At 50.4% G+C, this 141,086-nt stretch overlaps 7 protein-coding genes and 1 long non-coding RNA gene across 8 annotated transcripts; 5 read left to right on the plus strand and 3 right to left on the minus strand.

Annotated features, from left to right (window-relative positions):
• Window positions 1–11,529: 11,529 nt before the first annotated feature.
• LOC103247132 (serine/threonine-protein kinase TAO1-like) lies at window positions 11,530–44,552 on the minus strand. The gene is given in 9 exon segments (XM_073004770.1): window positions 11,530–11,881; window positions 13,192–13,404; window positions 20,974–21,213; window positions 24,824–25,027; window positions 29,308–29,436; window positions 32,087–32,323; window positions 37,457–37,591; window positions 41,592–41,795; window positions 44,366–44,552. Coding segments are annotated over 9 exon segments (1,716 nt in total). The 5' UTR covers window positions 44,531–44,552; the 3' UTR covers window positions 11,530–11,692.
• Window positions 44,553–49,154: 4,602 nt separating this feature from the next.
• On the plus strand, window positions 49,155–61,606 carry LOC119623037 (cyclin-F-like). The gene is made up of 9 exons (XM_073005399.1): window positions 49,155–49,204; window positions 49,359–49,523; window positions 52,881–53,004; window positions 53,307–53,487; window positions 53,842–53,929; window positions 57,215–57,314; window positions 57,415–57,542; window positions 59,371–59,540; window positions 60,564–61,606. The coding sequence occupies exons 1-9, from the start codon at window positions 49,155–49,157 to the stop codon at window positions 61,037–61,039; spliced, it is 1,482 nt and encodes a 493-aa protein (XP_072861500.1). The 3' UTR covers window positions 61,040–61,606.
• Window positions 61,607–63,149: 1,543 nt separating this feature from the next.
• Window positions 63,150–64,304, minus strand: LOC140708615 (uncharacterized). Its single transcript, XR_012088767.1, has 3 exons — window positions 63,953–64,304; window positions 63,732–63,854; window positions 63,150–63,316 (listed from the first exon to the last, which is right to left on the minus strand). It is a non-coding gene; the product is annotated as an uncharacterized lncRNA (long non-coding RNA).
• Window positions 64,133–68,893, plus strand: LOC103226761 (tubulin epsilon and delta complex 2). Its single transcript, XM_073004771.1, is given in 10 exon segments — window positions 64,133–64,158; window positions 64,271–64,369; window positions 64,613–64,683; window positions 64,806–65,214; window positions 65,723–65,776; window positions 66,124–66,214; window positions 66,389–66,500; window positions 66,605–66,706; window positions 67,995–68,185; window positions 68,452–68,893. Coding segments are annotated over 10 exon segments (1,299 nt in total). The 3' UTR covers window positions 68,596–68,893.
• Window positions 68,894–75,111: 6,218 nt separating this feature from the next.
• On the minus strand, window positions 75,112–75,382 carry LOC140708753 (large ribosomal subunit protein eL39-like). The gene has a single exon (XM_073005543.1). It carries the CDS (start codon window positions 75,380–75,382, stop codon window positions 75,227–75,229), a length of 156 nt encoding a protein of 51 aa, XP_072861644.1. The 3' UTR covers window positions 75,112–75,226.
• Window positions 75,383–76,205: 823 nt separating this feature from the next.
• Window positions 76,206–78,846, plus strand: LOC140708754 (netrin-3-like). The gene is given in 6 exon segments (XM_073005544.1): window positions 76,206–77,384; window positions 77,456–77,644; window positions 77,739–77,888; window positions 78,023–78,073; window positions 78,191–78,265; window positions 78,497–78,846. Coding segments are annotated over 6 exon segments (1,743 nt in total). The 5' UTR covers window positions 76,206–76,456.
• Window positions 78,847–101,554: 22,708 nt separating this feature from the next.
• LOC140708755 (TBC1 domain family member 24-like) lies at window positions 101,555–107,338 on the plus strand. Its single transcript, XM_073005545.1, is given in 9 exon segments — window positions 101,555–102,737; window positions 103,330–103,347; window positions 103,851–104,009; window positions 104,970–105,033; window positions 105,394–105,434; window positions 105,436–105,487; window positions 105,824–106,046; window positions 106,361–106,529; window positions 107,267–107,338. Coding segments are annotated over 8 exon segments (1,677 nt in total). The 5' UTR covers window positions 101,555–101,772; the 3' UTR covers window positions 106,516–106,529; window positions 107,267–107,338.
• A 1,701-nt stretch (window positions 107,339–109,039) lies between these two features.
• On the plus strand, window positions 109,040–112,040 carry LOC103241658 (protein CDV3 homolog). The gene has a single exon (XM_037989966.2). The coding sequence runs from the start codon at window positions 109,040–109,042 to the stop codon at window positions 109,811–109,813; it is 774 nt and encodes a 257-aa protein (XP_037845894.2). The 3' UTR covers window positions 109,814–112,040.
• Window positions 112,041–141,086: the final 29,046 nt, after the last annotated feature.

Here is a 141,086-nt window from a genome sequence, read left to right on the forward strand (position 1 = left end):
GCAACAGCGGTGTCCAGGCCCGTGCCCGGTGGAAGAGGGTCCCAATGGACCTGTCCCGTGGATTCCAAGGGGGCCCGGATCAAAGAACGCCCGGGATCCAGGCGGGGGCCAGAAGATTCAGGGAGTCAGTCCACCCAGCAGCAGAGGAGAGGCTGCCCCTCAAGAATGAGACGGGAAGTGCAGAGGCCAAGTGCCACACCGCCTGCCCAAGAGGACCAGGCCAGTCACGGTGGCCTGCCGCTCATGCTAGGCAAGCCACCCAGCCGTGAGGTGAAACAGGGAGAGCAAGACAGCTTCCCTGCCGGAGACACGTGTGGAAGCCAAGAGCTCCAGGGTCATGGAACCTGCCCAAGCCAGCAGAAGCAGGTTTGGAGAGAGAGACCGTCACCACACGGATCTCCGAGGAGTGCCTCCCTGACGGACTGGGAAGCCATCTGTGCTGAAGACATTCAGCCAGACGGAGAAGCATCTAGGCCCCTGAGAAACAGGGCAGACAGAGCAAGAGGGAGGGCAGAGCAGAGGCCGGAGCCCGGGCCGGTGACTGCTCGGTGCCACCGCCGCGGGCCTAAGGGGAGGGTTGCCCAACGGCCGACTTGTCCAGAGAGGCCAGCGTTCCAGGGACTGGGAGGCTTGGCATCTCCCCTTCCCGGCTTCCTCTTCAAGCTTCGGCCGGGGTGTGGCTTCATTGCTCAGAGAAGCGCCCTGAAAAGGTACAAGCGTCTCCTCTGAGGCGGGTCTGCTCCTCTCCTGCAGGGCGACGAGCTCCTCTGGGGCTTTTGTCCCTGGCTGGACTTGATGGTTATCTTGATCCCGGGAGAGAGTCCGCCGGCTCGGCAAGGGTAATGGCATTTCCATGGCTGCGGGGAAGACGCATCTCCTCACGTGGTCGAGGCCCTCAGGGACCCAAAGTGGAACGGCGGCGAAAACCGTTGACGAGCCGCCACAGGACCCAGGCACGGAGGCAGAAAGAGGCTCAGCGGAGCCAGGCCGACACGCAAGAAGTCGCTTTCGGGCGCACAGGGCGCGTTCGACCGAACACACACACACGCACACGGGCACACGCACACACACAAACCGGCAGAAAGAGGGAACGACGCAGAGAGTGAGGGCCAGAGAGAGAAGAGAGAATGGGAGAGACAGGGACACAGGCAGTCACGCAGCAGCGGCACAGAAACACACCCCGCCCCCCCCCCCCCCGTAGGCAACCCCTGACGCTGCAGGCTTCTGCTCCGGGCGTGAAGGCCCCTCGGGGGAGAGAGCAGCCCACGGACACGCGGGCGGACCTGTCCTGGAGATCACGGGGCCAAGACTTTTGGGGAGACTCACCCCAACGCCGTCCGGGCAGGCCTGAGGCTGGGACGACGCGCCGCTTCCCCCGGACTCCGCCTCCTGCGGTTTTGTCATCCTGGCCGGCGCGTTGCGACTGACTCCCGGCGTCCGTCCGTCCGGAGACGTTCCTGTCGACCCCGTGGAGAGGTGAGGCAGGAGTCTCGCAGCCCCGACACCCGAGCACCGCCACGGAGGGCTCCTGCTTTGCCAAGCCTCAGGGGCTGGTTTCTAAGACAACCGTGGGAATCACTGTGACGGCAGGGGCCCGCTCGCGCCTCGCGCATGCGCACTGGCCCTGCCGCGCCGGGCCCACTCGCGCTCCCCACCTGGAAGTCAGGCTGCGGCCCCTTTAAACAACGGCGGCTGCGCGGGGCGCCGGGGCCGGGGATGGGGTGGGAGGGGGCGTGTGTGTGGTGGGGCAGGGGCGAGGGGGGGCCGCGGGGGGGCTCCCGCTGCAGCCCCGCCGGCCGCCGGATCCCGGCTCCAGCAGGGGCCGGCGTGGGAGAAGGGGCCGCGGGCATCCCAGTACCAAGACCCCCGCAGTCCTGTCTTCGGGGCCTCCTTGAGCCGACTTCCCCCGGTGGAGGGGGAGCTTCAGGGCGTCAGATGGGATTTTGGACCCCTCCGGGTGAGAAAGGATGGGCTCGCCATCATCGGCTGAGGCAGGCGGGGCCTCGCTGCAGCACAGAATCATCCCCTGGGCCTTAAGGCGTGGTGTCAGCTGAAAATTCACTGACCCATCAGCCCTCGGCCTCCCTCCCCCTGTGAAAGAGCGGCGGCCTGCCCCCGCTTGCAAAAGCCCCGGGGCTCCTGCAAGCTGCTACTGCTTTCCAGGAGGCGCGCAAACAGGGACAGGGGCGGTTCCGCGGCGGAGCCAGTGGCCCCACGCGTGGCACTGGCGCATCCCCGAGCAGACGACGGGAATGTGTGCCAGCCCGGGCATACGGGGCGACGGCGAAAGCAACAGCGGTGTCCAGGCCCGTGCCCGGTGGAAGAGGGTCCCAATGGACCTGTCCCGTGGATTCCAAGGGGGCCCGGATCAAAGAACGCCCGGGATCCAGGCGGGGGCCAGAAGATTCAGGGAGTCAGTCCACCCAGCAGCAGAGGAGAGGCTGCCCCTCAAGAATGAGACGGGAAGTGCAGAGGCCAAGTGCCACACCGCCTGCCCAAGAGGACCAGGCCAGTCACGGTGGCCTGCCGCTCATGCTAGGCAAGCCACCCAGCCGTGAGGTGAAACAGGGAGAGCAAGACAGCTTCCCTGCCGGAGACACGTGTGGAAGCCAAGAGCTCCAGGGTCATGGAACCTGCCCAAGCCAGCAGAAGCAGGTTTGGAGAGAGAGACCGTCACCACACGGATCTCCGAGGAGTGCCTCCCTGACGGACTGGGAAGCCATCTGTGCTGAAGACATTCAGCCAGACGGAGAAGCATCTAGGCCCCTGAGAAACAGGGCAGACAGAGCAAGAGGGAGGGCAGAGCAGAGGCCGGAGCCCGGGCCGGTGACTGCTCGGTGCCACCGCCGCGGGCCTAAGGGGAGGGTTGCCCAACGGCCGACTTGTCCAGAGAGGCCAGCGTTCCAGGGACTGGGAGGCTTGGCATCTCCCCTTCCCGGCTTCCTCTTCAAGCTTCGGCCGGGGTGTGGCTTCATTGCTCAGAGAAGCGCCCTGAAAAGGTACAAGCGTCTCCTCTGAGGCGGGTCTGCTCCTCTCCTGCAGGGCGACGAGCTCCTCTGGGGCTTTTGTCCCTGGCTGGACTTGATGGTTATCTTGATCCCGGGAGAGAGTCCGCCGGCTCGGCAAGGGTAATGGCATTTCCATGGCTGCGGGGAAGACGCATCTCCTCACGTGGTCGAGGCCCTCAGGGACCCAAAGTGGAACGGCGGCGAAAACCGTTGACGAGCCGCCACAGGACCCAGGCACGGAGGCAGAAAGAGGCTCAGCGGAGCCAGGCCGACACGCAAGAAGTCGCTTTCGGGCGCACAGGGCGCGTTCGACCGAACACACACACACGCACACGGGCACACGCACACACACAAACCGGCAGAAAGAGGGAACGACGCAGAGAGTGAGGGCCAGAGAGAGAAGAGAGAATGGGAGAGACAGGGACACAGGCAGTCACGCAGCAGCGGCACAGAAACACACCCCGCCCCCCCCCCCCCCCGTAGGCAACCCCTGACGCTGCAGGCTTCTGCTCCGGGCGTGAAGGCCCCTCGGGGGAGAGAGCAGCCCACGGACACGCGGGCGGACCTGTCCTGGAGATCACGGGGCCAAGACTTTTGGGGAGACTCACCCCAACGCCGTCCGGGCAGGCCTGAGGCTGGGACGACGCGCCGCTTCCCCCGGACTCCGCCTCCTGCGGTTTTGTCATCCTGGCCGGCGCGTTGCGACTGACTCCCGGCGTCCGTCCGTCCGGAGACGTTCCTGTCGACCCCGTGGAGAGGTGAGGCAGGAGTCTCGCAGCCCCGACACCCGAGCACCGCCACGGAGGGCTCCTGCTTTGCCAAGCCTCAGGGGCTGGTTTCTAAGACAACCGTGGGAATCACTGTGACGGCAGGGGCCCGCTCGCGCCTCGCGCATGCGCACTGGCCCTGCCGCGCCGGGCCCACTCGCGCTCCCCACCTGGAAGTCAGGCTGCGGCCCCTTTAAACAACGGCGGCTGCGCGGGGCGCCGGGGCCGGGGATGGGGTGGGAGGGGGCGTGTGTGTGGTGGGGCAGGGGCGAGGGGGGGCCGCGGGGGGGCTCCCGCTGCAGCCCCGCCGGCCGCCGGATCCCGGCTCCAGCAGGGGCCGGCGTGGGAGAAGGGGCCGCGGGCATCCCAGTACCAAGACCCCCGCAGTCCTGTCTTCGGGGCCTCCTTGAGCCGACTTCCCCCGGTGGAGGGGGAGCTTCAGGGCGTCAGATGGGATTTTGGACCCCTCCGGGTGAGAAAGGATGGGCTCGCCATCATCGGCTGAGGCAGGCGGGGCCTCGCTGCAGCACAGAATCATCCCCTGGGCCTTAAGGCGTGGTGTCAGCTGAAAATTCACTGACCCATCAGCCCTCGGCCTCCCTCCCCCTGTGAAAGAGCGGCGGCCTGCCCCCGCTTGCAAAAGCCCCGGGGCTCCTGCAAGCTGCTACTGCTTTCCAGGAGGCGCGCAAACAGGGACAGGGGCGGTTCCGCGGCGGAGCCAGTGGCCCCACGCGTGGCACTGGCGCATCCCCGAGCAGACGACGGGAATGTGTGCCAGCCCGGGCATACGGGGCGACGGCGAAAGCAACAGCGGTGTCCAGGCCCGTGCCCGGTGGAAGAGGGTCCCAATGGACCTGTCCCGTGGATTCCAAGGGGGCCCGGATCAAAGAACGCCCGGGATCCAGGCGGGGGCCAGAAGATTCAGGGAGTCAGTCCACCCAGCAGCAGAGGAGAGGCTGCCCCTCAAGAATGAGACGGGAAGTGCAGAGGCCAAGTGCCACACCGCCTGCCCAAGAGGACCAGGCCAGTCACGGTGGCCTGCCGCTCATGCTAGGCAAGCCACCCAGCCGTGAGGTGAAACAGGGAGAGCAAGACAGCTTCCCTGCCGGAGACACGTGTGGAAGCCAAGAGCTCCAGGGTCATGGAACCTGCCCAAGCCAGCAGAAGCAGGTTTGGAGAGAGAGACCGTCACCACACGGATCTCCGAGGAGTGCCTCCCTGACGGACTGGGAAGCCATCTGTGCTGAAGACATTCAGCCAGACGGAGAAGCATCTAGGCCCCTGAGAAACAGGGCAGACAGAGCAAGAGGGAGGGCAGAGCAGAGGCCGGAGCCCGGGCCGGTGACTGCTCGGTGCCACCGCCGCGGGCCTAAGGGGAGGGTTGCCCAACGGCCGACTTGTCCAGAGAGGCCAGCGTTCCAGGGACTGGGAGGCTTGGCATCTCCCCTTCCCGGCTTCCTCTTCAAGCTTCGGCCGGGGTGTGGCTTCATTGCTCAGAGAAGCGCCCTGAAAAGGTACAAGCGTCTCCTCTGAGGCGGGTCTGCTCCTCTCCTGCAGGGCGACGAGCTCCTCTGGGGCTTTTGTCCCTGGCTGGACTTGATGGTTATCTTGATCCCGGGAGAGAGTCCGCCGGCTCGGCAAGGGTAATGGCATTTCCATGGCTGCGGGGAAGACGCATCTCCTCACGTGGTCGAGGCCCTCAGGGACCCAAAGTGGAACGGCGGCGAAAACCGTTGACGAGCCGCCACAGGACCCAGGCACGGAGGCAGAAAGAGGCTCAGCGGAGCCAGGCCGACACGCAAGAAGTCGCTTTCGGGCGCACAGGGCGCGTTCGACCGAACACACACACACGCACACGGGCACACGCACACACACAAACCGGCAGAAAGAGGGAACGACGCAGAGAGTGAGGGCCAGAGAGAGAAGAGAGAATGGGAGAGACAGGGACACAGGCAGTCACGCAGCAGCGGCACAGAAACACACCCCGCCCCCCCCCCCCCCCGTAGGCAACCCCTGACGCTGCAGGCTTCTGCTCCGGGCGTGAAGGCCCCTCGGGGGAGAGAGCAGCCCACGGACACGCGGGCGGACCTGTCCTGGAGATCACGGGGCCAAGACTTTTGGGGAGACTCACCCCAACGCCGTCCGGGCAGGCCTGAGGCTGGGACGACGCGCCGCTTCCCCCGGACTCCGCCTCCTGCGGTTTTGTCATCCTGGCCGGCGCGTTGCGACTGACTCCCGGCGTCCGTCCGTCCGGAGACGTTCCTGTCGACCCCGTGGAGAGGTGAGGCAGGAGTCTCGCAGCCCCGACACCCGAGCACCGCCACGGAGGGCTCCTGCTTTGCCAAGCCTCAGGGGCTGGTTTCTAAGACAACCGTGGGAATCACTGTGACGGCAGGGGCCCGCTCGCGCCTCGCGCATGCGCACTGGCCCTGCCGCGCCGGGCCCACTCGCGCTCCCCACCTGGAAGTCAGGCTGCGGCCCCTTTAAACAACGGCGGCTGCGCGGGGCGCCGGGGCCGGGGATGGGGTGGGAGGGGGCGTGTGTGTGGTGGGGCAGGGGCGAGGGGGGGCCGCGGGGGGGCTCCCGCTGCAGCCCCGCCGGCCGCCGGATCCCGGCTCCAGCAGGGGCCGGCGTGGGAGAAGGGGCCGCGGGCATCCCAGTACCAAGACCCCCGCAGTCCTGTCTTCGGGGCCTCCTTGAGCCGACTTCCCCCGGTGGAGGGGGAGCTTCAGGGCGTCAGATGGGATTTTGGACCCCTCCGGGTGAGAAAGGATGGGCTCGCCATCATCGGCTGAGGCAGGCGGGGCCTCGCTGCAGCACAGAATCATCCCCTGGGCCTTAAGGCGTGGTGTCAGCTGAAAATTCACTGACCCATCAGCCCTCGGCCTCCCTCCCCCTGTGAAAGAGCGGCGGCCTGCCCCCGCTTGCAAAAGCCCCGGGGCTCCTGCAAGCTGCTACTGCTTTCCAGGAGGCGCGCAAACAGGGACAGGGGCGGTTCCGCGGCGGAGCCAGTGGCCCCACGCGTGGCACTGGCGCATCCCCGAGCAGACGACGGGAATGTGTGCCAGCCCGGGCATACGGGGCGACGGCGAAAGCAACAGCGGTGTCCAGGCCCGTGCCCGGTGGAAGAGGGTCCCAATGGACCTGTCCCGTGGATTCCAAGGGGGCCCGGATCAAAGAACGCCCGGGATCCAGGCGGGGGCCAGAAGATTCAGGGAGTCAGTCCACCCAGCAGCAGAGGAGAGGCTGCCCCTCAAGAATGAGACGGGAAGTGCAGAGGCCAAGTGCCACACCGCCTGCCCAAGAGGACCAGGCCAGTCACGGTGGCCTGCCGCTCATGCTAGGCAAGCCACCCAGCCGTGAGGTGAAACAGGGAGAGCAAGACAGCTTCCCTGCCGGAGACACGTGTGGAAGCCAAGAGCTCCAGGGTCATGGAACCTGCCCAAGCCAGCAGAAGCAGGTTTGGAGAGAGAGACCGTCACCACACGGATCTCCGAGGAGTGCCTCCCTGACGGACTGGGAAGCCATCTGTGCTGAAGACATTCAGCCAGACGGAGAAGCATCTAGGCCCCTGAGAAACAGGGCAGACAGAGCAAGAGGGAGGGCAGAGCAGAGGCCGGAGCCCGGGCCGGTGACTGCTCGGTGCCACCGCCGCGGGCCTAAGGGGAGGGTTGCCCAACGGCCGACTTGTCCAGAGAGGCCAGCGTTCCAGGGACTGGGAGGCTTGGCATCTCCCCTTCCCGGCTTCCTCTTCAAGCTTCGGCCGGGGTGTGGCTTCATTGCTCAGAGAAGCGCCCTGAAAAGGTACAAGCGTCTCCTCTGAGGCGGGTCTGCTCCTCTCCTGCAGGGCGACGAGCTCCTCTGGGGCTTTTGTCCCTGGCTGGACTTGATGGTTATCTTGATCCCGGGAGAGAGTCCGCCGGCTCGGCAAGGGTAATGGCATTTCCATGGCTGCGGGGAAGACGCATCTCCTCACGTGGTCGAGGCCCTCAGGGACCCAAAGTGGAACGGCGGCGAAAACCGTTGACGAGCCGCCACAGGACCCAGGCACGGAGGCAGAAAGAGGCTCAGCGGAGCCAGGCCGACACGCAAGAAGTCGCTTTCGGGCGCACAGGGCGCGTTCGACCGAACACACACACACGCACACGGGCACACGCACACACACAAACCGGCAGAAAGAGGGAACGACGCAGAGAGTGAGGGCCAGAGAGAGAAGAGAGAATGGGAGAGACAGGGACACAGGCAGTCACGCAGCAGCGGCACAGAAACACACCCCGCCCCCCCCCCCCCCCCCGTAGGCAACCCCTGACGCTGCAGGCTTCTGCTCCGGGCGTGAAGGCCCCTCGGGGGAGAGAGCAGCCCACGGACACGCGGGCGGACCTGTCCTGGAGATCACGGGGCCAAGACTTTTGGGGAGACTCACCCCAACGCCGTCCGGGCAGGCCTGAGGCTGGGACGACGCGCCGCTTCCCCCGGACTCCGCCTCCTGCGGTTTTGTCATCCTGGCCGGCGCGTTGCGACTGACTCCCGGCGTCCGTCCGTCCGGAGACGTTCCTGTCGACCCCGTGGAGAGGTGAGGCAGGAGTCTCGCAGCCCCGACACCCGAGCACCGCCACGGAGGGCTCCTGCTTTGCCAAGCCTCAGGGGCTGGTTTCTAAGACAACCGTGGGAATCACTGTGACGGCAGGGGCCCGCTCGCGCCTCGCGCATGCGCACTGGCCCTGCCGCGCCGGGCCCACTCGCGCTCCCCACCTGGAAGTCAGGCTGCGGCCCCTTTAAACAACGGCGGCTGCGCGGGGCGCCGGGGCCGGGGATGGGGTGGGAGGGGGCGTGTGTGTGGTGGGGCAGGGGCGAGGGGGGGCCGCGGGGGGGCTCCCGCTGCAGCCCCGCCGGCCGCCGGATCCCGGCTCCAGCAGGGGCCGGCGTGGGAGAAGGGGCCGCGGGCATCCCAGTACCAAGACCCCCGCAGTCCTGTCTTCGGGGCCTCCTTGAGCCGACTTCCCCCGGTGGAGGGGGAGCTTCAGGGCGTCAGATGGGATTTTGGACCCCTCCGGGTGAGAAAGGATGGGCTCGCCATCATCGGCTGAGGCAGGCGGGGCCTCGCTGCAGCACAGAATCATCCCCTGGGCCTTAAGGCGTGGTGTCAGCTGAAAATTCACTGACCCATCAGCCCTCGGCCTCCCTCCCCCTGTGAAAGAGCGGCGGCCTGCCCCCGCTTGCAAAAGCCCCGGGGCTCCTGCAAGCTGCTACTGCTTTCCAGGAGGCGCGCAAACAGGGACAGGGGCGGTTCCGCGGCGGAGCCAGTGGCCCCACGCGTGGCACTGGCGCATCCCCGAGCAGACGACGGGAATGTGTGCCAGCCCGGGCATACGGGGCGACGGCGAAAGCAACAGCGGTGTCCAGGCCCGTGCCCGGTGGAAGAGGGTCCCAATGGACCTGTCCCGTGGATTCCAAGGGGGCCCGGATCAAAGAACGCCCGGGATCCAGGCGGGGGCCAGAAGATTCAGGGAGTCAGTCCACCCAGCAGCAGAGGAGAGGCTGCCCCTCAAGAATGAGACGGGAAGTGCAGAGGCGAAATGCCACACCACCTGCCCAAGAGGACCAGGCCAGTCACGGTGGCATGCGGCTCATGCTAGGCAAGCCACCCAGCCGTGAGGTGAAACAGGGAGAGCAAGACAGCTTCCCTGCCGGAGACACGTGTGGAAGCCAAGAGCTCCAGGGTCATGGAACCTGCCCAAGCCAGCAGAAGCAGGTTTGGAGAGAGAGACCGTCACCACACGGATCTCCGAGGAGTGCCTCCCTGACGGACTGGGAAGCCATCTGTGCTGAAGACATTCAGCCAGACGGAGAAGCATCTAGGCCCCTGAGAAACAGGGCAGACAGAGCAAGAGGGAGGGCAGAGCAGAGGCCGGAGCCCGGGCCGGTGACTGCTCGTTGCCACCGCAGTGGGCCTAAGGGGAGGGTTGCCCAACAGCCGACTTGTCCAGAGAGGCCAGCGTTCCAGGGACTGGGAGACTTGGCATCTCCCCTTCCCGGCTTTCTCTTCAAGCTTCGGCCGGGGTGTGGCTTCATTGCTCAGAGAAGCGCCCTGAAAAGGTACAAGCGTCTCCTCTGAGGCGGGTCTGCTCCTCTCCTGCAGGGCGACGAGCTCCTCTGGGGCTTTTGTCCCTGGCTGGACTTGATGGTTATCTTGATCCCGGGAGGGAGTCCGCTGGCTCGGCAAGTGTAATGGCATTTCCGTTGCTGAGGGGAAGACGCATCTCCTCACGTGGTCGAGGCCCTCAGGGACCCAAAGTGGAATGGCGGCGAAAACCGTTGAGGAGCCGCCACAGGACCCAGGCACGGAAGCAGAAAGAGGCTCAGCGGAGCCAGGCCGACAGGCAAGAAGTCGCTTTGGGGCGCACAGGGCGCGTTCGACCGAACACACACACGCAAACGGGCACACGCACACACACAAACCGGTAGAAAGAGGGAACGACGCAGAGAGTGAGGGCCAGAGAGAGAAGAGAGAATGGGAGAGACAGGGACACAGGCAGTCAGGCAGCAGTGGCACAGAAACACACCCCCGTAGGCAACCCATGTTGCCCAGGCTGGTCTTGAATTCCTGAGCTCAAGCGATCTGCTTGCCTCCGCCTCCCAAGTGCTGGGATTATAGGCATGAGCCACAACCCCTGGTTTAAAATGTATTTTTTACTTTTATAAGGCATTCTATTTTTAGCACAAGAACTATAGGAAATAGAGGAAAAATCTACAGGCCTATGGTCCAGAATCAATGACAAGTTTAGGAAGATCATTAGGTAAGTATTAAGTGCAATGACCGACGGACCTAAGACTACATCATGTTGGTAATTTAAGACTCAAGAGTTCTGGAATGTATCTCTGAATCCTGGATACAATTGATAATCGACCACTGTTTTATTTATTCATTAATTTTGAGACAGGATCTTGCCCTGTTGCCCAGGCTAGAGTGCAGTGGTGCAGCCATAGCTTACTGCAGCCTCAACCTTTTAGGCTCAATCCATCTTCCCGCCTCAGCCTCCCAAGTAGCTGGGACCACAGGAGCGAGCCACCACACTCAGCTACTTTTTAAAATTTTTTGTAGAGATAGGGTCTCCCTGTGTTGCCCAGGCTGGTCTCGAACTCCTAGGCTCAGACCATCTTCCCGCCTTGGCTTCCAAAGTGCTGGGAGGCCTAAGCCCAGCCTAATCTCCACTTCTTTCAACAAATGCCTTTCTTCTCTTTACCTTTCAAAACCTTTTGTCCATCACCCTTTTCCCTAATACACACACACATACCTTAGTATCCCAAAGGATGGAAATTTGGGGATTCTAGTTCTATTTTCTAATATATCTGACAAGAATAATTCAGAAAAAGTAAAGATATGCATCTAGAAACAACATTTTTTCAGCCTGACTTTTCACCTGTGTGGAACTGATTTTACCTTCTATCCCTCAGTAATCCTCTACCAATCTGTATAGCTCCAGGCCAAGGATATATGAGTAAAGTATATATTCCTGATCCTTTGTCCCTGGCTCTCTCAGGCAATTAATGCAGCTCTCTTTCTTCACTATTTAAGTCTTTCTCCAACCTCCTTAGGTAGAGCAAGCTAGGAACACAGAAGTGAGGAACATGGATTCATAGCTGCTACTCTCAAATTCAACTGACTGTCTTCACACACCCATATCTTTTCTCTAGCAATTACTACTTAATTATATTCCCTTGATTTCTGGAGCTCATTAATGATAAGGTTCATCAGTGAATCAGTAATTTTAAAGAAAAAACTGCTGCCATAACCAGAATTCAGGAAATGTGGTTTTGTGAAAGAAATCTAATGTGACCCCTGCCAACATGAAAATATATTTACAAAACGCTTTTGACAAAAGCTAATTTGAAAACAATGATTTTCCCTTCTATTACTTATACCTTTTGTTCTAAGAGTGCCCCCCGGCGGGAGACCCTCTGTTCAAGCTCCCGAAGCTCTCGATCATGTTGTGCCTCAGCTTGCATCTTGATTTTGCTCTGATATGCATTCAGCAGCTCCAGTTCCTGCTGCAGCTGCATCTTCAAAACCTGGCATTCTGCTTCCTGTGCTTCATCCAAATGCAGCTGAGAGAGAGAGAGAAAAAAAAAAAGAAACAGATATATCCTACTGTTAGCTATCAATGCATGACCTATGGATTCTGTCTTTTATCTTGGAGTAAACATCTCTGAAAAAGAAAGGCAGAATAACTAACAATAGTATTATGAAGATAAAGCTATCATAAGCTATTTGGAGGATGCCTGAATAACCACATTTTTCTTAAGAAAAACCTAGAATCCCTTTAGATCTCTGAATCTCTTCCTCTGTAGTGGAAATAACTATAGAACAAAGACCAGCAAACCATAGTCTACAAGCAAAGTATGGGCAGGTGCCTGTTTTTTGTCTTTTACAGCCCATGAGCTAAGAATGATGTTTCATTTTGAAAGGGTTACATCTTAAGCGGTCATGTAAGTACCCACATAATAGCCTTAGTTTTGCCTCCTGTCTAAAAAGTCTTATCTGGCCACCCCCCCGCCTTTTTTTTTTTTTTTTTTTAGACAGAGTCTCATTTAATTGCCCAGTCTGGAGTGCTACGGCGCAATCTTGACTCACTGCAACCTCTGCCCCCGGGTTCAGGTGATTCTCCCACCTCAGCCTCCTGAGTCGCTGGGATTACGGGTGCCCACCACCGCACCTGGCTAATTTTTGTATTTTTAGTAGAGACGGGGTTTCACCATGTTGGGCAGGCTGCTCTCGAATTCTTGACCTCAGGTGATTCATCCGCCTAGGCCTCCTGAAGTGCTGGGATTACAGGCGTGAACCGCTGCACCCAGCCTTATCTGGCCCTTTAAAAAAAAGTTTACAAAGCTCTTATATGGAAAATATTTTGCACCTATAATCCCAGCTACTCGGGAGGCCAAGGAAGGAGAATCGCTTGAACCCGGGAGGCAGAGGTTGCAGTGAGCTGAGATCACACTACTGCAATCCAGCCTGGGCAACAGGGTGAAATTCCATCTCAAAAAAAAAAAAAAAAAAAAAATTGTATTTGTACTCAAACACAACCATTTTTATTCCCATTATAATAATACCTTTTGCTCACTGCTTCCCAAAGCTGCTATGCCAATCTCAATAAGGTGTTGGGATCTGTGCTGGCAGGGAGCCTATTTAGAACCTCATGTCTAAATGTATCAATGAAAATTGATGCATCATGACATACCTCACGCATCATGACATTTTCAAGCAATGTTGAGAATAGGAAGAAAATGAACCATCACCACATTTCCCAAGTTGCAGGAGAGCTATCATTTTCAACCAGTACTTTAATTGCTGTGATTTCATTCAAGTAGTGGAAGAAAAGGGGCACTAAATTTGTTTTGCCCAAAAAAAGCAAACTCACGGCTTGTGTGGAGAGCATTTCGTTAATGCTGTGATCATATTGCTCAGCCAAGATAGCTAATTTCCGGGTCTGTTCCTCCTTGAGCCGTTTCAGAACAGCTTTGTGCTCACTCTTTGGTGTAGCCTCCAGCAGGTGATTTCTTAATGCTTTGTACTGTCTGGTTTGGATTTTGCAGGTATCCTGAAACTGCTTTTTTATTTGGAGTTCTTTAGACTGGGGGAAAAAAAAAAAGATTTATGTAAGTTGTAACACAAGGTATTTGGTATATGGTATGCTTACATACACAAAAATAAAGACTATTAGGAAAAAATGAGAGGAAAACCAAACAGGTCAGATCATAAAGTTGCAGATACTTTTTGCACTTGGCTATTTGGCCAAACCGCTGACTGAAATTTATGCAGTTTTATGACAAAAAACTTCATTTAAAACATTAGGGCATAAAGAACACCATTTATGATAGGACTTGTAACAGTATCTGTTGTTTCACTAATAAAGTTAGTGACCTGAGTAGATACTAAAATTAGCTTTGATTATTATGCATATTCATGACAGAAAATTACATTTTTTCTTTTTCTTTTTTTTGAGATGGAGTCTCACTCTGTCACCCAGGCTGGAATGCGGTGGTACAATCACGGCTCACTGTAGCCTCAACCTGCTATGCTCAAGCAATCCTTCCACCTCAGCCTCCTGAGTAGCCGGGACCACAGGTGTGTGCCACACCCACGTTTGGCTTTTTTTTTTGAGTCTTGCTCTGTCGCCCAGGCTGGAGTCCAATGGCGCAATCTTGGCTCACTGCAACCACTGCCTCCCGAGTTCAAGCGATTCTTCTGTTTCAGCCTCCCGAGTAGCTGGGATCACAGGCATGTGCCGCCACGCCCAGCTAATTTTTGTATTTTTAGTAGAGACAGGGTTTCACCATGTTGGCCTGGCTGGTCTCGAACTCTTGACTTCAAGTGATCTGCCTGCCTTGGCTTCCTAAATGCTGGAATTACAGGCGTGAACCACCACACTTGGCCAATTTTTGTATTTTTTGTAGAGACAAGGTTTCACCATGTTGCCTAGGCTGGTCTCAAATTCCTGGGCTCAAGCAACCCACCTGCCTTGGCCTCCTAAAGTGCTGGGATTACTGGCATGAGCCACCATACCCAGCTCCTGGCTAATTTTTTTTTTTTTTTTTTTTTGGTAGGAATGAAGTTTCCCTACGTTGCACAGGCTGGTTCCAAACTCCTGGCCTCAAGCGATCCTCCCACCTCAGCCTCTAAAAGTACAGTAATTATAGGCATGAGCCACTGTGTGTGGCTTAGAAAATCAAATTTTTTCTTATGAATTAAGCATAATACAATTATGGTGGCTCACACCTGTAATCCCAATACTTTTGGAAGGCCAAGGCAGGATTGTTTGTAGGCCAGGAGTTTCAGACTAGCCTAAGCAACACAGTGAGACCCCATTTCTACAAAGCAATATTAAAAATTAGCCAGGCATGGTGATGCGCACCTGTAGTCCTAGCTACTAGGGAGGCTGAGGCAGAAGGATCACTTGAGCCCAGGAGTTCAAGGCTGCAGTGAACCGTGACTGCATCATTGGACTCTAGGCTGAACAAGAGTGAGACACTGGTTTCTAAAAAACAAAAAAAAGAAAGGAAAAAAAGATATAAAAACACTTTATTGGTGAGACAATATCTTATCAGATCTAGAGACAGAAAATAAAGCACATTTATTCTGTTTGTTTTAGAAACACTTTGCTGCAATTTCATTTTGTTCTTTTCTGTTCTTTTTTTTTTTTTTTTAGATGGAGTCTCATTCCGTTGCTCAGGCTGTAGTGCAGTGGTGCGATCTCAGCTCACTGCAGACTCCATTTCCTGGGTTCAATTGATTTTCCTCCCTCAGCCTCCCGAGCAGCGGGAATTACAGGCTTGTGCCACCACGCCCGGCCAATTTTTGTATTTTTAGTAGAGACCAGGTTTCACTATGTCAGCCAGGCTTGTCTTGAACTCCTGACCTCAGGCAATCCGCCCAACTTGGCCTCCCAAAGTGCTGGGATTACAGGCATGAGCCACTGTGCCTTGCCCCCAATTTCTTTTAATGACACTCTCAACTCCAACTATACAGTTTATGTACCAAATGTGAGGCTAACTTGGAAATCTCTATTCGGAATTATTAATATTGTTATTACAATGGTCTTTTCCTTAAGATAATAAACTAGGTAGAGATATACTTAGCAATGGTTTACTCTTTAACACAAGCAAAAACTTAAACGTCAGTCAACTAATCTTGGCCAGGCGTGGTGGCTCACGCTTGTAATCCCAGCACTTTGGGAGGCTGAGATGGCCAGATCATTTGAGGTCAGGAGTTTGAGACCAGCCTGGCCAACATGGTGAAACCCTGTCTCTACTAAAAATACAAAAATTAGTTCGGCGTGGTGGCACATGCCTGTAATCCCAACTATTCAAGAGGCTGAGGTATGAGAATTGCTTGAACCCGGGAGGTGGAGGCTACAGAGAGCTAAGATTGCACCACTGCACTCCAGCCTGGGCAACAGAGAGAGACTGTTTCAAACACACACACAAAAAAAACCATAACAAAACTAATCTTTCAAAGGTTAAACAAAACTCATGTGCTAACGGAGGAGACAACCCTCTTCTTGGGGTAACAGACATGAACTACAGTATATAAACATTTCTAAGATGCAAATATTTAAGTTTAGAGACAGAAGATCTTTGGTTTTAGTGTTTGGTTAATCAGCAGGTTGGGTATTCTATGAACTCAGGTTTTTAAAAGTTTTAGTAAGATGAGATCTGTTTCTGCAAAGTGTACCAGTTGATCCTACAAGTGACAACACATTGATTTACTGCACTGAGGCAGAACCTATAGTTGAAATTTTTTTTTTACCTTAATATAAATACCGCCAGGTATTGATTGGCTGATTCATCATGCAACAAATGGATATGTTACCAAATTTACACACTTATCTAAGAAGTACTCCCCTCAATACTACAACATTAAATATACCTTTCTGTATTTTTCACCATCTGAGGCACTAGATCCTAGTAATATGTCTTTATTTTGCGAGGGGTCAAGAAATGTCTAGCTAGTAAGAGAAACTCTTAGTTTAGCTAAGAGTTTTAGTAGAGACACTTAGTAGCACTGCTTTTATTTTTGAGACAGAGTCTCAACTCTGTCCTCCAGGCTCTGGAGTACAGTGGCACGATCATGGCTCACTGCATCCCTGACCTCCCAGGTTCAAGCAATCCTCCTACCTCAGCCTCCCAAGTAGCTGGGATTACAGGTGTGAGCCATCACCACGTTTGGCTTTTTAATCTTTTTCTTTTCTTTTTTTGAGACAGGGTCTCACTCTGTCGCCCAGGTTGGAGTGCAGTGACATGATCATGGCTCACCACAGCCTCAGCCTCCTGGGGTTCAAGTGATCCTCTTGCCTTTCGGTCTTCTGAGTGGCTGGGACCACCACAGGCATGTCATCATGCTCAGTCTCTTTTTTTTTTTTTTTTTTTCCTGACACAGAGTCTTGCTCTGTCACCAGGATGGAGTGCAGTGGCATGACCTCAGCTCACTGCAACCTCTGACTACCTGGTTCAAGTGATTTTCCTGCCTCAGCCTCCTGTGTAGCTGGGACTACAGGCGCACACCACCACGCCCAGCTAAATTTTTTATTTTTAGTAGAGATGGGGTTTTGCCCGTTAGCCAGATGGTCTTGATCTCCTGACCTCGTGATCTGCCCGCCTCAGCCTCCCAAAGTGCTGGGATTACAGGCATAAGCCACTGTGCCTGGCTTTATTTTTAGAGATGAGATCTCCCTATGCTCCCCCAGGCTGGTAATTTTTTCTAGAGACAGGGTCTCACTATGTTGCTCAGGCTGAGCAGCACCATTTTAAAATATCATTCTTAGGCCGGGTGTGGTGGATCACACCTGTAATCCCAAGAGTCTGGGAGGCTGAGGCGGGTGGATCACTTGAGGTCAGGCATTCAAGACCAGCCTGGTCAACATGGCGAAATCCCTTCTCTACTAAATATACAAAAATCAGCCGGGTGTGGTGGGTCATGCCTGTAATCACAGCTACTCGGGAGGCTGAGGCAGGAGAATCACTTGAAGTTGGCAGGCAGAGGTTGCAGTGAGCCAAGACTGCGCCACTGCCCTCCAGCCTGGGTGACAGAGTGAAAACAAACAAAAACCACCATTCATGGTTAACGAAGTTGTTCCAAGTGCTTCTAGACAGAAATGGAACAATGAAATTTAGATAGTATCTTCTGCCTCAGTAAAATAGCATCCATTCTTTTAAAAGGTTTTATTTTTATTTATTTATTTATTTGTTGAGATGGAGTTTTGCCCTTGTTGCCCAGGCTGGAGTGCAATGGCGGAATCTCGGCTCACCATAACCTCCACCATCCTCCGCCTTCCAGGTTCAAGTGATTCTCCTGCCTCAGCCTCCCGAGTAGCTGGGACAGCAAGCATGTGCCACCACGCCCGGCTATTTTTGTATTTTTAGTAGAGATGGGGTTTTTCCATGTTGGTCAAACTGGTGTCAAACTCCCGACCTCAGCCTCCCAAAGTACTGGGATTACAGGCATGAGTCACCGCACCTGGACATTATTTTTATTTTTTGAGATGGAGTCTCGCTCTGTCGCCAGGCTAGAGTGCAGTGGCACGATCTTGGGGCTCACTGACCCTCCACCTACCAGGTTCAAGCGAATCTCCTGCCTCAACCTCTCAAGTAGCTGAGACTACAGGCACGCGCCACCGTGCCCGGCTAATTTTTGTATTTTTAGTACAGACGAGGTTTCACCATGTTGGTCAGGATGGTCTCTTGACCTAGTGATCCCCTGCCTCAGCCTTCCAAAGTGCTGGGATTACAGGTGTGAGTGACTGCGCCTAGCCAAAACTTTTTATTTTTAAAGCATTGTGCTGGGCTGGGCGTGGTAATCCTAGCAGTTTGGAAAGCTGAGGCGGGTGGATCACCTGAGGTCGGAAGTTTGAGACCAGCAGGGCCAACGTGGTGAAACCCATCTCTACTAAAAACATGAGGGTGTGGTGGCAGGTGCCTGTAATCCCAGCTACTTGGGAGGCTGAAGCATGAGAATCACTTCATCCCGGGAGGTGGAGGTTGCAGTGAGCCAAGATCACGCCACTACACTCCGGCCTAGGCGACAAGAGTGAAACTCCATCTCAAAAAAACCCAAAAAAACAAAAACAAAAACAAAAAAAACATTGTGCCAGGAATACTGTAATCATTCCACATCCCTGCCTAATGAGAAAAAATAACTCCTTGAAAAATTTTTCTTTAACAAGAGTAAAATTAATGCTTATACTAAGAATAAACTATATCCCTCAATGTGTGACTCAAATGAAAGCGAGATGAATGCAAGTTTCAGTTATTTCTACTCATTTAGTGCTGACAAAGCATCATCTGGATGAAAGCTGAAGAAACAGCAGAGTAGGCAGCAGATTTTCACCCGACCCTTTCCACAGAAAACAGCACCCCACCCCCAGAGATCCTAATCAACATAAATAAAATGTTCCAACTGCAATCTCCTCTCCTCCATCAAACACAGTTGATGCTATATTCTAAATTCTGCCTCCACTACTTAAGGAGAAAACTGGAAAAGGCAACGATTACTTAAGTAAATAGAAATGTGATGATTTGGGGTTAAAATGCTCCAGTTGACTAAGTAAATAGATACACATAAACATGAGGAAAAGGGTGATTTTTCTTCCCTAACAGGAAACCTTGAACTCACTTGTAATCAGAAAGGCATTTTATTTAAAGTCTGACTATGATTAATGAAGCTTTATTTTCTCCTCACTTTTAATATACTACCTGCGAGAATCAGATTACTGTTTATAAGCTTTAAAACGGAAAAGTTCTAATGACAGGAAATAGAAAGAAATGGTTAAATGTCAAACAACTATCCATTACCCAAGCCCCAGGGAAATGCAGTCAGTCATATCAGATTTACAGTACGACTTTCAGTTTGGTTTATTCCTCGGTGCTGTTGGCTTTAAAATCACAATTGACTTTGCTGACATGTTAGTTTCATGGGAGATTGTCTTTCTGTAGCTAAATGATTATGTATCTCCTTACTGCAAAAACAAAATAAATCTAAAATATCATTACAATTCCAGTTTTTCTAAGCATTAACTAAGGAAGGTTATGTTAGTAGTCAACATAACCACTCTGTAAATAAAACTTACCTATTTTGAAGACATAGCAAGGTGAAATTTTACTCATATTCACATGAAAACAATAAAGCATCTTAACATCGTTTCTATATTTTGTTCAGGACAGCTTGTTTGAATGGAGTTGGGTGGGCATTGGGAATACCATTGAGTGTGTTGTAGTTTCTAGATTTTCACACAGACTACCTCTGTGAATGAATTTCACTGTACTCCAGCACAGTTACTCAGAGTAAATCCAAGAACCATTTTATAGTTTAAATATCAAATAGCTTATAAAAATGGCTGGGCAGGAGTACAGGGGAAGCTTTAAATAGGAAATACTGTGGAAACTGGACCTTACTGAATATAAACAAGTTTAAAATGTACAGATATGTATAGGGCAACTAAGGTGCTTATCATCGATGACAGACTATATAGTGGGTGGTTTTGTATATTAAGATTCACATGGGCCGGCCGTGGTGGCTCACGCCTGTAATCCCAGCACTTTGGGAGGCTGAGGCCGGCGGATCACGAGGTCAGGAGATTGAGACCATCCTGGCTAACATGGTGAAACCCCGTCTCTACTAAAAATACAAAAAATTAGCTGGGCATGGTGGCAGGTGCCTGCAGTCCCAGCTACACGGAGGCTAAGGCAGGACAAAGCAGTGAACCCGGGAGGCGGAGCTTGTAGTGAGCCGAGATCGCCCCACTGCACTCCAGCCTGGGTGACAGAGTAAGACTGTGTCTCAAAAACAAACAAAAATTTCAGAATTGGTAACTGTAGTTGACTTTGACTGAGAGAGATGGATCAGGTGGCTGGAGGAACAAGCATAAAGAAGAAAACTTTTTTCTTGTTATTATTTTTCTAACTAGTGGCTATGCAGCTTAAAACTTTTTATTTTATAATGCACTTTCATGTTTTTAAATTTTGTACAAGTCATATTTACAGCAAATTATGGTTCTAAAATTTTACTTGGAACAACAGAGATAAGCCAAATGGTTAGCTTGTTGACATGCAGAATATAATATTGACCTTGGACATTTGGGTAAATTTTTCTGAGACAGGGTCTTGCTCTGTCACCCAGGGTGGAGTGCTGTGGTGTGTTCTCGGCTTATTGCACCCTCTGCCTCCTGGGTTCAAGGGATTCTCCTGCCTCAGCCCCCCAAGTAGCTGAGACTATAGGCATGTGCCACCACACCCAACTAATTTTTGTATTTTTAGTAGAGACAGGGTTTTGCCATGTTGTCCAGGCTGTTCTTGAACTCCTGACCTCAGGTGATCCACCTGCCTTAGCCTCCTGAATTGTTGGGATTACAGGCGTGAGCCACTGTGCTCTGCCCTTGGGTAAGTTTAAAACAAGAATCTTGATTCTTATCTACTGGCACTTCCCATGGTTAAAAGTTTTGGCCACTTTTTTGTACTTTGATGAGAAATACATAAGCAAAAGACTGTAGCAACAGGCATTCAACATTAAAATCAACCAAAAATGCTAAAAATGAAAAGAAGCTTAGTCAATTTCTTTATGACTAAACATTCGTCTTAAGACTTTTCCTGCTTATATGGATACCTTTTCATTCTCTTCCCTGTTGTCAAAAAGCTTAGGCTAACCATACCTTCAAACTCTTAGGCTGTTGTCGAACTTCCATGACATGCTTTCGTCTTAGTTCTCGTTCTCTTCGCTTATTATATTCCAGCTGGTTAGTGAGCTCAGTTTGATGCTGCAATCTGATCAACTCACAGCGCATCTTCTGAATTGTGTTGAGGTGGCGGAACTCCAGTTCTTGCATGGATTCATGCTGCCGGAGTAGCATGGCATGTTCTAAGTCCTTCTGCGTCTGTCTTTTGTTTAACTCCTAATCCATAACACAAAAGACAAAGGTATAATTTACTGCTGTATAATGCCAGAAAAAAATCCTAAAAAACAGAATAACCAGTAAACAGATGTAATTAACCCTGTTATTCAATTATAATTGCATAGTAAATATTAGGGTTGTGACTTTTACCTCTTTAAATGGGCAATTAGTAGCACAAATTTCCTTATCATATTCATTTACTATTTATTCATATTATTTTATTGCCATTAGCTTAAGACATTATTACATCTATATCAAGAGGTTTAACATTTTTCTTTTGTTTACTTCCTAATTTTATATTTGAATTGGGCTCCTAAGTTATCCTTTCAGTTTCTTCAGAGTATTCTATTCAATTATTTTACATGCAGTCTACTCTGGTGAGTGTGGTGATTAAGAACATGGACACAGCTGGGCGTAGTGGCTCACGCCTGTAATCCCGGCACTTTCGGAGGCAGAGGCAGGTGGATCACAAGGTCAGGAGATTGACATCATCCTGGCTAACATGGTGAAAACTGTCTCTACTAAAAATACAAAAAATTAGCCGGGCATGGTGGCAGACACCTGTAGTCCCAGCTACTTGGGAGGCTGAGGCAGGAGAATGGCGTGAACCCGGGAGGCGGAGCTTGCAGTGAGCCGAGATCGCGCCACTGCACTCCAGCCTGGACGACAGAGCAAGACTCTGTCTCAATTAAAAAAAAAAAAAAAATTAACCGGGCATGGTGGTGCATGTCTGTAGTCCCAGGTACCTGGGAGTCTGAGGCAGGAGAATGGCTTGAATCCAGGAAGCAAAGGTTGCAGTGAGCCGAGATCATGCCACTGCACTCCAGCCTGGGCGACGGAGTCTCGGGGAAAAAAAAACATTGTAGAGACAGGGTCTTGCTATGTTGCCCAGGGTTGTCTCAAACTCCTGGTCTCAAGTGATCCTCCCACCTCAGCCTCCCAAAGTGTTGGAATTACAGGTGTGAGCCACTGCACCCAGCCAGTACATAGAAATTTTTAAAGTTTCATTGTAACCTAGTGCTTTGTGATGCCATAATTCTTTCAATCATTCCTCTGTGTTTGGACATTTAAGCTGCTTCTATGTTTCACTGTTTTGTTTTGTTTTGTTTTGTTTTTTAATCAGAGTCTCACTCTGTCACCCAGGCTGGAGTGCAGTGGTGCGATTTCAGCTCACTGCAACCTCTGCCTCCCAGGTTCAAGCAATTCTCGTGCCTCAGCCTCCTGAGTAGCTGGGATTACAGGCGTGCACCATCACACCCAGCTCATTTAAAAAATATTTTTAGTAGAGACAGTTTTACCACGTTGACCAGGCTGTCCTTGAACTCTTGACCTCAAGTATTATAGGTGAGAGCCATTGCTCCAGCCCGTTTCACTTTTATAAACAAAGTTTCAATAAGTATCTATGTATACTGTATCATAGAATCATGTTGTTATTTCTGTAGGACAGAGTTCTAGAAGTGGATTTGATGGATAAATGCTACCTACGTATTATATTTTAAAAGCTACTGTTAAATCATGCTCCAAAGGGGCAATATCAATTTATAGTCTTACTAATAGTGTCTGTTAACACACACCATTACTAGGATTGAATGTATCAATCTTTTACATTTTTCTTACATAATGGATGCAACTGTTTTAATTTGAATTTATTAGTAAACTCGCACAATTATGCTATATTACAAGCATAACATATTACAAGCATGAAATATATTATTTCAACCCACTCTGAGAAATTTATCTATACTCACAGGTATCTTAATAATGAAAATAATTCTTTTCTTTTTTTGAGATGGAGACTTGCTCTGTGGCCCAGACTGGAGTATAGCAGCACGATCTCAGCTCACTGCAACCTCCATCTCCCAGGTTCAATTGATTCTCATGCCTCAGCCTCCCAAGTAGCTGGGATTACAGGTGTCTGCCACCACGTCCGGCTCATTTTTTTGTATCTCTACTAAAAGTAGAGATGGGGTTTCACTATGTTGGCCATGCTGGTCTCAAACTCCTGACCTCAAGTGATTCACCTGCCTCGGCCTCCCAAAGTGCTAGGATCACAGCCATGAGCCACCACATCCAGCCAAGAATAATTGTTTTCATTGGCAGAAGAGTTTCTACAACATTTACCCAATTAATAATCACATGATGATAAAAATGTATTTAAGGGCAACACACACTTCATGGAACCCATTTCAGGTCAGAGGCAAAAACTGCCCAATGAATCTCCTCATATGTAAAACTCAAGGCTGACCATGGTGGCTCATGCCTGTAATCCCAGCATTTTGGGAGGCCGAGGCAGGCGGATCACTTGAGGTTGGGAATTGGAGACTAGCCAGGCCAACACGGCAAAACCCCGTTTCTACTAAAAATAAAAAAATCAACCCGGTGTGGTGATGCATGCCTGTAGTCCCAGCTACTTGGGAGGCTGAGGCAGGCGAATTGCTTGAACCTGGGAGGCAGAGGTTGCAGTGAGCCGAGATCGCCACTGCACTCCAGCCTGGGCGAAAGAGCGAGACTCTGTTTCAAAATAAATAAATAAATAAAAGTAAAAATAAAAAATCAACATTTTTCATTTGTGGATTGGTTAAGATTTATTGAATGCCTACTATGAATCAGAAACTGGAGAATAAAAAAACTGCATCAATTCTGTGATTTCATACAACTTCCATTGTAGTGAGGGAGTCAGGAACAACCTCCCTACCCTGCAGAAACACATGGTTTTGTGAACATACACATATTCACGTGAAAAAGAAAAGTGCAAAGAAGAACATATTTAGTTAGTTGTCTGTCTGTTTGAGACAGGGTCTTGCTCTGTAGCTCAGGCTGGAGTGCAGTGGCATGATCATGGCTCACTGCAGCCTCAACCTCCTGGGCTCAGGCATATTCATGCCTCAGCCAGGTAGCTGGGACTACAGGTGCACACCACATCCAGCTAATTTTTTTTAATAAACATATTTTTTGTAGAGACAGGCATTTGTCAGGTTGCCCTGTCTGGTCTCAAACTCCTAGAACCAAGTGATCTGCCTGCCTTGGCCTCCCAAAGTGTTGGGATTACAGTTACCATACCTGGCTGCAAAGAATAATATTTAAATAAAGCAGAAGAATGTGGTGGTTAAGTCCAGGCATGGTAGCTCATGCTTGTAATCCTAGCACTTTGGGAGGCTGAGACAGGCAGATTGCATGAGGCCAGGAGTTTGAGAACAGCCTGGCCAACATGGCGAAAGTTCATCTTTACTAAAAATACAAAACTTAGTTGGGTTTGGTGGTGCACACCTGTAATCCTAGCTACCCTGGGAGGCTGAGGCACGAAAATCGCTCGCACCCAGGAGGTGAAGATTGCACTGAGCCAAGATGGCGCCACTGCACTCCATACTAGGCGACATGGAGAGACTCTTTCTTGGGGGAAAAAAAAAATTGGTGGTTAAGAGATTTTAAGGAAATGACACCTGAGTAAAGATATACAGGGAGCAAACACTCCATGTGAATATCTGAGGAAGAATGATTCAGACAGAGGCAAGTAAAAGTGCAAAGTCCCTGAGACTAGAATGAAATTGGAGTATTTTCAGGAAAGATGCTTTTGATAAAGGATTTAAAATTTCTCATCACTCAAACTTACCTCCCTGACAAGGTCCTGCTCTAAGTTATGACGACCAAGTAACATTCTTCTCTTGAAGCGACGGCATTCCAGCTCTAGGTATTGTCTTTGACGTCGAAGAAGGTTAGCTTCTTCTTCTGCTTGGAAATGCTGTATATTCTCCTTCTGCTTTGAAAGCCACTCCTGTTTTTCTTTTTTGGGGGTACTCTGGTTTTCATTTAGCTCCTGGCAACATAAAAAACAACTCAGGTAAAAATACATAAAAATAGGGCCAGGCACAGTGGCTCATGCCTGTAATCCCAGCTCTCTGGGAGGCCAAGGTGAGCGGATCACCTGAAGTCAGGAGTTCGAGACCAGCCTGGCCAACATGGTGAAACTGTCTCTACTAAAATACAAAATTAGGCTGGGCGTGGTGGCTCCCGCCTGTAATCCCAGCACTTTGAGAGGCCTAGGCAGGCGGATCACGAGATCAGGAGATCGAGACCATCCTAGCTAACATGGTGAAATCCCATCTCTACTAAAAATACAAAAAATTAGCCAGGTGTGATGGCGGGCACCTGTAGTCCCAGCTACTCGGGAAGCCGAGACAGGAGAATGGCATGAACCTGGGAGGAGGAGCTTGCCTGACCAACATGGAGAAACCCTTCCTCTACCAAAAATACAAAATTAGCCAGGCATGGTGGCACATGCCCGTAATGCCAGCTACTCGGGAGGGTGAGGCGGAGAATCACTCGAGCCCAGGAGGTGGAGGTTGCAGTGAGCTGAGATAGCGCCACTGCACTCCAGCCTGGGCAAAAAGAGCGAAACCCAGTCTCAAAAAAAAAAAAAACTTAGCCAGGCATGGTGGCAGATGCCTGCAGTCTCATCTACTTGGGAGGCTGAGGCAGGAGAGTCGCCTGAACCCAGGAAGCAGAGGTTGCAGTGAGCCGAGATTGCGCCACTGCACTCCAGCCCGGGTGACAGAGTGAAACTCCGTCTCAAAAAAACAAAACCACCACCACAACAAAAACCCCATTAAAATTACCTAAATGAATGTTATCATTTTGCATCAGTAAATTTTAAATAAAAGTTATTGGCTGGGTGCGGTGGCTCACGCCTGTAATCCCAGCACTTTAGGAGGCTGAGGTGGGCAGATCACCTGAGGTCAGGAGTTCAAGACCAGCCTAACCAACATGGAGAAACCCCATCTCTACTAAAAATACAAAATTAGCCAGGCATGGTGATGCAGGCTTGCAATCCCAGCTACTCGGGAAGCTGAGAGGGAAAATCACTTGAACCCAGGAGGCAGAGGTTGCAGTGCAGTGAGCCGAGATCGCGCCATTGCACTCCAGCCTGGGCAACAAGAGCAAAATTCCGTCTCAATAAATAAATAAATAAATAAATAAATAAATAAATAAATAAAAGTTTTTAAGTGTGTTTCTTCTCTAATACTCAGGCAGGGCAATGACCAATGACCTCTAGAAGGCAAGTGGTATTTACATCTTTTTTTTTTTTTGAGACAGGGTCTTGCTCTGTCACCCAGGCTGGAGTGCAGTGGTGCGATCTCAGCTCACTGCAACCTCCGCCTCCCAGGTTCAAGCGATTCTCCTACCTCAGCCTCCCAAGTAGCTGGGGTTACAGGCATCTGCCAGCATGCCCAGCTAATTTTTTGTATTTTTAGTAGAGACGGAATTTCACCATGTTAGCCAGGATGGTCTCGATCTCCTGACCCAGTGATCCGCCCACCTCGGCCTCCCAAACTATTGGGATTACAGACGTGAGCCACTGTGCCCGGCCTTTAGATCTTTGTTGAGTTACCCACTCAATCGGAAAGGAAAGAGAGATATGTACACCAGAAAATGTGTACCTTTTGTCTCTGCACAGCTACATTTCTGATGGTTCCTAACTTCGAAGTACACAATGATTGGTTAATAAAGTAAAACATATCCTTTTTTAAAACCTTCCCAAGAAGAAACAGAAGATAGTGCTTTTAGGTAAAAATTGCAAGTGAACTAGGGCAAAAATACAGTTAAATATTCTTGCTTCTTGGTTTTTGACATCCTTGATGCTAAGTTTTTGGCAAAATTATGGAAGGATTCGATATAAGAAAACTGGAAATTAAATGGAAAATAAACAAAACCATGGGAGAATAGAGACCTACTTTATGAATGGTATTTAATTTTCAGCATTAATAACCACTGAACAAATCAAAATTAATGATTTTCCACATTGTTTTAAATTTCACTGGAAAACAAAACAACTGCATTTTGTTGGAGATTTATTTATAGTTGGAAACTCTATTTACTATTGTTTCAAACTCAAAGTTCCAGTATAGAGTTTGGCTTTTGAATTATAGTCATGGGAATATACTGCAAATTATACCATTTAGAGTTGGAAAAATCTTGTCAATGAAGCTCACTTGGCAGGGTATAGAGCAAGTCTTTGTGCCACCAATATGTATACAACAAGACATACATATCTGATTATAAGGTAAATTCCTACACACACACAAATCATTAATATCAAATTGATTATACTTATTTTATCAAAATCAATCGATGTATCATAGTATGCTAATTAATTATATGAACTAAAAATTTCAATCATCCTGTAAGACAGGAGTGTAAATTAAAAGACATATCATTTTCCGTTCCTGGTGCCTATCTTGAATAATGATCCTCTTTAAGAAGTTGTCAGGCTAGGCACAGTTGTAATCTCAGCACTTTGGGAGGCTGAGGCGGGCAGATCATGAGGTCAGGAGATCGAGACCATTCTGGCTAACATCGTGAAACCCTGTCTCTACTAAAAATACAAAAAATTAGCCAAGCTTGGTGGCAGGCACATGTAGTCCCAGCTACTCGGGAGGCTGAGGCAGGAGAATGGCATGAGTTTAAGACCAGCCTGGCCAAGATGGTGAAATCCTCATCTCTACTAAAAATACAAAAATCAGCCGGGCGTGGTGACAGGCGCCTGTAATGTCAGCTACTCAGGAGACTGAGGCAGGAGAATCACTTGAACCCAAAGCGGCAAAGGTTGCAGTGAGCCGAGATTATGCCACTGCACCCTAGCCTGGACAACAGAGTGAGACTCTGTCTCAAAAAAAAAAAAAAAAAAAAAAAAAAAAAAAGGCAGCACAAGAGCAAGGAGTGGTGGCTCCCACTAGTAATCCTAGCACTTTGGGAGGCTGAGGTGGGTAGACTGCCTGAGGTCAGGAGTTTGAGACCAGCCTGGCTAACATGGTGAAACCCCGTCTCTACTAAAAAAATATATAAAAAGTATCTGGGCATGGTGGCACACACCTGTAATCCCAGCTACTCGGGGGGCTAAGGCAGGAGAATCATTTCAACCTCGGGGGAGGGGAGGTTGCAGTGAGCCAAGATCACACCACTGCACTCCAGCCTGTACGACAGAGTGAGACTTGCATTTCGGGGAAAAAAAAAAAAAATCGGAGGGAGGGGGCAGCACAAGAAAGGGCAAACAAATATGAAACCCTGTAGCCACAAAGAAATAATCAGCATATTCTACCTAAAAAAAAACTAATAAGCAAATATCCCCCTTATTCTGTTTACTTTCAAAGTAAAACAATGGGAAACCAAAAACATTAGAAGAAAAGGTTTCACATAACAAAATGTGATCAGGTACACTGACTTATGCCTATAATCCCAGCACTTTGGGAAGCCAAGGTGGGCAGACTGCTTGAGCCCAGGAGTTTGAGACCAGACTAGGCAACATGGCAAGACCCTGTCTCTACAAAAAATAAATTTAAAAATTAGCCAGGAGTGGTGGTGCGTGCTTGTGTTCACAGCTACTGGGGAGGCTAAGGCAGGATTGCTTGAGCATGGGAGGTCGAAGCTGCAGTGAGCTATGATTGTGCCACTGCACTCCAGCCTGTGGAACAGAGTAAGACTGTCTCAAAAAATACATACAAAAAATAAGAACATAAGGCTGGACGCAATGGCTCACACCTGTAATGCCAGCACTTTGGGAGGCCGGGGTGGGCGGATCACGAGGTCAGGAGATCAATACCATCCTGGCTAACATGGTGAAACCCCGTCTCTACTAAAAAAAAATACCAAATGTTAGCCGGGCATGGTGGCAGGCACTTATAGTCCCAGCTACTCAGGAGGTTGAGGCAGGAGAATGGCGTGAACCTGGGAGGCGGAGCTTGCAGTGAGCTGGTATCACACCATTGCACTCCAGCCTGGGTGACAGAGCAAGACTCTGTCTTAAAAATAAATAAATAAATAAATAAATAAATATACAAACATAAAAAAAGTATATTTTCAGGAAATGATTCATTTTAGATCCTCAACTAAATAACTCAGTTAAGGGTAACTGATTATAATTAAAGTCATCATTTAAACTAATATCCATTTAGTGACCACAAACAACAAAAGATAATTTTATCCTAATGCCAGTGAGGATATCCAATGGTCACCATTGGATATAAGTTGGATATGAGTTGGTCACCATTGGATATAATTAATAAGCAGAAAATTTATTGAAAAGTTTTATGACATAAGTACCTCTTTAAGCTGCTCTTTTCGAAGTTTATACTCTCTTTTCTGGGACTCTAGAAAACTATTCAGTTCTTTCTTCTGTTGGGCCTGAATATGTTGCTGAAATTTTTTCTCTTCATTGGACATCACTTTAGCCTATATGAAGTTTGAAAAATGAATCAAATTAGTTAAGTAGATAGATTTAAAGTAGCAGTTTAATATACATCACTAAGAATATCTTTTATTTTCTAAGAACAAGAAATCGGTAGAAACATTACCAAAATAAAAGACTGAACCAAATTATAAACACGTGCTACTTGGCATCCTTACCATTTGAACTTCATAGAATCAGTAAGATGAAACTCATCTTTGAAACGTCAAACACGTTGTCAACTTTTTATTTCATTTAACAGAAGTATATCCTCCTTCCAACCCTCAATCCCTTAGTAAAACGAAACAAATGCTATACTTTATTTCTGAATCTATATCCAATACACGTTCACTGTAGAACATTTACAAAATACAGAAAAACAAGAAAAATCTTATGTTTTGGTGCATATCTTTTGTAATTTTTTCTTTTTTAAAAATTACTACTTTTGAGATGGAGTCTCATTGTTACCCAGGCTGCAGTGCAGCGGCACAAGCTTGGCTCACTGCAACCTCCGCGTCCCGGGTTAAAGTGATTCTCCTGTGTCAGCCTACCGAGTGGCTGCAATGACAGGTGTGTGACACCTGTATTTTTAGTATTTTTAGTAGAGACAGGGTTTCGCCATGTTGGCCAAGCTGATCTTGAACTCCTGACCTCAGGTGATCCACCCACCTCAGCCTCCCAAAGTGCTGGGATTACAGATGTGAGCCACTGAGCCCGGCCTCTAATTTTTTCTATAAACGTACATGTCTCAAATATACACACACACACATATATATGTGTATGTATATAATTAAGTAGGCATTGTCGCTCATGCCTGTAATCCCAACACTTTGAGAAGCTGAGGTGGGAGTATCACCTGAGCCCAGGAGTTCAAGACCAGTGGGTAACATGGCGAGTGCCCATCTCAAAAAATGTATTACAGGGTCTCACTCTCTCACCCAGGTTTGAGTGCGGTGGTACAATCATGGCTCACTGCAGCCTCCTTTTGAGCTCAAGTGATCCTCCCACCTCAGCCTCCCGAGTAGCTGGAACTACAGGTGTATGTCACCATGCTCAGTTCATTTTTTTATTTTTTATTTTTGTGGAAACAGAGTCTTCCTATGTTGCCCAGGCTGGTCTTGAACTTCTGGGCTCAAGTAATCTTCTCACCTTGGCCTCCCAAAGTGGTGGGATTACAGGTGTGAACCACTGCACCCATCCTGGTTATATACTTTTAAAACAAATTTGTTATCACATTGCACATCTGCTTCAGCAATTGTTTTCCTAAATATGTTAGTATCCCCTTTTCCCAAGCTATTAAAAATAATATCTGTCAGGTGTGGTGGCTCACACCTATAATCCCAGCACTTTGGGAGGTTGAGAAGGGAAGGTCAACTGAGGTCAGGGATTTGAGACCAGCCTGATCAACATGGTGAAACCCCTTCTCTACTAAAATAAAAATAATACAAAAATTAGCCAGGCATGGTAGATGCACCTGTAGTCTCAGCTACTTGGGAGGCTGAGGCAGGAGAATTGCTTGAACTTGGAGAGCAGAGGTTGCAGTGAGCTGAGATCACACCACTACACTCCAGCCTGGGCAACAGAGAGAGATTGTCTCAAAAAATAATAATAATAAAATAAAAAATAAAAATATTCAATGCCCAGAGGATTTTAAATATGTATACATTGTTTTATCAAATTATTTCAAAATCAAATATTTATTTATATCATAAATTATTTTGTCAAAGTCCCTACTACTATGAGAATGGTTCTTTTTTTGTGAAAAGGGAGAAGAGGGTAGCTATGATAAATAATGCCTCACTGCAAACTACCTGGACATATTTTAATGATATGTGTGAATTTACTGAGAATTCTACATTCTACTTGACAAACATGACTATCGAATAAAAGTAAAACAATGGAAACCAAAAACATTAGAAGAAAAGGTTTCACATAACAAAAATCCTAAAAACTAAACTTTTATCATGTAAAATAATGACAATTATTTGTCAATAATCAAATGAATTTGATTCTGAATCAAATTCATGAATCTGAATCTTTCATAACTTATAACCTACAACATTGTATTTATTACAGTAATCTTCAATCATTCTGATATTAAAATGCTGCCAGAAATTCAAGGGTAGTTTCCAAAAAATACAAAAAAGAGAATAAAAATGACTTTTTGAGACCTAAATCACCTAATGACAGGAGATTTAGCAAACTCCTCAGATAACCAGAAAATTAAAAGCTTAAAATAACTGAGTAACTTACCGATTATGACACTATAAAACTCTCAAGAATCAGGAAATGGTCCCATGTCTTATTAGTTCCCAGGCCTAGTACTTGATATTAAAATACATCAATTTTTCATATTCAAAATTTTGCTGGCTATTACATAAACTATAAAGTGGACTACCCCAATGAATAGTTTTAAGACTGATTTGTTTTAAATGATGCACACACAAAATTAGTGAGAGATAAGACACACAGATATCACCTTTTTTTGTAATATCAATGTACAGAAACCTTTATATAAGTTACATAAATGTTTCTCCTTTTCCCCAATTTGCTTGGTTCCTGGGAACAGATACTCTAACATCAAACTGCCATGTTGGTTAATTCTGAGACATTCAAAACCTAAAACAAGCAAATTAACAATACTGAATAAGCCACCTCTTTCTCCATAGCAGCCTGGTGTTTCTTGATAAGTTTCTCCATTTCTGCAGCAAAATTGTTACGCTGAGTTTCAAGATCTTTGTCTAATCTGAGGCGATGTTCGTCCATCTCAGCCTTTAGCTTATTTTCCAGAGTCATCAGTTGCTTTTGATGTTGTCGCCTCATTCGCTTATAGCCAGACATTTGTTCTCTAAGCTCAGAATCCTGCTCATGTTCTTGCATTTGCCTTGTAACCTAGACATACAAATAATGGAAGGAAAAGAAGAAAATAAAACATTCTTCTTCGAAAAGCCTTTTAAACCATTCTATATTAACTAAGTAGGGAATTAGTATAAAATATCCCAATGTTAGCAGATTCCAAGAAAATTTCCAACAAGTCTTTTAAAGAAATAGACTGGTTCTAAAATTTATATGGGGATATAAAAGAATCTAGAATAGCCAAAACAATCTTGAGGAACAAAAATATTTGGAGGACATGCAGCCCTACAGTACGCAAGACAATGCAGTACTGGCTTTAAGATAGGCTAAGTAGATCAAGGAAAGAGAATAAAAACTAGAAAGAGATCCACATATGTTCAATTGATTTTTCTACCAAGAAAGTCAACTTAATTCAGAGGATACTGTTTTTAGCAAATCCTGCTGAAACAACTGGTTCTTTACATAGAAAAAAACAAATAAACCTTGACTCCCTATATCACTTATGTCATATATAAAAATTAATTTGAGAAGGATCATTTGACCTGAATGTAAAACCCAGAATCACAAAGCAGAAACACAAAATATCTTTATAACCCTGGAGTAAGCAAACACTTCTTGGGCAGAACACAAAAAACACTGACCACAAAGCAAAAAAAAAAAAAAGAAAAACTTCAATTTAAAAATCAAGATAGGCCAGGCGTGGTGGCTCACGCCTGTAATCCCAGCACTTTGGAAGGCGGAGGCAGGCGGATCACAAGGTCAGGAGATCGAGACCATCCTGGCTAACTCGGTGAAACCCCGTCTCTACTAAAAATACAAAAAAAATTAGCTGGGCACGGTGGCGGGCACCTGTGGTCCCAGCTACTCCGGAGGCTGAGGCAGGAGAATGGTGTGGGCCTGGGAGGTGGAGCTTGCATTGAGCTGAGATCACACCACCGCACTACAGCCTAGGCAACGGAGCGAAACTCCGTCTCAAAAAAAACAAAAACAAACAAAAAAAAACAAGATAAAATACTCATGACATAAAATCAATCACCTTAAAATGAACAATTCAGTATGTTTAGTATATTTACCGTGCCATGCAACTATCACCTTTATCTAGTTATAAAGCATGTTTATCATCTCAAGAGAAAATTCTATACCTGTTAAGCAGTTGCTCTCCATTCTCCCCTCCTGGTAACCATCAATCTGCTTTATGTCTCTATAGATATACCTATTCTGCATATTTCATATAAGTAGTGTCATATAATATATGAGTTTTTATGGCTGGTTTCTTTCACTTAGCATGTTTCTGAAGTTTATCCATGTTGTAGTATGCATCAGTATTTCATTTCCTTTTACAGCTGAATAAAATTCCACTGTATGTATATAGCACAATTTGTTTATCCACTCATCCACTGATGGACATTTGTATTGTTTCCGTCTTTTGGCCACTGTGAAAACTGCTGCTGTGACTATGTGTGTACATGCACTTGTCTGAGTACCTGTTTTCAATTCCTTTAAAAAATGTTAATGTTTTGATTGACAAATCATAATTGTATACATTTATGGAGTACATGTGTGATATACTGATATATGTATTCAACATATTGAATTAAATCAATCTAACATATCCATCACCTTCTTTATGCATCATTTTTTATGGTGAGATATTTGAGATTTACTTTTAGTTATTTCAAAATATTCAATACACTATTGTCAACTATAGTCAACTGGCTATGCAAAATATCTCAAAACCCGTTCCTCCTATCTTTCTGAAATTTGTACATTTTGATCAACAACTCCCCATTTCTCTCTGTCCCTAACCTCTAGTAACCACCACTCTAGTCTCTACCTCTATTCTATGAGTTCAACTTTATTTTTCTAGACTCCACATAAAAGCGAGATCATGTGGTGTCTGTCTTTCTGTGCTTGCCTTATCTCACTTAGCATAATCCTCCAGATTCATGCATGTTCTTGCAAATGACAGGATTTTTCCTTTTTAAGGCTGAATGGTATTCCATTGTGTATATATGCTACATTTTCCTTATCCACTCATCCACTGATATGCACTTAGGTTGATTCCATGACTTAGCTATTGTGAATAATGCTGCAATGAACATGGGAGTGCAGATATCCCTTCAACATATGAATTTCAGTTCCTTTAAATATGTACCCAGAAGTGGAATTACTGGATCATATGGCAGTTCTATTTTTAGTTTTTTGAGGAACCTTCATACCATTTTCCAAAATGGCCATACTAATTTAGGTTATCACCAACAATGTGTAAGAGTTCCCCTTTTTGCCAACACTTGTTATCTTTCATCTTGTTGATAACATTTTCAATTCTTTTTCAAAGACAGGGTCGGTGTGTTGCCCACGCTGGAGTACAGTGGCACGATCTTGGCTCACTGCAGCCTCTGCCTCCTAGGTTCAAGTGATTCTCCTGCCTCAGCCTCCTGAGTAGCTGGGACTACAGGTATGCGCCACCATACTCAGCTAATTTTTTATATTTTTAGTAGAGACAGGGTTTCACCATGTTGGCCAGGCTGGTCTTGAACTCCTGATTTTTTTCTTTTTTTTTTTGAGATGAAGTCTCGCTCTTGTCCCCCAGGCTGGGGTGCAATGGTACGATCTCAGCTCACTGCAACCTCCGCCTCTCGGGTTCAAGCAATTTTCCTGCCTCAACTTCCTGAGTAGCTGGGATTACAGGTGCCTGCCACCACGCCCGGTTAATTTTTGTATTTTTAATAGAGATGAGGTTTCACCATGCTGGCCAGGCTGGTCTCGAACTCCTGACCTCAAGTGATCTGCCTGCCTCGGCCTGGCAAAGTGCTGGGATTACAGCTGTGAGCCACTCCGCCCGGGCCACCATTTTATATAAGGGACTTGGCTTATCTGTGGATTTGGGGATTTATGGAGGGTCCTGGAACCAATCCCTCACAGATACTGAGGGATAACTGTACCTTGTTTCAGACGGTTAAGGCAGGTGTATAGAATTGTAAAAACTCTTCAAATTGAATACCTAAGATCTGTGCATTTTATTGAATGAAAAAAATCCAAGTCAGAAGAAGGTAGGCTGTGATGGTATATAGCACTTATAATGAATAATACAGCTATGCTTATTTGTATTAAAAAACTACTTATGCTCTGAATATTTTAAGTGACATAAATGAAACTACTGGCTTTAAAAATACAAATCTTTTTCAGATTTTGATTCATTAAATCTGTAAATTTAAAATGCCCTTAATTGATTTGAGGAAGCCAAACTTTGGAATAGAACACTTCTTTGGGAAACATTTAACTTATGCCAAGTTACTGAGAGGTTTTCCTTTAAGCTGGTCCTTCTCAACATAATTATCAAAATAGTCATGCAAAAATTAAGCAATCTTTACCACTTGCTCTGTTAAAAGTGCTATTTACATGTTGCAGAATAGTAGGAATAACCTGACTTAGGGTAGGGTACTACGTTCCCAACCCCACGTCATATAGACTCATGACAGCATAGGATTTATAACATCTGCTTATTACATTGTTGAGAAGTCAGATAGCTATCATATCTTTTTTTTCCCCCATCATGTTTTCTTTTCTTTTTTTTCTTTTTTAGTTTTTGAGACAGAGTCTCGCTCTGATGCCCAGGCTGGAGTGCAATGGCGCAATCTCAGCTCACTGCAACCTCCATCTCCTGGATTCAAGCAATTATCCTACCTCAGCCTGCCAGGTAACCCGGATTACAGGTGCCTGCCATCACGCCCAGCTAATTTTTGTATTTTTAGTAGAGACGAGGTTTCACCATGTTGGCCAAGTTGGTCTTGAAACCTGACCTCAGGTGATCCACCTGCCTCGGCCTCCCAAAGTGCTGGGATTACAGGTGTGAGCCACCACGCCCAGCCTCACTTCTTTCTTTCTTTCTTTTTTTTTTTTTGAGACAGGATCTGGCACTGTCACCCAGGCTGCAGTACAGTGGTGTGATCTCGGCTCACTGCAACCTCCATCTCCTGGGTTCAATCAATGCTCCTGACTCAGTCTCCCAAGTATATGGGACTACAGGCACACATCACCACACCCAGCTGAATTTTTTTTTTTTTTTTTTTTTTTTTTTTTTTTGAGATAGTGTCTACCTCTGTCACCCAGGCTGGAGTGCAGAGGCACGATCTCAGCTCACCGCAGCCTCTGCCTCCTAGGTTCAAGCGATTCTCCAGTCTCAGCCTCCTGAATAGCTGGAATTACAAGTGCACCACCATGCCCAGCTAATTTTTCTATTTTTAGCAGAGACAGGGTTTCGCCATATTGGCCAGGCTGGTCTCAAACTCCTGACTTCAGTCGATTCACCTACTTCAGCCTCCCAAATTGCTGGGATTACAGGTGTGAGCTACCACACCCCACCTGAATTTTGTATTTTTTGTAGAGATGGGGTTTCACCATGTTGCCCAGGCTGTTCTTAAACTCGTGAGCTCAAGTGATCCACCCACCTCAGCCTTCCAAAGTTCTACGATTACAGGCATGAGCGACCAAACCCAGCCTTTCCATTATGTTTTCTAATAGCCTACTTTTCTTATGGTATCTTAATGTAATTTTGTTGTATCCTTAGTATCCTTTATCATGCTTTGGTTTTACTTATCTGTCTGATTAAGATTTTAAGTACCCCATTATAGCATCCTTGTAATGAACAGATAATCCATATTATTTGGAAAATCAGAATGACTTTAGAGTATACCAAATTGTACTGCTTGCCATTTCCAATATTCCCCTCCTTCTGGTTAGCCTCACACAATATATTTCCTTACTGTCCATATTCTTCTTATATGGAAATACCATTCATTTCTCCTCTCCCTGCTGTGCCTAAATCTTACTAATTTTAAATACTGAAACTATTTATTTCATAAATACTTCATTTATGCTCCTAAAAAAAAGTTATCTGAATCCCTGTTTAGTGTCCTGTAGTTATCTTAAGTATTTAAGATATTCTAACATACTCGTTTTTTGTGTACGTGTCATGAAGACATTGTTAGTTTAACATTTCTCAGAGTTCTCTGAATAACATCTTTCTCATAATAGGCAATTAAATATTAAATGAATATTTCGCAAAATAAAACCCAAATACAAAACAATATATAGCTATACTTGAGTTTATATTGCCAAGGTCCCACATGAAAAATATATTTATCTTTAATTCGGGGAAGTACATACCAGTGATGCTGTCCGTATAGTAGCAAAGTGTTCTCGATTACGATAGTGTGATTCGTGACGAGATACTTGGGGTGGAGACTGCGGATCTGATGCTCTTGTTCTAGGATCTCCCTCTTCTCTGTAATTTTCTTCCTCCTAGGCAAAAAAAAAAAAAGATAATACTATGTAAGGTGAACAGTTTGTTTGAATCTTTATGGAAATTAAAGTTTAAAGACAACTTGATCAACAAATCTCAAAGACATAATTTTAAAAAGCAAAACCAAAAAGTAGAAATGCTGTTCTTTTTTCTTTTCTTCTTTTTTAGAAACAGGGTCTCGCTGTGTCACCCAGATTGAAGTACAGTAATGTGACCATAGCTCACTGTAGCTTCAACCTCCCAGGCTCAAACCATCTGCCTACCTCAGACTCCTGAGAAGTTGGAACTACAGGCACGGGCCATCAGGCTAGGCTAATTTTATTTTTTTAGAAACAAGGTCTCCCTATGTTGACTAGGCTGGTCTAGAACTCCTGGGCTCAAGTAATCCTCCCTCCTTGGCCTTCCAAAATCCTGAGATTACAGGTGCAAGCCAATATGTCCAGCTTTATTTTCAATATAATTAGAATTAGAATAAATTATCTGTACAGGGTATAAAATAGTACACAGACTCAGGATAAGAAAATGCACATGACTAGATTGATTGATTGATTTGTTTGTCTGAGACGGGGTCTCACTTTGTCACCCAGGTTGGAGTGCAGTGGTACCCTGAATGGCTCACCACAGCCTCAACTTCCTGGGCTCAAGCGATCCTCCCACCTCAGCCTCCCAGGTAGCTGGGACCACAGGCATGCACCACCATGCCAGCTAACTTTTGTATTTTTTGTAGAGATGGGGTTCTGCCATGTTGCCCAGGCTGGTCTTGAACTACTGGGCTCAAGCAATCTGCCTGCCTTGGCCTCCCAAAGTGCTGGGATTACAGGCGTGAGTCACTGTGCCTGGCACATGACTAGATTTATATCCTACTGATTATGTGCAAAATTGAAAAGCTTTAACATAACTTGAAAACAAAGATGATGAAACATGTAGCCAATATAGTCAATGTTTTAAACAGGAGTAGTAGAAAACTGCTCAAAGCCTCTTGGGTTTTGGAAGCAATGGAGTTATCTTTATAATACTTCTGCCATCTGTCCAAAATAAGCAAAAACAAAAACAGTTGGAAAAAATTGAAGGACTGATATCTTTCCCTGAACTCAATCTGTTAGCTGAATAGAACATCAGTTAAGTAGCAACCAATTAATTGTGGTAATAATTTGTTGTTGTTGTTGTTGTTGCCCAGAATGCAGTGCAGTGGTATGATCAAGGCTCACCGCATCCTTGATCTCCCAGGCTCAACCGATCCTCCACTACTCAGTGGGCCTTCACTACTCAGCCTTTTCAGTAGCTGGGGCCACAGGCATGTGCCACACCTGGCTATTTTTTTTTTTCTTTAATGGATGGAGTCTCCCTATGTTGTCCAGGCTGGTCTTGAACTCCTGGCCTCAAGAGATACTCCTGCCTCAGCCTCCCCAAGTGCTAGGATTATAGGAATGAGCCACAGTGCTCAGCCTATTTTAACCATTTTAAGTGGTATTAATTATACTCTCAATGATGTACAGCTATCAGTATTACTTCCAAAACTTTTTCATCAACCCAAACAGAAACTACGTCCATTAGCAATAACTATTTTGACCTCCACCCAGTCTCTGGTAACTCCTAACGTACTTTCTGTCACTATGAATTTGCACATTTTAGATATTTTATACAAGTTTAATTATACAATATTTGTCCTTCTGTGTCTAGACTTTCATCACTTAAAATGTTTTCAAGATTCATCCATATGGCGGCATATATTAGAACTTCATTCCTTTTTGTAGCTGAATAATATTCTACTGGATGTAAAAACCACAATTTTTTTTGGTTTTTTGAGACAGAGTCTCATTCTGTTGCCAGGTTGGAGTGCAGTGGCATGATCTCAACTCACTGCAACCTCTGCCTCCTGGGTTCAAGCGACTTTTCTGCCTCAGCCTCCTAAATAGCTGGGATTACAGGTGTGTGCCACCACGCCTGGCTAATTTTTGTATTTTTAGTAAAGACAGGGTTTCACCATGTTGGCCAGGATGGTCTCAATCTCTTGACCTCATAATCCACCTGCCTCGACCTCCCAAAATGCTGGGATTACAGGCGTGAGCCACCGTGCCCGGCCTACAAACCACAATTTGTTAATACATCCGTTGATGAATAATTTGGGTTGTTTCCATCTTTTAGCCATTGTACCTACTACTTTTAGATAGTAACACAAGCTGTGAAGTGAAAAAGGAAGCGTTCCTATTTTTGTTTGTTCGTTTTTTGAGATAGTCTCACTCCGTCACCCAGGCAGAGGTGCAGTGGTGCAATCTCGGCTCACTGAAAACCTCTACTTCCTGAGTTCAAGTGAACCTACCACCTTAGCCTCCTGAGTAGCTGAGATTAGAAGCATGCACCACCAAGCCGAGCTAATTTTTAAATTTTTTGTAGAGACAGGGTTTCACCATGTTGCCCAGGCTGGTCTCCAACTCCAGGCTCAAGCAATCTGCCTGCCTCAGCTTCCCAAAATGCTGGAATTACAGGGGTGGGCCTCCACTCCCAGCCTCAGCATTCCTATTAATTGTTAAAAGGAGTTACCTGACTTTTCAATATTTTTCAGGTTTAACATTTTACACTCAAAAAGGTAAAGAGTAAAGCAGCAAACACCCATATTTCCTAAATCCAGAATCTAGTTTTCTACAATTATATTCAGCTTTATTTTTAAGAGACAGGCTGGGTGCAGTGGCTCACGCCTGTAATCCCTGTACTTTGGGAGGCCGATGCGGGTGGATCACTTGAGGTTGGGAGTTTGAGACCAGCCTGACCAACATGATGAAATCTCTTCTCTACTAAAAATACAAAAAATTAGCTGGGCGTGGTTGCACGCACCTGTAATCCCAGCTACTCAGGAGGCTGAGGCATGAGAATTGCTTGAATCTGGGAGGCGGAGACTGCAATGAGCCAAGATGGTGCCACTGCATTCCAGACTGGGCAGCAAGAACAAAACTCAATCTCAAAAAAAAAAAAAAAAAAGATACAAACGCCTTGGCACAGTGGTTCACACCTGTAATCCCAGCACTTTGGGAGGCTGAGGTGGGTGGATCACTTGAGGTCAGGAGTTTGAGACTAGCCTGGCCAACACGGTGAAACCCCGTCTCTACTAAGAATACAAAAATTAGTCAGGCAGGGTGGCACACACCTGTATATTCCAGCTACTCGGGAGGCTGAGGCAGGATGATCGCTTGAACCTGAGAGGTGGAGGTTGCAGTGGGCCAAGACTGTGGCCACTGCACTCCAGCCTGGGTGACAGAGTGAGACTCCGTCTCAAAAAAAAAAAAAAAAAAAGATATAAATATTATGGATAACATAAAATTCACTTTTGATCATCACTCATCCCAACCATTTCTCACTCCCCAAAGGCAACCATTATCATGAATTTTATGTGTATCCTTCCTATTTTTTAGTATTTTATTTTCCATGTAAATAATGTCAAATAATGTATTTGAGGTTTCTGTACTTTTTCTTCTAATATTCTGAAATAGTTCCACATTCTTTTTGTATTCTCAAAACATAATTTTCCAAATGGAGATAACAGGTTAGGAGTTAACAAGGCTTTTTTCATTAAAAAATGCTCCAAACTTCTTTTTTTTTGAGACAGGGTCTAACTCTGTCGCCTAGGCTGGACTGCAGTCATGCAATCTTGGCTCACTGCAACCTCCATCTCCCAGGTTCAAGTGATTCTCCCACCTCAACCTCCGAAGTAGCTGGGAGTATGGGAGTACAGGCACATGCCACCAAGCCTGGCTAATTTCTGTTATTTTTAGTAGAGACAGGGTTTCACCATGTTGGCCAGGCTGGTCTTGAACTCCTGGCCTCAAGTGATACACCCGGCTTGGCCTCCCAAAGTGCTGGGATTACAGGCATGAGCCACTGCGCCCGGCCATGTTCCAAACTTTGGGAAACTTCCTTCTCCTCCTTCTTCCTTCTCTTAAACTAATAGACGAAGAAAACAGTTTACCAACATTGAATTTTTTTCAATGAAATCCAAATACTCACAGGTTTTAAATGGATAACAGAACTGTTAGATATCACTGTGTGGTCTCCCTCCATCATATCTAGCTCACTCTTGTCATCTGAGACATCTGGAAGACTGTTAACACTACTGCTTTGGCTGCTGGCACTGATGGACATGCTGGGAATGGATTAATTACTTCCAACACCATTCACTGTTCCTGTCCGGCCAACACCATGATCTTGTTCCTAAGAGAAAAGAACATTCAAATTCAGTTCAAATATTTATATACATCTCTCTCTTCTGAATTCTTGATTATAAGCACCTAGCATACCACTTGCCAGACAGTCTCAGAAAGTTGGTCTATCATGAGAAATTGCTTTTATTTTCCAAGACCAAGAAGTTTATCAACTGTTAGTTTATTGAAAAACAAAAATGACCAACAAGTAAATCACAAAAAAACTCACCCAACTGTCTAAAACAAAGTCAGCTGATCACTTTTGGGTGATTTTCAAAGTAGAATATTTTCTCTACATTGCTTGATATTTTAAAATAACGATTTATACTTCTCATGGGGCATATATAGGGATCCTGCTCATTTCTCAATAATTCTTGGTTAATACAAATCCCTCCTTTAAAAAAAAAAAAAAAAAAAGCACTGGCTATTCTGGGTACAGTGCCTATGGGGTAGCCCTGCTCCACAAGGAGCATTTAAAAAAAAAAGTATTAGAAACTTCACTGTAGTTGTTATTCTTTTTTATTAAACCAGCCTTTCATAAGTAGATTCTTCTTTCTTCTGGAAAACATAGTCTCCAGATTACCTTTCCCTTCCTCCCTTCCTTCCTTCCTTTCTTTTTCTTTTTTGTATTTCGATAGGTTTTTGGGGAACACTAGATTATCTTTTTACCACCAAATAATTTAATATTAATTCCTACCTATTCTTGTGTAAACTAATAATTACATATTATATTATTTCAAATCACAATCATAAGAATGTTATTCTGATGTAAACAGGCAGGTGTAGTATCTGGGCACTAACATTACAGTAGTCTTACCATACCAGAATTCTTTAAGATACGTAGAATTTAATAAACACAGACATATATGTAGATAGGGACTTTTCTTACATCCCTAACCTAACACATATATTGTTAACAATTTAACTACATAGAATTTTATTAATTTCACTTTATTAAAGTATTTCACATATCTGAAATAATCCCAAACAATTTTCTAGTGACTACCATTAAGAACTAAAAAAAATCCCCAAATCCAAAAATTGTAAGTTTAGAAAGTCTTATATTTGACAGTTCATTAATTATTTAGTGATATTAAAAAGAAAAAGAAAATAAACTATTGTTCATGGTTTCAGAATGCAAAGTGGTCTCTCTCGATGAAAACCAATAGAAAAGAATAAAATTTTCGATTCTGACGGGGCAAAGACGAAACAAAATATTTAGAGGGAAAAAATAGCTTTACACATAATATACTTTATATGTATATTTCTTCATGACGAAGTTCTGTAACACTTCTACAGCAAATCTGTATTTCCATTCTCCCTAAGAGTCAAGACAGAACTTGGTCTTGAGAGTAAAAGAGGTATGAATTTGAACCCATGTTCCTCTACCTACAGTGAGCAACTTAATTTATTCGGAGCCTTGCTTTTGGTATCTGTAAAATGAGTATTTTAGAATAGTGTAGGCCAGGCGCGGTGACTCACACCTGTAATCCCAGCACTTTGGGAGGCTGAGGCAGATGAATCACTTGAGGCCAGGAGATGGAGAACAGCCTGGCCAACATAGCGAAACCCCGTCTCTACTAAAAATATAAAAAATTAGTTGGGCATGGTGGCGCAACTGTAGACCCAGCTACTTGGGAGGCAGAAGGTGGAGAATCGCTTGAACCCAGGAGGTAGAGATTGCAGTAAGGCAAGACCGTGCCACTGTACTCCAAACTGGGCTACAGAGCAAGACCCTGTCTAAAAAAAAAAAAAAAGAACGGTGTAGACGGAATGAAATCAAGTTTCTTTGGTGACACAGTAGAATGCCGAGTAACCTTCTCATGACTTCTGAGAGAGTACATTCAACCTTCAGATTCTGTATTTCAAAAACTTCCAAAAGCACATCATATGGAACTGGACAATAGGTCAAAAAAGGGCTCAGACTGGGCACGGTGGTCCATGCCTGTAATCCCAGCACTCTGGGAAGCCGAGGTGGGTGGGCCACCTGAGGTCAGGAGTTCAAGACCAGCCTGGCCAATGTGGTGAAACCCCATCTTTACTAAAAATACAAAAAATAAAATAAAATAAAAACTAGCTGGGTGTGGTGGTGCACGCCTGTAATCCCAGCTACTTGGAAGGCTGAGGCAGGAGAATCGCTTGAACCACGGAAGTGGAGGTTGCAGTGAGCCGAGATCATGTCATTGCACTCCAACGTGGGCAACAAGAACAAAATTCCGTCTCAAAAAAACAAAAAAGGTTCGGTGGTCAAGAAATTAGAGAAGGACTAGATTAAACAAAAGTGAACAGGTTTCTTTAACAAAGGACTTCTCAGAACCTTCACTATGACACTGTGTACCATAAAGGGGCATGTAATCTAACATGATTAAAGACTTTAAAAAATTTCTTTTTAATTTTTCTTATTTCTCCAAGAAAAAGGGACCTTTTTTTTATTCCTAACTGGGATTTTATAGGACCAATGGTAAGAAAATACAACCTGGAAACCATTGGTATATAAGGTAAATTATGGCAGGGCAAGCTGCATAAGGAAAGAAACCAATAGTGAAAATTCAATATTGGAGTCATTTTTTAATCTGTTACCTCTTCTTCTTCCTGTGCTTCTACTGCTGGTCCGTTATGTGCCTCCTGGAAAAGGAGTTTCTTCATCTTTCGATACTGCAGATTGTCCAGCTCTCTTACTGCATCCTTTGTCCTCTGAATGAGATCTATTAACACGGTTTCAGGGCGCTCCCGAAGAACAAACATGTGCTAGATAGGGGAGAAGGTAAAAGGTTGATTTTTTTTCAATTAGTGCCAAGGTTCTCCTTCTCAGACCCTAGAGATAATATCCTATGATAGATAATGCATATAATCTATAGCTACATAATTCTGTTAAATTTTTCCTATTTAGAAAATTATCATTTACATACATATACTCTGTGTATACACAACTACTCTTTTTATTTTGAACATAATATTTTTGTTGGTCAACTAAAAATGCAGAGTTAAAATAATTGAAGGGTCTAAACACTAAGAATTAAGTCCAATCAGAGCTCTCAAGGTTTACATACTCTAAGAACTGATGATTTCACACAAAAGACATGTTCAGTTCTGAGTCATATTAGTTTCAACAGGAATGTATTTAATGATAGTGAATTATGAAAGATGAATTTAGATATTAGATATCTTTATATCTAATATCTTTATATGCTGGTGAACAATATTCTGCATAAAATACTAACAGAGATTAAAAGTCATTAAATGTTTTGTAGATACATAGTTAGCATGTAAATTCCAGAAAGACATATTCTGCCATCCCTTGAGTTCCATGAGATATCCTTGAATTCCTAAGACAACTTTTACCTCCTTTGTTAGCTCACATTTATTTCTTCTTTAAGCAAAGAGTTGTAACTATGAATTGTAGCCCACTGTAACCTCAAACTCCTGGGCTCAAGCAATCCTCTCACCTCAGCCTCTCAAGGAGCTAGGACTACAGGTGTGCACCACCATGTCCAGCTAATTTCATTTGATTTTTTTTGGTGGGGGTAGAGTTAAACTCCTGGCCTCAAGTGACCCTCCTATCATGGCCTCCCAAAGCATTGGATTACAGGCATGAGCCACTACGCACAGCCTCTATACAATATTTTATTCAATTTTCACAGTCATAATAAGTATTATTTTTTTAGCTGGGCGCAGTGGCTTATACCTGTTATCACAGTACTTTGGGAGGCCAAGGTAGGCAGATCACTTGAGACCAGGAGTTCAAGAACAGCCTGGCCAATAGTGAAACCCTAAAAATATGAAAAATTAGCAGGGCGTGGAGGCATACGCCTGTAATCCCAGCTACTCGGGAGGCTGAGGCACGAGAATCACTGGAAGCTCGGAGGCAGAGGTTGCAGTTAGCTGAGATCATGTAACTGCACTCCAGCCTGGGTGACAAAGCAAGAGTCTGTCTCAAAAACAAAAAAATAATTATTATTTCAAATTCATAAACGTAATGCTTGTAGAATATTTCATCAAATGTTTGTGCCCAAATTACCTAACCATTACTCTAATTTGGGGCAGCTATTTCTAATTTTTAATTCCATGATAAACAGCTTCATGTATTAAAATTTTTTTGTTAGTTTTTTTCTTTATGATAGACTGCAACAGAAATGTAATTAGGCCAAAAGATAAGAAGCTCATGATAAATACTTCCTATCATTTTAAATAGGGGTATGATAATACATACTAGGGGCCAGGCTTATATATATGCAGACTTAGAATCTAATCACCAAATACTAGTGGCTGGGTTACTACTACATGAGTTAGAAAGGTTTCTTTTGCTTCTATTTGGCAAATGTAAGAAGCCAGTCACATTCTTCCTTTTTTTTTTTTTTTTTTTTTTTTTTGAGATGGAGTTTCCTCTGACTGCCCAGGCTGGAGTGCAATGGTGCCATCTCCGCTTACCACAACCTCCACCTCCTGGATTCAAGCGATTTTCCTGCCTCTACCTCCCGAGTAGCTGGGATTACAGGCATGCGCCACCATGTCCAGCTAATTTTGTATTTTTAAAAGAGACAGGGTTTCTCCATGTTGGTCAGCCTGGTCTGGAACTCCTGACTTCAGGTGATCTGCCTGCCTTGGCCTCCCAAAGTGCTGGGATTACAGGCGTGAGCCACTGTGCCTGGCCATTCTTCCTTTTTCTTTAATTTGGTGTATACCACTATTTACAATATTGTCTTCTTTCCTTTCTTTTTCCTTCCTTCCTTCCTTCCTTCCTTCCTTCCTTCCTTCCTTCCTTCCTTCCTTCCTTCCTTCCTTCCTTCCTTCCTTCCTTCCTTTCTTCCTTTCTTCCTTTCTTTCTTTCTTTCTTTCTTTCTTTCTTTCTTTCTTTCTTTCTTTCTTTCTTTCTTTCTTTCTTTCTTTCTTTGTTGAGATGGAGTCTTGCTCTGTTGCCCAGGCTGGAGTTCAGTGGCGCGATCTCGGCTCACTGCAAGCTCCGCCTTCTGGGTTCGCACCATTCTCCTGCCTCAGCCTCCCGAGTAGCTGGGACTACAGGCACTACCACCACGCCCAGCTAATTTTTTGTACTTTTAGTGAGATGGCGTTTCACTGTGTTAGCCAGGATGGTCTCGATCTCCTGACATCGTGATCCACCCACCTTGGCCTCCCAAAGTGCTGGGATTACAGGCATGAGCCACCGCGCCTGGCCTCTTTTTTTTTTTTTTTTTTTTTTTTTTTTTTGAGACACAGTCTCACTCTATCTCCCAGGCTAGAGTGCAGTGGCGCGATTTTGGCTGATTGCAACCTCCGCCTCCTGGGGTTCAAGCGATTTTCATGCCTCAGCCTCCTGAGCATTTGGGACTACATGAGTCCACCACCACGCCCGGCTAATTTTTGTATTATTAGTAAAGACAGGGTTTCACCATTTTGGCCAGGCTGGTCTCAAACTGCTGACCTCAAGGGATCTGCCCACCTTGGCCTCCCAAAGAGCTGGGGTTACAGGCATGGGCCACCGCTCCCGGCCTACTATTTACAATATTGTTTTATCCAAAAACATAAAACCTTATATTTATTTATTTATTTGGAGAAGGGCTTTTGCCCTTGTTGCCCAGGCTAGAGTGCAATGGTGCGATCTCGGCTCACCACTACCTCTGCCTCCTGGGTCAAGCGATTTTCCTGTCTCAACCGCCCGAGTAGCTGGGATTACAGGTGCCTGCCACTGCGCCTGGCTGATTTTTGTATTTTTAGTAGAGATGGGGTTTCACCATCTTGGTCAGTCTGGTCTTGAACTCCTGACCTCATGATCCACCCGCCTCAGCCTCCCAAAGTTCTGGGAATACAGGCATGAGCTACTGTGCCTAGCCCTGTTTTTATTTTTATTTTTTTAATTAATTAATTAATTTTTTTTTTTTTTTGAGATGGAGTCTCACCCTGTTGCCCAGACTGGAGCGTACTGGTGTGATCTCAGCTCACTGCAGCCTCCGCCTCCTGGGTTCAAGCAATTCTCCCACCTCAGCCTTCCAAGTGGCTGGGACTATAGGCATGCACCACCACACCTAGCTAATTTTTGTATTTTTTTGGTAGAGACAGGATTTCACCATATTGGCCAGGCTGGTCTTGAACTCCTGACCTCCGGTGATCTGCCCTCCTTGGCCTCCCAAAGTGCTGGGATTATAGGCCCCCATTCCTGACCCAGTGGTTGTTTTTAGAAGTCCGATCATTAAGCGTGTTAAATCCATCTGCTTTGAGTAAGCTTTGTAGTCTGTTCACAGTAGAGGCCAGTTTAAACCTTAAACACCTGGATCTTGCATGTTCTGTGTTCTGGGAGGACATAGAAGCTCATCTGCTCCTCCTCTGCCCTTCTTTTCACGCCTCGGCCCGTCTTCCTCTCCTCCCCTCCACCTATGAAGATGCCTGTGTCTGGGCTGACACCTGGCACCTGCGCTGCCTGTCCAGCAGAATCACCCATCCTCCCACTCCTCTCTTGCTTTCTGTTCACTCTGACCCCTCTGCTTTCAGACAAGCATCTACAGCCGGGTGCAGTGGCTCATGCCTGTCATCCCTGCACTTTGGGAAGCTGAGGCAAGCAGATCACCTGAGGTCAGGAGTTCTAGACCAGCCTGGCCATCATGATGAAACCCTCTCTCTACCAAAAATACAAAAATTAGGCCGGGTGCAGTGGCTCACGTCTGTAATCCCAGCACTTTGGGAGGCCAAGGGAGGTGGATCATGAGGTCAGGAGATTGAGACCATCCTGGCAAATACGGTGACACCCCACCTCTACTAAAAAGAGAAAAAATTACCTGGGCATGGTGGCACGTGCCTATAGTCCCAGCTACTCGGGAAGCTGAGGCAGCAGAATCACTTGAACCCAGGAGGTGCAGGTTGCAGTGAACCAAGATTGTGCCACTGCACTCCAGACTGGACGACAGAGCGAGACTCCATCTCAAAAAAAAAAAAAATACAAAAATTAGCTGGGTGTGGTGGTGTGCGCATTTCATCCCAGCTACTGGGGAGGCTGAGGCAAGAGAATCACTCGAACCCGGGAGGCGGAGTTTGTAGTGAACTGAGATTACGCCACTGCACTCCAGTCTGGGTGACAGAGTGAGACTGTTTCAAAAAAAGACAAGTGTCTCCACTCTATTCAGAAAGGCATTTACCATATGGGGCATCCTGTGGCATTCCTTTGCGACTGTCTACCTTCTGCCGCTACCTGCATGCCCTGAGGGTCAGGGTTCATCTACTGTGGGTGGATCAACGGCTGCAGGCTGACTTTTCGCTTTGCGCCAGGTCGAGGTCTCCAAGCGCTTGGGTTTGGGAGCACCAGGAACATGTGGTCTTGGGGGAGGGAGGGTGGGTGCAGAGATCTGCAAGTCCATCCGCCTCCCAGGAACACAGTCGAAGGATGTGGGGCCTGCTTCGGGGCTGGGACCCATGGAGCCTCCCGGGCTTCCTGTGACATGGCCTGTCCAGCCTGGGTTCCAGGGTAAACCCATGATTACAGAGCTAGCCAGGTTATTTGGTCGGGCCCAACAGGTAGAGTTGAAACTGCAGACAGGGACGCATGGAGAATGCCTGCCCTAGTTCCCACGTGCTGCTCTTTCCGCAGGTACATTCTGATCGACTGGCTGGTGGAAGTTGCCACCATGAAGGACTTCACAAGCCTGTGTCTGCACCTGACCGTGGAGTGTGTGGACCGGTACCTGCGGAGGAGGCTGGTGCCGCGGTACAGGCTCCAGCTGCTGGGCATCGCCTGCATGGTCATCTGCACCCGGTGAGAAGCCCCCTCGGCCCAGCTGGCAGGGATGTGCTGGCCCTTCCTGGGTTCAGGGTCATCTGCCCTTCACGTGCTCCTCACTGGTTTTTTTTTTTTTTTTTTTTTTTTGGAGACCAAATCTCACTCTGTCACCCAGGCTGGAGTGCACTGGTGCGATCTCGGCTCACTGCAACCTCCGCTTCCCAGGTTCAAGCTATTCTTCTGCCTCAGCCTCCAGAGTAGCTGGGACTGCAGGCGTGCGCCACCATGCCTGCCTAATTTTTTTGTATTTTTAGTAGAGATGGGGTTTCACCATGTTGGTCAGGCTGGTCTCAAACTCTTGATTTCAAATTATCTACCCACCTCGGCCTCCCAAAGTGCTGGGATTACAGGCATGAGCCACTGCACCTGGCCCTTACTGGTTCTTGACTCATGAGCCGTGAGTATCCCACCTGGTCAGACGTGGAGTGCCATACTGAGGGCCCTCCGCAGGCAGGGGTGATGGAACAGCCTTCAGCGTGTGGGGGCCACTGTGTGGGGTGCCTGCATCCAGGCAATTTGTCCTGGTGTGCGGTCTCAGGACCCAAAGTGTGGCCTCACTCTGGCAGGCACAGGCTGAACCGCCCTGTCCCTTGGCTCCTGAGGGCGGCAGGATGACTGATCGGGGAGGGTGGCAGTCGGCTGCCCTTCTCTGAAGTCAGGTTCTAAAGTCTGTTGCCAGAGTTTCCTACACTCTTGGAGTTACAGGGTTTTTCGTCCCCCACTGGTGCCCGGCAGAGCCCACTCCAACCACGTGGGTGTCTCTCAGCAGCAGGGTGCGTCCTTACACGGCAGCCTGTCCCTTTCACATCAGACCACTGCTTTCCTTTAACTAATGCTGGATCCCCTAGTTCCACCTTTGGGAATAACGTGGAAATGATTCTCACAATACGTTTTGCATTTCCTAAACCAGCTGTCCCCAGCATGGTCTACATTTCCCGAGGAAGTGCTTTCCAGACCAACTCCCCTGTAGAGCCTGGTGGGTGAGGATAGGCTTGGCTGCACACAGCATATGTGTAAGCTACAGAGACTTGTTTCTCTCTTGCACAGGTAACCCAGAGGCAGAGGGTCCGGGCTCAGGTCATTGGGATGTTTTTTGTTTCACGAGGAAGCAGAGGAGCCCCATCTCCCATGTTAATCTCTGCCACCAGCTAGGGTGCTGCCCTTGTCCCTGTGACACCTGTACCTGCCACATTTACCTTTGCACTGAGCTTAGTCTTGTGGCCACGTCTCACCAGACGGGAAATGGGAGGTGTAGTCTCTTTGGGCCTGCGTGTGCCGGCTCGATGCAGTGTCATTCCCATGGAAGGAGGGAGCAACCCCTGCCACAAGCATCCAGAGCTGTCTTCAGATGTGCTCTTGGGCCTGAATCCAGGATCCCAGGTCTTCCTACCAGAGACAACTGAGGAGGTTGGGTGGCTGCCTCCCTGGATCTGACCACATATCCATCACCGCAACCTATGACCAAGCTCCTGGGTCACAAACCGGCTGGCAGTGAGAGAATAACTACTAAAAACATTTCAGGGAGCTGAGTCCAATTTCTTCCCCAACCACAGGACCTGATTGTGGTGGTCCATGTAACTATCACCACAGCTCCCTCAAATCAATTCTGCCTTATCTTTTATTTTTCAAGCTGGGGGACCAGGCACGGTGGCTCACACCTGTAATCCCAGCACTTTGGGAGGCCAGTGTGGGCAGATCATGAGGTCAGGAGTTCAAGACCAGCCTGGCCAACATGGTGAAACCCTGTCTCTACTAAAGATACAAAAAATTAGCTGGGCGTGGTGGTGGGCACCTGTAATCCTAGCTACTCAGGAGGCTGAGGCAGGAGAATCGCTTGAACCCGGGAGGCAGAGGTTGCAGTGAGCCGAGATCACGCCACTGCACTAATCCAGCCTGGGTGACAGAGGTAAACTCTGTCTCAAAAAAAAAAAGGTTTTAAAGGCTGAGCTGCCCGCCACCTCTGCTCTCAGAAGTACCCTGCCCCAACCAGCCACCTCACACCCCACGCTGGGCTCCCTGTTGGCTACTGACATCTCATCTTTTTGGCGTCTGCAGTCCCTGCTCTGGCAGGCGTAGTCCCTGTGCCTCTTGTCCTCTTGGTCAAGTGAATGACACATGCAACCTGCAGAGTCCCCAGGACGGAGCAGCCAAGAGACTTGGCCTCAGTCCAACGGGAAGGTGCCTTGCGGGGGCCACTGGAGCAGCATGTTCCCTGATAGTTGGCGCTGGTGGACAGCAGAGAACAGGGTGACCCCTGCCTGGGGACAGTCAGGATTCCTGTGGCCACACAGTATCGGGCATAGACTTTCCAACAACCCTTGGGCCCTTTGCCTCCAATTCCTAGAGCTGGTGGCTCACCCACCTTCTGAGTCTAAAACATTTCCACCCCACTGATAGAGCTGTCATGTGATGGGCAAATCTCTATCTTTGGTGTCTTTTAGCAAACTGAATGCTGGTGGCACTTGGGCCTTTTGCAGACATTTGTGAGTCTGCCTAACAGCCCTGCTGCTTTCTGTCTGCCTTGTGGCTCTCATCCTTCTTTCCAGCACTTTCTGACCTCCCCCCTATTGTTATGATGATGATTATTTTTTGAGACAGGGTCTTGCTCTGTCACGCAGGTTGGAATGCAGTGGTATAATCATAGCTCACTGCAGCCTCAACTTCCTGGGCTTAAGCAATCCTCCCATCTCAGCCTCCCAAGTAACTGAGACTATAGGCACATGCCACCATGCTCTGCTAATGTTTTATTTTTTAACTTTTTTTTTTTTTTTTTTTTTTTTGAGATGGAGTCCCGCTCTGTCGCCCAGGCTAGAGTGCAGTGGCCGGATCTCAGCTCACTGCAAGCTCCGCCTCCCCGGTTCACGCCATTCTCCTGCCTCAGCCTCCCGAGTAGCTGGGATTACAGGCGCCCGCCACCATGCCCGGCTCATTTTTTGTGTTTTTAGTAGAGACGGGGTTTCACCGTGTTAGCCAGGATGGTCTCGATCTCCTGACCTCGTGATCCGCCCATCTCGGCCTCCCAAAGTGCTGGGATTACAGGCTTGAGCCACTGCGCCCGGCAAATTTTTTAACTTTTTGAAGAGATAGGGTCTTGCTTTGTTGCCCAAGGTGGTCTGAAACTCCTGGCTAAGCTGTCCTCCTGCCTGGGCCTCCCCTTTTTTAAATGCCCCTTGTCAGCCACAGGCAGCTGGCTCCATTATGAAGCCTCTGTCACCAAAGCCCAAAGCCATGGCTCCCTCCCTACCTTGAAGCCTCCTAAAGCCTTGGGTCCCTGTGCCCCACCCCTGCCACAGGAAGTGGGCTGTGCGCTGAGACCCCTTCTCGGCGTTGCAGGTTCATCAGTAAAGAGATCCTGACTATCCGGGAGGCCGTATGGCTCACAGACAACACGTACAAGTATGAGGACCTGGTGAGAATGATGGGCGAGATCGTCTCCGCCTTGGAAGGGAAGATTCGAGTAAGCAGTGGTTCCATTTTCCTTATTAATCCTAGTTGTCGTTGTGCTGGAGGGTGGGGGTGGGCATTTGGCTTTCCTGCTGTGGGAGGCCTCATGGACTCAGAGGGCAGCTCTCTCTGCTGTGCCCAAAGCCACGGAGCAGGAGGCCACGGTTGCACCACATCGCCACTTGCACTGGTGCGCTGCGAGTGCAGCATCAATGTGAACATCACCCGGGCCAGACCCTGCGCTGGGCCTGCATGTGGCACTGCACCAAGGAGCCCTCAAGCACTAAGAGCCCACACCCGCTCCCGGCTGTCTAGGTCCCCACCGTGGTGGATTACAAGGAGGTCCTGCTGGCGCTAGTCCCCGTGGAGCTGAGAACCCAGCACCTGTGCAGCTTCCTCTGTGAGCTCTCCCTGCTGCACACCAGCCTGTCTGCCTATGCCCCAGCCCGCCTGGCTGCCGCAGCCCTGCTTCTGGCTAGACTGACACACAGGCAGAGTAAGGAGAGGCCCTTCCCAGGGATGCCTGTGTCAGGGAAGGTGCTCACATAGGAGGAGGCTGTGGGTCGGAAGAGTCCAGCATCCGTTTGTCCTGGTTACTTCTTCAGGGATGAGATACAGCACAGCTCCTAGCTTCAGTATGTCCCAGATTTCTGACTGTGAGCCTGCACGCCCTACGTATGGGTTTTTTTTCAAAACTGTTTTAAAAGGATTGCAACCCTGAGCTCCAAGAGACTCCACAGCAGAGCCCACAGAGCTATAGAGTGGAAGTGGTCAGGCGGCTGTCGCCACAGCCACTCCGTCCCCTCCATCCCCTCCATCCCCTCCATCCCTGGCCTGCTTTCTTCCCCAGCACAGCCCTGGACCACTCAGCTGTGGGACCTCACCGGATTCTCCTATGAGGACCTCATTCCCTGCGTCTTGAGCCTTCATAAGAAGTGGTGAGTTTTGGCCAGGCGCGGTGGCTCACACCTGTAACCCCAGCACTTTGGGAGGCCGAGGCAGGCAGACCATTTGAGGTCAGAAGTTCGAGACCAGCCTGGCCAACATGGTAAAACCCCACCTCTACTAAAAATACAAAAATTAGCCAGGCGTGGTGGTGCACGCCTGTAATTCCAGCTACTCAGGAGGCTGAGGCAGGAGAATCGCTTGAACCCAGGAGGCAGAGGTTGCAGTGAGTTGAGATCATGTCACTGGACTCCATCTAGCCTGGGTGACAGAGCAAGACTCTGTCTCCAAAAACAAAAACTGGCCAGGCGTGGTGGCTTACACTTGTAATCCCAGCACTTTGGGAGGCCAAAGCGGGTGGATCACCTGAGGTCAGGAGTTCGAGACCAGCCTGGTCAACATGACAAAACCCTGTCTCTACTGAAAAAACAAAAATTAGCCGGGCGTGGTGGCGTGCGCCTGTAATCCCAGCTACCCAGGAGGCTGAGGCAGGAGAATCGTTTGAACCCGGGAGGCAGAGGTTGCGGCGAGCCGAGATTGTGCCATTGCACTCCAGCCCAGGCAACGAGTGAAACTCCATCTAAAAAAAAAAAAAAATTCCAGGACTTTCTTATCTCACACCTTTTTCACATTGAGAGCAGCTGCTCCCAACCCAAGCTCATTGCATAGGCAGCAGAACGTACTAGAAAAAAATGAGGGTGTCTCCCTGACCTGTGGTAACTTGTACCTGTGTCAAGTTGTCATCTAGCTCAGGCGCTGGCACACTGTGGCCCTCAGACAGCATCTGGCTGCTTTTGTGAACGGGGTTTTCTTGGCAGCAGCCGCCCTCACTGGTTTCCACATCGTCTGCAGCTGCTTTTGCTCTGGCAGTGGCTGAGCTTATAGTGCAGCGGAGACCACATGGCCCCCAGTGGGGAAAATACTCACTCCCCTTCCCTTGAGAGAACAGCTTCCACCCCAATGCAGCCGTTGGTATAGATCTATCCTCTGTCTCACTGAGAAGATGGAGGCTGCGGGCAGGTCCCTTGCCCCATCGTGCCCAGCTGTGGCCCCCTCTCTGCCCCAGCCCCACTGGGCTTCCCTCCACCTGCCCCGGCCCCTCCGCCCTTCTGTCTGCTGAGCCTGGCCTGGCCCTTGCTGCATCTGAGCCCCTTCACCTGCCCTGGCAGCTTCCCTTCAGCCCACATTGGTTTGTTCTATGCAGTGCATGAAGCCCCCACCGTGGGCCGGGCGTTGGGGGAGAGGCCAGGACAGAGTTCAGAGGTCAGGTCATGTTGGGAGAAACAGCAGGCAGGAGCGGGGCATGTGGCACGGGTGGGTGCGGCTCCCTTCAGGGAGTGCAGCCAGGGTCACTTGGGCATCTGAGTCCCAGGCAAAGGGGGCAGCCATGCCAGGGCCCAGTGCAGACCAGCGGGGCCAGGGGCTGTGAGTGGAGTCATGGCAGTGAGGGGCAAGGGGGACAAGCATGGGGGTGAATTTGCATCTGACCAGCCATCTCCCTCGCCTCCTCAGCTGTGTTCACAGACTTGCTCCTCCCACCTCTCGGCACCACCACTCCCTGGTCTCCCCCTTCCCCGCTTCTGCCATGACTTCCCTTTCCTCAGCCAAATCCAGCAGACTCAGCAGTGTAGGCTTTTTTTTCCTTTTTTGAGTTGGGGGCCCAGGCTGGAGTACAGTGGCGCCATCCTAGCTCACTGCAACCCTGACCTCCCAGGCTTAAGGGATCCTCTTGTGTCAGCCTCCCGAGTAGCTGAAACCACAGGCACCACCACACCAGGCCTGGGTGGCTTTTCTCCAGCCAGCATTACGCTGACCTTCCCTTCCTCGGGGGCCTCAGCTTCCTGCCCTAGGCCATGCGGCCTGGGTATTAGTCTCCCTTCTCACCCACCCCAAGGGGCCTGGGAATTCTGGCTTTCTGCCACCCCTCAGACTCCTTTCCTGGGAGACTTCATCACTTCCAGGATTCAGACCACGTCTCGACCTTGACCTGCCACCAACCCTGCCAGTGTGACTCAGCCGTTGGCCTGTTTCAGCCCTGGTGGGTTGTGGTGCATGAACCACTGTGCACCCAGCTGAGGCCTCCACCAGCTGCTCCTGCTTCTCCATCCCTGCATCCTCGCCAGTGCACCTTCCTCGCGTGCTCACCGCTTGGGGGCTGGAGCTATCCGTGGTGGCTGCCCAGCCTTCTGGAACACTGGCAGCCACCCCACGTGTGTCTCGTGTACACTACCCAGGGCCTTGCTGTCCGGCTTCTAGGATGAGATCAGAACTCCCTGGGGGTCTCTCTGCCTTTAAGCAGCACCTTCTCTGGCCCATCTGCTGTTTCTACCCCCATACTGTACTTCAGCCACAGGGGACCTGGTGGCATCTCCTAGGCTTTGGCATGTGCTGCTGCTCATGCTGCTTTCTCCTGCAGTGCCCGGACCCTGTGCCTTCTGGGCAAGGAACGAGGGTGACAGTAGAAGGGTCGGCATGGATCTTACCCGCCCCCACCTTTGCTTGTGGGGAGCACAGATCGTCCCAACACTGGCCACCAAAAGCTGTTTCTGAGCTGCGTTTATTCTCTTCCACCTGAAAAAGTTAATTTTTTTTTTTCCAAACCAGATAAGTTAGAAACATTATTTACAAACTAAACTTCCTTTTATTGTATGATTTAATGGGCTTTTAGTTTATTCACACAGTTGTGCTTGTCATCACAACAATCAAATTTACAACATTTTCACTTTCCCCAAAGGGACAACACACCCCTCAGCTGTCACCCTCTGGTTCCCCGCAGTTTCCTCAGCCCTAGATGACTCAGTGGTCTACTTTCTGTCCACGAATTTTTACCATTCTGGACATTGCATATAAATGGAGTCACAGGACAGGTGGCCTTTTGTTTCTAGGTTATTTCCCTCAGTGTAATGTTTGCTGGGTTTGGCCATGTTGTGGCGTGTGTCCCTGCTTTATTCCTTTTCATGGCTGAATAATATTCCCCTGCATGGACCACATGTGTTTATCCATCCCACAGCTGGTGGACATTTGCCTATTGTGAACAGTCCTGCCATGAACATTCTAGTACAGGTTTCTGTGTGGACATAGTTTTTCCTTTTTCCTGGGTCTTTACCTAGAGAGAATTGCTGGGTTCTGTGGTGACTAAATTTAACCATTTGGGGAACTGCCAGGTCGGATTCCAGAGTGACTGCACCATTTTGCATTCTCATTGCTCACTTCAGTGAACTAAGGCTAAAAATGGGGTGGGGGTGCCTCACATGTCCACTCCACGTGACTGTTTCCAGCTTCCATGATGACGCCCCCAAGGACTACAGGCAAGTCTCTCTGACCGCCGTGAAGCAGCGATTTGAGGACAAGCGCTATGGAGAAATCAGCCAGGAAAAGGTGCCTCTCTCCTGCCACCTGGGCATCTCATGAGGTGCTGGGGTGTGGGCGGGCCTCACCCTCGGGGCCTCTGCACCCCCTAACTCTGGCTTTCCCTAAGGTGCTGAGCTACAGCCAGTTGTGTGCGGCATTAGGAATGACACAAGACAGCCCCGACCCCCCGACTTTCCTCAGCACAGGGGAGATCCACGCCTTCCTCAGCTCTCCCTCGGGGCGGAGAACCAAACGGTTAGTTACCCTGCGCCATACAATGCTGGCACCCTCATGCCGGCCCAGTTCCCTAAGCGCTCCCTCACAGAGAGGCCCCCAAGGCTTGTCAGGGGAGCAGCAGATCCCAGGACAGTGACCCTGGGACGGAGCCCTGCAGTCATGCCTTAGGCCCCTGCGTAACCTCCACTGTCTCCAGCCCAGGTCTCCTTCCTCAGAGGCTGTTGCCTCTCCCTCTGCCTGGGATCCCTGTGGAGGAAGATGGTTTCGAGCATGCGGGAGCCCAGCCTGGCTCTAGCCCTGCCTGTGCCTGTCATGTGTATCCTGGACTTACCTGCTCCATGATGCTGCTGTCACTCCCAGCACTCGAGTTGTGACCTGAGTCACATCCCCAGCACTTCCCTCACCACCCGTGTGAACCTGTTTACCTGCCTCTCCTATCTCAGCACCTTGGCTGTTCCTCCTGGAGTTAACTTCCTCTTTCCACCTCACCCACCTGGAGAACTGCTATTGATTCTGCAAGGCCCCGATGAACAGGGCCCTCCCTGTGCTGCTGGCCCTGCCCCTGTGACTCCTTAGCACCATGTGCACCCATAACTTTCCCAAGGGCGGGCACTGGGTGGCTGGGTCTTCCCTGTCAATACAGGACCAGGCAGGGCTGCCTCCAGGAGTGTTGTGTGGGGAGTGGGCCCCTGGCAGTAGACCTAAACTCCTGGGGAGCCCTGGGGAAGCAGCTGAAGCCCCTGCTACTGCTGCTTCCTCCCCAAGAAGCATGATAGTACTTTCCATTGTGCGGAAAGCAGGAGACCTGATCCTCCTGTCTCACTCCACACACGCACCGACTCCCTGGGGCCAGGGTCATCACAAGGAAAGTCCATGTAGACACGCATAGCTACTCCAGGAGGGGGCCTGGCCCTGTGCTCAGGCTCACTGTGTTAAACTCGCTTCTCCAGAGGCCCCCCAAAGCCCCATCAGTCTCTGAGACAGACCCCCATGGGTGACATGGGTAGCTCTCTCCACCCCCGCTCCCCACCCGGCCCTAGGTTCAGGAAGTGGAAAGGCTCAGCTGGTGTGGCAGCTTTTCTCAGGCTCAGGCCCACACTCTGGCCTCTAGCCCCATCCCGAGCAAGACTTGACCCCAGTTGGGCGTGGATCACCACCGCCCAAGGCCAGGCCATTCTATGCAATCTCACTGGCCCCGGGCTGAGCACTGCCTGTCCCTTATTAATCAACACTAGAGGGGCTGGGCACTGTGGCTCACGCCTGTAATCCCCGCACTTTGGAAGGCTGAGGCAAGTGAATCACCTGAGGTTAGGAGTTCGAGACCAACTTGGCCATCATGGTGAAACCCCGTCTCTACTAAAAATACAAAAATTAGCTGGGTGTGATGGTGGGCACCTGTAGTCCCAGCTACTCAGGAGCCTGAGGCAGGAGAATCACTTGAACCTGGGAGGCGGAGGTTGCAGTGAGCCAAGATCACACCACTGCACTCCAGCCTGGGTGACAGAGCAAGACTCCACCTCAAAAAAAAAAAAAACACTGGAAGGTAGCATCATCCTGGGGGTGTCCAGGGGACCAGATGGTTGGCTCAGGCCCCACAGCTGAGCCAGGTGGGCTGGGCTTCACACCCAGACCTGGGGCCTGAGTTTGCCTGAGCTGTCCTCCAGGTTGGCCCTGCCTCAAGGGCTTATACCTGTTCTAGCTTCACCAGCATTTTCTACACAGCAGACCCTTTGGGAGCATGCAGTGACAGGCCGGGGCACACGGGTGTTAGAGGTAGGTGCAGAGGGCCTGGCCTCCCAGCGCTGCCACCCATGACCGGGTCTCCTGGGCTCTCTCCACCTTGCAGGAAGCGGGAGAACAGCCTCCAGGAGGACAGGGGCAGCTTTGTTACCACCCCCACTGCGGAGCTGTCCAGCCAGGAGGAGACGCTGCTGGGAAGCTTCCTTGACTGGAGCCTGGACTGCTGCTCTGGCTACGAAGGCGACCAGGAGAGCGAGGGCGAGAAGGAGGGCGACGGTGAGTGTAGGGCCAGGGCGCATCGGAAGGGACATCACACAGGGTGGCTCTCACTGAGGGTCTCTGGGCACCTGGCCCTGTGTGAGCGCTGTGGGAGGGAGGAGGATGTGCACAGAGCACAGGGCGGGGCCAGCTCCTGCCCTGCGGGGGAGTGTGTCCAGGCATGGGGAGAGGGAGAGGAGGGGAGAACCCCCAAAACACCACAGCTTCTACCATCACACAGGGATGAGAGGACTTAGGCCACACCTATCCGGCTCCTGCTCGTTCTGTGCTGGGAAGACCTCACTGGGATGAGGGAGGTAGATACCTGTCTGGAGTTCATGGAGATCCTTCTAGGCCAGGTGTGGTGGCTCATGCCTGTAATCCCAGCAATTTGAGAGGCTGAGTCAGGAGGATCACTTCAGGCTAGAAGTTCAAGACAATCCTGGGTAACATAGCAAGACAAAAAATTTAAAAATTAGCTGGACAGGCTAATTTTTCTTTCTAGTGGCTCATGCCTGTAATCCCAGCAATTTGAGAGGCTGAGTCAGGAGGATCACTTCAGGCTAGAAGTTCAAGACAATCCTGGGTGACACAGCAAGACAAAAAATTTAAAAATTAGCTGGACAGGCTAATTTTTCTTTCTAGAATGTCGTTTGAGATGTGCCCATGTGGCTTACATGACAGTCCTCACTGCCCTGCTGGGATCACTGCCCTGTGCAAACCCCAGGCAGACTGCATGGGTCCTTACCAGAAGCCCAGTTAGTGTGAGTCCTGTCGATTTCCCAGTTGCTTGCTTCTGCATCCACTTGGCTTGAGCTAGATGCCCAACTTGTCATCTCCACTGTTGCTGGAGTCATGGCAGGCAGCTGTCCAACCTTGGAAGAGGCATGTCACCCACACTTCTCACCACAGGAGGGTAACACAGAGGACCATAGCTAGGTAGAAGATTCTTGACCTGCACTTCAGGGTCCTGACGTGGCAGGGGGTCTCCCCTGATGCTTGGGTGTGACATGATCTCCCTCCCCACCAACCTTCCTGCAGTGACAGCTCCCAGTGGCATCCTCGATGTCACCGTGGTCTACCTGAACCCAGAACAGCATTGCTGCCAGGAATCCAGTGATGAGGAGGCTTGCCCAGAGGACGAGAGACCCCAGGACCCACAGGTACCAGCGCTGGATACCCAGATCCCTGCAACCCTAGGACCCAAGTCCCTGCTCCGCACCAGCCCGGAGCCAGGGAAAGACGTCACGACCTCAGGCTACTCCTCCGTCAGCACCACGAGTCCCACAAGCTCTGTGGATGGTGGCTTGGGGGTCCTGCCCCGACCTACCTCAGTGCTGTCCCTGGACAGTGACTCGCACACACAGCCCTGCCACCATCAGGCCAGGAAGTCATGTTTACAGTGTCGTCCCCCAAGTCCCCCCGAAAGCAGTGTTCCCCGGCAACAGGTGAAACGGATAAACCTATGCATACACAGTGAGGAGGAGGACACGAACCTGGGCCTTGTGAGGCTGTAAGTGTGTCAGCGCATTTGCCGCAGTGGATGTGTACTGAGGGGGCTGGAGGCGAGGGGTGGGAGCACAGCATAGGAATGCTGTGTAGATCCCGGAGGCCTTCGCACAGAGAGCAGAGAGGGTAACTTGTGGCCACCAAGTTTCTTTCTCCGCGGGAGTCCCGTGCAAGCTATGAGAATGTTGAAATGAGAGTGAAGAGGTCAGATCCCTCTCTTTGGAAAGTTTAGCCTCAAAGCAGTTGGCCGCACTGCATGGAGGGCACCTCTCTGTCCCTTCCATGTCTCACTGTCTCTAGAAGCTTCAGCCCATGTGTGTCCTGGTCTTCCCAGCCCCAACAGAGCCCAGTGCCAGGAGCTGACAGCTTTCACGCTCGAGGCACATGTGACCTGGGTAGTCAGACACCACTTGAGCTCCTGCCCACATCTGTCTGGTTTGGGGCTCCGGTGGGGAGCTGACAGCTCTGAGCACACCACTGTCCCCTCATCCACCTTGGTCTGCATGGGGCACCCACTTCCTTCTGGGTGGGGATTCCATGGTAAGGGGGCCTGTGTCCCTGCACACTGCGTGGACTCCCTATAACACGTTACTCATTTTAGAGCTCTGTCCCAGAGGTGTTTGTCTGTGACCCACAGATGGTGTCAATGTGAACACCTCTCTTTGTGCTGAATTTCTGGGCCATTTCTTTTCCTGTCTTTGTTTCTAAATTTCCTTCTTCCAAGATGAAAACAAGAAAAACTTAGAAGGTATTAAAAAAACAAGAGATTCCTACCATTATTTAGGTTCAACTGCAAAACAAAAATCTTACTCTAGCCCCTCAATGCCATCCTGGCACACTCTATGTAAAAAGAATTTTCCCGGAGAGGCTAGCCAGAAAAAACTTGAAGTCCCCTCTAACATCTGAGGTGACCAAGAGGCAGAGGAGTAGAGCAGTCGGGGGTCGTGTCGTAGCTGATCCCAACTGTAGCTGTGCTCTGGGGACCCGTGGGAGGGAGGCAGACCCCTGGGCTTTCCTGCTGGCCACAGAGACTCTGCTCCTGCATGGAAAGGGAGCCTGGGAGGCAGCAGTCCACGCCTGGGGAGCCTGTCTGGGGCCATGTGACCGTGGCGTCTCCCTGGGGATGGGCTTACCACAACACACTCACCCTGCTGCAATCCACTTCTGTTTCCTCTGCAAATGTAAGAAAGAACCACTTGACCAGAAGTGTCCCCCAGATGCTTTTTTTTTTTTTTTTTGAGACGGAGTTTTGCTCTTTTCGCCCTGGCTGGAGTGCAGTGGCATGATCTCAACTCACTGCAACCTCTGCCTCCCAGATTCTGCCTCAGCCTCCCAGGTAGCTGGGATTCTGCCTCAGTCTCCCAGGTAGTTGGGATTACAAGCACCCAACCACGCCTGGCTAATTTTTGTACTTTCAGTAGAGACGGGATTTCACCATGTTGGCCAGGCTGGTCTCGAACTCCTGACCTCAGGTGATCCACCCACTTCGGCCTCCCAAAGTGCTGGGATTACAGGCGTGAGCCACTGCACCTGGCCCCCCAAATGCTCTTGAACCAGAAACCCAGGGCTGGGAGATGCTCACTGAGCTGCTGCTTTTCTGTGTGCTGGTGCTGTGTGTGTGTGTGTGTGTCTGTGGCAGCTGTCTTCTTGCAACTATAAGGGAATTCTGGCCACCTTGGGTGGGGTGTGGTCGGGGTGAGAACCGAAGCGTTGGAACTGTAGACCCGTCCTGTCGACTGTGTGCCCCTGGGCATGTGTGAGCCTCAGTTTCCTCATCTGTAAGAGGGGGTGATGATACCTACCTCACAGGGGTGTTGTGAGGATTAAATGTGAGGAGGATAGTGACAGATGAGTGATGGACGTCCTTTGCTGCCTCAACCCCTTGTCCAGGGGCTCTTTCTTCAAAATCCCAACTCTTCATGGAGTCAGTTCTCTGCTTTCTCCCAGCTTGCACCTGAAGGAGGAAACCACTCCGGGGGAGCCTGGCATCACCTGCTGGGGTGGGTGGTCTTCTGCATCTCGAGTGCTGCCTCCTCCTTCACAGAGAACTTCCAGGGAGGCAGGGCCACCCTCACCCTCCCCCACCGCTGATGGAGGGGCCCACCCTGAGCGCTGGGCCAGAGCTGCCTGGGTCCCAACCTCCCTGACAACTCCCTTTGTGCCCTCCTTCCCTTCTGTGATGACACCTTCCCATTAACGACTATGGAATGGACTCACCTGTCCCATCTTTAAACAGCACCCCCGCGTCTGTCTTTCCTCCAGCTACCGCCTGGGAGTTCTTGGCCCTAATTGTTTATTCTTGTTAACATCAACTACATGGGGCCCTGCTGCCCTCCTCACTTCCTCCCCCAGGTGTCCCCTGCATCACTGAAGGCCCTGTCCGCTGACCCCCCCCCCCAACACCCGGTGCTGTGTACACCGCCGAGACCTCAGCAGCGCTTGGCCTGTGACCCACTCCCTCCCGCGACAGCTTCCTGTTGCTTCTGTGACACTGTCCTACTGCTCCTCCACCTCCCTGGCCATTGCCTGGGCCCCGTCACCTGTCCCTACCCGTCCCCTGCCCCACCAAGGGCCACCTCGCCGGGCCCACTGCTCCAAGGTCTGAGCTTCCTCCCCTCTGCCCAGTGCTATCACGTCACATGTCCAAAAGTGAACAGTTTCTCCTCCCTCATCCCCGCTCCTGACCGGCGGCATCCTCACCTCCAGCAACCCCGTGCTTTCCCTGTGCTCGGTGGCCCGGGCGTCAGCAGGACGGCTGGTCCCTGCGTTAGAGCACTTTCAATAAGGACAGATGGAGCCTCTCGTATAACCTTCACAGGCGCCCTACAAGAGAAGCGCGACAATGGCGCCCCCATCTACCCAGTTACCCAAACCAAAATCCCGGCGTCGCCCGCAGTCCCCTCCCTGGCGGCCTCGGAAACCTAGGGGGCAGGAGTGGGTGGGGCTTGAGGCTCGCGCGCAATGAGGGAGAGAAAGCTTCGGGGGCGGGCCGGGGCCCCGGTCCAGGATTGGGCAGTCCGGCCGGGAAGGGGCGGTCTTCCCGCCCGGAAGGGGCGTGGCTCTTCACAGGCGGCAAATTGCAAGGAGACGCTGCCGCCTTCATGCTGCCCGCGGACTGCTCGCGCCGGTGAGGCCTGCGCGGCGGGAGGGGGCGGAAGGACGCGGGCGGGCTGGCAGTCAGGCGCGGGGCCCGAGGCCCGACGCTGGCCGAGGTGATGAGCCGCCGGTGCCTCCCCCAGGCTGGTGGACGAGCTGCAGGGCGCCCTGGACGCCTGCGCACAGCGACAGCTGCAACTGGAGCAGAGCCTGCGCGTCTGCCGTCGGCTGCTGCAGGCCTGGTACGCGGACCCCGGGACCCCCTGGCCAGACCTCCCTCGGACCCTCAAGAGTCCTGCCCCGAGGTCCCGTGGCTGGGAGACCGGGCGCAGCCGCCCACTTCGGAGCTATAGGTTGTCAGTGCCACCCCCCTTACCCTGCAAGCTCTGAGCTGGGGGCCTGCCGTGGGGCCCGGCGGCCCCCTTGTGTCTGTTTGAGCTGGGCCCTGCCTCCTGGCCGTGCGACGGCTGCCCATGTCTTTGTAGGGAACCAACCGGGACCTGGGCTTGGGAGCCACCTCCAGAGCCAGAAACTAATGAAGAGGACCCCCTTCCAGGTAAACCTCCACCACCCACCTAATCCAGGTGCTGTTCTGGTCTGTCTTCTGGAGCGCAGTTGTGCGGGACCCTCCTGGGGGACAGTGGGGAGAGATCCCTGCGTAATTCTTGGCTTTCACAGCATGCACACCCAGTCCACAAGACCTCAAAGAGTTGGAGTTTCTGACCCGGGCACTGGAGAAGGCTGTTGGGGTTCGAAGAGGCATCACTAAGGCTGGAGAAAGAAACAAGGCCCCCAGCCTGAAATCTAGGTCCATTGTCACCTCTCCTGGCACGACAGCCTCCACCCCACCCCAGTCCCCCGGCCAAGTTGGTGGCCATGCTTCAGACACGAGACCCACCAAGGGCCTCCGCCAGACCACAGTGCCTGCCAAGGGCCGCCCTGAGCGCCGGCTGCCGTCAGTGCGGGATAGGACCCGTGCTGGGATAGGAGCCCGAGCCCCCAGATCTGGAGCGGGCCTCAGGAACCAGCATATGGCCTCATTGGCTGCTCCTCAGGCCCCAGAAGCCTTCACACTCAAGGAGAAGGGGTAGGTTTCCCAGACCCTCACTGGAGGTACTTCTGTCTCTGCCTCCTCAGACCCTGGCTAGCAAGGAGCCTGGGATTTGGGGTGACAGGGAGGGCAGGGCATTGAGCCCTGGGGTGCACCCCTGAGGCTCGTGCTCAGAAGCTGGCAGAATGAAGCAGCTGTGTGGTGGTGTCCAGGTCGGCACCATCAGGACAGGGAAGTGCTAGAGCCTGTCCTGCCCTCTCCTCTGTGGCTGTCCCCTTATTTGCCCAGGCCAGAAGCTGCAGATGGGCTCTGGACGGTGTGGGCTCTGCTCACAGGGCCCCCTCTTCTCTCTACTGGGACAGCACTGGACCATGCTTCTCCCATGGCCGCTCTGGAAGCCCTATCCAAGGGGGCTCATCCTTGGTGGGGTCGGGTGTGGGAAAGGGGCAAGAAGCCTCATCCCTGATTGGGCTCTGAGCAGGAAATGGGAGTTGTAGACCCCAGAGCAAGGCGATGCCCCTCTGAACACCGGCTTCTCCAACAGGCACCTGCTGCGGCTGCCTGCGGCGTTCAGGAAAGCGGCTTCCCAGAACTCGAGGTGAGGCTGAGGTCTTTGGCTGGACAGGGGCAGGGGAGAACCTGCAGGCATCACCAGCTCGGGTACAGGTTCGAGATACTTTCCAGTGGGTCTCTTTGCCCTCTTTGCCGAGTGGGGTCACTGTCGACGTTAAAAGTCTGCCAGCCTGTCAGCTCTGTCCCCTTGTTCTGGTCAGTGTCCTCTTGGTTCCCTGAGGCCTCTGGAGACCCCTCCGGGCATTCAGCAGAGCCAGATGCCCAGCCTGGGGTCCCCACCCTGGCCCTTGCCTACCTCCCAAGGCCGAGCTCACCAGCTGGAATAACCGTGTCCCTCTATGGTTCCTGGGGCGCCCCACGTGTGCACCCCAGCCTGTGGGTCCAGCTGAGTTCCATGCAGACCAGTGATTCCATGGATGCCGCTGCCGCCAAAACCCAGTTCCTCCAGAACGTACAGACAACTGTATCCTTGCTGGGCTTGTGGGAGCCTGGGGGGCCTCTGGCTCTGAACCTGGCAGGTTTGTGGAGCAGCCCCAGGAGGGGCTGGTGTGGGATGGCCAGGGCCACTCTCTAGGCCCTGTCCTTGGTGGGAGCAGAGGGGCTTGGCTACAGGGAAGTTTTCCTGACCCATATCCAGTCAGGCAGGTCCCAGCCCAGGCTCAGTGCTGCGGAAGTGGAGGCGGAGGTGAGGCGCCTGCAGAAGGCCTGTTCGCTGCTGAGACTGCGTGTGAGGGAGGAACTCTCGGCAGGTCAGTGGGTCCTGGGTCTGTCTCGGGAGGAGCATGGAGGGCTAGTGCAGGGAGGGTTTCCAGCCAGCCATGGACCCCACCTGCCCTCCCTGACTCTTCTGCAGCCCCCATGGACTGGATGCAGGAGTACCGCTGCCTGCTCACGCTGGAGGGCCTGCAGGCCATGGTGGGCCAGTGTCTGCAGAGGCTGCAGGAACTGCGTGCAGGTGAGACTCCGCCCCCACCCTGCCACCTGCACTGAGGTCTGGGCCAGGGACAGGGTGTTTTAGCTAGCCTTGTCTGCACCTCAGAGAAAGGTGAGCAGCCCAGGGACCAGATGCAAGTTGGTGACCCCCCCTCCCCCGCCGCCCGACGCCACTCCCCAGTGTGCTGGGTCCTCACCAGTTGTCCTATGGGAGCAGTCAGCCCTCCTCTCCTCCTCAGGGCAGCTCCCCTACCTCGCTGCTCCCGACACACACAACCTCACTGCTCTGAGCTGTTGCTTATTCACCCAGTTGTTGAAAAAGTGGCGTGTGAGGGCCGGGCACTGTGGCTCACACCTGTAATCCCAGCACTTTGGGAGGCCAAGGCAGGCGGATCACAAGGTCAGGAGATCAAGACCATCCTGGCTAACACGGTGAAACCTTGTCTCTACTAAAAATACAAAAAATTAGCCAGGCGTGGTGGCGGGCACCTGTAGTCCCAGCTACTTGGGAGACTGAGGCAGGAGAATGGTGTGAACCCGGGAGGAGGAGCTTGCAGTAAGCCGAGATTGCGCCACTGCACTCCAGCCTGGGTGACAGAGTGAGACCCCGTCTCAAAAACAAAAAGAAAAAGTAGTGTGTGAGGCCGGGCATGGTGGCTCACGCCTGTAACCCAGCACTTTGGGAGGCCAAGGCAGGCGGATCATTTGAGGTCAGGAGTTCAAGACCAGCCTGGCCAAAATGGTGAAAGCCCATCTCTAGTAAAAATACAAAAATTAGCTGGGTATGATGGTGCACGCCTGTAATCCCAGCTACTTGGGAGACAAGCACAAGAATTGCTTGAACCCGGGAGGCAGAGGTTGCAGTGAGCTGAGATTGCGCCACTGCACTCCAGCGTGGGTGACAGAGTGAGACTCCATCTCAAAAAAAAAAAAAAAAAGAAAGTAGCTCATGAAAATCACCTCCCGGAAGGTGGTTATTTATAGAACTTGTTTCCTCCTTTGTATTTTCTAATTGCTTGACGTTATAAGAGTGAAAATACACCATTTGTCAAAAGGAAAGCCAGTCTCACAAAAGTTGTGCATAAACACAGTAAAGAAATTAGGCAGGCAGAGGGCCACCCCACAGAGGACTCCCTGCCAACAAGTCCAAGCTCAAGACACACCATCTTGCACGGGACTGTCCTAAAAGCTCACCTTTCCCCTAAAGGCAGGGCAAGTGGTGCAGATGCCTGGGAGAGCCAGGCAAACAGGAAAAGTGGGGCCGCGGCTTTGGTTGCCACCCCAAAGGCCACATTCTCCTGTGCACACAGCGGTGGCGGAACAGCCACCATTACCGTGTCCTGTGGGGAGGTCCCCCAGAGCCTTGCCGTCCTGTGGGGGTGGAGCGGAGCCTACATGGAGCCCCCAGCTGCTTGTCTACTCCAGTACCCAGGAGCTGCAGACCCTGGCGGCCCTCAAGCTGTGAGTGGCCGTGCTGGACCAGCAGATCCACTTGGAAAAGGTGCTTCTGGAAGAGGAGATGGGGGTGCAACAGAGGTCTGCAGCCTTGTGGAGGACCTGAGGGTAGGGGCTTGACTGCTCCACCCCCCAGAACCCAGGAGAATGGGGGCAAGCCTGGAGTCTGTGTGTGTGGGTTAGGAAGTGCATGGGCCAGACTGAGCTAGGGATGGCAGGAGGGAGGGGCTGAAGCATGGCGGCCTCGAAGCCTGTCCCAGGATTGCCCCCAGCCTAGGTGCCGCTGAGACCTTGGCCCTGCCCTGCCCCCAGGTCCTGATGGCTGAACTCCCCCTGGTAAGTGCTGCACAGCCAGAGGGGCCGTCCTGGCTGACCCTGTGCCGGGCTGCGCACAGCCTGCTCTGCGAGGGAGGCGCACGTGTCCTCACTATCCTGCGAGATGAACCTGTGGACTGAGCCTTTCCCATGCTGCATCCACCAGGCCTCAGGACCACCTGGGCACTGGCCTGCCAGGGAGCATCCCCTCAGCCCTGTTCAGATGGGGATTGGGGGTGTCTTCTCTGGCACTGTGCTTGGGGACCCAGAGATGCCTGTGCTTCCCTGGGAGACCTGGTGAACTGGACCAGGTGTCCTCAGTGGCTCTTCTCAGGACAACTAAGCCTGCTGGTCAGGGCTGACTTTCAGCCTTCCCAAGGCTCCTGGACTGCAGAGGCCAGCAGGGAGCCTTTCCTGGCTCCCTCTGTTTTCTCTCAGTGTAAACCAAAGAGCTGCTTGTGTGGTATTAAAGCCACTTTGGAAAGCATTTGTACTTATTTTTGTCGAGACAGTCTCACTCTGTCACCCAGGCTAGAGTGCAGTGGCATGATCCTGGCTCACTGCAACCTCTGCTTCCCAGGTTCAGGTGATTTTCCTGCCTCAGCCTCCCAAGTAGCTGGAATTACAGGCTCCAGCCACCACGCCTGGCTTTTGTGTGTGTGTGTGTGTGTGTGTGTGTGTGTGTTTAGTAAAGATGGGGTTTCACCTTGTTGGCCAGGCTGATCTCAAACTTTTGACCTCAGGTGATCCACCTCGCCCTCCCAACGTGCTGGGATTACAGGTGTGAGCCACTGTGCCTGGCTGAAAGCATATGTATTTAAATCATGCCAAGGTGGGACTTGGGCCCTTGTTTCTTTATGATTTTGTTTATCAAGTTACATCACTGGTTGATACATGTCATGCTGAAAAGGAATATATCAAGTGTATTTATCAAGATTATAAATGGGCTGGATGTGGTGGCTCACGCCTGTAATCCCAGCACTTGGGGAGGCTGAAGTGGGAGGATTGCTTGAGGCCAGAAGTTTGAGACCAGTTTGAACAATAGTGAGACCCCATCTCTACACAAAATTTTAAAATGAGCCGGGCATGGCATGTCTGCCTGCAATCCCAACTACTTGGGAGGCTAAGGTGGGAGGATCGCTTGAACCTAGGACTTTTTTTTTTTTCTCTCTGTCACCCAGCCTGGAGTGCAGTGGCGCAATCTCAGCTCACTACAACCTCTGCCGTCTGGGTTCAAGCAATTATTCTGCCTCAGCTTCCCAAGTACCTGGGATTACAGGTGCGTGCCATGACGCCTGGCTAATGTTTGTAGTTTTTTAATAGAGATGGGGTTTCGCCATCTTGACCAGGCTGGTCTTGAACTCCTGACATCGTGATCTGCCCGCCTCGGCCTCCCAAATTGCTGGGATTACAGGCGTGAGCCACCGCACCCGGCCGAGCCTAGGACTTTGAGCCTGCTGAGTCATGATTGTGCCACTGTGCTCCAGCCTGGACGACAGAGTGAGACCCTGTCTCGATATCCCTTCTGTATAAAGGACGGGACAAGGCCACTCAAGGTGGGCCCAGCACTGCTGAAAGCCCCACCCTCTGTAGGCTGTAGGCTATACTCATTCATTGGAGGACACGAAAACCACAAGGCCATATTGGAGAACAGGCCGGTCACTGTCTCTGCCACAGCCACCCAGCTCTGCTTCCCACTGTCTCCTGGTACCCACACCCAGCTCCCCCTCCTGGCGCTGTCGCTGGGGCGGTTGTGGGGTCACCGGTTCACATGGCCTCCACCAGGAATGGCCTTTTACCTCTTCACCCTTTAGCACTCCACTCTCACCTCTGAGCCTCCTTCCCTTCGCCATGAAGGCAGGAAAGAGCAGGGGTCAGGGTTGGGCCCTCTGCAACCACAGAGGTGGGTTTGTAAAATGACTTGGTTTTGGCCCTGGGACTGGGCAGGATTCTCAAGGACTCAGCCCCAGTTGTCCAGGTTTGTCCCCACTGTCATGCTGGGTGATGGTGGTGATGACCTCAGGGGCCGGCAGAGATTACTTGTTGCATCTCAAGTGCTGGCCACAGGCCGGGCGTGGTGGCTCATACCTGCAATCCCAGCACTTTGGTAGGATGAGGCAGGTGGATCACCTGAGGTCAGGAGTTCATGACTAGCCTGGCTAACATGTTGAAACCCTGTCTCCATTCAAAATATAAAAACTAGAGGACAGGTGTGGTGGCTCATACCTGTAATCCCAGCACTTTGGGAGGCCGAGGTGGACGGGTCACAAGGTCAGGAGATCGAGACCATCCTGGCTAACATGGTGAAACCCCGTCTCTACTAAAAATACAAACAATTGGCCGGGTGTGGTAGCATGTACCTGTGGTCCCAGCTACCTGGGAGGCTGAGGCAGGAGAATCGCTTGAACCCAGGAGACAGAGGTTGCAGTGAGCCAAGATGGTGCCACTATACTCCAGCCTGGGTGACAGAGTGGGACTCCATCTCAAAACAAACAAAAAAATTAGCTGGGCATGGTGGCGGGTGCCTGCAGTCCCAGCTACTCAGGAGGCTGAGGCAGGAGAATCACTTGAACCTCGGAGGCAGAGGTTGCAGTGAACCAAGATTGTGCCACTATGCTCCAGCCTGGGTGACAGAGCGAGACTCTGCCTCAAAAACAAACAAACAAACAAACAAACAAAAAAACTGCTGGCCGCAAAGGCCCTGGTGCTGGCCATGTTCAGTGCTCATTGTGTTCTTTAAATGAACCTGCACTGAGGGCCCGAGGCATCCCAAACATTTTGGGAGCTGGGGCCAAGTGCTCTGTGTGGACAGCGCGGGAGCTCCACCAAGCCCAGCTGTGGGCAGGTACCTGTGACAGGGAAGATTACCAGCCTCTTCCCCAAGGTGCCCCCCTGGACAGGGCAGCAGGACAGAAGGTGGGTGGCACTTGGAGAAAGCTGGGTCTACTGAGAACCAGATGAAGCATCGCAGGTAGGTCCTGCTTGTAAAGGGCCTGACAGTCCCGCAGGCCAGAAACATGCTCAGACCCAGAGTCCCGAGTTGACGGCTGCTGGGGACCAGATGAGAGAGACCAAGGCAGGAAACCAAAAACCATGATCCTCATTGCATTGAGGGGACACCTCCAGGGACAGAGCAGCTCCACTCCCTGCCCCTGCAGCCTGGCAGCAGCCCCAGGGTCACACCCCTTGTGCAGATCAGCCAGCCTCGCCCCTCCCAGCCACCCCATTGCTGCCTCCAGGTTTATGCCCAGGTGCCTCTATCTGCAGGAGCCGCTGACTTACTTGAAGCCCCAAGCGCACCCAGACTGTACACCCGTGTGGCTTTCCAGAGCAGGTGGTCTCTGCCCAGCGTTATTTCACTGGCTGACTTGGCTCATCCCCCATGCCTACTGGATGTTTGCCTCAGGAGGACAGGGGTGCTGTCCCCCTCTACCCTGGTCAGGCCCTGATGGGAGCCAGACGTGCACTGACTCAATGATCCACCAATCCCGCGGCCAATCCAGAGAACAGTGGTTTCCTGGAGCAGGGAGGCGGCCTAGATAGCTTTGTGGGGGTCCTGGGGAGGCCCCAACACAGGGGTCCAGGGCAGGAAAGACAGGTCTCCTCCTCCGACTGACACCCGCCCACCCCGATTCCCCGCCAAAACCCAGAGGCAGCTGCTGACTCCCCGGGCTCCCAGCTGGCGTCACCACCTCTGGAGCCAATGGGCTCTGACGTGGCGATCCCGGAACGCCATTGGGACTGCGCGGGCGTCCACACCACCCACCGAGCGCGGCCACCGGGTTGGCGGCATGAGCGCGCCCGAGCCTCCGCCCGCGGCGCCCGCCTCGCCACCCGGGCCGGGTCTGGTGCACCCGGAGCCCCCCGGGGTCCTGCGCGCCCTGCTTTTGGCCACCGGCGGCGCGGGGGGCTCGTGGCCGCGCTGCATTCTGCCGTTCGGTGCCGTGGCCGTGCTGGCTGGTGCAGCCGCCACGGCCATCACCTTCTCGCTGCGGGGACCCCGCCTGGACCTGGCCCAGGGCTCGTCGCTGGCCGCGCTCAGTGCGGGCCTGGGGCTCCTGACCGCCGCCTTCCTGTGCTGGCGCGCTCGGCGGAGGCGAAGGGCCGGGCGCAGGGAGCCGGGGGCGCCCTGAGCCGCGGGCAAGGCTCCCTCCCATCGAGGTCACCGCGAGCCGGTCGCCCCTCCCTCCGACCTCTCCCCAGCCGGGCGGGCGCAGTGCCAAGCGCGGTCGCAGAGGCCGCCTCCCATACCCCATCCCCACATCGTTTCTTCTGGAACCCTTTGGGCAGAGGAGGCCACCGGCCGTTTCCCTCCCTCCCTCTCTGCTTTCCCTCTCCTCCCTCCTCCGTCCAACGTCGCATTTCAGCTTTTGACTTGGCGCGCAGAGCTGGCGCGACCGCAGAGCGGCCTGGCTGGGCAGCGGTCTGCGCGGCTCGGAGATCGACCTGGCGCGAGGGTGCTGGGTGCAGGGCACCGCGACGCGGGTTCGGCCACACCACTCGCCGCTGGGAGCCAGCGCTGTGTCCGCTCTTGGGCTGTCTGCCTTCGGGGCTCGGTTGGAAACCCCCCGAGGCATAATAGGCGCTCAATAAATGTGCAATAGGTGAATAAGTGGTGGCTTGCAGGCGTCTGCGGGGAAACAGCAGGTTCTGGGCTGGGCGGGGAATTATTGGCTCAATGGGCATCTTACAGGAAAGACTCTCAGCTCCCTGCTGCCTGGGACTGTCCAGCCCTTCTATGCCCTCACCCCAGCCTGTGTCCCAAAGCTGGAGCTGCCGCTCTAGGGGCAGGGGTGGGGTGGGGTGGGGGAGGCCAAGCACTGCAGCCTGAGTTGCAGGTGGGGGGAGGGGAGGCGGAGCTTCTTTGTTACAGAAGGTGCCAGGAGGGGTCAGGACCAGTGGAGAGGTGGGAGGTGGGAGAGGCCCCAGCCAGAGGCTGGGACAGGTGGCTGGGTCCCTGGAGAGCAATAAGTCCCGCTTGGGGGCTGTGGGGAGGCCCTCCCTAACTTCCAAACACCATCTGTGAGGGCTGGGGGTGGGGGCAGAGTAGCATGTGCAGAGGTCTGTTCCTGGGGAGAGGCTCTGTGGCCAGCGGCCTCCTGCCTGGGGAGCTGGAGATACAATGGCCCTCTGGGCCTACAGGGCCTCCCAAGACCTCTGCTGACCCAGATGAACAATTGCACCAGGGCTGAGCCCCAGGCACCTACTTTCCCTCACCCCAGAAGCCACCAGACGTTCTGCAGACCCCAGTCCTGGCTCACAGGGAAGCTGAGCTGGAGACAAAGCTGGCCCCTCTGATGAGAGTGGAAGAGGATGCTGGCCACTGTCCCTCCTGCAGCCTGGCTGGCGGCCAGTCTGGCAGTGGCCCTGCTCTGGCAGTGGCCCTGATGTCCAGAGACAGCCTGGGTTTCCCCAGAGGCTTGTCTCTGGCCAGTGGGACCCCTCTGTCAGGCCTGGGCTTTTCTCTCTACTGTCCCAGAATGATGATCTCAGCCCCCATACTCCCCCAGGGTTCCTCCCACCCTTAGGGTGGGGTGGCGGGAGGTGGGGGTTGGGAGCCAGAAGGACCTTGAAGAGGGTGGTTGGGAGTTTCAGGTTCTAAGTTTGACCCACAGAGGACAGCGTGAGCCCTGTCAGATTCAGGTCCCTCACCTTGTCAAGGACACAATTCCTATTCTCTTTATCAGGGAGCTGAGGGGCAGGGGCCCTGTGGTAGAGAGAAAGCCCCCTAGCCCTCTCTGCTCAGTCCTCCCATGCCCCCATCCCTGTGCATCTGTGGCTGTCACACACAGATGTGTGGCCAGGAGAAGGTGCCCACCAGCCAGTGTCAGTTGCTCCAGGAGCCAAGCCAGGTGCCCTGTCACTCTGTCTTCCCGTTCCTCCCCTCCATGGTCAGGCCCTCCTGCTCCCTCCTCTGGTCCTTCAGTTTCTCCTGGGAGGCTTCTGTGTCCTCCTGTCCCTCCTCTCCCAAACAGTGTGATGCTTTTGCCTCTCTATCCTCTTCCTCTTGGTCCTTGCTCATCTCTGGCTGTGTCCAGGGTAGCACCCACGAAGCCCCCTCCACCAGCTGCAGGCCTGGCCTCCCATCTGAAACGGGACATTCAGGCCTCGATGATGCCCCTGCGTGGAACTTGTTCCCTGCCCCGCCCTGGGAGACTTGGCCTCCTCTGTCAAGGACCTAAAAGTAGGAGGGGAGGAGGTTTCTCTGACCAGAGCTGTCCCTGGACCCTCTTTGGTGGTGTCACTCCCAGGCACAGCTGCCCCATCCCCAGCTAGTCCCCAGGCCACCCAGCTGGGCTTCTGCCTCAGTTTCCCTGCCCAAACGTGCTGCGACGTGGGGCAGTGGGCTCCAGGTTGCCACCAGCCCCTTCCCATGATTAAACCCTACTCCCTGCCCCTGCAGAGAGGTCCTCAACAGCTAACCAAGTCCCTGAACCCCAAGGAGCCACCCCATCCCACCCTCCAGCTTCCACGTCCTCCCTGCCAGCTGGGCCCATGGCAGAGATGCAACTAGAAACTTGCAGACCCAGGGAGCTTTGGGATCAGAGTCTGGCCTGGTGCAGGGGATGCTGGCCTCATGTCTTTTTTTTTTTTGAAATGAAAGGCCTCACATATTTATTACTGAACTCAGTCAACCAATGCCTTCATAATAGATTCAGAGAGAAAAACACGTCGAACTCTCCAGATAGTGGTGACATTTTCAGTTTGATATGGTAATGTGATCGTGACCTTCAGACAGCACAAATATGTGTGCCATCTCATGTGCAATTCCTTACAGACCCAGCTTGGTTCTTCTCCAGTGTCTCCTTTTGGAGTTGTACCTGATTTTATTTCCAGTTTTCATCCGAATCCACTGGGGAATGGGACGATTTTGCTTTTGTTTCCTGGCCAGGAACCGCTTAATCCTGAAAGTCTTGTGAGAAGACATGGTGAGAAGCGGAGGCAAGAACACATCAGGATGGTGGAGAAAAGAAAAGAGAGGGTGGCCTCATGTCTTAGCCCAGCTCAGGCCCACAGGGGTGCCCCCCTTCCTCAACACAGACAGGAGACACTCCAGTCTGTGCAGCTCCAGACTTGGGCCTGATACTACTTCGGGTTCATCAAATCCCACAGCTTCAGAGAGCCTCCTGAGTAAGAGGCGTCTGGCGGATGACGAAAAAGGACCCCAAGCTATGCAGCCAGAAATGGAGCAGTTTGGATTCAAAATTAGACCTGACCCAATCCTGGATTCTTTCTACTCCAGTAGATGCTGCTTTGGGGATGACCCTTCAACTGGTGGTTACTTGGCTTCCCTACCCAGGGAGCATCCAGGCCTTCTGCTGTCAGACCCGGGTCTTGCCTGCCTGATGGGCTTCAGGGAGGAGGTGGCCCAGACCCCCGTCCAGCACGTGGCACAGCCCCAGGAGCAGTAAAGGCCTGGCTGTGGGCCCAGGACCCTGCTGGGTGGTCCTCCACGGGCTGCGAAGGCTGAGCTGCCCCCCTCCAGACCCCTCCCGCCAGCGCATTCCTGGCTCCCCGGCCCCTCCCCTGGCTCCCAGGCCTCCCAGCCCCCTTCCCCGCTGGCCCAGCCCGCTTCTGAATCTGCTTCTGATTCCAGCTCTGCCGATGAGGCCCCCTCCCCTCCCCTCCCTCCTTCCCGACCCGAGCAGCCCCGCCCCCGGCTGGGCCCTGGCTTGCGCCTGCTGCGCCCCCCACCCCCTCCTGGCACAGCTCGTCCGCCCTCGCTGCAGCCGGGAGGAGGCGGCTGCCCGTGCACCGCAGGCCCCGCCCGCCCACGGTCCTTCCCGGGAGGCCGGGAGACCTGCTCCGCCCGGCCCTCGGTGGGTGAGTGCGAGCGGCGGGTGGGGCCTCCGCGGACTGAGGCACCGGGAGCCGGGGCGGCCCGGGGGCCCTGTTCCTCGGCATTGCGGGGCCTAGTGGGCAGAGCCGCGGAGGGGGCTTCTTCTCCCCGAGGGCAGCGTCTTGGGGCCCGGCCGCTGGCTGACCCGCAGCGGCTCCGGCCATGCCTGGCTGGCCCTGGGGGCTGCTGCTGACGGCAGGCACGCTCTTCGCCGCCCTGAGCGCTGGGCCGCCGGCCCCCGCCGACCCTTGCCACGATGAGGGGGGCGCGCCCCGGGGCTGCGTGCCGGGCCTGGTGAACGCCGCCCTGGGCCGTGAGGTGCTGGCGTCCAGCACGTGCGGGCGGCCGGCCACTCGGGCCTGCGACGCCTCTGACCCGCGACGGGCACACCCCCCCGCCCTCCTGACTTCCCCAGGGAGCACGGCCAGCCCTCTGTGCCGGCGCTCAGAGTGGCTGCCTCGGGCACCCCTCAACGTGACTCTCACGGTGCCCCTGGGCAAGGCTTTCGAGCTGGTCTTCGTGAGCCTGCGCTTCTGCTCAGCTCCCCCACCCTCCATAGCCCTGCTCAAGTCACAGGACCATGGCCGCAGCTGGGCCCCGCTGGGCTTCTTCTCCTCCCACTGTGACCTGGACTATGGCCGTCTGCCTGCCCCTGCCGATGGCCCAGCTGGCCCAGGGCCTGAGGCCCTGTGCTTCCCTGCACCCCAGGCCCAGCCTGATGGCAGCGGCCCTCTGGCCTTCAGCGTGCAGGACAGCAGCCCCCCAGGCCTGGACCTGGACAGCAGCCCAGTGCTCCAAGACTGGGTGACCGCCACCGACATCCGTGTAGTGCTCACAAGGTCTAGCGCGGCAGGTGACCCCAGGGACATGGAGGCCATTGTCCCTTACTCCTACACAGCCACTGACCTCCAGGTGGGCGGGCGCTGCAAGTGCAATGGACACGCCTCACGGTGCCTGCTGGACACACAGGGCCACCTGATCTGCGACTGTCGGCATGGCACCGAGGGCCCTGACTGCGGCCACTGCAAGCCCTTCTACTGCGACAGGCCATGGCAGCGGGCCACTGCCCGGGAATCCCACGCCTGCCTCGGTGAGGCCTTGGAGGGTGGCCTGGGGACCTTGGACCCAACCAGTCTGCCCCTGACCCATCTCTCCCTGCAGCTTGCTCCTACAATGGCCATGCCCGCCGCTGCCGCTTCAACATGGAGCTGTACCGACTGTCCGGCCGCCACAGTGGGGGTGTCTGTCTCAACTGCCGACACAACACCGCTGGCTGCCACTGCCACTACTGCCGGGAGGGCTTCTATCGAGACCCTGGCCGTGCCCTGAGTGACCGTCGGGCTTGTAGGGGTGAGCCCACTACCAGCCACCTGCGGGCCCTCATCCTCTGGCTTCCCAGATCCCCAGACAGACTTCTGACTAGGCCCTTCCCACCTCTCCTCAGCCTGCGACTGTCACCCCGTTGGTGCTGCTGGCAAGACCTGCAACCAGACCACAGGCCAATGTCCCTGCAAGGATGGCGTCATTGGCCTCACCTGCAACCGCTGCGCACCTGGCTTCCAGCAGAGCCGCTCCCCAGTGGCGCCCTGTGTTAGTGAGTGACCCTGCCCTGCCTCAGCCACCAAGCCAAAGCCACCCAAGCTCCCTGCTGTTGTCCCGTGTTTTCCCTGAGCCCTGCAGATCTCTCTGTCCCCTCCATCGCAGGCCATTCTCCCTCCCTCTCTGCAGAGACCCCTATCCCTGGACCCACTGAGGACAGCAGCCCTGTGCAGCCCCAGGGTGAGTGGACACAGGACAGGGCCCCAGACGGGCATGACTTTGGGTGAAGGGGCTCTGGGAGGAGACGGTGGGGAAAGGGGGGGATGGGAGTCTGTCAGCCTCCCACCCTCTACCCAGACTGTGACTCGCACTGCAAACCTGCCCGTGGCAACTACCGCATCAGCCTAAAGTAGTTCTGCAGGAAGGACTATGGTAGGTGCCCTCAGGCCTCCCGCGGACCTTCCCTCCTCTGCCAGCTTCCTCTTGGAACGCCTTGACCCTTGCTGGGCCCCAAGGCCCATCCATCCTCATCCCTCAGGTCCCCCACGGGGGGCGGCCCCGCTGCTTCAGCCCCCACTGTCCTCCGGGTGTCCTCCCCATGCCTCCCTCTACCCCGGGCAGGCCGCCCCCTCCTGACCGCACCCCCTCTCGCTCTCCCCGCAGCGGTGCAGGTGGCCGTGGGCGCGCGCGGTGAGGCGCGCGGCGCGTGGACGCGCTTCCCGGTGGCCGTGCTTGCGGTGTTCCGGAGCGGAGAGGAGCGCGCTCGGCGCGGGAGCAGCGCGCTGTGGGTGCCCGCCGGGGATGCGGCCTGCGGCTGCCCGCGCCTACTCCCTGGCCGCCGCTACCTCCTGCTGGGTGGCGGGCCTGGAGCCGCGGCTGGGGGCGCGGGGGGCCGGGGACCGGGGCTCAGCGCCGCCCGCGGAAGCCTCGTGCTTCCCTGGAGGGACGCGTGGACGCGGCGCCTGCGGAGGCTGCAGCGGCGTGAGCGGCGAGGGCGCTGCAGCGCCGCCTGAGCCCGCGGGCTGGGCGGGGCGGGCGCCGCTCCCACATCCAGGCGCACGTTCACCCGGTGCCTTCGCCTGCCAGGAGTCCTTGCTCAAGTCGCGCGTGTCGCCACCTAGGCCGCCGCCCCGTCCCCGCCGGCAGCTCCCTCTGTACCTCCCGTCTGGCCCCGGGGGGATGTGACCGGCGCAGCGACAGCCCGCCCCGCACAGAGGCGGGTGATATGGCACACCCAGAGGACCCTATGGTCTCCTGCCCCCTGGCTGCCGGCACTGTCCCAGGGCCACTGTGATACCCGGAAGGCTGTGAATTCCTCGTGATGCCGGGCCCTCTCGGGGATCTCAGATCATCCCCGGGGCCGCTGTGATGCACACCCCCACCCATGCAGCGACCCGCCAGGGAGCGCGCTGACCTCCCCAAAGACTGTGGCCACCGCAGGCGCCTTGGACCCCCATGGGGGGACAGGGCGTCCCCTGCCTTCTGCGGCCCCGCGAGGGCGGTGGCCTTGGCCCCTGCAGGCTGGGCGTCCACGTTCGGGTGCCCCGCAGCGTCTGCTGCCGGGTCCCGCATCTTTCTTGGCCGCCTGTGTCCCCGTCTGCGGGCTCTGTCCGGCCATCCCTCTCTCCGCCGCGTCTCTGACCTTCGGCGCCACGGCTCTTCAGCTCAGGGCCCGTCCCAGAACCCCCTTCCAGCCCTTCTCCCCCCGCTCGGAAAGGGACGTCGCGCCCACGCGGTTCCAGATCCACGCGTGACCCGGCCAGGCGGCGACTCCGACAGGCAGCTGTCCGGGCCCCCGATGCCCTCGGCAAGTCCCTGCCGATCCCCGTCCCCCTTGGCTCGTCCCCCAGGGACCGCACTGCAGTTGCCTCCCCTCCGCGCGGGACCGGTCCTCGGCCGGCCCCTGCTTCCGCCGCAGCAGCCGCCGACCGCCAGCGCGCATGCCCAGAGCCGGGCAGGCCGGAGGCCCGCGGGCGCTCGGGAGTGGGCACAGGGCGAGAGCTCAGCGGGGGCGGGGTCCAGCGCGCGCGTGCGCAGAAAGGCCGGCGCGGCGAGCTGAGGAGAAAGCGGCGCGCGGAGGTGGGTGCGCTCTGGGCGTGCGGGGGGTGCGCCGCGGTGTGACCCGGCCAGGTCCCCGCTGTCACTGCAGTCGACGCGTGCTGGGGGCGGGAACGTGGGGTCCCGGCTGCGGGCCCCATTCGAGGCGGGGATCCCCGGCCACGCGCTGGTTGGGGGCTCCGGAGCCCGGCACTGCCCGGCGCTGCAGCTGCGGCTTGGCCTACGGGCGGGGGCGCAGGAGCGGGACCCCCTGGGTGCGAGGCCCGATCCCCGCCCGGTCGCTGGCCCGCGACTCGGCCCGGGGCATAGTGTCGTCGGGAAGGGTGACTGTGTCACTCTTTCCTTGGGGCGTTTTCCGTCTCCGCAGGGTCGGAAATCCTCTTCGGGGCTCGGTGAGATTGCAACAGATTCTGATAAGCCCTGCCCTGTGGACCTGGAGCAGCCCCGGGCCCCGCCCCGCCCTGCCCAGGGATGACACACGCCCCCACCGCCCACCCGCTTGAGGGTCCGCTAGCCCCCGGCCCTGTCCAGTGGGAGCCCCTCTCGGTGCGCCTTGCCAGGCGGCCGCTGTCCTCCGGGCCCTGGGAGGTGGGAGCCAGGGACCCCCAGCTCTGAGCCAGCACAGCGGAGGGGAGAGTCGGCCCCACCTGGGCTGGGCTGCACCTGTTCCCGCCCCGTCCAGGCGGGAGTCCCCGCGGGCTAGCCACAGGCTTTCTTTGATGGCCGTGCCCCTCAGGGAAATGCGCTGTGGACCCCTGGGTTACTGCTTGCGGGGGTGATATTAAAGGCCAAAGGTTGTCTAAAAGCCACCTGAGTGGTGTGGAGGTGCAGGTGGACTGTTAGGTTGGTGGCTGTGGTTGTGAAGCCGGTGTCACTGTCTTTCTCCAGCAGCTTTTTCCAGAAAGGGGGCGTCAGCCTGCCCTTCCAGGGCGATAGAAGCACTAGCCGGTGATTTTTCCCTGTTTTGCTGTGTTTGCTCCGGAGTCACCAGGTGACTTCCAGGCAATGTGCAGAAGGAACCGTTCCATTATTTGGCACGTGGGCCGTTTGCTCCACCGGAGGTCCCGGGCTCTGTCTTCACAGTCTGTCCTCAGCACACACTAGGCACCTGTAGATGGCACGTGTGGCATTTCCTCCGCCCGAGGGTCAGGGCTCTGTCCTCAGCACACAGTAGGCACCTGTAGATGTTTGCTCAGTTGCGGCGGAGACAAGCAGTCAGTTCTTTTCAATTTAAGGAACACAGGCTGGGAAAAAAAACCAATCCAGATAAGAGAAGATCAGGAAATCTTATGCAGATTTCACAGTTACTGTTCCTAGCCTGTGGCATGACCCCTGCGTGCCCTGCCTTTTATTTTGAGGGTTGATCCTCATCTAATCTGAGCACTCAGATAAAGGCTTTACATAGAGTACTAATTAGAGAGTGCTTGCTCTACTTAGAAGCCTGTCTTTCCCTGTGAACAGGGCTGGAGCCACACTGTTCATCTTTGCTTTCCCATGGCCTGGCCAGGGCTGCGCCAGAGGTTTTCTCTACATGATGGTTGAAGTGGATCAAGGTCCTTTTGTCAGAATGATAGATGGGAACTATTGCAGTTGCTTTCCACTGGGTTGAGGGTGACCTTCTGAGATGCAGAAGTAATCTAGGCAGGGTTTTCATAACAACAGTAAATTTGGCCACCCAGGGTCTGTAAAGTCACCTGCAGGGTAGCCTTACTAGCTCTCGCTGACCACACCTGCCAGGATTGTCCAGCAGGCTCGAGTGACCTTGGGCATGCAGTGTTGCTCTTAATTATCTGCAGATTGAGCCAAGCTCAGAAAACATATTAAATGTTTGCCTTTAGATGGTTTCTGGTTTAAAGTACATAAGGACGATGAAGCAGGTTATAAAAAAAGCACTTAACATTTACCTTGTTGAATGTTTTCCCTGTCTGAGCATGCCTTTTCTGTTATGACAACTCTGTAAATGGAAGAAAGAAATCCTTTTCTTTTTTTTTTTTTTTTCTCTTTGAGAGGGAGTCTTGCTCTGTCACCCAGGCTGGAGTGCAGTGGCGGGATCTCAGCCCACTGCAAGCTCCGCCTCCCGGGTTCACACCATTCTCCTGCCTCAGCCTACCGAGTAACTGGGATAATAGGTGCCCGCCACCTCGCCCGGCTAATTTTTTTTTTTTTTTTTTTTTTTTTTTTTTTTTTTTTTTTTTTTTTTTTAGTAGAGACGGGGTTTCACCGTGTTAGCCAGGATGGTCTCGATCTCCTGACCTCATGATCCGCCCATCTCGGCCTCCCAAAGTGCTGGGATTATAGGCTTGAGCCACCGCGCCTGGCCAAGAAGTCCTTTTCAACTCAAAGCAGCAATTGCAGTGGCTGTTTCAAACATTGCCTGTCAATTGGAGATAAAATCAAAGAAACAGAACCTCAGGCTTTTTACTGAGGACGAACTTGAATTCATTATTCAGTGATTTTCTGTATCCTTTCAACATGCGTTTATTAAGCCAGGTGCAGTGGCTCATGCCTGCAATCCCAACACTTTTGGGAGGCTGAGGTGGAAGGATTGCATGAGACCAGGAGTTCGAGACCACCCTGGGCAACATAGGAAGGTCTCGTCTCTATAAAAAATTAGCCAAGTATGGTGGTATGTGCCTGTGGTCCCAGCTACTTGGGAAGATGAGGCAGAAGGATCACTTGAGCCTGGGAGCTCAAGACTGCAGTGAGCTATGATTGTGCCACTGCACTCAAGCCAGGGCGACAGAGTGAGACCCTGTCTCTGAAAAACGAAACAACAAAAATGCATTTATTGAATTCACACTTCATGGGAGGCACCATGCTTTGCATTTTGTGGATTCGGTGTTGAGTAAGACTTGGTCTCTGCCCTTGACCTTATAGTGCAGTGAGGAGACAGGAGAATAAACACATGGTAGAAGCTCCAACAGAGGTGGACAGAGCCTTCTGTGGGCGCAAAGGCATGGCATCCAGCTGGATTGTGGTGGGGGTGGGGCTCTGATATGGACTTGAGCTTCATTTTGAAGGATGATCAGGAGTGGCAGAACAAGTGAGGGAAAGCGCCTTCCCCCAAAGGAACAGTGGATATAAAGTGACGGGCGTGGTGCCTGCCCACCAGCTCTTGGGAGAAGGGCAGTGGTGGTCCCGGGTTAGATGGGGTGAAGTGAGTGAGTTAGGCTGACAGCAGACTGGGAAAAGCCTTGATTGCCACCTGGGAGTTTGAATTCACCCAGAGTGGCATGAAGCCTCTGAAGATCTTGGGTTTGTGAGTGACCTGATCAGAGGTGGCCAGGGAGGTGAAGGGCCGCACAGAGGCCAAGGCCGGTTGAGGGACTGTCATGGCACACCCAGAGAGACATCAGCACAGAAAGGAGCAAGACTCAGCCGGGCCCGGGGGCTCACACCTGCAAGCCCAGCATTTTGGGGGGCTGAAGCAGGAGGCTCGCTTGAGCCCAGGAGTCGCAGGCTGCAGTGAGCTGTGGTTGTGCCACTGCACTCCAGCCTGGTCACCTCTGTTTCAGAAGTAAAAAGAGAGCAAGACTCTGAGACAAGTGGCTGCAGGATGGGAAGAGCCAGAGAGGAAGGAGAGGATGTTCCAGGATTGAGTGGCGGGCAGTGCCACACCCCATGCAGAGCGTGGAGGGAGGGAGCAGGCTGGCACCGTGTGGAGAAGGCGATGAGGTTACTGTGAGACGTCTGGGCAGTAAGCACATGTGTTTTGGCCTGGAGCCAAGGAGAGCATACTAGACGAGAGCATTTTGGGGATGCTGTGTGCTGTCCGAGCTGGGGGTTGGGTTGGGTCTTCCCAGGAGAATGTGTAGAGTGAGAAAAACAAAACAGAACCCTGAACCCTGTGGACTCCTAATACAGTCTTAAAGTTAATAAGGTAACAGAAGGCCAGTCGGTAACCCGTTGCCTTTTGTGGGAATGGGGCAGAGTAGTGGGCTTTTAATTTTCTTTTTTTTGAGACAGAGTCTCGCTCTGTCACCCAGGCTGGAGTGCAGTGGCCAGATCACAGCTCACTGCAAGCTCCGCCTCCCGGGTTTACACCATTCTCCTGCCTCAGCCTCCCGAGTAGCTGGGACTACAGGCTTCCGCCACCTCGCCTGGCTAGTTTCTTATATTTTTTAGCAGAGATGGGGTTTCACCATGTTCGCCAGGATGGTCTCGCTCTCCTGACCTCGTGATCCTCCCGTCTCGGCCTCCCAAAGTGCTGGGATTACAGGCTTGAGCCAACGCACCTGGCCTTTAATTTTCTTTCTTTCTTTCTTTCTTTTTTTTTTTTTTTTTTTTTTTTTTTTTTTTTTTTTTTTTGAGACAGGGTCTTACTCTTTCTCCTAGGCTGGAGTGCAGTGTCAGGATCAATAGCTCACTGTAGCCTCGACCTTCTGGGCTCAAGAGATCCCCTTACCTCAGCTTCCCAAAGAGCTGGGACTATAGACTTTTTTCTTTTCTTTTCTTTTCTTTTCTTTTTTTTTTTTTTTTTTTTTTTTGAGACAGGATCTCACTCCCATTGGCCGGACTAGAGTACAGTGGTAGGATAATGAGATCGTGACTCACTGCAGCCTCGACCTCTCGGACTCAAGCAATCTTCCCACCTTAGTCTCCTGAGTAGCTGGGACTACAGGTGCACACCACCACACCCAGTAATTTTTGCATTTTTTTATAGAGACAGGGTCTCACTTTGTTGCCCAGGCTGGTCTTAAATTCCTGGGCTCAAGCAGTTCTTCCACTTTGGCCTCCCAAAGGGTGGGATTACAGGCGTGAGCCATAGTGCCTGGCCTGGGCTTTTAATTTGTCGCAGAAACCCAGTGTGTCTCTTGGAGTGAAGGATGGAGTGTGGGACGGGGGGATGCCAGTGTCCTTACAGTGAGTAGCCTTCCTGTCTCACGTGTCTATTTGCCTTTTGGGGAACCTCCAGCTTCAGTGTCATGCTTCTCAAAGGACCTAGTTCACCTGCAGTCTAAGGGTTGCTCCTCTTGGAGCATTCCCACAGGTAGGGCTCTGGAAAAAGCCTTCTCAGACCCAGAGACTGAAGGCTGCAGAGCCCTCAGGGGCACCTCACTCTCCTTCCAGGACCCTGTTTCTGTGTGGTCCATCAGCATTGGCAGCAGGCACAACTTTGGAAAAAATTTACTAAGAACAGAGGCTGCGCATGTGGTGCGTCCCCCACCCCCCCATTCCCCCACCCTGAGGGGCCAAATGGGTGAGGCTGGGGAAAGGGTGTGCTGCAGAAGCAGCCCCTATCTGCTCGCGGCCGGCATGTGGCCCCCAGGGCTGGCTGAGCCTCTGGATAAGGTTGTGAGCTGTTATCTACACCCTCCAACAGAACCTGCTCACAGGGGCGCAGGCATCACAGCCTCTGAGGACTGTGCGTATGCAGCCATGGCTTCCTGCAACCCAGTGTGCTCTCTTCTTTTCTTCTCTCTTTGTTAATTTTTTTTTTTTTTTTTTTTTTTTTGAGATGGAGTTTTGCTCTTGTTGCCTAGGCTGGAGTGCAGTGGTGTGATCTCAGCTCACCGCAACCTCTGTCTCCTGGGTTTAAGTGATTCTTCTGCCTTATCCTCTCTAGTAGCTGGGATCACAGGCATGCGCCACCATGCCCGGCTAATTTTGTATTTTTAGTAGAGACGTGGTTTCACCGTGTTAGCCAGGCTGCTCTTGAACTTCTGACCTCGTGATCCACCTGCCTCGGCCTCCCAAAGTGCTGAGATTACAGGCATACCTGCCTGGCTGTTGTTTGTTTGTTTGTTTGAGACAGAGTCTCACTGTGTCACCCAGGTTGGAGTGCAGTGGCGCGATCTCGGCTCACCGCAAGCTCCGCCTCCTGGGCTCACACCATTCTCCTGTCTCAGCCTCCCAAGTAGCTGGGACTACAGGCGCCCATCACCACGCCCGGCTAATTTTTTGTGGTTTTAGTAGAGACGGGGTTTCACCATGTTAGCCAGGATAGTCTCCATCTCCTGACCTCGTGACTGCCCAAAGTGCTGGGATTACAGGTGTGAGCCACCGCGCCCGGCCCGTTAATTGTTTCTTTTAAGAGACTGGGTCTCGCTCTGTTGTCCAGGCTGGAGTGCAGTGGTGCAGTCATGGCTCATTGCAGCCTCAACCTCCTGGGCTCAAGCCATGCTCCCACCTCAGCCTTCTGAGTAGGTGGGATTACAGGTGCATGCCACCACACCTTCCTGATTTTTTATTTTTTTGTAGAGACAGTATCTTACTATGTTGCCCAGACTGGTCTCGAACTCCTGGCTCAAGGGATCCTTTCGTCTCAGCCTTCCAAAGTGCTGGGATTACAAACATGAGCCACTACACTGGGCTGTTCCCTTTTTCTTATAGGTCATTGAGAACACACTACAGGGGACCTGGGAATCTACTGAGGATACAGATTTCCCATAATCTGAAACTGTGTCTGCCTGATTGTTACACAGTTTTAATTGGGTGCCACACACTGAGAGAGATTGTTTGCTTGTGGGCCATCCTATTTCCAGTAAAAGCCTTTCCACTCCCTGTGGCATGCTGAATGGAGCTGATCACCTGGATCCCTTCAGCCTTTCCTTGAATCCTTTCCACCCCTTCCCTAATTATCCTCTGTGATCCCTTTCCTGGCAAGGGTCCTTCTGGCCTTCCTACCTTGGTAAACCCGTGGCCTTAGAAGGATGGAGGTGTGGACATTAACTTTTCTGCCCTGGCGACTTCCTGGGCTGTCCTCTCCCTGTTCCCAGCACTCAGGAGCACTGCCCTTTCCTGGCAGCCTAATAAATCCCAGGCCTCTGTTTTGGGCCCTTTGGCTTCTTGGTGCCTGTTATGCTGGACCGTAGAACTGTCTTAATTAGAGCCCCAAAGGACACTCACTGGCCCACGCGCTTATGGAGCTGGGTAGCTCTGACCAGGCTTGCCCTCCGGGGTTCTGTCCTTTGACCACGCTGTCTCTATCACTTCTGAGGCTAAGGCCTCCTCACACTGTAAGACCCAGCTGGGGCAGGCGTTGGCTCTGGGAAAGCACCCTGTCACAGCACCTGCACCTTGAATTGGCATCGTTAGTACACCTGACCCGGGCTGGGGTGGGGCTGTGCCTCTGTACTCCTCTGTACTCAGGTACCTGGCACACTGGCATTCAGGAAGCGTGCCTTGAATGCCTGTTAAAATGATTAGGACCAGGCGTGGTGGCTCACGCCTGTAATCCCAACACTTTGAGAGGCCAAGATGGGAAGATTGCTTGAGGCCAGGAGTTTGAGACCAGTCTGGGCAGCATAGTGAGACTTTGTCTCTACCAGACTTAAAAAGTAAATAAAAATAAAATGATTAAACCTGTACGACTCCACCCTGAGCTGGATCTCTCCTTAGGTCTAAAGACACTTGCTGAGAACCTGATGTGAGCCTGGCCTTCCAAGGCACACCTGTCACAGGCTTGGAACTCAGACCAATCGAAATCCTGCGCTGCTGACAGCTGCACTCTCTTCCTGTGGTTCTCCTCCTGGGTCCTGGGGGGTGTTTTTCTAGACCTGCTGTGGGGAGAATCTTTGGGCTCAGATGGTAAAGATCCTGAATTACTCAAGTCCTGTGCCAGCTCCAGCCCCTGCCTTTGGATGGACCAGACCAGGCTGGGGAAAGAAAGATGTCTGCCTATGAAAGGGAACAGGGAACTGTCTTGAGTGGCTGGCCAAGGTTGAGGCTCAGCCTGCCTCTGCTCAGGCTCCGAGCAGTAGGCTCAGGAGCCACAGTTAGGCACGTTTGCACTGCCGACCAGCACAGGCAGGCAGACCAGCTGACCCGTGGTGTGGTGACTAATGCCTCGTTAATGGTCACACCCCTTTTGTACCTGGCACATGCCCTCCATTGTGTGCCTCCAGCAAAGAGCCCACTATCAAGTTCCCCAGGCAGCAGCTACTTGGTAGTCACTGTGGCATGTCGGTCACCATTAATATTTGGAAGATGCCTATGCTCTGCTCCAGGCTGAGGCAAGCACCCCTACCTTCCTGTCATGTGAAGATGCCTGCAGGAAAGGTCACACCTAGGGTGGGTGGACTAGTAATGCTCCCTGTTGTTATTTGGCCTTCAAAATTAAATTTATCTTGGGCCCAAGTGGTTTGCGATTTCTCTGAGTCTCTGCCTGTTTTCTTCTCTGTTCCCTCCTTCCCAGGATACACTGGACATAGTGTGAGACACTTGGGTGCAGAAGTCATGGTCCAGTAGCAGGGCTGGGTGGATAAGCCAGCACCATGATAGTGGGTGTGCTGGGTGAGGGTGACGACAGATGTGGACAGGAGGTGTGGAGCTCTGTGAGGGCTCGGCCCTGCACCAGAGGTCCCATGGAGGCCTGTGAAGAAGGGGCGATTGTACTGAGAGCAGAAAGTGAAAAGGGACAGGTGTGTCCTGCCTCTCTGGACAGTGACATTCCCACAGTAGTGTGGGGACTGCAGTTGGCACTATGTGGCCGGGGCTCCTGAAGCTGTTGTCCGAGGGGCAGGGAGGGACCAGGTCCTGAAGGGCAGGGGACACCAGGAGAGGGTTTTGGGTGGAGAACGGTGACTGGGTGAAGCCCTGAGCGGGCAGGAGGCTGGGAGTGGGAGCTGAATTGCGCTGGAGTCACGTGGAGTGTGAATGTTGTGAGCGTCCGGAAGACAGCTGGGAAGCAGCTGGAGGGACGGGCCTGGACCTCAAAGAAGGATTCTAGGCTCAGGAGAGGGTGGGCTCCATTGGAGAGACAGGCACAGGAGCTGGAGGAGCAGCCGTGGAGAGGTGAGGAGATGCCTGGCAGGGAGCCAGGTGGGATGAGGCCCAAGGCAGCTGGGAGATCTGGCAGCCAGCGCGGCCAGTGGCGGGAGGGCCGGAAGCCGGGTGTCATCTGCTCTTGCCAGCAGCTCGGCTCAGAAGAAAAACGGAGGAGAGGTGGAGCTGGAGCGGAGCCCCCCACACTGTGGTTTGCTGTGTTTGGGGCCCGTGTCACAGCACTGGGGAGCCTTGGAGAGAGATGGGGAGCTAGGGTCCCCAGAAGGTGAGAGCCAGGACTGAGGGGGGCCTTGGTCTGTGGTGGGAATGCAGAGAGCTGGGAAGCTCCTGCCTGACAAGCCCGCTTTCTTGGGGTAGAGTGGGTGGGACGGGGTGGCTGTGAGCTGGAGAGGAGACAGTGTCGGTGAAGTGTGCCGCAAAGGCTGCCAGGTGGCACTGGGGGCTGGGCCACTCGAAACCCCTGAGCAGGCGGCAGGACTTCTCCCTCTCCCCTCAGCTGTTCTCGTGCCTCAGGCTGACTTCCTCGTGCCGTTTATCCATATGGCTGAGACAGGAGTGTGGGGTTGGCGGGCGGGAGTTGGGGCTTGGCGTGACAGTCCAGGCTGAGCTGGCAAGAGAGAAAAGCCAGAGCGGCTGGTGGATGGGGCAGTCACAGCGCCAAGTGGGAGGAGGGCACTGAGGGCTCCAGGATGGGGTATGGGCGGGTTTATGAATGTGCCGCCTCTGGAGTGGGTAGAGTGGCTTTCTGGAATGCCCAGGGACGGGATAAAAAGGTAGAGATGTAAAGGCTTTTAAAGTTCTAGAGGCCACAGAGCTTCCAGCCAGGACTGCGAACTTAGCCCTCAAGGGAGGGCAGCACAGAGAGGAAGGCCCTGAGCCGGAGAGAGAGGAGGTGGCTGGTGATGGTGAGAGCCTGGCCGCTGCTCGGCCCAGAGGAGGAAGGGTACATTCGGGAGAGGACGAAGACTTGGGAGTGGTGTGTTTGCTGTAGAAAATTTCCAGAGCAAGAAGGCAGGTTGGGAGCAGGGGCCGGGGGTAAAAGGCAGATAACAAGGTAAGGAGGCATGGGTGAAGACCGGTGGCTGTGCTCACCGTGGTTAGTGACACTTTCACCATCCAGCCCCAGTCAGACATGGCCCTATAGCTGAGGGTCTCACCAGGCGGTGGGGGCACAGGTCAGGGGAATGGGATCGCCAGAGGAGCATTCTCAAAACGTGCCTGTGCAGGCATCTCCCACCCCTGACATTCTGCATGAGAGGTCCAGGGGGTGCCCACCCCACATGCGCGGACCCCTGGTGGTCATCCTCCTCTCAGCCTCCCCTCCTCCCCTCCCCACCTCGCCACCCCCAGTGGATGTTTCTGATGGCTGTGGCCTTTGCACATGCCCTCCAGGCTGCCATGACACAGATCTTTCTGGAATAAAAGCTTGATCTTGCCTCCCTAGCCCGGTATTCTGGTGGTGCCTTGCCACTATTGGGATGGGGTAGGGTGCAGGCCTTGTGACTTGGAGCAAGTCTTGTATTTCCCTGCTGCTGAGTGCAGGTCCTCCCCCTGCCCCCGACCCACACACCCCCGCCTCCCCAGTCTGCCCTGCCAACCCCAGCACGCTGTAACCACCTCCTAGAAGGGCTTCCGGAACCCCTCCAGCTCTCCGGGGCACGTGACCACCCCGGGGCCTCTCTGCCTCTGCCCGTGCCTACAAAGCGGCTTTCCGACGTCACTGCCAGGTGACTGATTTATCTCTCAGTACTTTCTAGCTCAGTGCCAGGCACCTAGGAGGCATTCAGAAGAAGGTTCCAGAGAGAACGGGTACACCTGGGTGCACAGATGAGTCCAGTGGCTCTCTTCCATCGTGGTGCACTGTGCCAGCTCCATTGTTCCAGGGCTGAGGTCTAGGGTGGCGGGGTTATATGGCAGGAGTATCTGCACTTTGGGACTCTGCCTGGGATTTGTTTGTGTCTCTGAGGCATCCAGTAGATTCTTGGAGGACAGGATTAGGTGTTCCCTGGCCTTTCCCAGCAGGTAGGTGGGAGGCCTGGGCCCCTCATGAAGAAATCAGACTTGGCCTGGACTTGTGAGGAAGGTCCGCCAGCCAGAGTAGGCGTCATCCCCTCCCTGAAGCTGAATGCTAGGGCCACCTCTCCCCTCATGCCTGTCATCCACACCACACTCCAGGTCTGCTTTTAGGCCCCATTCCCTGCCCCGTCCAGTGTGTTCCTCCAGCCTCCCTCCACCTACTCTCCCAGCACCTCTGTGATGTTGTGAAATACCTATTTGGTCTTTGTCCTTGTTTTGTGACATACAACTCCTGAAATCCTCAGGATCTCTGTGGCGCTCTTTCTGTGCACTGGTGTTGACTGATAGCTTCTGGGTGGCTCTGGTCACTGGAAAGACCAAGGCAGGATTAGCGGGTTAGGACTTTCAGCCCTAGCCCCAACCGCAGGGAGGGGGGAGGTCCAGGGGTAGAAGGCCTAGTGGATTGCCAGTGGGGTAATCAATCACGCCTACTTAACAAAGGCTCCATGCCAACCCTAGAGGGCAGGACTTGGAGAGCTGCTGGACAGCTGAGCAGGAGGGGGTGCCTGGAGGGTGGCACCGTGTCCCTTTCCCATACCTCACTCTAAAGGCCCCTTCATCTGTGTTCTTTGTAAGAACCTTTATAATAAACTAGTGAATGTAAATGTTTCCCTGAGTTCTGTGAGCTGCTCCAGCAAGTTCGTTGAACCCAAAGCCGGGTTGTGGGAACCCCAACTTGAAGTTGGTCACTGAGAAGTTCTGGAGGCCTGGACTTCTTACTGGTGTCTGAGGGTGTGGGCGTCTTGGGGACTGAGCTCCCGACCTGTGGGATCTGAGCTATCTCCAGGTAAATGTCTCCATTGTTGGGATTGAATTGGAGGACGCCCCGCCGGGGATCTGAGCTGTCTCCAGGTAGATGTCTCCCTTGTTGGGATTGAATTGGAGGACGCCCCGCCGGGGATCTGAGCTGTCTCCAGGTAGATGTCTCCCTTGTTGGGATTGAATTGGAGGACGCCCCGCCGGCACCCACTGCAGAATGGATTGCTTGCTGCGGGGAGAAACCCCTGCATTTTCTGGGTTGCAAATCCTGTGCTGATTGCTGTGCTGGCATCAGAGCAGAGGAAAACATGGCATGAGAGTTTTTCCAAACAGTCCGGACAGCTTCCAGGCTCTCTCAGCCACCCCACGCGGTCCCTACCATTCCCACCTGGCCCGCTGCCGCCTCTGCCCCAGGGTTTCCGGGCACTCTGAGCTTCCCCGTCAGGCAGCGAAGCTCTCATCCCTGGACCTCACGCCTAGGGCTGGAATGCCTGTGCTGCCCTCCCCTGCCTGGCAGGTGTGGTTGGTACTCAGGAGTGGGTGGGGCCTGCCGGTCTCCCCAGCCCACCAGCAGGTTTCCCACATATCCCTGCAGCACTTAGCAAGGTCCAGGGTCTTCTGTGGAGAGTGAGAGTGCTCTGGATCCCGCCAGGGGAGCCCGCTGAGAGGAGCGTGCATCTCCTATCATGTGAAGCCCGTAGGGACCAGAGCACCTCATTCCTGTGGTCCCTAGCTGTGGGCATTGGGGTTCCCCACCCATGGGGCCTGGCCTCGTTTCCTCTTCCTCTTCACTCCTGGCCCCACTCCCAGGAAATGGTGAGGGATTGCTCAGACCAGATGGGAAGAACTGAGATGAGCGGCAGCTGACGCCCATGCCCTGTTCTGCTGCCCCGTGACTGAGGTCCAGCCACACAGAACGCCGGGTCCTTGTTAGCTGCTACTGGGACGGGGGCTGTTCCTGTGGCCAGGATGGGTGTGGTAGTCAGGCCAAGGCGGGATGGGGCCCAGGCCTGCAACCCCAGCTCTTCAACCTGGAGTCCTAGCGAACGCTGACCTACATTGGGACAGGGCTGCCTCTTGCCCAGGGGGCTGTAGTTGGCCCCTTGGTGGCGTCTGGGAGTGCATGGGGGTGCCCTCTGTGCTGTGGGCCTCGCCCCCAGGACTCTACTTCCAGCCTGAGCTGCTCTGGCGTTTGCCTAAGAAGCATCTGTATCGAAGTTGGCTCTGAAAACTTCACAGTGGAGCTTCCCTGGGCTGGGATTCTCTGTCGCTTGCCCCGACCTCCAGCATCCCCAAGTGGCCTGGGTTCTGACTCCCACTGTCAGGCCACAGTCCGGTGGGATCCAACCCTGAGCGGTCTCTGGGGGTCCCCCAATCTTCTCCACCCTCCCGGTCTAGACTCTGCCTTCCTTTCTCCCTGGCGCCTCTGTCCCAACCCTTCTTCCTCCAGGGACACCAGGGGGATTTTTGTAAACGCAGATCTGATCAAGTCACCTGCCTACACTCTCCTCCTACCCCGTGTGGGGACACCCACTCTTAGCCCACCCCAGCCCCTCAGCACTGCCAGGGCTGCCCAGCTCGCCTTTGCCCACTCTTGCCTCCGCGTCTGAGGGGCACCGTCCCCACCCACAGGCTGCCTCCACGCCTTTCCGCCCCTTCCACAGCAGCAGGCACAGCCCTGCCCATGGCGTTCCCCCAGCACTTCCCGAGTTGCCACGGTTGACGGCCTCCTCTCAAGCCGTCTCTCACTGGCACAAAGGAGGCGCTTCAGTCAGTGGAGGTTTGTCATATGATGACCTGCGGGACGAGGGCGCCGTGGTCACATGCTGTCTCCTCCCATTTGCTGTGACCTGGGACAGGAGCAGTCCCCAGGAAGGGAGGCGCGGTGTCGGGGTTGCCGTTGGCAGTGTTAAAATGTCATCACTGAGGCTAAATGTGTGTTCTGTCTTTGTCACATGAAAGAGAGTTTGTTTTCAAATCCAGTTGTTTGGGAAAATCACATTCCCCCTGAAGAAGTGACATGTGCAGAGGCCTCATGACTCAGGCTCTCAGGCCTGGAGTTTGGTGTTTGGAGATGGCAGGTGGTGTTGCTAGCAGGAGCCCTGCCGGAGTGGCCTGTCCCTCCAGGACCCATAGGAGGGCCCTGGCACTAGAAGTGGCCGAGTGCTCTGGAGTCCCAGACCTGGGTGGGTCCTGCCTGTGCTTGGGGACCCTCTGGAGCCTCTCTCGGAGGTCCTCACTGTCCCAGGATGCAGGGAGATAGAGCAGGAAGTTAACTCAGCAGCAGCCAGCAGCTGTGGGGTTGTGTTCCGCCCCAAAGCTGGGGTGAGCTGCTAGTCTGCTGGAGTGGAGGGGCCAGCTGCCCAGTCCAGGCCTCTCCTGCCCCACTCTCCACAGTGAGGATCCACCTCGTCCCACATCCATGCTCCTTCCCACCTGCCTCCTGGCTAGAAATTAGCTCAGGGCGCCATACCCTTGATGGACGTCCCCCACCCAGCCCTGGCAGCCTTTCTCTTCCTGTGGACACCTGCAGGGGGTTTGCTGCAGAGGATGGATCGGGGCTTTCTTGGAGCTCCCATGGAGTGTGGACATAGGCGGCTGGGATCCCAAAGTGCTGGGATTACAGGCGTGAGCCACCGCGCCCAGCTGCTTGTTGTTTTATTAAGAAATATTTGCGGCCAGGCACAGTGGCTCAAGCCTGTAATCCCAGCACTTTGGGAGGCCAAGGAGGGTGGATCATGAGGTCAGGAGTTCGAGATGAGCCTGGCCAATAAGGTGAAACCCCATCTCTACTAAAAATACAAAAATTAGCCGGGCGTGGTGGCGGGCGCCTGTAATCCCAGCTACTCGGGAGGCTGAGGCAGAAGAATCACTTGAACCCGGGAGGTGGAGGTTGCAGTGAGTGAAAATCGCACCACTGCACTCCGGCTTGGGCAACAGAGTAAGACTCTGTCTCAAAAAATTATAAATAAATAAATAAATAAATAAATAAATAAATAAACAAACGAACGAACGAATACAAACGTTTGCTTCTGATCTGCAGGTACCCTGAGCTCTCAAACAGGCATAGTGTTTATGAGGAAAGGCCATGTAGGTCCCTGGAGAAGCTTCCTGGGTGGGAAAGAAGCCGCACTGGGTATGGAGGGCAGCTTGACTGTGGAGAGAGGCACTGGGAGGAGATGGTGGACTGTGAGAGAGCTGCCCCTGACCTGTGCAGTTGCACCTCCCTCTACAGGACCAGCTGGACATCAACCCACTGGGACTGTCACGTCCCAGGCATTCCAGAACACCTTTCTAGCGCCTGGCCTGGGACCCTGTAAGGATGAGAGAGTCCTCAGGCAGCTGAGCTGTCCTGGCCGGCCGGGCTGGGCTGAGTGCTTTCTATCAACAGGCTCAGTAAATTTCTCAACAGAACAGGGACTGGAGCCCATCCCTTGCCAGTTTCCCACTGTGCTTAGAATACAATCCACGGGCCCGTGGGTGTGTCCGTGCTGCCCTCTGCGCCCTGGAGTGCGACAGGCCTGTTCCTCCCTCGGCCTTTGCACCTGCTCTGCTGGTGTCTGGAGTGCTTCGTCCTCAGCAATCCCGGCTGCTTCCTTCTCACTGCTCTGGCTCAGTGTTATCTCCTGGGAGAGGTGTGCCGTGAAGACCCTCAGTAAAGTAGCTGTCACCCTCCAGACCCACCATGTGGACCCCCACCATCTGGAACTTTCTCTGTCTGTAATTCTTGTGAGTCTCATGGGTGTCAGATGGAATTTTTCCTATTTTCCTGGAATTGCAGGCTGGGCCCAAGGCTGATGACCAAAGACAGGAGGAGTGCTTCTCCGCTCCACACTCAGGGAGCCGGTGGCAGCCAGGCTGACAGGTGCCACCTCGGAGAACCAGCGCCACCTCACTCCATGCCTCTGCAGGGAACTCGAGACTGATGGGGAAGCACCTTTAGGTGAGGGCAGTGCACTGTCCATGGCAAGAAGCAATGTGCTCGCTCCCCAGAGGCTTCAGGAAGGTGGCCTCCCCCACAGGAGGCACCCTCACAGGGCCCTGCTGGCACTGTCTGCCCGGGGCTGCCTGAACCCGGAGAGAGAGTGGGATAGACTGTTCACGGGGTGTCACCCTAATGTCACCTGCACCCCACCCTGTCAGTCCAGAGTGGGGCTCAACCCATAGGGGTTGCTTGGGAATTGTTGCCCGTGAGGAGTTGGGTGTTATTATCGGCTCCGCTCTACAGACATGGCAACTGCAGTTTAGGGAAGATGCACGGCTTGTCTGCATTTCAAGCAAACAAGTGGCAGAGCTGGATCTTGCGGCCAGGCCTGTCTGACTGCAAAGCTGGACCGTTTCCACGGTAGCCCCTGCCTCCCCTCTCACTCCCTCCGCGGCCGCCACCTCCGGCTCCGCACCTTCATCAGGGGTTGGGGGACTGCGGGGAACAGACCAGGCCTTGTTTGCTGCGTAGGAGCAGGTGCAGCTTATGATGTACAACAGCAGCCAGCCAGCAGACAGACAACAGGGAAAGCCACTCGGCCGTCGAAACTCACCTCCAGAGTGTGGGCACTCAAGCCCGTAAGTGCGCTGGCCCAGGATAGTTTATGTTTTTCCTCAGTTTCCACCTCCCCTTACTTCCTCATCTCAGTGGCCAGTTTAAAGAAAACCTCACTCAGTTGTGAATGCAAGAAAAAGGTTTGGCAGGATATATACCAAAATGTGAATAGCGATTATCTGTATGTAGAAGGGGAGTAGGATTAGAGAGGTAATTTAAACAGAACTCTACACTTTCACTCCCTAATTTTGGTACTATTTGATTTTTTGTGATTTTTGCATTCAAATATCACTGGCATAATAAAAGACTTTTTTTTTTTTTTTTTTTTTTAACCTAAGAAAACCAATCTGGACCTCGTTTTTATTTATTTATTTTATTTTATTTTCAGACAGTCTTGCTCTGTCACCCAGGCTGGATGGAGTTCAGTGGTGCAATCATGTCTCACTGCAGCCTCGACCTCCTGGGCTCTAGTGATCCTCCCACCTCAGCCTCCTGAGTAGCTGGGACTATAGGTGTGCACCACCATGCCTGGCAAATTTATTTATTTATTTTTTATTTTTTGAGATGGTGTCCCACTCTGTCGTCCAGTCTAGAGTGCAGCAGTGTGATCTTGGCTCACTGCAACCTCTGCCTGCCGGGTTCAAGCAGTTCTCCTGCCTCAGCCTCCCAAGTAGCTGGGACTACAGGAATGCGCCACCATGCCCAGCTAATTTTTTGTATTTTAAGTAGAGACGGGATTTTACCTGCTGGTCAGGCTGGTCTCAAACTCCTAACCTTGTGATCCACCTGCCTCGGCCTCCCAAAGTGCTGGGATTACAGGCGTGAGCCACCGTGCCTGGCCCGCCTGGCTAATTTTTGTATTATTTTTACAGAGATGGAGTTTTGCCATGTTGTGTGGGCTAGTCTTGAACTCCTGGGCTTGGCCTCAAAAGATCCTCCCCCCTCAGCCTCCCAAATAGCTGGGATTATTGGTGTATGCCACCATGCCTGGCCATGGTTTGTTTGTTTTTTTTTTTTTTGGCAGAGATGAGGTCTCATTATGTTGCCCAGGCTGGTCTTGAATTCCTGGGCTGAAGTGATCCACCCGCCTCGGCCTCCCAAAGTGCTGGGATTATAGGTGTGAGCCACTGTGCTGGCCTGGACCTGGTTTTTGTTTTGTTTTGTTTTGTTTGTTTGTTTGTTTTTTGTTGTTGTTTTTTTTTTTTTTTTGAGACGGAATCTCACTCAGTCGCCCAGGCTGGAGTGCAGTGGCGCGATCTCGGATCACTGCAAGCTCTGCCTCCCAGGTTCACGCCGTTCTCCTGCCTCAGCCTCCCAAGTAGCTGGGACTACAGGCGCCTACTGCCACGCCAGGCTAATTGTTTGCATTTTTAGTAGAGATGGGGTTTCACCATGTTAGCCAGGATGGTCTCGATCTCCTGACCTCGAGATCTGCCTGCCTCGGCCTCCCAAAGTGCTGGGATTACAGGCGTGAGCCACCGCGCCCAGCCTGGACCTGGTTTTTATAGATGCCTTAAATGGTTTGTTGCCTTGTGTGCACAGCCCCAGAAATGTCGTGCTGCTCTGTTTTTTGAGTGAGGGATTGGGGAACAAGAAAGAATCTAAGGGCTCCCTCGGGGTCTTCTGCACACGTCCTTGGCTCGGGTGTCCCTCTGAGTCCAGCACATCGCTGGACCATTCACAGCAGCAAACACAACTTGGGATCTGCATCTCCCTGAGGGAACTTTGCGAGGTGCAGTCACAACTTTTGCTGTTTCCAGTTTAATATTCAACCTGAATCTGGGGCCAGCTGAATGGAGGCTGGTGCTGCTCTGCCCAGCTCCTGTTCTGTTTAGAAACATGTTTATTGCCTTAAGAAGGAGTCAGTTCTTTCACCCAAACAGGATGGGCCTGGAGTTCCTCCAGAGGCTAGTGGGCCCAGAGCTGGGAAGGAGGGATGTATCGTGCAGTGTGAGCATGGCCGGGCGCATGTGAGTGGACCTGTCGGCCTGGCCTTCAGGACCAGGGAAGGGGGGAGCCCTCGCCGCCTTCCCTCCCAGGACAAAGCAAACCAATCAATGGTCTTAAGGGTTTCTTTTCTTCTGAGGCCTAGTCCTGCTGTAGGCAAGGTTTTTCCAGTGGGATGTATTAAAATCAACTTCAGTGGCTCATGCTTGTAATCTCAGCACTTTGGGAGGCTGAAGCAGGCGGATCACCTGAGGTCGGGAGTTCGAGACCAGCTTGACCAACATGGAGAAACCGTCTCTATTAAAACTACAACATTAGCCGGGAGTGGTGGCAAATGCCTGTAATCCCAGCTACTCGGGAGGCTGAGGCAGAGGAATTGCTTGAACCCAGGGAGGCAGAGGTTGCAGTGAGCTGAGATTGCGCCACTGCACTCCAGCCTGGATGACAGTGTGGCACTCTGTCTCAAAAAATAAAGAAATAAAAAATGGCTACAATGGTAAATTTATTTTTATTTTTTAGTTTTTTGAGACAGAGTCTTGCTCTGTCGCCTGGGCTGGAGTGCAGTGGCGCGATCTCGGCTCACTGCAAGCTCTGCCTCCCGGGTTCACGCCATTCTCCTGCCTCAGCCTCCCTAGTAGCTGGGACTACAGGTGCCCACCACCGCACCTGGCTAATTATTTTGTATTTTTAGTAGAGACGGGTTTGCACCATGTTAGCCAGGATGGTCTCGATCTCCTGACCTCGTGATCTACCTGTCTCGGCCTCCCAAAGTGCTGGGATTACAGGTGTGAGCCACCGTGCCCGGCCTAAAATGGTTAATTTTATGCTATGTGTATTTTACCACACACACAGAAACACAGTATCGAGGTACTTTCCCAAGACAGTGTCTCACAGACATAGGTTTTACACTATGATTTTTACCTTTCACGAACTGTTTTAAAGTAGAATTTGCCTTATAATAGGTAGGTGAATGTTCTAGCTGCAAGAGAAACCAGAGTGGTCTGGTCACTTAACCAAAACTTGCTGAAGCAGACCCCTGTGGCATTCCGGGAACTTGTACCATCCCAGGCGGAAAGGTTAGTCTGATGTGCATAAGCAAACCTTGCACTTCTGTGCCCAGGACAGTAGCCTTGCGCCAGGGAAGTCACCTGTTGTCCAGAATCCCGCAGGGCACATCTTACCCACTCCTTTTATGTTTGCCTGAGCCCAAGGGTTGCTGTTCTTGGAGAAACACCAACCACCCCACTTGACTTCTGGCTCATTTGGATCCAGAAATATGCAGTTTTAAGGCTGCAGCACCTTCCATTTAGGTCCCAGCTCTCCCTCTGGAAACATGCCTGCTCCTCACCAGAGATTCCTCCCTGGAGCACCTGCCCGAAGCATAGCTTTCAAGCTGGTGGTTTTAGAAAGTTAAGAGCTGGCTTCAGAATTCCGACAGGGTGAGACAGCACAGGCTGTGACTTTCTTACCATGCACAGCTGGTTGAAGAGAACTGGGAACGGGCTGGGCGCGGTGGCTCACGCCTGTCATCCTAGCACTTTGGGAGGCTGAGGCGGGTGGATCACGAGATCAGGAGATCAAGACCAGCCTGGACAACATGGTGAAACCCCATCTCTACTAAAAATACAAAAACTAGCTGGGCGTGGTGGCAGGCGCCTGTAATCCCAGCTACTCAGGAGGCTGAGGCAGGAGAATCGCTTGAGCCCGGGAGGCGAAAGTTGCAGTGAGCCGAGATTACACCACTGCACTCCAACCCGGGCGACAGTGCAAGACTCCGTCTCAAAAAAAAAAAAAGAGAGAACTAGAACGAAGCATCTCTTTGCTCAAAGTGATCTTCTCAACTGGGGGCTCCCTTTCAGAAGGACCCCAGGGTGCAGGGTGGTGTTTGGGAGCCTGGGGTGGACCATGCTGAAGCGGGGAGGTGTCTTAAGCAGGGTCAGGCCCTTTTTTTGGTAGAGATGGGGTCTCACCATGTTGCCAAGGCTGGTCTTGAACTCCTGGCCTCAAATAGTCCTCCCACCTTGGCCTCCTGAGTAGCTGGGATTATAGATATGGGCCACTGTGCCCAACCAAGGGCCAAGCTCTTGAAACCCTTATAGAAACTCTATCTCTAGCCTGTCATTACTCAGAATCTGTGTGACCTGTTCCGGTAACTTCATAAGTTCTGTGAAAAGAAGGTATACTCCGAAGTTTGTAATGGCTTCTCAGAACAGTCACTTGTCTTAAGTGGAAGCCCTTCTAATACTTACACAAAGATTAAGACAAATAATGTGGCTGGGCACCATGACTTCCACTTGTAATTCCAGCATGGTGGGAAGATCACTTGAGGCCTGCGGTTCAAGGCCAACCTGGGAAACAGAACAAGACCCCGTCACACACACACACACACACACACACACACACACACACACACACAAATAATAATAATAAACAAAACAGGCCAGGTGCACTGGCTCACACTTGTAATCCCAGCACTTTGGGAGGCTGCGGTGGGTGGATTGCTAGAGGTCAGGAGTTCAAGACCAGCCTGGGTAACATGGTAAAATCTCATCTCTACTAAAAAGAGAAAAAATTAGCTGGACATGGTGGCGCCTAACTGTAGTCCCAGCTACAGCTGAGGTGAGAGGATCACCTGAGCCCAGGAGGCAGAGGTTGCAGTGCGCCGAGATGGTGCCATTGCACTCTAGCCTGGATGTCAACGCAAAACCTTGTCTCAAACCAAATAAAACAAGGCCAGGCACAGTGGCTCATACCTGTAATCCCAACATTTTGAGAGGCCAAGACAGGATGATTGCTTGAGCCCAGGAGTTCAAGACCAGCCTGGAGGGCATAGTGAGACCCCATCTCTACAAAAAAATAAAAAATTAGGCCAGGGCAGTGCCTCTCGTCTATAATCCCACACTTTGGGAGGCCAAGGCGGGCAGATCACGAGGTCAGGAGTTTGAGACCAGCCTGGCCAACATGGTGAAATCCTGTCTCTACTAAAAATACAAAACAATTAGCCAGGCATGGTGGTATATGCCTATAGTCCCAGCTACTCAGAAGGCTGAGTCAGGAGACTCGCTTGAACCAGGGGCTCAGAGGTTGCAGTGAGTGGAGATCGTGACACTGTACGCCAGCCTGGGTGACAGGGTGAGACTCCACCTCAAAAAAAAAAAAATTAGCTGGGCACGGTGGTGGACACCTGTCGTCCCAGCTACTCGGGAGGCTGAGGCAGGAAGATTGTTCAAGCCATTCAAAGCTGCAGAGAGCAAGGTCACGCCACTACACCACCCTCCAACCTGGGCCATAGAGTGAGACCCTGTCTCAAAAGAAAAGAAAACAGGCTGGGCGCGGTGGCTCACACCTGTAATCCCAGCACTTTGGGAGGCTGAGGCAGGCAGATCATGAGGTTAGGAGATTGAGACCATCCTGGCTAACACAGTGAAACCCCGTCTCTACTAAAAATACAAAAATTAGCTGGGCGTGGTGGCGGGCGCCTGTAGTCCCAGTTACTCAGGAGGCTGAGGCAGGAGAATGGCGTGAACCCGGGGGGCGGAGCTTGCAGTGAGCCGAGATTGCACCACTGCACTCCAGCCTGGGCAACAGAGCGAGACTCTGTCTCAAAAAAAAAAAAAAGAAAAAGAAAAGAAAAGAACACCACATTTGAAAAAATACGTTCTTTGAAATGTGAACCTTGAAACACAGATGCAAAAAATGTTTTTTTTAATCCTTCAGAGTGTGAGATGGCAGACAGGTTTGCTGAAAACCCTCAGAAAGGGGGCTGGAGGATTTAGCCGCTCTGTCCTCCCCTCCCTGCAGCCCAGGGCTTCCTCCCTAGCACAGTGGCGCTATGGACTCTCCGGTATACAACTGCTTCGTGGACAGAGACAAGATGGACGCTGCCATCCAGGACCTGGGGCCCAAGGAGCTGAGCTACACTGAACTGCAGGAATTGAAGCAGCTGGCGCGCCAGGGCTACTGGGCCCAAAGCCACGCCCTATGGGGAAAGGTGTACCAGCGCCTGATCCGGGACATTCCCTGCCGAACAGTCATGCCCGACGCCAGCGTGTACAGCGACATCGTGGGCAAGATCGTGGGCAAGCACAGCAGCAGCTACCTGCCGCTGCCCGAGTTCGTGGACAACACACAGGTGCCCAGCTACTGCCTGAATGAGTGCGGTGAGGGGGCTGTGCGCAAGATCCTCCTGTGCATTGCCAACCAGTTCCCCGACATCTCCTTCTGCCCCGCCCTGCCGGCCGTGGTGGCCCTGCTGCTGCACTACAGCACTGACGAAGTCGAGTGCTTCGAGAAGGCCTGCCGCATCCTGGCCTGCAACGACCCCGGCAGGAGGCTGATCGACCAGAGCTTCCTGGCCTTTGAGTCGTCCTGCATGACGTTTGGGGACCTGGTGAACAAGTACTGCCAGGCGGCCCACAAGCTGATGGTGGCCGTGTCGGAGGACGTCCTGCAGGTTTATGCGGACTGGCAGCGCTGGCCGTTTGGGGAGCTGCCCCTCTGCTACTTCGCCCGGGTCTTTGACGTCTTTCTGGTGGAGGGCTACAAGGTGCTGTACCGCGTGGCGCTGGCCATCCTCAAGTTCTTCCACAAGGTGAGGGCCGGGCAGCCCCTGGAGTCGGACAGCGTGAAGCAGGACATCTGCACGTTCGTCAAAGACATCGCCAAGACAGTGTCCCCGGAGAAGCTGCTGGAGAAAGCGTTCGCCATCCGCCTCTTCTCCCGCAAGGAGATCCAGCTCCTGCAGATGGCCAACGAGAAAGCCCTGAAGCAGAAGGGCATCACTGTGAAGCAGAAGAGGTAGGTCCCTGGCAGCCAGTGAGGGGCACACCCAGGGTAGGGGGCTGGGGCAGGACGTGTCCGGCATGAGCTCATCCTGCTGGCCTCCAGGCGGCCTCTGCCCGTGGTCCACCCACCCATCTGTGCATGGCTGGAAAGACACTGAAACAGGAAGGATCTTCCCAGTTACAGCCACAGACAAGGGACATCGGTTCCTATCCTCTGGGACCAGGCCCACGGCTGAGATGAAAGCTGATGCTGGCCACGGGGTCAGAAGGCATTGTGGGAGGCCAGGCCCACTCCCAGGGTTATTTCAGGGCAGCCCCTGCTCCACCCCTCCAGCTCTGGGCTCCATGGCTGGTCTCTGCTGTGGTTGCTGGGCATGGCCTCCCTGCCTGGAGCACAGCCCCAGGGGAGCAGGGTCAGGGGTTCATGGTGTCCTATGTGCATTTGGCAGCCGGCACTGTGGTGGTGCCACGCTGCGGTCTGTTGACGTGCAGTCCTCTTTCTTCTGGGCCAGCAAAGGCCTGTCGGGGGATCGGTACTCACACTAACTTCTCCTTGTCTGTTTTATTTTTCTTCTCCATGTCCGTTGCTTTCTCCTGTTTTTCAGTGTGTCACTTTCTAAAAGGTAGGTCTGAAACTGCATCCGTACACCTGGCCTCTGTCTTTCCACCAGGCTGACTCTAGGCCAGCTGATGCCCTGGGTCCCAGGGCTGCTCTCGCGGGCCGGCTTCGGCAGTGCTGCCTCTGAGCTGGACTGCTGCTCAGGCGCCTTCTGTCTGTGTGTCTGCCTGCCTCCCTGCCTGTCTGCCTCTGTCATGCTATGTCCTGGTGCTTGACTCACCCCGAAGCCTTGTCTTGCCAGAGCGGTCATTCTCTGTCCTGATTTCTTAGAGAAAAGGTGCATTGTCCCCATCCAAGCTGGGCACTCTCCCTTCTGTAACGGGTGGGAGGTGGGGCTTCTGGGAACTTTCTCCCTGTTGGGCACCTAGAACCTGGCCCTAAACCGGGGCAAGCAGGCGAGAAGTTCCCTCTGGGCTTAGTTCCAAAGAGGCTCTGGGGCATACCTTGGGAGACATGGCCTGGCCCCGGACATGGCTTCAGGCTCTGACCCCTGCTTGCTCCCCTCAGGCAGTTTGTACACTTGGCCGTCCATGCAGAGAACTTCCGCTCAGAGATCGTCAGCGTGAGGGAGATGAGAGACATCTGGTCCTGGGTCCCCGAGCGCTTTGCCCTGTGCCAGCCCCTCCTGCTGTTCTCCTCCCTGCAGCATGGGTACAGCCTGGCCAGGTAACACCCCAAGGGGCCAGAGCGGGCGGCAGAGCTGCCCAGCCACATGTCCTGCCCACAGAGGCTGGAAATGGGCCTCAAACCTGGGCACCTGGTGAGGCCCTGCTTCTTCCTGTGGGGCCTAAGAATCAGGGTCCTTTTCTGGGCTTCTGCCCTCCCCAGGCCACCCAGACTTTGGGAGTCATGGCCAGGCATGCCACAGCTTGGGGCCGTGCAGGCGTCATGAAGATGTGGGAGGCAGAATCCCCACCTCGGAGCTCACAGCATTGTCTTGGTTGGGGGACCATGTGCGTGGCAGGTCCCGGTTGTACTCGCTCCCCACCCTGTCATCCACGTGGTGCTCTGTCAGGGACGCCAGGCCTACTGCCCTCCAGGGTGGCGCTGCCAGGTGCAGCCAGGGAGCCTCCCTCTAGCCTTGAACAGCATGTGGCCGTGGGAGCTCTGGGTTGGGCCTGGGATGACCTGGAGGTGAGGTAGGCAGAGCTGGTCCAGCCCCCACCCGGCACCGTTCACAGGTTCACAACGCCTCTAGCTTTTTGGCATAGCTGGAGCCACTTCTCCTGGCCCTGCCAAGGACACAAGCCAAGCTTTGGGCGCCACATTGGCAGACACGGGCATCTTTGGCTCCCACGTGCCTGGGCTGCGAGGATGAGCCAAACCTCCCCACCACGGGGACCTGTTCCTCTGGTTCCTACTTCCCCAGCCCCTGGCGCTTGGCTCTGCACTGGGGCCTTCCGCTGCAGGCCTCTCCCCTGAGTCACACCAGGGCAGGCTGTCCTGGGGATGGCAGAAAAGGGCCCGGTGAGAAGAACACCTGGGTGAGGGTGTTGTCGGGACCCAGAGAGAAGGAAGCACAGTTCCCAGGTCTTCCGCCCCAAGACAGCCGGGGCCAGTGGAGGCTGCAGGAGGCAGCTGGGAGGGTGTGCAGGGTGACAGCTGGCATGCATGTCTCTACGCCAGGTTCTACTTCCAGTGTGAAGGACATGAGCCTACCCTCTTGCTCATCAAGACCACGCAGAAGGAGGTGAGCAGGGACCCGGGAGCCAGGGCTGGCTCTGATGGTCTCTGGAGCCTAGGCCTCCTGGGCTGGAGCCAGAGTTAGAACGTGGGTGTGGCCAGCACATGGGGCTCATCCCACGCTCAGGGTCACAAGGGGAAATAAGACTATCCCCAGCACAGCCCCCGCCCACCCTTATTGCCAGCCCCAAGCCAGGGGCAGGGTGCATGCACGCTGCCTTGCCTACACAACCCCTGCCCTGGGGTGGGGGTGGGAGACGGTGATGCCTGCACCCCCACCTGTGACTTGGTGGGGCTGGAGTAGGCTGGAGCACAGGGACGCTCCTGGGGGCCTGTGGGCACAGCCTCACTCAGACCTTTCCCCCAGGTGTGTGGTGCTTACCTGTCCACAGACTGGAGTGAGAGAAATGTTTGGAGGCAAACTGGGCTTCTTTGGGACCAGAGAATGCTTTGTGTTTAGGGTGAGTGGGGCCAAGTGCCCCCCAACCCCCATGCAGACCCTGTAGCTGCATTGCTCTGGGAGTACCCGCCTGCCCTGGGGACACTGTTTGATGTCACCATGGCAGTCACCCAGCAGCGTCATCGCCATGTGTGCTTCGGGTTTGATCTTTCAGCTGCGCGCTGCTCCGAGGCAGGCGGGCTTATCTGCTCGAGCCACCACCTCCCCCGCCCCTGGCTCGGGCTGCACCCACCTTGGTCTCTGGGTGCAGATTCGCGGGATGAAACAGGCGGTGGCTCTGGGGCAGAGGGTCCTACAAGTGCCTGCACCAGCTCCTCATGCTCCGCTTCCACCCCAGCTGCAGCCTGAGGTGCAGCGCTACGAGTGGGTGGTGATCAAGCACCCTGAGCTGACCAAGCCCCCATCCTTGATGGCTGCCGAGCCCACCGCCCCGCTCAGCCACTCCGCCTCCTCGGACCCCGCTGACCGCCTCTCGCCCTTCCTGGCCGCTCGCCACTTCAACCTGCCCTCCAAGACCGAGTCCATGTTCATGGCAGGAGGCAGCGACTGCCTCATCGTCGGTGAGTGCCAGCAGACGGGGCCCTGGGATGAGGGTGTGGGGGTCCGGGCAGCTGAAGCTGCTGCACCCAGCCCTCCCTGACCGGGGTGGCAGAGAAGAGGCCCTGGGTGTCGGGGTGGACCAGGCACGATGGGTGGGAGGGAGCTGGAAGGGAGCGACCAGCCTGGACAGCTAGTCCTGGGGGCTATGGAGGGTCAAGGGTCTGTGCGGTTTCAGAGAGGCCCGTGCAGGGCAGGACAGCTGGGACAGCAGGTGAGGTGCCTGGGGCAGTGCTGATGGGGCAGTTAGGCTGCAACTGACCTGAGCATGCTGCAGGGGGAGGAGGTGGCCAGGCGCTCTACATTGATGGGGACCTGAACCGGGGCCGCACAAGCCACTGTGACACCTTCAACAACCAGCCCCTCTGCTCCGAGAACTTCCTCATCGCTGCTGTGGAGGCCTGGGGCTTCCAGGACCCTGACACCCAGTGACAGCCTGTGCCACGGTGACTGAGCCGCGGTGGGGTGGTGGGCCAAGGCTGGGCTGCCGCCTCGGGCAGCAGAGAGCAGATGAGACCCCCCATGTGGTGGGCAGGGTTGGGGGACAGCAGGGCCCTGTGGCCGAGCCTGGCGTTGCCTGGACCTGCTGCTGCCTCTACCTGGGGTTTGGGCTGGGCTTCCCCAGTCCACCTGCATCTGGGTCAGAGCCGGAGGGGCTGCAGTGCCCCCAGCCCCACCCAGAGCTGGCATAGGAAGTACCTTCCTCCTCCTTGGAGGCTTCCTTAGCCCAAGGCCTTGGGAGTGTCTGGGTCTTGCTGCCCCTGAGCTTCTCTATGCAGCCTGAGCCCCTGGGGTGGGAGTGGAATGGCAGCGGGAACGTGCAGCTGAGGGTGAGCTTGTGGTGCCCCCTGCTGGTGCCACGTAGCATCGCACCCTCCCGAGCAGGGCCATGCAGCCTGGCTGACTGGCGACTGAATCCCAGAACAGATCCTGAGAAGAGACTGGCACCCTTGGGCCTGCCCCCTGGCGGATCCCACCTCCTGTCCCGGGCCTTTGCCCCAGTTTCCTCCCCAGGCCTCCTGGGCCACCTCTCTCAGTAACCCTGCTTGGCCGGCTCTGAGGCTCCCCTGGGCAGCGTTTGGGAGCTGCTGGGTGGGAGGAGGAGGGTGGGATTTGTGCTGGGCTCCACCCCCAGGGAGGGTGGGAGCTGGAGGGAATGTCACATGTCCTTGTGTTTCTGCAGAGCCTGAAGCTTTTGCTGGGCCTCCCTGCGTGTTCCCATCTGAAGAGGTGGCCCCGGGAGAGGCCCTCAGGGTCCGACCCAGACCAGCAAGCTCGATTTCCAGGGGTCTGCCCAGAGAAGCCTGGACCCAGGGTACTTCTCAGCCCCCCTCCGTTCCAGCCCAGGCCTCCTTGAGTTCTTGTAGCCTCTGCAGCTGCCCATTTCACCTCTTTGTCATTGCAGTGACCTGGGGCCCAAGGTCATGCCCAAGTCCCTCTTTGTGGCATGCTCATCTCAGTTCATCCCCAGCTGCTTCTCTGCACCAGGCCCTGCGCCCTCCCCAGGCCCTGGCCACCCAGCACCTCCTTGGCCACCTTGTATGGATGCATGTCCCCCCTCTGTCCTTCTTGTGGTGCTGTGGCTGGCCACGTGTCAGGGTTTTCTCTCATCTTACAGCATTTGGGCCCCTGGGCCCCTGCCCTGCCTAAGCCCTGCACTGGCCAGACACAGGTAGGTGCCAAGGGAGACCTTGCCTCTGGGCACTGTAGGGGGCAGCCCCCTGCCTTGTGACCTCCCTCCATGCCCTGTGACCTCCTTCAGCTGGTATTGAGGGTCTGGGCACCACGGAGGGGAGAAGGGAGAAGTGGAGGCCCGAGTGGCTATTCTGGGACCATGGAGGCCTGGGTCACAGATACAGGTACCAGCAGTCCTGCCCCTACTTCCGTCCCTGCTGGTCTCCAGCCAGTGCCACTTGGAGTCCCCTGCACCGTGCCACTGTCCATCCCCACACCGTTGCCTGCTCCTCCCATGGGGCTTCAGCCTCCCCTGACCATCTGCTCATGTAGCCTCTGACTGGGCCCACAGTGGTGCAGGAGGAAGGACTGGGAACCCTGCGTGGCTTTGGGCAAGCTGACAAACCAGTTTCCCCAACTGTGAAATGGGGCCAGTCCCCATGCCCTGCTGTCCTCCTCACAGGACTGTTGAGAGGCTCGCAGGGGGACAGGGTGAATCCCTCTCTCCGGGAGAGGTATGGGAGGGAAGTTGCCACTCATCTCACAGCCCACCGCAGCCCTCCAGGCCCCTGCCTGAGTCCCCAAGGCCCTCATCTGTACCGCCAGCTTTGGTGTTCATTAAACATGGTCTTGCTGCATCAACTCCAGGGCTCCAAGCTGAGTCTGATCTCTTCAGCCAGGGGCCTCCGGGGGCTTCCTGGGCCTACAGCCAAGCAGGTGTGGGAGGCTGCCCGCTGCAGTGCTCACCCACATTCTGTGACTGGAATGCTGCAAGCCTCTTCCAGAGGGAGCCCTCCAGGAGCAGGGAAGTCATATCCAAGGACCATTTGTAGGTTTCCCTCTGCAAACTTCCTGAACTGGGTGGTGACTTTTCTGGCGAGTTAAGTCCAGCAGGTTCTGCGTGGCTGCCCCAGGGGGCCCCACCCTGGCCTTGCAGTGATCTGGACCAGGAAGACGGATTGCTGCTGGCTCATGATTTCCACATCATGAGCGAAGTTCTTTGTTTTTTGTGTGCATGCAAAATGTTTCTTTAAATTTAATCTCTTTTCCTAACTTTTCTAACCTAAAAGGTATGTGTGATTATTATCTTTTTTATTCTTATCACTATACTTGTTATTATCTGATATTAGGCATTCCCAAATAGAACATAATTTATTTTGTTAATGTTCTCTATTTCTTCTTGATTATTTATTAGCTTTGGATGTTAAAAATTAGCCAAAAGTGGCTGCTCTGCCTATGGAGTAGCCATTCTTTGTTAAAAAAAAAAAAAAAAAAAAAAGCCATGGCCGAGACGGAGGAGCGGAGCCTGGACAACTTCTTTGCCAAGAGGGACAAGAAGAAGAAGAAGGAGCAGAGCAACTGGGCGGCGAGTGCTGCGGGTGCAGCGGGCAGCGCCGGCAGAAGCAGTGGAGCCGCGGGTGCGGCTGGCGGCGGGGTGGGCACGGGGACCCGGCCGGGCGACGGCGGGACCGCCAGCGCAGGGACTGCGGGCCCAGGGGCCGCCACCAAGACTGTGACGAAGGACGAAGATGAGTGGAAAGAATTGGAGCAAAAAGAGGTTGATTACAGCGGCCTCAGGGTTCAGGCAATGCAAATAAGTGAAAAGGAAGAAGATGATAATGAAAAGAAACAAGATCCAGGTGATAACTGGGAAGAAGGTGGAGGTGGTGGTGGAGGTATGGAAAAATCTTCAGGTCCCTGGAATAAAACAGCTCTGGTCCAAGCACCTCCTGCTCCAGTAATCGTTACAGAAACCCCAGAACCGGCAATGACTAGTGGTGTGTATAGGCCTCCTGGGGCCAGGTTAACCACAACAAGGAAAACACCACAAGCACCACCAGAAATCTACAGCGATACACAGTTCCCATCCCTGCAGTCAACTGCCAAGCACGTAGAAAGCCGGAAGGATAAAGAAATGGAGAAGAGCTTTGAAGTAGTAAGACATAAAAATAGAGGTAGGGATGAGGTTTCAAAAAACCAGGCCCTTAAACTTCAGCTAGACAACCAGTATGCTGTGCTTGAAAATCAGAAAAGCAGCCACTCACAATACAATTAAGGAATGGGCTTTGCTAACCCTTCTGAGGTAACTAGACTGCAACTAACCACCACCAACAGTCAGTCATCATCTGATCTCTGCTGGACCTACAGACACCGATGCAGACCACTCAATTTCCTGACCGGCCCTATTGCACTATGGAAGTTAAAGTGTCGCGACTGCTCTATACATATTGGATTTAGGGGAATTTTCATTGTTATATAAATGTGTGAACTAGTTTCAACAGTGTTCTTTCATATTTACTCTGCAAATACAAAAAACCAAACCTGTAGCCAGTGGTCATTTCAAAATCTTTTTATGTTCAGATACTGAGCCTTCATAAGGGTTGACTGCCTCAGATTTGCTGCACTCATTGTGGACTTCATGTGGATCACAACTTCTGGATAAGAAGATTACAACTATTAAGTGTTGATGTGAACCTTGCAACCAGCTCTACTGGATTCTTACCAGAAATCCTGCATAAAAAGTCAGCCATCTGGGTTCTGATCTGCTGTAAAAGATGAAGATTTAAGTGACCTTAATTAACCTGTCCTGTGCCCTACCCTTAAGGAATACTCTATGTAATAGGCTGTGGCTATATTATACTTCCTGGAACACGCCGCTGAAAAGAACTGATGTGTTCAGATCATCTGTGTAGGGCTGTGATTTGTAATTTAAACATTAATTGTATTCTGAGGTAACCACAAAATAAATTCAACCAAACTGGGGTCCACCAAGTAGGGGAAGGGGTAAGGGAGAGAATAATCTTTTTTTTTTTTTGGTAATTTTTTTTTATTCGGATAGTGCTTTTTTGTTTTGTTTTTCTGCATTAAGGCCTTTTTTGCTTTGACTTGAAATAAGTTCTTTGACAGAGCATATTGCTTCGTTAAGTAAGTAACCTAAAGTATGCATTAGGATTGTGAAATGTCTTCGTGAGTATGCCAATCCTGAGGGTGGAACCAAATAGCCTTTGATGTAAAGGGCAGTGGATTCTGGAGGCTCTACTTCAGGTGCTGCTAATGCCTCTTCTAATCAGGTCTAAATTGTGTAGTAAACTGCAGTGGGAAGAAAATGCTTTCTGCTCAGGCTAAGGGGTTCACTGATCTGTCCTTACAAATTCAGAGCAACATGAGCAAAACCTCAGCTAAAATCCATTTAAGTGTCATGGATTGTGCATGATCTTTGATAAGAATTCCTCATGTACTTGTGCCCAGTTTTTCAAGGTATTGGCTGTTCTATCGATGCAGTGATTGTCCCAGCTAGCTCTGTTTTCAACCTTTTGGTGTGTCTTTATGTTCATTTGGAGAGTCAGGGCGAAAGACAGGTGATGTAGCACTTCTGTTTTTAATAATTACAGCTTCAAATACCTATTAATAGTTTGGGGTCCTTTAGAGGGACTTGAGGAAGCCACCCAGGATTGCAGAAGAGTGTCCACCTAACAAGATGGTCTGGCAGTTTCCTAGTTTTGTATCTTTGGTTCAATAGAAATATCTGAAAGTGGTAATGTGACCACTTGATGCAGAGTCCGGGTTTCTCTATAATAAATCCCTTTGCCAAATGCATGAGTTGCAGACTTGCTATTGGCAAGAGTGAAGCAAGTGGGTGAGTAAAACTATTTTGATGTGGGAGCATTTTCAGATAGGAGTTTAGTCTTGATGAAAGTGTCCGTGCAGGAATTGGACTCCAGGGAGGGTTACAGTATCTCCTGACGGGACCTGCCACTCACATCTGGGCAATAATGTTGACATTTGAGGTGGCAGGCAAGATGCCTGCCTTCTAATCTATTTGGGTGAGTAGTTGAGCCAGCCAAGGGGAGGTTGAATGATTAAATCAGAAATGGGATTCTTGGTAAACTGAAGACTATTTAGGAACGAAAAACCTTAAAAAATAGGCTCTTCATCGTTGAACTGTGTATTTTCCCTGCATTTTTTTCCCCACAAAATTTTGTTGGGGGTTGTGTTACTGAAGAATGAACAGAGATGAGTAAGTGGAGGTGTTATGTAAAGGCATACTGTACTCGAAATCTGAAGACCTGCAGCAGATTTAAATTACAACTCTTGTTATAACTTTTTAAAAGATTGTGAAAATATCAAAATGTACATGAATCAAGTTTTAATATACTGTGTGATGGGTGGATGAGGCTGTCCGTTGTACCATTTGTTTGAATTCTCAGGCATGGTTTGGCAGTGCAAGAACTCTGTAACATTAACAAATTCAATAAAAAGTAAATATATGGAAAAAAAAAAAAGCCAACATTTGATGAAATTGCATAATGAATTCTCATTTGTTTGTAGAAACATTCAAACATTTATTTGGTTTTTTTTTTTTTTTTTTTTTTTTTTTTTTTTGAGACGGAGTCTCACTCTGTCTCCCGGGCTGGAGTGCAGTGGCACGATCTCGGCTCACTGCAAGCTCCGCCTCCCAGGCTCCCGCCATTCTCCTGCCTCAGCCTCCTGAGTAGCTGGGACTACAGGCATGCACCACCAAGCCCGGCTAATTTTTTTGTATTTTTAGTAGAGACGGGGTTTCACTATGTTAGCCAGGATGGTCTAGAGCTCCTGACCTTGTGATCCGCCCGCCTCAGCCTCCCAAAGTGCAGGAATTACAGGCGTGAGCCACCGCGCCCGGTCACGTCAATATTAATGAATGTCTTTTTTTTTTTTTCATTTGAGATGGAATCTTGCTCTGTCACCCAGTCTGGAATGCAGTGGTGCGATCTTAGCTCACTGCAACTTCCAACTCCCAGGTTTGAGGGATCCTCCTGCCTCAGCCTCCTGAGTAGCTGGGATTACAGGTGCCTGCCACCATGCCCAGCTAATTTTTGTATTTTTAGTAGAGACGGAGTTTCACCATGTTGGCTGGGCTAGTACCTAACTCCTGGCCTCAAGTTAGCTCCTGCCTCAGCCTCCCAAAATGCTGGGATTATAGGGGGGTGAGCCACCATGCCCGGCCACATGTCTTTTCTAGTACCTTGTGTTTAATTGTGGATCTGTATAATACAAAGAAAAACAGAATGCCTTTTTTCTTTTGAGCCCCGCACAGATGGCCCCTCCCTGTCCAGTTCCTCCAGTGAGCCCGAGGCTGCCGGGAGACTCCCGGCAGCTGCTGCGGAACCTCTGCCTGCCGTCATGTGAGCTCCACTCTATCCTCTCCCCCAGACTGGCCATGGTGGTGGCCCCTTCCTGCCAAGCCCTCTTTCTTTGCTTCTCTGAACACCTTCCTGCAATGCCTTCAGGGGACTGTTGGGGCAGCTGCTCGGAGGCCACTCCCAGGTCTGAGAGGCCTCCTGGTCTGCTAGCCTGGCAGGAAGCTTGGCCCCCAACACAGCTACAGGTCTCTGGCAGCAGGCTTCTTTCAGTTCCTCTGAACTGAGAGCCTCTGCTTCCCAGCCTTTGCATGTGCTGTTTGCCACTCCTCATGCCTGGGCCCCAGTGTCCCTCCCAGGATTTCCCTGAGCTCTCTGCCGAGGCTGGGTCCCCATTCTAGCTTCACAGCACCTGAGACAGGGGTTGGCTGGTCTCCCCGCCCCCTGTCCTGAAGACTGTCAGCCTCAAGGGGCAGGAGCGCCCAGCACTGCAGAATGAACTGAAGCCCCTTTGGGTCAGTCTGTACTGCTGCTGTGTGTCCAGGGTGATCGGAGATTTTCCAGGTGTGCTCCTGGGGCCTGTGGTGGTGGGACACCCCCTTCCCCCGCCCACCACGATCCCTGCAGTAACTCTTCCACTTACTGTAAGTGCACGGACTGTCTTGTGGTTGATGTTAGGACATACACTCAGGCCAGAATTGGGCAAGACTGTTCCTGAGCAGGGCGTGCAGAGCACTCTGGCCTGGGAGGTGGGGCACCGGGCTGCTTACTCCTGCAGGCCAGCTCAGGGTGGGGCTGGTGTCTGCCCAGAGCTTGGCCAGGCAGTGCCACCCCCTCCCTTCCTGCCACCTCTACCACCAGCCTTCCCTCAGGCTGCTTCCTGGACCTAGTCTGTGGCAGGTGTCCGGGGCACATTCTCCCCTCTAGGTTGCCATGAAACTGTTTCATTGTCCTTTCAAAAAAATTGAAGTGAAATTGACATACTATCCAATCATTTCAATGACCCCAGACAGAGGTGGTGGGTGCATGAATGAGAGTGTTGTGCATCCACCACCTCTAGTTCCATGGCATTTCCCCATTCCTAAAGGAAAACCTGTCCCCAGCAAGTAGTTGCTCCCCATTCCTCTCTATCTTATGGCTTTGGGTTTTGTTTTCTTTTCTTTTCTTTTCTTTTTTTTTTTTTTTTTTGAGACGGAGTCTTGCTCTGTCGCCCAAACTGGAGTGCAGTGGCCGGATCTCAGCTCACTGCAAGCTCTGCCTTTCGGGTTCACACCATTCTCTTGCCTCAGCCTCCCGAGTAGCTGGGACTACAGGCGCCCGCCACCTCGCCCAGCTAGTTTTTTGTATTTTTTAGTAGAGACGGGGTTTCACCGGGTTAGCCAGGATGGTCTCGATCTCCTGACCTTGTGATCCACCCGTCTCGGGCCTCCCAAAGTGCTGGGATTATAGGTTTGAGCCACCGCGCCGGCCGGGTTTCATTTTCATGTTTTTGTTTGTTTTTGTTTTTGTTTTTGTTTTTTTTGAGACGGAGCCTTGCTCTGTCGCCCAGGCTGGAGTGCAGTGGTGCAATCTCCACTCACTGCAAGCTCCGCTTCCCAAGTTCACACCATTCTCCTGCCTCAGCCTCCCATGTAGCTGGGACTACAGGCACCTGCCACCTTGCCCGGCTAATTTTTTTAAATGTAGTTTTAGTAGAGACGAGGTTTCACTGTGTTAACCAGGATGATCTCGATCTCCTGACCTTGTGATTCGCCCATCTTGGCCTCCCAAAGTGCTGGGATTACAGGCGTGAGCCACCGTGCCCGGCCAACATTTTTTTGTTTAGAATAGAAAGAGTAATATACTCTTCAGTGAGAAAGTTTTTTGAATTTTTAGGTGAGAAGATTGTTTTAAAACATATTTATTACTATGTATCCTATGTCTCATATATAATTAATACTCAACTTGACAGAACAAATTTCCCTGAATATGGTGCTTAAGCTGTGCCATAAAAGGTGTAGTAGGACGGGCACGGTGGCTCACACCTGTAATGCTAGCACTTTGGGAGGCCAAGGCAGGTGGATCATTTGAGGTCAGGAGTTCAAGTCCAGCCTTGCCAACACGGTGAAACCCCAATCTCCTAAACATTAGCCAGCGGGTAGTGGCACGTGCCTATAATCCCAGGTACTCTGGAGGCTGAGGCAGGAGAATCACTTGAGCATGGGAGGCGGAGGTTGTGGTGAGCCAAGATCATGCCATTGCACTCCAGTCTGGGCAATAAAGTGATGCCCTGTCTCAAAAAAAAATGTATGATAGTCCCTCATGTTTCATATAATAATTTCTTATTTTTTTTGTTGAGACAGGGTTCTTGCTCTATTACCCAGGATAGAGTACTGTGGCATGCTCACAGCTCACTGCAACCTCAACCTGCCGGGCTTAGTATGATCCTCTCACCTCAGCACTGGAGTAACTGGGACTATAGGTGCTTGCCACCATTCCCAGCTAATTTTTAATTTTTTTTTTTTCCAGAAGGAGTCTCGCTCTGTTGCCCAGGCTTGAGTGCAATGGCACTATCTTGGCTCACTGCAACCTCCGCCTCCTGGGTTCAAGCGATTCTCCTAACTCAGCCTCCCAAGTAGCTGGGATTGCAGGCATGTGCCAGCACACCCAGCTAATTTTGTATTTTTAGTGGAGATGAGGTTTCTCCATGTTGGTCAGGGTGGTCTAAAACTCCCCACCTCAGGTGATCTGCCCACCTCGGCCTCCCAAAGTGCTGGTATTACAGGCATGAGCCACTATGACTGGCCTAATTTTTAAATTTTTTATGGGCATGGGGTCTCACTTTGTTGCCCAGGCTTTTCTCGAACTACTGAGTTCAAGAAATCTGCCCACATCAGCTTCTCAAAATGCAGCGATTATAGGCATGAGCTACATGCCTGTCCTGAATATATTCTTTAGAAAACTAATTTGGGGCCGGGCATGCTGGCTCATGCCTGTAATCTCAGCACTTTGGGATTTCAAGGCAGGTGGATCACCTGAGATCAGGGGTTCGAGACCAGCCTGACCAACATGGCAAAACCCCATCTCTACTAAAAATACAAAAAATTAGCCAGGCACACGCCTGTAATCCCAGGTACTGGGGAGGCTGAGGCAGGAGAATGGCCTGAACTCAGGAGGCAGAGGTTGCAGCGAGCCGAGATCGTGCCATGGCACTCCAGCCAGGGCGACTGAGGGAGACTCCATCTCAAAAAAACAAAAAAAAAACAAAAAAAAAACTGATTTGGGCATTTTGTTTAACAAAGACTATCATAATGCAAAAAAGTTCACATAGAGTTTAAAGACTAATAGTAATAAACACCCATATACCTTTCACCTAAGTTTTATAAGACAGACTTTGGTACCATGTGGTGACATTTAAAATACCATACAGTAGCTGCTCTGGCCATAGACATCAGCGACTAAATACCTATAAAGTGCCTCTGAATACGTTACCTGTTCTTTTCCAGATAGATTTGTGGCTTTTTTTTAAATTATATTTTTCTGATATAGAAAATTATAAGAGTTCTTTTAGTTTTTTTTTTTTTTAACAGTTTGTTTCTCTGGCAATTATTTTTACTTACAGTATTTTTTCTTTGCCTCTACATTTTCTTCTCTCTACCATATCATTTTTTAATATTGTTTGATGAAAAAGTTGAAAAGATCAAAAAGTTGAAAGGATAGTGCAGTGAACACCTATGTATTCATCAACTTTGCTTCAATAATTGTTGATATTTATCTTGTTTTGTTTTTATAATCCAATTTAAGATATGAATTCTTCAATTTGCCTAAGAAATAACATGCTCTGAAATAACCACAGTTCCATAATCACACCTAAGAAAATAAGGTCGTAACAGCATCTATTAATAGTATATAATATCTCCTCTTATTTGCCTCAATATAATAACTCAGCAGCAATGATATACTATTCATATAGCAGTATTTATCTTCATTACTTACTTTGCTTAATGAAGATGAAAGCCCTTTTTACAGCGCCATTCTGTCTCCCCTGTGTGCCCACTATTATTTTATTGCTGCTTTAGTTAAATCATTAAACAGTATTCCCATTATTTTGTTAGTGTTCCAGCTGTTAGCCTTATTTTATTTTATTTTATTTTATTTTATTTTATTTTATTTTATTTTATTTTATTTTAATTTTATTTTTTGAGACAGAGTCTGGCTCTGTCCCCAGGCTGGAGTGCAGTGGCATGATCTCGGCTCACTGCAACATCTGCCTCCTGGGTTCAAGTGGTTTTCCTCCCTCAGCCTTCTGAGTAGCTGGGACTACAGACGTGTGCCACCATACCCAGCTAATTTTTCTATTTTGTTGTTTTGGGTTTTGGTGTTTTTTTTCATTGTTGTTTGTTTGTTTGTTTGTTTTGAGATGGAGTCTCACCCTGTTGCCCAGGCTGGAGTGCAGTGGCGTGATCTCGGCTCACTGCAACCTCCGTCTCCCAGATTCAAGCAATTTTCCTGCCTCAGCCCCCCAAGTAGCTGGGATTACAGGCATGTGACACCATATCCTACTAATTTTTGTATTTATAATAGAGACGGGATTCTACCATGTTGGCCAGGCTGGTCTTGAGCTCCTGATGAGGTGATCTGCCCACCTTGGCCTCCCAAAGTGCTGGGATTACAGACATGGGCCACCATGCCCAGTCTAATTTCGGTATTTTTAGTAGAGCCAGGATTTCACCATGTTGGCCAAGATGGTCTTGATCTCCCTTCCTTTTGATTGACCCACCTCAGCCTCCCAAAATGCTGGGTTTATAGGTGTGAGTCACTGACTCTGGCCCAGCCTTAGTTTATTTTTTCCTTTCACTCCCTTAATGTTGGTTTCATCCATTCTTCTAGCTTTAAATACTGTCTACGTACTGTTAATTCTCAAACTTCTGGCTTCCTTTTTTTTTTTTTCAAAGAGATAGTGTTGGGCTGGATGCAGTGGCTCACACCTGTAATCCCAGCACTCTGGGAGGCCGAGGTGAGGGGATCACCTGAGATCAGGAGTTCGAGACCAGTCTGGCCAATGTAGTGAAACCCCATCTTTACTGAAAATACAAAAAATTAGCTAGGTGTGGTGGTAGACACCTGTAATCCCAGCTACTCAGGAGGCTGAGGCAGGAGGATTGCTTGAACCCAGGAGGCGGGGTTGCAGTGAGCTGAGATCACACCATTGCACTCCAGCCTGGGCAACAAGAGCAAAACTCCGCCTGTTTAAAAAAAAAAAAGATAGGGTCTGTCACCCAGGCCGGAGTATAGTGGTATGGTTATAGCTCACTGCAGCCTCAAACTTCTAGGCTCAATCAATCTCCCTCCTCAGCCTCCTGAGTGGCTGGGACTACAGGTGCATGCCATTGCACCCAGCTGTTTAATTTTTGGTAGGGATGGGGTCTTAGTATGTTGTCCAGGCTGGTCTTGAACTCCTTGGCTTCAAGCAATCCTCTGCCTTGGCCTCCCAAAGTGCTGGGATTACAAAGATGTGCCAAGCCTCAAATTTCTGTCTCATATCAGACTTCTCTCCCAGTCTCCCATATTGAACTGTCTACTTGACAGCTCCACTCAGTTATCTGGCATTTTAAAATCAGTATATCTGAAACTAAACTCCTGCTAACCCCTTCAACAGAAAGAAAACATACGCAAATGCTACAACCTTAGCCTTTGCCAACCATCTGATTTAATGACAACTCCATTTTTCTAATTGTTCAGACTAAAACCCAGGAGTCATTCTTGACTCCTTTCTTTTCTATGATACCCTACTTCCAATCAGGAAGTCATATTTGCTCTGTTTTCATAACTTATCAAGAACCAGTCCACTTCTTACCAATTCCACTAATTTGACTATAATCCAAGCCACATTATCTCTTTCCTAGATTATATTAATAGACCCTTAGCCTGTTTTCATGTTTCCTCCACTCTACACTAAAGTTTCTCAATACAATTGCCAGAATGATCTTTGCAAAATTTAGAATTTATTTCATTCTTTTGTTCAAATTCTTCCAGTGTATCCCCATTATTTTTACCTCATAGAAAAAGCCACTGTTCTGGCTGGGCATGGTGGTTCATGTCTGTAATCTCAGCACTTTGGGAGACTGAGGTGGGTGGATAATGAGGCCAGGAGTCCTAGACTAGGCTGGCCAACATGGTGAAATCCTGTCTCTACTAAAAATACAAAAAATTAACTGGCTGTGGTTTCGCGCACCTGTAATCCCAGCTGCTCAAGAGGCTGAGGCGTGAGAATCACTTCAGCACAGAAGGTGGAGGCTGCACTGAACTGAGGTTGCACCACTACACTCCATCCTGGGTTACAGAGCATGAGTGTGTCTCATTCTTTCTTTTTTGAGACAGAGTCTTACTCTGTTGTCCAGGCTGGGCAGTAGCACGCTCATGGCTCACTGCTGTGTCGAACTCCTGGTTCATGTGATTCTCCCACCTTAATTCCCTGAGTAGCTAGGACTACAGGTGTGTACCACCACACCTGGCTAATTTTTAAATTTTTGTAGAGATGCGGTCTCACTGTGTTGATCAGGCTGATCTCAAACTCCTGGCCTTAAGTCATCCTCCTACTTCCCTCCCAAAGTGATGGGATTACAGGTATGAACCACCACACCCAGCCATTAGAACATTTGCTTAATTTTTAATTTAATAACACCTTTATTGAAATATAATTCACATGCCATACAATTAGACACTTTAAAGTACAGGCATGCTTTTTTTTTTTTTTTTTTTGCACTGCACTTTATCGTGCTGCACAGATAGTGCCTTATGCCAAGCAAGCCTAACAGCACCGCTGTTCCAACAGCATGTGTCACTTTGTCTTTCTGTCACATTTTGGTAATTCTTACAGTATTTCCAACTTTTTCATTATTACTATGTCAGTTTTGGTGATCTGTCATCAGTGATCTTTGATAATACTATTATACATGTTTTGGTGCACCTCGAGTTGTGCCCATAGAAGATGATGAGATAATTATAAATATTGTTTGTGTTCTGATCACTCTACCAACCTGCCATTCCCCTATCTCTGTCCCTCTTATTGGGCCTCCCTGTTCCCTGAAACAAAATATTGAAATTAGGCCAATTGTGCCAAGCGCCGTGGCTCATGCCTGTAATCCCAGCACTTTGGGAGGCCGAGGTAGGCAGATCACCTGAGATCAGGAGTTCGAGACCAGCATGGCCAACATTGTAAAACCCCATCTTTACTAAAAATACAAAAATTAGCCAGGTGTGGTGGAGGGCACCTTTAATCCCAGGTACTCAGGAGGCTGAGGTAGGAGAATTACTTGTACCCACTAGGCAAGTTGCAGTGAACTGAGATTGTGCCACTGCACTCCAGCCTGGGTGACAGAGTGAGACTCTGTCTCCAAAAATAAAAAGAAAGGAAAAAGAAATTAGGCCAATTAATAATTGGGCTGGACTCAGTGGCTCACGCCTGTAATACCAGCACATTGGGAGGATAAAGAGGTAGAATCACTTGAGGCTAGGAGTTAAAGACCAGCATCTGCAACATAGGGATACCCCATCTCTACAAAAAAAATAAAATTAGCTGGGTGTGGTAGCATGCACCTGTGGTCCCAGATACTTTTAGAGGCTGAGGTAGGAGGATCTGTTGAGCCCAAGAGGTTGAGGTTGCAATGAGTCATGATTGTGCCACTGTACTCCAGCCTGGGCAACAGGGCAAGACTCTCTCAAAAATAATATTCGTAATAACAAAGAAAAAAAACAAAATCACCTCGAGTGTTCAAGTGAAACTTCAAAATCATTAAGGTGAGTGAAGAAAGCATGTTGAAAGTTGACATAGGCCAAAAGCTACGTTTTCTCCATCAGTTAGCCATGTTGTGAGTGCAAAGGAAAAGTTATTGAAGGAAATTAAAAGTACTACTCCAGTGAACATCCAAATGGTAAGAAAATGAAACAACTTTATTACTATAGGGAGACAGTTTTAGGGGTCAGAATAGAAGGTCACAGCAGCCACAACATTCCCTTAAGGCAAAGCTTAATTCTGAACGAGGCCCTAACTCTCTTCAGTTCTGTAAAGGCTGAGAAAGATGAAGAAGCTGTAGAAAAAGTTTGAGGCTACCAGTGGTGGATTCATGAGGTTTAAGGAAATCAACCATCTCGATAAGGTGAAAGTGCAAGGTAGAGGCTGAGGTGGGAGGATTGCTTGAGTCCAGGCATTTAAGGCTGCAGTGAGCTATGTATACACCACTGCACCCAAGCCTTGTTAACAGAGCAAGACCCTGCCTCTTGTGGGGGGTAAAAAAGGCACATGGAAACAGCAAGTGCTTATGTAGAAGCTAAGATAATTGATGAAAATGGCTATGCTAAATAAATTTTCAATGGAGACAAAACAGCCTTCTTCCATTGACTGAAGATGCCATCTTAAGACTTTCACAGCTAGAGAAGAGCAGTCAGTGCCTGGTTTCAAAGGACAGGTTGACTCCCTTGTTAGTGCTAATGCAACTTGTGATTTTAAATGAAGCCAGTACTCATTTACCATTCCAAAAGTCTTAAGCTCCCTAAAAATTATGCTAAACCTACCGTACCTGTGCCCTAGAAATTGAACAACAAAGTCAGAATGACAACACAACTGTTTACAGCAATGCTTTACTGGAGTTTTTTTTACTCCTTTGTCATGCAACTGACGTTTTTACTGAATATTTTAAGCCCACTGTTGAGATCTACTGCTCAGAAGAAAAGATTCTTTTCAAAATATTACTTCTCACCGACACCACACCTAGTCACCTAAAGCTCTGATGGAGATGTATAAGGAGATTAATGTTTCATGACTGCAACGTGTATTCTACATCCCTTGGATCAAAGAGTAATTTTGCTTTATTCGTTTTTTTGTTTGTTTGAGGCAGGGTCTCACTCTGTCATGCAGGATGGAATGCAGTGGGGTGATCATAGCTCAATCCAGCCTGGGACCTCCTGGCCTCAAGTTATCTCCTACCTCATCCTCCCAAGCAGCTGGGATTACAGGCATCAACCAACATGCCAGCTGATTTCTGTATTTTTAATAGAGGCAGGGCTTCACCATGTTGGCCAGGCTGGTCTCAAACTCTTGACATCAAATGATCCACCCACCTTGGCCTCCCAAAGTGCTGGGATTACAGGTGTGAGCCACTGTGCCCAGCCTCAACTTTCAAGTCTTACTTTTTATGAAATACATTTCCTTTTTAAATTTACTTTTTTTTTTTTCTTTTTAGAGACAGGGTCTTACTATGTTGCCCAGGCTGGTGGTAAACTCCTGGGATCAAGTTATCATCCTGCCTCAGACCCCCAAAGTGTTAGGATTACAGGCGTGAACCACCACACTCAGCCAAGAAATGCATTTCCTAAGGCTCTTGCTACCATAGTATGTATTATTTCCTCTGATGGGTTTGGGGAAAGTAAATTGAAAACCTTCTGGAAAGGATTGACTATACTAGATGCTATTAGAAACATTCTTGGTTCATGAGAGAAGGTAGAAATATCAATGTTAACAGTAGTCTGGGCTGGGCACAGTGGCTCACAGCTATAATCCCAGCACTTTGGGAGGCCAAGGTGGGTGGATCACCTGAAGTCAGGAATTTGAGACTAGCCTGACCAACATGGTGAAACCCCATCTCTACTGAAAAATACAAAAATTAACTGGGCGTGATGGCAGGCACCTGTAATCCCAGCTACTCAGGAGGCTGAAGCAGGAGAATCGCTTGAACCTGGGAGGCAGAGGTTGCAGTGAGCTGAGATCGTGTCATTGCACTCCAGCTTGGGTGACAAGAGTGAAACTGTCTCAAAAAACAAAACAAAACAAAACAGTAGTTTGGATGAATTTGATTTCAATTATTGGCCTGATGCAGTGGCTCACACCTGTAATCCCAGCACTTTAGGAGGCTGAGGCCAGTGGATCACTTGAGGCCAGGAGTTCAAGACCAAACTGGCCAATATGGTGAAACTCCAACTCTTCCAAAAATCCTCATGGATGACTTTGAAGGGTTCAATAATTCAGTAGAGGGAATAACTGCAAGTGTGATAGAAAGAGCAAGAGAACTAAAATTAGAAATGCAGCCTCAAGATAGGATAGAACTGCTGCAATATCAGGGTAAACTAAACAGATGATTGTTTGCTTCTCATGGATGAGCAAAGAAAGTGTGTGTGTGTGTGTGTGTGTGTTTTTTTTTTTTTTTTTTGAGATGCAATCTAATTCTGTGAAGATGCTGTTGACATTGTTCAAATAACAAAGGATTTAGAATATTATGTAAACTTAATTAAGCAGTGGCAGGATTGGAGGGGATTGACTCTCTCTATATATATTTATTTATTTATGAGGCGGAGTCTCACTCTTTCACCCAGGCTGGAGTGCAGTGGTGCGATCTCAGCTCACTGCAACCTCTGCCTCTCAGGTTCACTCAATTCTCCAGCCTCAGCCTCCTGAGTAGCTGGGGCTACAGGCAAATGCCACAACACTCCACTAATTTTTGTATTTTTAGAGATGGGGTTTCACCATATTGGCCAGGCTGGTCTCAAACTCTTAACTTTAAGTGATCCACCCGCCTCGGGCTCCCAAAGTGCTGAGATTACAGGTGTGAGTCAGTATGCCCAGTGATTGACTCTAATTTTAAAAGAGGTTATTCTGTGGGTCAAATGCTATCAAACAGCATCACAGAGGGTCTCACTTTTCACCCAGGCTGATGCAGAGGTGCAATCACATCTCACTGCAACCTCAACTTCTGGGACCGAAGTGATCCTCCCACGTCTGCCTCCCTAGTAGCTGGGACCACAGGCAAGCTCTACTTAGTCTGGCTCATTTAAAAAATTATTTTTGTAGAGACCGGGTTTCATTATGTTGCCCAGGCTGAGGCAAGACCCTTTACTAGCAAAAAGATTGCTGCTTGCCGAAGACTCAGGTGATTGTTAGTGTGTTTAGCAATAAAGTATCTTCTAATATATGTACTTTTTAAAGGTATAATTCTATTGCACACTTAGTAGACCACAGTATAGTTGAACATAACTTTTTTTTTTTTTTTTTTGAGACAGGGTCTCACTTTGTCACCCAGGCCACAGTGCAGTAGCATGAACATGGAGCACTGAAGCTTCAGTGTCCCAGGCTCAAGTGATTCTCCCATCTCAGCTCTCTGAGCCACTGGGACTGCAGGCATGTGCTTCCACGCCTGGCTAATTTTTGTACTTTTTTGTAGAGATGGAGTTTTGCCATGTTGCACTGGCTGGTTTCAAATTCCTGAGTTCAAGCGATCCACCTGCCTCAGCCTCCCAAAGTGCTGGCATTACAAGCATGAGTCACTGTGCCTGAGTGTAAACATAACTTATCTACTGGAAAACCAAAAAATTTGCTTGACTAGCTTTATGCAATAGTTGCTTTATTGGGGTGGTCTGGAACCAGAGCCTTGAGTAACTCCCAAGTTGTGCTTATATACAAGTCGGTGGTTTTTAATATATTCAGAGTTGTACAACCATCACCACAATATATTTAGAACATTTTTATCACCCTCAAATGAAGAACCCAAAAGAGATTCATTAACAGTCACTTCCCATCTTCCCTGAACCTCTTCATTCCTAGGCAATCATTAGTCTGCTTTTTGTTTCTGTAGATATTCTGGGCATTTCATATGAATGAAATCACACAATAAGTGTTTTTTTTGTGACTGATTTCTTTTAGCCTGTTATCGAGGTTCATGTATGTTTTAGCATAAGGTTTTCTCTTTATATTTTTGTTGTTGTTGTTGTTTAAAAGAGAGGGTCTTGATCTGTCACCCAGGCTGGAGTGCAGTGGTACACTGCTCACTACACCCTTGAACGCCTGGTCCTCCTGAGTAGCTGGGATAACAGTTAGCTGTGATAACAGCTACTCAGCTGTTATCCTGCTTCGGCCTCCTGAGCAGCTGGGATAACAGTCATGTGCCACTGTGCCCAACTTGAAAATATGTATGTTAATGACTTTTTTGCCACTGATATATTTATTTTATAGATAGGAATGAGGAAGAAATGACCAAATGAGATGACAAAAAAGATATCAACAGACACTGCAAGGAGAGGCCCTCTAAAGATTAGGTGTTTATTGAATACTGTGTTCTTTATAATACGGTGATATCTTACATCTTCTCAACATAACACAGTTGTGAAGTTTATTTGTCCTTATACATCTAAATTACCACTAAGTAAAATTCCATCAGTTGTTTTTTTGTGGCTATGTCAGATAACTAGTATGTCTGATTCCTTTCTCTCACATTCATACACCAAATTAACTCATTTTAGCTAGGATGAGGCAAATATCTTTGATAAGATTATTGCTATTTTATGCACTGTCTTTGTTTCTCACTTTTGAAGGGTAAAAAATGTGAATACTATGTCTTCTACTTCTCCATTTTCTTAGAAAAAAAAGACTTAAGTGATCACAATTAACAGAGATCTGTTCATGGCTTTTGTTTATTTGATCAGTCATTGTGGTTACCTTCTTGAAAAGGATTTGGAAGAAATACTTTACACTCCTGGACTACATCTTTCTCAGGCTCAGGTAATCTATCTTGTGAATATTTAAAAGGAAAACGTTGTTTAGTAACTTTTCAAAAAGTTACCTTTTCCAGTGAAAAGTTAAAAGGGCTGGGCGCGGTGGCTCATTCCTGTAATCCCAACACATTGGGAGGCTGAGGTGGGTGGATCACGAGGTCAGGAGATCGACACCATCATGGCTAACACCATGAAACCCTGTCTCTACTGAAAATACAAAAAATTAGCCGGGCGTGGTGGTAGACGCCTGTAGTCCCAGCTACTCAGGAGGCTGAGGCAGGAGAATGGTGTAAACCCGGGAGGCAGAGCTTGCAGTGAGCCCAGATTGTGCCACTGCATTCCAGCCTGGACGACAGAGGAAGACTCCATCTCAAAAAAAAAAAAAAAAAAAAAAAAAAAAGAAAACTTAATAGAACCTCTGTTGACTTTTTTATATATTAAAGCAATACAAGGGCTGGGCGTGGTAGTTCACGCCTGTAATCTCACCAGGTTGGGAGGCTGAGGTGGGCAGATCACTTGAGGTCAGGAGTTTAAGACCAACTTGGCCAGCATGGCGAAATTCCGTCTCTACTGAAAATACAAAAATTAGCTGGGTGTGGTAGCACGTGCCTGTAATCCCAGCTACTTGGGAAGCTGAGACAGGAGAATCTCTTGAACCCAGGGGACGGAGGTTGCAGTGAGCCAAGATAGCACCAATGCACTCCAGCCTGGGTGACAGAATGAGACTCTGTCTCAAAAATAAATGAATAAATAAATAAATAAATAAATAAATGCAATATAACACAAGCCAGTTGTAAAACTTCCCTTCTCCCTTTCCCTCTGTTTCTACTGCTTATAACTAAAATGTGTAAAATTCTAGATCTTTTCGTAAGGAGCTCAGTTCCATTTTTATAAACAAAACATGGAATTATTCTGTACATTTTGACTGGCTTTTTTTTTTCATTCCACAGTATACTATAGATACATTCTGCCATGAAAATAGAGACCTGCCTCATTCTTTTAATGGCTGTGCAGTACCCATCATATAGACGTACCATCATTGACCTACCTAGTCTCCATTGCTGGTGGTTTTCATTTCTTGGATTTACCAACTATGCTATAATAAATCATCCCTCTGCATAAATTTTTATCGATGTTATACTTTTTAACAATGAAGTTTTTTTTTTTTTTTTTTCAAAAGTAACTTGGATCTTAGTTCCATAGATATCCATCATAAGTGAAAATTACAGCTGAGTATGGTGGCTCACACCTGTAATCCCAGCACTTTGGGAGGCCGAGGTGGGTGGATCACCTGAGGTCAGGAGTTCAAGGCCAGCCTGGCTAACATGGTGAAACCCTGTATCTCCCAAAATACAAAAATTAGCCGGGCATGATGGTGGGTTCCTGTAATCTCAGCTACTCTGGAGGCTGAGGTAGGAGAATTGCTTGAACCCAGGAGGTGGAGGTTGTAGTAAGCCGAGATCACACCACTGCAGTCCAGTTTGGGTGACAGAGCAAGATTCTTTCTCAAAAGAAAGTGAAAATTATAACATAATTGTTCTAAGAGAATCAAGAAATGTATTTTCATCTCTTTATTTTGTTTACTTGCATGCATAACAGGTAAAGAAGCTGCTTCATAAAGTAGTGCTCTGTGAATCTTGCTTTTACTGGAAATTAACAGACACCACAAAAGATGGAGAACCATGAAGAGTCTGAGTCATTGCTGGAAGATATGCTAGGTCTGAGCATACTAAGGTTTTGCTTTTTAATAAATGTACTAATTAAATGTAATTAAAGATGAAAAAAAGCTCACTGAAATATGATATATTTTATATTATAGGAAACAGATCATTACTTCCAACACCAACAGTAAAGCAGAAATCAAAGGATGTGGAAGAAAATGTTGACCTCATTGTGTACAATGGTGCAATGGTAGATGTAGGAAGCCTCTTGCAAAAAATGGAAAAGAGCGAAAAAGTTTAAGAGCTGAGGTAGAAGAGAAGCTGCAGTTACTAGAAGAAAAAACAGGTAAGGGTCAGCATTGGATAGGTTCATACTTTCAGCACCCTGCTGGGACATGTATATGTTTATGTATGTACATACACCTCTACGTACCTATGCACGTATTTGCATATGCATGCCACGTATTTTCATTGAAGTACATAAGGAACTTTAACCATTTATTTTTATTTTTATTTGTTTTTAAGACAGGGTCTCACTCTGTCACCCAGGCTGGAGTGCAGTGGTACAATCTCAGTTTACTGCAACCACTGCCTCCCAGGTTCAAGTGATATTTCCACCTCATCCTCCCAAGTATCTGGGATTACAGGCGTGCACCACCATGATCAGCTATTGTTTGTATTTTTAGTAGAAACGGAGTTTCACCATGATGGCGAGGATGGTCTCAAACTCCTGACCTCAAGGGATCGCCCACCTCAGCCTCCCATAGTGTTGGGATTACAGGCGTGAGCCACTGCACTCTGCAAGGAACTTTACTTTTCATTATTTCTGGTTCAGGTTATAAAATTGCTTAGCTTTTTCTGAATCTTAGGTCTTCATGTGCATCTCAGGTTCATTGTTATCTGTTGCATCCTTTTAATCATCTTCTAGTTCCACTTTTTTTTTTTTTTTTTTTTTTTTGAGATGGTGTCTCACTCTGTCACCTAGGCTGGAGTGCAGTGGGGCTATCTCAACTCACTGTAACTTCTGCCTCCTGGGTTTGAGTGATTCTCCTGCCTCAGCCTTCTGAGTAGCTGGGACTACAGGCGTGCCACCACACCTGGCTAATTTTCTGTATTTTTAGTAGAGACAGGGTTTCACCATGTTAGCTAGGATGGTCTCGATCTCCTGACCTCGTGATCTGCCCACCTCAGCCTCCCAAAGTGCTGGGATTACAGGCATGAACCACTGTGCCTGGCCTCCACTTAGTTTTTACCAGTCTGTGTTCTCTAATCTATACAATCATCTAAAAATAAAACATACGTTTTAAAATAATACAAGTTAAAAATTTAAATGAAACAGGGCAGGCACGGTGGCTCCCACCTGTAATCCCAGCACTCTGGGAGGCCAAGGTGGGCAGATTGCCTGAGGTCAGGAGTTCAAGACCAGCTTGACCAACATGGTGAAACCCCATCTCTAAAAATACAAAAATTAACTTTGTGTGGTGGCATACACCTTTGCCCCAGCTACTCAGGAGGATGTCACAAGAATCACTCGAACATGGGAGGCGGAGGTTGCAGTGAGCCAAGATCATGCCACTTTGCTCAAGCCTGTGCAACAGAGTGAGACTCAGTCTCAAAAGCAAATAAATAAATAAATAAATGAAATGAATATTGCAGTGTGCTTTATGACTAATGAAATTGACAGATATTGCCATTTTATGGAATTCTATCACCTTTTTATTTTCACAGCTTAGATATTTTAACCTCAAAGTTAAATTGGAAATTTTAGGGAATAAAATGTTAATTTTTGGATTTTTTTAAACAGATGAAGATGAAAAAACCATATTAAATTTGAAGAATTCCAGCAAAAGCCTCTCTGGTGAACTCAGAGAAGTTAGAAAGGACCTTCATCAGTTATAAGAAAACTTAAAGATTTCTGAAAACATGAATTTACAATTTGAAAACTAACTGAATAAGACAATCAGAAACTTATCTATGGTAATGGATGAAACCCACACTGTTCTCAAGAAGGTGAGAAATTTTGTACTTTTAACATTTTCATAGTTTTTAAAATCTAACTCTGGTGTTTTAAATGTATTTTAATATTATTAAACTCTTTAATATTATTAAACTCTATTTAATATTAATATAAATTATATTATATTAAATATTATATAAATATTAATATTATTAAACTCTTAATATTATTAAACTCTTTAATATTATTATAAACAATTATTCTAAAAGTAAAAATAATGATAACATTCTGTCCTTCCTGAGATTAGTCAAAAGTGATTCCAGTCCAGGCATGGTGACTCACACCTGTAATCCCAACACTTTGGGAGGCCAAGGCAGACAGATCGCCTGAGGTCAGGAGTTCAAGTCCAGCCTCGCTAATATTGTGAAACCCCATGTCTACTAAAAATACAAAAAAAAATTAGCCAGACATGGTGGCAGACACCTATAATCCTAGCTACCTGGAAGGCTGAGGCAGAGGAATCACTTGAACCTGGGAAGTAGAAGTTGCAGTGAGTCTGGATTACACCACTGCACTCTAGCCTGGGCAACACAGTAAGACCTCGTCTTAAAAAAAAAAAAAAAAAAAGTGATTCCCAAAAGATGTTGTTTTTCTAAAACTTAGTTGGAATGTCAACATGATTTAAGTGTACAGACTTATTGAAGCAAGTTTCATTTATATTTCTTTTAATCCAGAGTGTAAGTTTGAACTAACTTCACTTCACTTCTCTGTGGTTTGTTGTTGTTGTTGTTGTTGTTGTTGCTCTTTGGTTTTCTGTTTTGTTTTGTTTTGTTTTGTTTTTTTGAGACAGGGTCTTGCTCTTTTGCCCAGGCTGGATTGTTAGTGGTGCTATCTTGGCTCCCTAGGCTATGTAGCCCACCTATCTTGGCCTCTCAGAGTGCTGAGATTACAGGCATGAGCCACCACACCTGCCCTATTCACTCCATTTTTAGACCCCATTTATTCTCGGGCAGAACTTAGGTAAACGCTTTGTCACCATTAATTTTAAGATATTAAAATTAATTTATTGTTCTTTATCACTAGAAAAAAGTATACCAAAGTGAATACCATTGTACTCTAATGCCAAAGTAACATTTAAGAATATCTAATAAAGCGTATTTTTTCCTTCTCTATTGTCTTATAGGATAATGTAAAGAATGAAGACAAAGATCAAAAATCCAGGGAGAATGGTGCAAGTGTATGATAAAATCCATGAGTGATGAGAAACGGTGTTAAATAATGTAATATATAAAAATCATAACGTAAGAATGTTTGAAGGTGATGTACGTTTGATTTTAGTAGTATAAATGTCTTTTAGTTCAAATGATGTATAAAGTTTTATGAATGTTAATTTCTGCTTTTGAAAATTGCTTGTAATTCCTAGCCTTCAAATTATTAAACACTCCTTGAGTGAAATAATTTTGAATTGCAAAGTGTTTTAGGATGAACTTTGTTATAGTTTTAACTCCAATAAAGTTCATCAGTTTAATTTACTGTAGAATTTAATTACCAAATTTCTTCTATTGAAATGCCTAGAAATTTTTAATTTTATTTATAGAATTATTAGGTTTTAAAATTTTTAGTTCTTCTGTTAAAATTTCAGTGAAAATCATAAAATAGCATGATGCTTAATTTTTGCATGATTTTTGAGACAGTGTTTTTCTTACTTATCACCAAAAAATCCCATCTCGACCAGTCTCTAAAAGCATTCATTAAAAATTCAGTTTAGGCCAGGCATGGTGGCTCACGCCTGTACTCCCAGCACTTCGGGAAGCCGAGACAGGTGGATCACCTCAGGTTAGGAGTTTGAGACCAGCCTGGCCAACATAGTGGAACCCCCTGTCTTCTAAAAATAAAAAAATTAGCTGGGCATGGTGGTAGGTGGTGCCTGTAATCCCAGCTACTTTGAAGGCTGAGGCAGGAGAATCACTTGAACCCAGGAGGCGGAGGTTGCAGTCACCTGAGATGGTGCAACTGCACTCCAGCCTGGGTGACAAGAGTGAAACTCCATTAAAAAAAAAATTCAGTTTATCCAAAAGACAGTATATCAGAGAGAAAGAAGCAACTGAGAACTAGTACTGTTCTTATATGCATTAGACTTTACATAATATTAGTTGTCCTGATGTCAATGCTACTGCTTTCAATTAAGTTTTCTACTTCCCCAGAATAGCATCTATATTGCTTTTAATTTTGAGGGTTTAAAAAATAATGCAGTGTATGCCAAATGTACAGTTTAGTACCAAGCCAGTAGATGTCAGTATGATGGCTTAACTTAAGTCTTCTTTAATTAAAGATAATTTTTAAAATTAACCTGTGTACTTCCTTCAGAATTTTAGTGGATACATGATGTGACTTAACTGTAGAGTAAAAACGGTAGGAAATATGAGAGGTTCTCAACAGAGGGTGAATTTATCCGTTAGAGGACATTTGGCAGTATCTAATGAGGTTTTTTTTTTTTTTTGGTGCCACAATTGGGTGGGTGCTGCTGGCATCTTGTTGGTAGAGGCCAAAAATACCACTAAACATCCTTTGTTGCAGAGGACAGCCCCCCACAACCAGGAATTATCCAGCCAAAAATGTCAATAGTGTCCAGTTTCAGAAACCCTGCTCTAAAGGAATGTAAGGTTTTTTTGTCTTCCAAGTTTTACCAGTGAAAACTTAATGGAATCCATAAGAGATTATTTGGATTTTTGTATTTAAATAACTTTTACTGGAATGTTTCACTGTCATATAAACATATGGTGCATTAGAGTGTTTTTTTTTTGTTGTTGTTGTTTTTTGTTTTTTGTTTTTTTTTGAGGTGGAGTCTTGCTCTGTTGCCCAGGTTGGAGTGCAGTGGCGCGATCTCAGCTCACTGCAACTTCTGCCTCTGCTTCCCCTACTGTAGCCTCCCAAGTGGCTGGGATTACATGCGTCTGCCACCATGTCCAGCTAATTTTGTATTTTTAGTAGGGATGAGGTTTCACCACGTTGGCCAAGCTGGTCTCAAACTCCTGACCTCAGGTGATCCACCCATCTTGGTCTCCCAAAGTGCTGGGATTACAGGCATGAGCCACTGTGCCTGGCCTAGAGTTTATTTTATTTCATTTTGTTTTATTTTATTTTATTTTGTTAGAAAAATGGCTAGGAGTTCCAAATAGGTGAATATGAAAATGTAAAATGCCATTATATGTGACTTAGGTTAAATGGAATTCACATGGCAGTTACTAAACAATGGATTGTATATGTGAAAATACTTTAGACCAATTTTTGTCTTAAGTTACTGTTTATAGTCACATGGCTTATTGACCTTCTCCAAAACCAGATTAGAGATTAATCTATAATTATTATATAATTATGAGATAAATATTTCCTTCATCTTTAAGGTGAGATGAAACAGTTGTTGAAAATGGTTTTTTTCCTTCTTTCTTTCTTTCTTTCTTTCTTTCTTTCTTTCTTTCTTTCTTTCTTTCTTTCTTTCTTTCTTTCTTTTTTTTTTTTTTTTTTTTTCTTGAGATAGAGTCTCTCTCTGTTCTCCAGGCTGGAGTGCACTGGTGCCATCTAGGCTCACTGCAACCTCTACCTCCCAAGTTCAAACAATTCCAGTGCTTCGGTCTCCTGAGTAGCTGGGATAACAGGAATGCACCTCCACACCCAGCTAAGTTTTTTGTACTTTTAGTAGAGATGGGGTTTTGCCATGTTGACCAGACTGGTCTTGAACTCCTGGCCTCAAGTGGTCCACCATGGCCTCCCAAAATGTTGGGATTACAGGCATGAGCCACGGTGCCTGGCTTGCAAAATGTTTTCTTTTTTTCCAAGGGATAATCTTGAAGATAAATTTTTAACTAAAAGACAGTAATGATAGTAAAAGACAGTAATGATAGAGTTCCTTGAAAATAGTATATTAATAAGAAACATTATATAAAGTACATTTGTGAGGCTTTTTTTCCTCCAGATAAATTTAAATCAGAATAAAATGGGGATGACAAAGACTGAACCTTTCAATCATATTGTTTCTTGGGGGTACATTTCTTATAAGATAATAACTTTGGAAGTAGAAATTGAGATGACTAAGGAAAAAAGCAATTTGAACACAGAAAAATTGATTTTGGCCGGGCACAGTACTCATGCTTGTTAATTCCAACATTTTGGGAGGCCAAGACCAGTGGATCACCTGAGATCAGGAGTTCGGAACCAGCCTGGCCAACATGGTGAAACCCCACCTTTACTAAAGATACAAAAAAAAAAAATTAGCCAGGCATGGTGGCAGGCATCTGTAATCCTAGCTGTCAAGCCTCTGAGCCCAAGCCAAGCCATCGCATCCCCTGTGACTTGCACATATATGCCCAGATGGCCTGAAGTAACTGAAGAATCACAAAAGAAGTGCAAATGCCCTGCCCCACCTTCAGTGATGACATTCCACCACAAAAGAAGTGAAAATGGCCGGTCCTTTCCTTAAGCGATGACATTACCTTGTGAAGTTCCTTTTCCTGGCTCATTCTGGCTCAAAAAGCTCCCCCACTGAGCACCTTGTAACCCCCACTCCTGCCCGCCAGAGAACAACCCCCCTTTGACTGTAATTTTCCTTTACCTACCCAAATCCTATAAAACAGCCCCACCTTTATCGCCCTACACTGACTCTCTTTTCGGACTCAGCCCCCCTGCACCCAGGTGAAATAAACAGCCATGTTGCTCACACAAAGCCTGTTTGGTGGTCTCTTCACATGGACGCGCATGACACTAGCCACTTGGGTTGTTGAGGCAGGATAATCGCTTGAACCCTGGAGGCAGAAGTTACAGTGAGCCGAGATCTCAACATAGCACTCCAGCCTGGGCAACAGGAGCAAAACCCCATCTCAAAAAAAAAAAAAAAAAAAATTGATTTTAGAGAAAATGAGGGAATAAGAACCTGTTATTGCCTTTCCTAATTTGGGTATTTATTCAGAAGAGAAAATAATTTCTTTTTATATTCTGTCACCTGACATTGACCAAGCCAAAAAGTTTCATCACATCATAAACTAGGTCTGTGATAACATTTAATTTTCCTACCTTTTTGTGTTCTGGATGCCTATTTTTATATTTCTAATTCGTGGTTTAGTCATTGTAGTAGGCCAATGTAGGAAATATAAGAATATAGAATATAGTATTTCTTACAGAATTAAGCCTGAATCCATCCAGACATGATGGCTCACACCTGTAATTCGAACACTTTGGTTTGGGAGGCCCAGGCAAGAGAATCGCCTGAGGTCAGGAGTTTGAGACCAGCCTAGGCAACATGGCAAAACCCTGTCTCTACTAAAATTACAAAAAGTAGTTGGGTGTGGTGGTGGGCTCCTGTAATCCCAGCAACTCGTGAGGCTGAGGCAGGAGAGTCACTTGAACCCAGGAGTTGCAGGTTGCAGTGAGCCAAGATCATGCCACTGAACTCCAGCCTAGGTGACAGAGCAAGACTCCATCTCAAAAAAAAAAAAAGAAAAGAAAAGAAAAGAAAAGAAGCCAGAATCCTAGAAAATTACTCTTTTCTAAAAAGTAACACTAAAAACTTAAAAAAAAAAAAGCTACAGTGATACTTAGGCTTTACATATTTATACTCTTCACTCCTCAAAATGTTCTGTAATATTCAACACACATCAGTATGTACATGATTCCTAACTGCTGCCTCTTGCGTAACTACTTGGAATTAGAAACGACTTTCATTGACTTAGGAAGCAGTCTTTATTAAATAGGGACTACAGAATTCTGCTACACAATTTTTTTTTTTTTTTAAATTGAGACAGGGTCTCTATACCCCAGGCTGGAGTGCAGTGGTGCAATCTTAGCTCACTGCAACCTTTGTCTCTCAGGCTCAGGTGATCCTCCCACCTCAGCCTCCCAAGTAGCTGGGACTACAGGCATGGCCCACCACACCCAGCTAATTTTTATAGTTTTTTTTGAGACCAGCGAGGTTTCACCATGTTGCCCAGGCTACTCTTGAACTCCTGAGCTCAAGCAATCCACCTGCCTCAGCCTCCCAAAGGGCTGTTATTACAGGCAGGAGCCACTGAGCCTGGCCAACTTCTGCACTATCTATTTTGATCTTAACAATCCTAAAACCTTAATCATAAGGTCTTATAGTTTGGCTGAATATAGGTTTACTGATGAAGAAAAGAAGCATCTTAATCCTATTACAAAACGCAAGTCATACCCTGAAGTGGCAAAGGAATGTAGTCCAACTAGAAGAGAGAACTCGTGTTTCCATTTCTTTCAGTGAATCCGATGATGAACCACCATCATGAGGGACATAAAACTCCTTGGTACAAATAATTCCAGCATGTTTTTGTTGTTAATAAAATGTAATTTCAAAATCTAGTACCAGGCTATATAAAACTATATTTTGAAGAAGCAAAGATCAGGCCTATATATATATATCCCAGCATTTTGGGAGGCCAAGGCGTGCAGATCACCTGAGGTCGGGAGTTCCAGACCAGCCTGACCAACATGGAGAAATCCCATCTCAACTAAAAATACAAAATTAGCCAGACGTGGTGGTACGTGTGGTGGCAAATACCAGTAATCCCAGCTACTTGAGAGGCTGAGGCGGGAGAATTGCCTGAACCCAGGAGGCAGAGGTTGCAGTGAGCCAAGATCACGCCATTGGACTCCAGCCTGGGCAACAAGAGTGAAACTCTGTCTCAAAATAATAATAATAAGAAGAAGAATATTAGTAAACCTTAATGTCTATCTGCAACATCAGTGGAAACACATGATCTTGGACATGCGTCTAAAGACCATGGACACTCCCAAATGCCTCAGCTCTCAGGCACTTTCCCTGTGCTTCAGTTGAGAGAAAAATCTCAAGTGCCTTGTGGGTTATAGTCTTAGCTGAAATCAAAGGAACGAGCAGCAGGGATTACTGCCACAATGACAGTGTGATTGTGTTGTACCTTAATATACAGTTGGTTGCTTCTTTCTGGTAAGAAAATTAGTGTTAGGGCCAGGCATGGTGGCTCATGCCTGTAATCCCAGCACTTTGGGAGGCCGAGGTGGGCAGATCATGAAGTCAGGAGTTCCAGATCAGCCTGGCCAGCATGGTTAAACCCCGTCTCTACTAAAAATACAAAACAAGCCAGGCGTGGTAGCACATGCCTGTACTCCCAGCTACTTGGGAGGCTGAGGCAGGAGACTCACTTGAACCCGTGAGGCTGAGGTTGCAGTGAGCCGAGATTATAGCATTGCACTCCAGCCTGGGAAACAAAAGCAAAACTCCATCTCAAATAAATAAATGAAAATCAGTTATGTAGAAAGCAACAAAATAAAGATGTTTTGGAAACTTCTAATTTTCTGCTCAAGAAAGGAAATTAGAGTATGGTGTTTTTGTTTTTGTTTTTGAGACAGAGTCTCCTTCTGTCTCCCAGGCTGGAGTGCAGTGGTGTGATCTTGCCTCACTGCAACCTCCGTCTCCCAGGTTCAAGCAATTGTCCTGCCTCAGCCTCCCAAGTAGCTGGGATTACAGGTACCTGTCACCATGCCTGGCTAGTTTTTTGTGTTTTTAGTAGAGATAGAGTTTTACCATGTTGGCCAGGATGGTCTCAAACTCCTGACCTCAGGTGATCCACCTGCCTCAGCCTCCCAAAGTGCTGGAATTGCAGGGGTGAGCCACCACAACCGGTCATAGAGTATGCTAAACATGAATGAGTTTGCTTTAGAATATGGATGAAATTTATTGTAAATGTATTAGGGAATCTATTTGTGTGTATCCATGGCTACCAGCGATTAAAAGCATTTGGTGAAATCAGATAATGCTATTTATATATAGTAAGTAGTAAAGATTTCCTTTTCTGGCCAGGCGCAGTGGCTCACATCTGTAATTCCAACACTTTGGGAGGCCAAGGCAGGTGGATCATTTGAGGTCAGGAGTTCAAGACCAGCCTGGCCAGCATGGTGAAACCCCATCTCTACTAAAAATACAAAAACAAAAAAAACAAAAATTAGCCAGATGTGCTGGTGCATGCCTATAGTCCCAGCTACCTGGGAGTCTGAGGCAGGAGAATGGCTCGATTCCGGGAGGCAGAGGTTGCAGTGAGCCAAGATCAAGTCATTGCACTCCAGAGTGGGTGACAGAGCAAAAAGATTTACTTTTTTTGTTTGTTTGTTTGTTTAAGGTACCTAAATAGGTATTGTTGGCAATTTCAGAGGAAAATAATTGTATATTCATTCAGTGGTTGGCTGGGTCTAGGCCACATGAGTTTCTCAGATCCAGATGATAAATGACCCTTGAGTGCCTTAGCTATAGATCTAAATACTGGCTAGAATTGTCAAAAAAAAAAAAATTTACAATGTTTACTGTATGTTTTGTTAGGGATTTACGTGATACTGAAGGGCTTCCAGAGCACTCTGACGTTAACATACATAGAGTAGAACGGACACTCCTTCCCTACTTCTTTTGATGAAGCTTCTTGCTAGCCCAGCATGCCCTTTATTTTTAATCAGTCATTTGCAGTCCACAAGTTAACACTGATGTGGCTTTGAATTTCTTTGTGGGTCTGAGATAATCTGAGATTGTTTTCACTGTCAGAAATTACATAAGTTTGCTCCTAGTGATGTGACATCCTATAGATAATGAATCAAAGAGGGCATCATCACATACCAGAAGCATGTAGGGATTTTAGGCAGAGGATTGAAATGTACAGAGTAGGCTAGTTGTGGTGGCTCACCCCTGTAATCCCAGCATTTCAGGAGGCTGAGGCCGGCAGATCATGAAGTCAGGAGTACGAGACCAGCCTGGTCAATATGGTGAAACCCCATCTCTACTAATAATACAAAAATTAGATGGGCATGGTGGTGCATGCCCGTAGTCCCAGCTACTCAGGAGGCTGAGGCAGAAGAATCTCTTGAACCTGGCAGGTGGAGGTTCCAGTGAGCCGAGATTGTGCCATTGCACTCCAGCCTGGGCAACAGAGTGAGACTACGTCTCAAGGAAAAAAAAAATGTACACAGTAATTAGAAGCACCATAAAAGCTTTTTCTAAAGGACTTCTAAGCTGCAGCACATTTCCTTGTTTGACTGCAATGCAACTGCTGTGCTATGGGTTATGGAAGGAAATTTTGCCCACTTTAATTCTTCCCACTATTTTTTTTTTTTTTTTTGAGTTGGAGTTTTGCTATTACCACCCAAGCTGGAGTGCAGTGGTGAGATCTCAGCTCACTGCAACCTCCATCTCCCAGGTTCAAGCAATTCTCCTGCCTCAGCCTCCTGAGTAGCTGGGATTACAGGTGCACACCACCACACCCAGCTAATTTTTGGTATTTTTTGTAGAGAAGGGGTTTCATTATGTTGGTCAGGCTGGTATTGAACTTCTGACCTCAGGTGAGCCACTCACCTCTGCCTCCCAAAGTGCAGGAATTACAGGTGTGAGCCACCATGCCTGACCTCTTCCCACTAATTTTATGATGAGATTATTTTGGAGTTAAAAATATTGTGTATGAACACAAATTATTTTTAGTTAAATGAAATTTAGCGAAATGGTGAGAATTTTTCAGGATTCAATATTATATATTTTACTGCCCTATTTTATATTTTTGTTTCATTTTTTATAAAAGAAAAAAGCTCCAAAATTGTGAGTGATTTACTCTTGTTTTTTAAATTATTATTAACTTTGGAGACAGTGTCTGGCTAGGTTACCCAGTCTGGAGTGCAGTGGCACAATCTCAATTTACTGCAACTGCCACCTCCCGGGCTCAAGTGACCCTCCTACCTCAGCCTCCTGAGTAGCTGAGATTACAGGCACTTGCCACCATGCCTAGCTAATTGTTTTTGTATTTTAGTAAAGACTGGGCTTCACCATGTTGCCCAGGCTCATCTCAAACTCTCTGAGCTCAGGTGATTCACCCACCTCAGTCTCCCCACCTGCTGGAATTACAGGCATTAGCCACTGCACCTGGCCCACGCCTGGCTAATTTTTCTATTTTTGGTAGAGATGGGGTTTCCCCATATTGCCCAGGCTAGTCTGGAACTCCTGAGCTCAAGCAGTCTGACTGCCTCAGCCTCCCAAAGTGCTGAGATTACAGGTGTGAGTCATTGCACCCAGCCGCTATTTTATCTTTTATTAATAGGATGGGTGGACCAGGCACAGTGGCTGAGGTGCTAGTCTGGATGCTGAGGCAGGAGGATCACTGGATCTCGGGAGGCGGAGGCTGCAGTGAGCTGTCAGGGTCTCCCTCTGTTGCCCAGGCTAGAGTGCAGTGGCACAATCATGGGTCATGGCAGACTTGACCTGGATATAGCGATCCTCCCACCTCTGCCTCCCAACATGTAGCCAATAACTTACCATCTAAACTGGGAACCTTTTGAGAGAAAAGAAAGGTGCCAAGAATAACTATGTCATAACACCAGATATAACCAGGAGGCAAACTGGAACATAGAGTTACTGCCTATTTATCATTCATCTTGTGGATAATATTGACCTGCGTTTGGTGTTCACTAGTTAAAAAACAAGTCTCAGGCTTACACATGAATGAAGATTAAGTTTAGAGTCCAGAGTACTTTTGACATAAATTATACACTTAGTTTTTCTTGTGTGTATGGAGGGCACATTATGTCACCGAGAAAGATGGGGTGTTACTTAAGTACTGAGTCAGCTCCTCATTAATGGTGGAGTCTGAATGTGATCATTATGCCTAATCTAAGGCATGTTCTCAAGTGAGTATGTGTCTGAATCACCAGGTCTGGGTTAGGGCCTAAGAATTTGCATTCCTAACAAGTTCCCAGTGTTGCTGCTGCTATTGCTGGTCTAAGGGAACACACTTGGAGAACCTCTTAACTAAGGTGTTCTAATTAGGGAAAAATTAGAGCAGTTTTCCGTAGTTTAATACCTGATTTTTTAAATAGAGAAGAGTAAGTTGCCTTGGAGACACTAACTGAACCATTAAGACTTTTTCTTCAGGGATAGGTCATCCAGCATTGGGCTGGGCATGGTGGCTCACACCTCTCATCCCAGCACTTTGAGAGGCCAAGGAGCAGAATGCTTGAGTCCAGAAGTTCAAGCCCAGCCTGGGCAGCATGGTGAAGCCCCATCTTTACAAAAAATGCAAAAATTATCCAGCGTGGTGGCAAGTGCATGCAGTCTCAGCTACTCAGGAAGCTGAGCTGGCAAGATCGCTTGAGCCCGGGCAGCTGAGGCTGTGGTGAGCCATGGTCATGCCACCGCACTCCAGCCTGGGCAACGAAGACCCTGTTTCAAAAAACAAACAAACAAAAAAACATAATTGACACTGAAATACTTATTAAAGGAATGAATACAAGCCTATACCTGCAGGAGAGTCACTTAAATTTTTTTTTTTTTCTTTTTTTTTTTTTGAGATGGAGTTTCACTCCTGTTGCCTAAGCTGGAGTGCAATGGCACAATCTTGGCTCACTGCAAACTCTGCCTCCTGGGTTTAAGCGATTCCCCTGCCTCAGCCTCCCTAGTAGCTGGGATTATAGGCACCTGCCACAATGCCTGGCTAATTTTTGTATTTTTAGGAGAGACACGGTTTCACCATGTTAGCCAGGCTGGCCTCAAACTCCAGACCTCAAGTTATCCTCTCTCTTTGGCCTCCCAAAGCGCTGGGATTACAGGCAAGATCTGGTCATTTTAAAAACAGATTTTAGGCCCAGTGCAATAGCTCAAGTCTGTAATCCCAGCACTCTTGGTAGAGACGGGATTTTGCCCTGTTGCCCAGGCTGGTCTTGAACTCCTGAACTCAAGTGATTGACCTGCCTGCACCACCCAAAGTGCTAGAATTACAGGCATGAGCCACCGCTCCCAGCCAAATTTGTCATTTAAGTTTACCTTCTTTAGGAATATGCAGGATGGGAAATATTTCTTTTTTGGGAGCGGTGATGGGAAATATTTATTAAAGTTGGTATGATTTTTTGAAACTGCATGTCAGCTGAATGTCACGGCACAACCAGAAATTTCCATATGCTTTAGTTTCTCAGGCAAAAATTATGTCAAAGCTGCTTCTAGTCTCTCATTTTCATAAATACCTTTACTATGTACCAAAGAAGGGAGCCCTATTTTCCCACAAGTCCTTC

The sequence above is a fragment of the Chlorocebus sabaeus genome, chromosome 16 (assembly GCF_047675955.1).
Source record: "Chlorocebus sabaeus isolate Y175 chromosome 16, mChlSab1.0.hap1, whole genome shotgun sequence".
Lineage (NCBI taxonomy): Eukaryota > Metazoa > Chordata > Mammalia > Primates > Cercopithecidae > Chlorocebus > Chlorocebus sabaeus.

What these genes read in the sequence shown, in the direction of transcription:
- LOC103241658 (XM_037989966.2), top strand. Translation starts at nt 109,040, where the DNA reads ATGGCCGAGACGGAGGAGCGGAGCCTGGACAACTTCTTTGCCAAGAGG.
- LOC140708753 (XM_073005543.1), bottom strand. Translation starts at nt 75,382, where the DNA reads ATGTCTTCTCACAAGACTTTCAGGATTAAGCGGTTCCTGGCCAGGAAA.
- LOC119623037 (XM_073005399.1), top strand. Translation starts at nt 49,155, where the DNA reads ATGTGGGGCCTGCTTCGGGGCTGGGACCCATGGAGCCTCCCGGGCTTC. An exon ending in CCTTGGAAGGGAAGATTCGA is followed by an intron (nt 53,005 to 53,306) that starts GTAAGCAGTGGT and finishes CCGGCTGTCTAG; the next exon opens with GTCCCCACCGTGGTGGATTA. An exon ending in TTGAGCCTTCATAAGAAGTG is followed by an intron (nt 53,930 to 57,214) that starts GTGAGTTTTGGC and finishes GACTGTTTCCAG; the next exon opens with CTTCCATGATGACGCCCCCA.